General features: G+C 33.7%; 5 protein-coding genes and 2 non-coding genes across 9 annotated transcripts; 1 reads left to right on the forward strand and 6 right to left on the reverse strand.

Annotated features, from left to right (window-relative positions):
- Positions 1–27190: 27190 nt before the first annotated feature.
- On the reverse strand, positions 27191–36096 carry LOC100243536 (bifunctional 3-dehydroquinate dehydratase/shikimate dehydrogenase, chloroplastic). The gene is made up of 11 exons (XM_002270196.5): positions 35751–36096; positions 35026–35258; positions 32865–32970; positions 32101–32319; positions 31198–31544; positions 30355–30418; positions 30120–30228; positions 29886–30026; positions 29085–29233; positions 27605–27767; positions 27191–27492 (listed from the first exon to the last, which is right to left on the reverse strand). Exons 1-11 carry the CDS (start codon positions 35769–35771, stop codon positions 27449–27451), a joined length of 1596 nt encoding a protein of 531 aa, XP_002270232.1. The 5' UTR covers positions 35772–36096; the 3' UTR covers positions 27191–27448.
- A 9232-nt stretch (positions 36097–45328) lies between these two features.
- On the reverse strand, positions 45329–49254 carry LOC100248678 (bifunctional 3-dehydroquinate dehydratase/shikimate dehydrogenase, chloroplastic). Its single transcript, XM_002270152.4, has 11 exons — positions 49125–49254; positions 48753–48988; positions 48222–48327; positions 47790–48008; positions 47349–47698; positions 47199–47262; positions 47003–47108; positions 46333–46476; positions 46033–46181; positions 45760–45922; positions 45329–45666 (listed from the first exon to the last, which is right to left on the reverse strand). Exons 1-11 carry the CDS (start codon positions 49137–49139, stop codon positions 45623–45625), a joined length of 1596 nt encoding a protein of 531 aa, XP_002270188.1. The 5' UTR covers positions 49140–49254; the 3' UTR covers positions 45329–45622.
- Positions 49255–51927: 2673 nt separating this feature from the next.
- LOC100253776 (bifunctional 3-dehydroquinate dehydratase/shikimate dehydrogenase, chloroplastic) lies at positions 51928–61455 on the reverse strand. Of its 3 annotated transcripts, XM_002270019.5 has the most exons (10): positions 61109–61452; positions 58968–59073; positions 57063–57281; positions 56101–56441; positions 55472–55535; positions 54251–54359; positions 53276–53425; positions 52755–52903; positions 52512–52674; positions 51928–52169 (listed from the first exon to the last, which is right to left on the reverse strand). In XM_002270019.5, exons 1-10 carry the CDS (start codon positions 61321–61323, stop codon positions 52126–52128), a joined length of 1560 nt encoding a protein of 519 aa, XP_002270055.1. In that variant the 5' UTR covers positions 61324–61452; the 3' UTR covers positions 51928–52125. The 3 variants fall into 3 exon arrangements, with proteins under 3 accessions (XP_002270055.1, XP_019080266.1, XP_010660001.1); XM_019224721.2 differs by lacking the exon at positions 61109–61452 and having other exon boundaries at positions 57063–58612; positions 58968–59040; XM_010661699.3 differs by lacking the exons at positions 51928–52169; positions 52512–52674 and having other exon boundaries at positions 52764–53189; positions 61109–61455.
- Positions 61456–66242: 4787 nt separating this feature from the next.
- On the forward strand, positions 66243–66329 carry TRNAS-GGA (transfer RNA serine (anticodon GGA)). The gene has a single exon. It is a non-coding gene; the product is annotated as a tRNA-Ser (tRNA).
- Positions 66330–67513: 1184 nt separating this feature from the next.
- Positions 67514–67586, reverse strand: TRNAT-UGU (transfer RNA threonine (anticodon UGU)). Its single transcript has one exon. It is a non-coding gene; the product is annotated as a tRNA-Thr (tRNA).
- Positions 67587–70394: 2808 nt separating this feature from the next.
- On the reverse strand, positions 70395–95120 carry LOC104881436 (FRIGIDA-like protein 1). The gene is made up of 4 exons (XM_010661698.3): positions 94072–95120; positions 73687–74289; positions 71651–71817; positions 70395–71557 (listed from the first exon to the last, which is right to left on the reverse strand). The coding sequence occupies exons 1-4, from the start codon at positions 94925–94927 to the stop codon at positions 70628–70630; spliced, it is 2556 nt and encodes an 851-aa protein (XP_010660000.1). The 5' UTR covers positions 94928–95120; the 3' UTR covers positions 70395–70627.
- Positions 95121–96331: 1211 nt separating this feature from the next.
- LOC100258923 (trafficking protein particle complex subunit 6B-like) lies at positions 96332–104119 on the reverse strand. Its single transcript, XM_002269710.4, has 4 exons — positions 103859–104119; positions 102799–102916; positions 102499–102724; positions 96332–96643 (listed from the first exon to the last, which is right to left on the reverse strand). Exons 1-4 carry the CDS (start codon positions 104008–104010, stop codon positions 96615–96617), a joined length of 525 nt encoding a protein of 174 aa, XP_002269746.1. The 5' UTR covers positions 104011–104119; the 3' UTR covers positions 96332–96614.
- Between the last annotated feature and the right edge of the window lie 20536 nt (positions 104120–124655).

Consider the following 124655-nt stretch of genomic DNA (forward strand, 5'->3'; position numbering starts at 1 on the left):
AAAACTAAAGTCCTAACCTCTAAGAGGATATTTATAAGCTTTTATTGGGCTTAAGTCACCTATCTTGGGCTTAGGTCATTTAAACTAACACATATGGGTTGTGATTAATTAATTAACCCAATTAGGCTCTAATTAATTAATTAACTCGGTCTAAAGAGATTGTTCACAAGATCCTATGCAACCTTAAATATTTACTAAAATGCCCTTATACACACAAGTGAAATAAGAATATAACTAACCTTCATAAATTATGTTACCATGAAAACTAAACTTAAATAGGAACCACTAAGACCCATAAGTAAATACTAGCTCCTTCAAAATCTAATTTTAAAGTTGACTCAATATCCTAATATGGAGAGTCGACTACACTTTGGTACCCTATGTAAATTACAACAAGATAAAAGTGCTTGGATCTGCGACCTATTATTTATAGTATACAAGTTCCCTAAGAACTAGTGTCTATAATCTATCAAGGTGAATTTTATCATCCTTTCAAGATCACCTTTACAATCCTCAAGTCTTAGATATTCCTATTATGGGATTAACTGACATATTTCAACTCACAAAGAGCTTATGTCAAGTTTTAATTAAGGAATTACTCCGACTATGAATTTTCTGAACACACTTTCTTAGGATCACCTAAGGGGACATATTGTCTCAATTTCCATGAGATATCATGGTGCTTTTATTAAGAATAGTTGTTATCACCGATCTCCATCAATAATAACCTAAATCCATGAGGAATATATGACTACCTTAGGGTCTTACCCATAGGTCAAAGCCACTACAAACTTTGACACAAACTTAATATTCTTTTGAGGTTAAGAAATCATATAGTATAGTAGTTTGGTGAGGTCATGACTACTTGATAACCTCACATCATGACTTACTATAGGGTTTGTCCAAAATATAATTGTATACACTAATGCACTCACCATGAGAAGCCCATCTTGATGACAAAGACTAGTCATCCTTCTAATTAGGATCTAATGCATTATAACCTTAAATGGATTCCCTAAGTCTATGAATAGGTTGTGAACCAATCATTTACTTATAAGGAACTCATGACTTAGATATTTCATGTAACTCTTAGAATAGGGTTCTTAAAAGCATGACGTGATGTAATAATATTGGAATTCATTATTTATTTAATGATGTTTTAGTTTCACGTTTATCTATCCTTATTCCATGTATTATACTTTATGAGCATTGTTATCTGCATCTTTTTCATTGTACGTGACTTAGGTGTATTAGGAGTTGCACAAAAGATCTAAGTCATGGGTTCCTTGCAAATAGATGACTTGTTCACAACCGGTTCATGAGTCTAAACAACCCATTAGAGGTTGTAGTGCACCACCTCCTAATTGGAGGGATGACTAGTCTTGGCTATTGGGATGAGTTTCCCATGGTGAGTGCACTAGTGTGTATGGTTACACATTGGACAGGACCTACGGTGAGTAATGACTTAAGGATATCAAGTAGTCATGACCTCACCAAGCTGCTTCATTGTGTTGTCTCTCAACATTTAGAGAATATCGAGTTTGTGCTAAAGTTAGCAATGACTTTGACCTATGGGTAAGATCATAAGCTGATCATATATTTCTTATGAATTGAGTTATTGTTGATAGAAGTCTATAGCAATAGGTATTCTCAATAAAGACACCATGATATCTCTTGGGATTGAGATAGTATTTTCCCTTAGGTGATCCGAATGAGGTGTATTCATGGAAACTATGGTCATAATATTTCCTTAAGTGGAACTTGATATAGACTCTTTTAAGAGCTAAGGTATGTTAATTAAACACACAATAAGAGGATTTGTAACTCAAGGATAGTAGAGGTAATCTTGAAAGATTGATAGTTTTCACCTTGTTAGACTACAAACACTAGTTCATGGGGAGACTGAACATAATGGATAGTAGGTCACAGACCTGACACTTGGTGTCTCGTTGTTATTTACATAGGATACTAGAGTTCAGTTTGTTCTCTGTAGTGAATGTTGAATCAACTTTAGAATTGGATTATGAGATAGTCAACATTCCTATGGGTCTTAGTAGTCCCTGCTTTGAGCTCATATACCTTGTTGGCATGGGTTATGAGGGTCGGATTGGCTCTAGGTACACTTTAGTGCATAAGAGCGTTTCAGTAATTACACAAGGTTGCATAAGGGTAAGTGAATAAGGTCTTTAGATTGGGTTAATTGATTAATTAATAAACCCTATTGGGTTAATTAATCAATTAGAACCCATTTTGGGCTAGATTAAGTGATCCAAGCCTATGTGGGCTCAAGTCACTTAAGCCCACTTAGGAACCCTATAAATACCCTATAGGGGTTAGGGTTTCCATAACTTTTGTCTTCTACCATCCAAAGAGATTGAGATCTATGGCCTCCACCATATTTTCCTCATCACCGAAAGTGTGCCAAGATAAAGGTTCGAGTCATCAGGCAGAAGACTTCGGGTTTACGAGACTTCTATTATTTCGATATTCATTTTCACTATGTGGATTTAATTCGGGAACATCCAAATTTAAGGTATGGTTTTCATTATCACTTTTTGAATCTTTTTAAAGTATAAAAATGATATTTTTTTTTCCATTATGCATAGGATTTAGAAAAAACCTAGAATAGTTATGCATATTCCTAACTTGATCCAAATATCATGATATGTAGATGATATATCATCGAAATTTCACATGTCAAAACATATGCACCCAATTCATGTACAATCAAGGTTGAAAATATCATGATATATTGATAATATATCATCAAAATATCGTGTGTCAAAAGAATTTGACATGATAACTAGTAATAAGATGTTTACCAAATTTTCATCGATTTCTTGACTATATTTCACCATGTCAACACTGTTTTTATTTTTTCAAAAGCTAGCAATTGGGTTTACAAATGTTGAATTCCTTGAATGCACAACACATCTTAACCCAGTGCACATTTTTACCCATCTTAACCCAACCCACATCTTCATCAAACACTTATAATGACAAGTGAGGCGCTCCTTATTAAATCCACATTAATTTGGTATGACATTTTCAATATGGGATTGCTTTTATATGAAGAAAAAAAATATGTTAAAAGTCCAACCCCTAATTAGGATCAAACCCAGACTTGATATGCAGATCAAACTTGTGACCATTAGACTAAAGTTGATACTGATATTTATTTACACATGTAGATATATATAATATGCACACACACACACACACACACACACACACACACACACACACACACACATATATATATATATATATATAGACACCCAGGACAAGGTCATATGCAATGAAAACAGGAATTATGCCATGATTCAAAACAAAGAAGAGGGTTAGAAATCAAACAAGATATCCAACAAGAAATTTAAAGAGAAGGAACCAAAAAACTTGTTAGTTCATGATAAGCTTAAAACCGACCATGTAGGCGGTACAAAATGAAAACATAAAATTAAAATCAAAGCTTAATTAAAACCATCCATGTAGGAGGTATAAGAACGTAAAATGAAATGAAAATAAAACTTAATTAAAAACCATCCATGTAGGAGGTAATCAAAACATACTTATATTATACATAAGGAGAAATATCTTACAATGGACAAAGGTAGGAAAGCTTGAAAGGTTTACATGATGAGAGAGAAAGAAGAGAGAAGAGAGAACATAAGCTTAGGAGAGAAATGGAGCGTAAATTGAACCTTAATTGAACGTGCTTACAAATGAGGACCGACCCTCCTTAAATAGGCAAAAAAGGAATCTTGAATAGTAACCATGAACAGTAAACCCGTGCTTGAATAGTGAATAGTGAACAGTGAATAGTAAGATTCATTTTTATACCGAAAACCCCCAAAAACCCTCTTTCGGCTGAGAAGACTTTTGGCAGGCTGCTTTATACTGTGTGGACACATGCTTGCTGATTTTGGAGCAGAAACTGCAAAGCTTGTAAAATATTCTTGTTGACCGGCCATCATGAGAAATCATGCTGGAAAAGCTTGTTGAAGAGGATAAACTTGCAAGCTGATAATCATGAAGCTTTGTAATTTCTTATTGGTGGAAGAATACCTTCACAGTCGTCGCCATTGTCGGGAAGGTAGCTTGTGGAATCATCAGACTCTGCATAAGAATTTTCTTGGGAGAAACTTGAGCTTCCTTCTTCAAGGATTTTCTGGAAATCTTGAGGGGTCTTAGCTGCTGCGAGCATGGCTTGTAACTGTTGCTTTTTCAGGAGAAACTGAGACATATCATCACTGGCTGAAACTTGTGTGGGGTTCTGGAGGAAATACTGCTTAACTGTATTAATAGATGCATCATTTTTTAAAGCATCCCACCATTTTGTTTTAAAGGTCCTTCCCAGAGATGGAAAGGCTGCTGATTCATCTGTAATGATAATATAGTCCCACTGGACTATCCAAGCAAGGCCAAATTTGTTGAAGAAGAATAGTAAAGAGGGAAAAACTGAAAGTTCTCTGGGGATATCAAAAGAACTTCTGAATAGCTCAAAGCCATCCAGGATGGGCTTGGGAAGAATCTTAATATTCGGACCATAATAATTCCACCAACTGTAGAACCAAAATGGGAAAGAAGAAAGCTGATTTTTAGATGGAAAATAGAACATCCATGAATGATGGAAGTCCCTATTCTGGATCAGAAAAACATTAAACCATGCTCTCTGATAATCCCAATAATTAAAAAACCTTGGCTTTGATGGTTCAGAAAATTCCCTTGAAAGATTAGGATTTCCTCCCCATTGCTTGACAGTAAGAATCTTATAGATATGGCAGGTGGAGAATGCCAAACCCATATTGCTGAATTTGTCTGCATGATACTTAATTTTAACAGAACCAGTTTCTGTAAGGACTGCTTCATAAAACTCTCTTGTTCTTAAAATATCACCAGAGGGATAATGAAAATTTTCTTGAAAAGATTTTGCAGCAATTTCTCTGGGGTTTTAAGAGAAAAATTCTCTTTTAATAACCAAAAGAGGTTGATTTAAATCATTTTTCCAATATCTTGATTTTGTTGAAAGAGGTGTGGGGTTGGCAGCCACCACAATTTTCTTGTTTGAAAAAGAGGAGCTTGATGCTAATTCCTTTTGAGAGGGATTAGCCTTAATGACTTGCTTGAAGGTTTGGGACCCTGAAATGGTTGGATACTGGGTGGCCTTGACTGGATTAGCTGGATCAGAATGATCATAGTATAAGGTCATCATCTTGTTAGGCATAGGTTTAGAAGAATGAAGCCTTGCTTCTTCTTCTTCTTTAACTTGTTGGCTCCATAGCATTTTATGGGGAGAAGGAGCTTGACTGGGTTGGGTTTTCTGGCTAGGAGCTTGGGTATTTTTTAGGGGCCATGGTCTCGTGAACCCTGCAAATTCCATGAGTTGAGAGATTAAGAATGGAACTTTCTCCTTTAATAAACTTAATTTGAAAATTAGGGTTTAAAATAATCCAATCAGTTAAATTATGCTTAAAAGCTATATACTTAATTGTTTTCTCAGATGTGAAAACAACTTTTAAAATTCCTTGGTTCAAAATATCAGTTTGAAATTTTGAAATGCATAAAGGAATGCTTAAAATGTCATTTATAATGAGATTATGAATGAATTGGGTACCTAATATCTTAGGTGCATCATCTATTCTAACAAGATTAATTTCTTGATCACAAAGAGTGATGTTTTCAACAGGATTAGCAAATTCAAAAAGAATTTCCTTATCAAAAAGTTTTGTTCTTATACCTTAGTTATCTACCCACAAGGGATAAATAGAGCTTAAAAAGGGTATTCCTAGAATGGCTTTTTCCTTAAGATCCTTAACAAGGATAAAGGTTTGCTTAATACAGATGTCATGGTTACGGATATGAACATCTGTTAATTTATACTTAATGGCAAGTCTTTTGCCATTGGCTCCAAATAGAGACTGACTAGTCTCTTCACATAAAGGAATAGGTACAAGACCTTCTTGAAGGCAATTTTCAGCTGCTCCTGAATCAATCAAAGCAATAATATCAAGGACAAATTTATCTTTGACTACTATAGTAAGGGAGACTTCCCACCTCTGGAAGATAACCCTACTCACAGTATTCAAAAAAGTATCTGTCTCATTATCATTAACCTGAGAAGATTCTGGAATATCCATATGGTTTTCTTGGTTGCCAATTCTATTGATTTGATCTTGGAGATCCGAGAGACCTAAACTTATGAATTGTTTTAACTCCTTAATCTCATTTTTATACTGCTTAACTTCTTCATGAAGTTCCTTAATGCTGACTTCCTTGGGAGACTGCTGGTCAAACCTGTTTAAGATATCATTAAGGTTATAAGGATTAACAGTCTTCTTAGCTTCAACCTTAACAACAGATTTCTTAAAAACTTCATAAAGATTTTGCTTAGTCTTTTCATCTTCAACTTTTCTTAAAGTGTCTAGGATAAATTCCTGATCTTGGCTTATGACATTTATAGTTTTAGGACGACAATTACAATTACCTTTTATACATTCTACTTGGTCACTAGAAGATTGGCTAGAAACTTCACCACTACTGTCTAGTTGATTAATGTCATCTTCATTATCTGAATCAGTCCTTGATTTAGAGTCTGTGGAGTTTAACATTACCTTACAAAGCATATTTTTTAGATCATCTGAGACACTTAAGTTATTAATTTTTTGCTTAACTCTACAATCTTTTTTATAATGGCCAACTTTGCCACATTTAAAACAGATAATTGGCTTGACATCTAAAGGAGTTTCTACCTTTTTCTGGGTATCTTTGTTGACCCTTCTTTGGAAGTGTCTTGACTGCTTAGTATTATTCATCCTATAATTGTCATGGGTACCTCTCTTACTGTGGTAAAACTTATCTTTATTAGGCTTCCTACTTGGTTTTTGCTTAGAGGGAGGCATAGTTTCTTTTTGGCTGAAACCAAACTGGCTACAGAATGATCCAAATTCATTCTTGTAGATTTTTTGTTCATTCTTCATTTGTTGCTTAAGCTTGGAGTCATTGCACAACTTAATCCCTTCAGCTGTGACAATGCTTATAATTTCACCATAGGTTAACTTATCATAAGGGATTTGACCATTATACTGTTCCCTTATGTTGATCCTAATTCTCTCAGAGAAAAGCTTGGGTAATCCTGAGATGAATTTTTCTTTCCAAAAAGACTGGTTACAATCTGATCTTAGCATGACTTTGGTTAGGAAGACTTCCTTATACCACCTAAAATCATGAAGCTTGGGACACTTAAGGTTGGTTAAGAGATCTGCAGTTTTATCTTTAATTTTTGCTGGATCTCCAATGAAGTGCTTGGATATTGAGTAGATTAGAGTAGCCACTGCATCCTCTATATCTTGGTCATCTTCATCCTTAACAACTTCACTATTCTCATTAATCCTATAGGCTTTAAGGATACTATTTCTATCATCAAAAGTGAGATAATTATCCCACCAACCCTTAAGCTGACCTGTAAACCCAGCAACAATGGTCTGAGCTACAGCATGATCTGGCAGTCTACAGCATGATCTGGCAGTCTATTGTTTAATTTATAGGTTGTACTTACCATGGTCATTTCTTGAAGCTTAGTAAGTATGTTATACTCGGTCATACCGTCTATGTTCCATTCATAGATAGTACCACTGGTGTATGAGGCTTGAGTATACTGATTTCTTTCCTCAAACTGCATGTCAGGAAAAGTGGGCTTAGTATAGTAATTCCTAGTCTTAAAGGCTTCTAAGTTGTTAATATCTTTTGAAATAATTTGATTATGGGGTTCCTCAAACATCTTAATTAGTTCATCAGCTTCTTCTTCTGAACTAATATCACCTTTAACCATATTGATTCTCTTATGAGGCTGGACAGTTAAGGGAGCAACAAGATTATCCTTAATCTTCTGATTAATCCTATCAACAAAAAACTGGTTGATTTAGGGATTTTCCTGGAATTCTTTAGAAAATTCAAAGGACTTAGTTTTATCAGTGCTCTTAGTGTTATTAACACGCTTACAAGGATAATCTGGATATTCCTCTTGTTTGAAGAGTTCAAACCAAATCCAAAACTTAATATTTTTCTTTTCTTGTCTTAAGTAGGCATAGAATTCTTCTTGGTAAATGGCTCTAATGACTTTAGGGATAGTGCTAAAGAACCAATCATTTCTTTGCTTATTGACTTCAGAATAGAAGTCCTTTCTTAAGAGATCTTTGTTGATCTCAAAGTCCTCATCACTTAGGCTTATTGTGTTAATCATCTGGGAATAGGTAGGAGACATAACAGGGGACTCATCCTGTTGGGATTCCTGAGTAGACTCATTTTCCTCAGAGTAAAATGGTCTAGCCACATTGGTGTAACTTCTGACACCTGTTAGCTTAATGTTCTTAGGATTTCCTGAGTTGGATCCTTCTTCTTCCCTAGTGGTTCTAACTGGGATGGAAGAGCTTGAAGCTCTAGAGGGTTCATAAACAGAAACTCTATGGCTGCTAGAATGTCTGAAAGATTTGAAGAAATCGAGTTCTCCTCCTCCATCTGGATATTGAACTATTTGTTCAATACTTTCAGAACGCTGTGCTATGGCTGGAACAGCATTAGCAAAATGCCAATTTTCAGAGAAATCAACATCTTTCCATAAGATCTTATTGGGGATGATGAAATCTGACTTATCTAGCATATCTGAGTGAAAGTAAGTGGTCTCACCTTTAGGACTGGTGCAAAGAGCCCCAGATCCAACGCTTGTGTTCATGCTCTTATAGGCAAACCTGGTTATGATTGAAACAGGACTGTTTCTTGGTTTGATCTTAAAGTCATGGGTCTTAATATGCAGGACAACGGAATCTAAGATGTCTACATCTCTTATTCTAACAGTGAAGTTAGGATAGCATTGGAAATAAACTGGGCCATCATTCAGTCCAGCTTGGACTGCGCCTATAATAGAATCTCGATATTCGAGATGCCTATTATCCCTTAAACACATGACAATAGAGGTGTTTAAACCTAATCTTGTCAAAGGCTTAGCTGCTACTTGAATCATACCAAAGTGTATGAAATTATAGCCATCTTTCTTATGCTTTTCAACGGATCTGTTATCTAGAAGTCTTATGACTTGATCGTCTTGTTTTAAGCTGACTGACATTTTAGAGGTCTTGATGGTATAATCTGTGAAGAACTTAAAGGTTCCTTTCTTATAAATTTCTTAATTATACACCTTGGGTAACTTCCAATCATCTAAATCATTTTGGATCTTAGGATAATTGATCTCTTCACTGTTTACAACAGTATCTTGAGAATCACTGGATCTCCTAGACATGGTTCTGAAAATTGAACTCATTTTAGGGTTTTTGAACTAGAGCCTAATAGCAGATTGACAAACCTTATGAGACGTCACCCCAACCCTCTTACAGCCTAACAAACGCCTATCCACGGCTAAGAACGGCTCAACCGGCAGGGCTCGTGCTCCTAGGCACACTGCTACCTATCCTAGGATAGGCCAAGAACACCCAAAACAAGACCCAACTTCCCTCCCACATGGCTCTGATACCATAGACACCCAAGACAAGGTCATATGCAATGAAAACAGGAATTATGTCATGATTCAAAACAAATAAGAGGGTTAGAAATCAAACATGATTTCCAACAAAGAAATTTAAAGAGAAGGAACCAAAAAACTTGTTAGTTCATAATAAGCTTAAAACCGACCATGTAGGCGGTACAAAATAAAAACATAAACTTAAAAACAAAGCTTAATTAAAACCGACCATGTAGGCGGTATAAGAACATAAAATGAAATGAAAATAAAACTTAATTAAAAACCATCCATATAGGAGGTAATCAAAACATACTTATATTATACATAAGGAGAAATATCTTACAATGGACAAAGGTAGGAAAGCTTGAAGGGGTTACATGATGAGAGAGAAAGAAGAGAGAAGGGAGAGCATAAGCTTAGGAGAGAAATGGAGCATAAAAATGAACGTAAATTGAACCTTTTTCACAAATGAGGACCGACCCTCCTTAAATAGGCAAAAAATGAATCTTGAATAGTAACCATGAACAGTAAACCCGTGCTTGAATAGTGAATAGTGAACAGTGAATAGTAAGATTCACTTTTATACCGAAAACCCCTAAAAACCCTCTTTCGGCTGAGAAGACTTCTGGCAGGCTGCTTTATATTGTGTAGACACATGCTTGCTGCTTTTGGTGCAGAAACTGCAGAGCTTGTAGAATATTCTTGTTGACCGGCCATCATGAGAAATCATGCTGGAAAAGCTTGTTGAAGAGGATAAACTTGCAAGCTGATAATCATGAAGCTTTGTAATTTCTTATTGGTGGAAGAATACTTTCACAGTCGTCTCCATTGTCGGGAAGGTAGCTTGTGGAGTCATCAGACTCTGCATAAGAATTTTCTTGGGAGAAACTTGAGCTTCCTTCTTCAAGGATTTTCTAGAAATCTTGAGGGGTCTTAGCTACTGCGAGCATGGCCTGTAACTGTTGCTTTTTAAGGAGAAACTGAGACATATCATCACTGGCTGAAACTTGTGTGGGGTTCTGGAGGAAATATTGCTTGACTGTATTAATAGATGCATCATTTTTTAAAGCATCCCACCATTTTGTTTTAAAGGTCCTTTCCAGAGATGGAAAGACTGCTGATTCATCTGTAATGATAATATAGTCCCACTGGACTATCCAAGCAAGGCCAAATTTGCTGAAGAAGAATAATAAAGGGGGAAAAGCTTAAAGTTCTTTGGGGATAACAAAAGAACTTCTGAATAGCTCAAAGCCATCCAGGATGGGCTTGGGAAGAATCTTAATAGTCGGACCATAATAATTCCACCAACTGTAGAACCAAAATGGGAAAGAGGAAAGTTGATTCTTAGAAGGAAAATAGAACATCCATGAATGATGGAAGTCCCTGTTCTGGATCAGAAAAGCATTAAACCATGCTCTCTGATAATCCCAATAATTAAAAAACCTTGGCTTTGATGGTTCAGAAAATTCCCTTAAAAGATTAGGATTTCCACCCCATTGCTTGATAATAAGAATCTTATAGATATGGCAGGTGGAGAATGCCAAACCCATATTGCTAAATTTTTCTGCATTATGCTTAATTTTAACAGAACCAGTTTCTGTAAGGACTGCTTCATAAAACTCTCTTGTTCTTAAAATATCACCAGAGGGATAATGAAAATTTTCTTGAAAAGCTTTTGCAGCAATTTCTCTGGGGTTTTCAGAGAAAAATTCTCTTTCAATAACCAAAAGAGGTTGATTTAAATCATTTTGCCAATATCTTGATTTTGTTGAAAGAAGTGTGGGGTTGGCAGCCACCACAATTTGCTTGTTTGAAAAAGAGGAGCTTGATGCTAATTCATTTTGAGAGAGATTAGCCTTAATGACTTGCTTGAAGGTCTGAGACCTTGAAATGGCTGGATACTGAGTGGCTTTGACTGGATTAGCTAGATCTGAATGATCATAGTACAAGGTCATCATCTTGTTAGGCATAGGTTTAGAAGAATGAAGCCTTGCTTCTTCTTCTTCAACTTGTTGGCTCCATAGCATTTTATGGGGAGAAGGGGCTTGACTAGGTTGGGTTTTCTGGCTAGGAGCTTGGGTATTCTTTTTAGGGGCCATGGTCTCATGAACCCTGCAAATTCCACGAGTTGAGTGATTAGGAATGAAACTTTCTCCTTTAATAAACTTAATTTGAAAATTAGGGTTTAAAATAATCCAATCAGTTAAATTATACTTAAAAGCTATATACTTAATCGTTTTCTCAGATGTGAAAACAACTTTTAAAATTCCTTGATTCAAAATATCAGTTTGAAATTTTGAAATGCATAAAGGAATGCTTAAAATATCATTTATAATGAGATTATGAATGAAATGTGTACCTAGTATCTCAGGTGGATCATTAATCTTAACAAGATTAATTTCTTGATCACAAGGAGTGATGTTTTCAACAGGATTAGCAAATTCAAAAAGAATTTCCTTATCAAAAAGCTTTGTTCTTATGCCTTGGTTATCTACCCACAAGGGATAAATAGAGCTTAAGAATGGTATTCCTAAGAGGGCTTTTTCCTTAAGATCCTTAACAAGGATAAAGGTTTGCTTAATACAGATGTCATGGTTACGGATATGAACATCTGTTAATTTATACTTAATGGCAAGTCTTTTGCCATTGGCTCCAAATAGAGACAAATTAGTCTCTTCACATAAAGGAATAGGCACAAGACCTTCTTGAAGGCAATTTTCAGCTGCTCCTGAATCAATCAAAGCTAATATGAAAGACAAATTTATCTTTAACTACTATAGTAAGGGAGACTTCCCACCTCTGGAAGATAACCCTACTCACAGTATTCAAAAATGTATCTGTCTCATTATCATTAACATGAGAAGATTCTGGAATATCCATATGGTTTTCTTGGTTGACAATTCTATTGATTTGATCTTGGAGATCAGAGAGACCTAAACTTATGAATTTTTTTAACTCCTTAATCTCATTTTTATACTGCTTAACTTCTTCATGAAGTTCCTTAATGTTGACTTCCTTGGGAGACTGCTGGTCAAACCTGTTTAAGATATCATTAAGGTTATAAGGATTAACAGTCTTCTTGGCTTCTACCTTAACAACAGATTTCTTAAAAACGTCATAAAGATTTTGCTTAGTCTTTTCATCTTTAACTTTTCTTAAAGTATCTAGGATAAATTCCTGATCTTGGCTTATGACATTTATAGTTTTAGGATGACAATTACAATTACCTTTAATACATTCTGCTTGGTCACTAGAAGATTGGCTGGAAACTTCACCACTACTGTCTAGTTGATTAATGTCATCTTCATTATCTGAATCAGTCATTGATTCAGAATCTGAGTTTAACATTACCTTACAAAGCATATTTTTTAGGTCATCTGAGACACTTAAATTATTAATCTTTTGCTTAACTCTACAATCTTTTTTATAATGGCCAGCTTTGCCACATTTAAAACAGATAATTGGCTTGACATCTAAAGGAGTTTCTACCTTTTTCTGGGTATCTTTGTTGACCCTTCTTTGGAAGTGTCTTGACTGCTTAGTATTATTCATCCTATAATTGTCATGGGTACCTCTTTTACTGTGATAAAACTTATCTTTGCTAGGCTTCCTACTTGGTTTTTTCTTAGAGGGAGGCATAGTTTCTTTTTGGCTGAAACCAAACTGGCTACAGAATGATCCAAATTCATTCTTGTAGATTTTTTGTTCATTCTTCATTTCTTGCTTAAGCTTAAAGTCATTGCACAACTTAATCCCTTCAGCTGTGACAATGCTTATAATCTCACCATATGTTAGCTTATCATAAGGGATTTGACCATTATACTGTTCCCTTATCTTGATCCTAATTCTCTCAGAGAAAAGCTTGGGTAATCCTGAGATGAATTTTTCTTTCCAAAAAGACTGGTTACAATCTGATCTTAGCATGACTTTGGTTAGGAAGTAATTCTACCTCAAGCTGCTTCCTGTGCCAAAAAGCATTAGGAATGTTAGAACACACTTCCCTAATAATTTTATTCTTAAAATTTTCTATGGTATCTTGAGTTTTCTTAATCTTCAATTGATCTTCTATTCTAACCAAAGCAATCTCTTGCTTTAAGAGATTAATATGATTTTGCTTAGCCTTAATCACCTGGTCTTTTATGGTGTTTATACTTCTTTCTTCAGATAGATTGGCAAATTCAAATAGAATCTCCTTATCTAAAAGCTTAGTTCTTATACCTTGATCATCTACCCACATTGGAAAGATGGAGCTTAAGAAAGGGACTCCAAGGAGAGCTTTCTCCTTGAGATCTTTAACAAGAATGAAGGTTTGCTTAATGCAAATGCCTTGGTTACAAATATGGGCATTCGATAGCTTGTACTTGATAATAAGCTTTTTACCATTAGCACCAAAAAGGGTTTGCCTGGTTTTCTCATAAAATTGGGTAGGTACAAGACCTTCTTGTAGACAATTCAAAGCTGCACCTGAATCAATTAAAGCAATAATATCAAGGATAAATTTATTCTTAATTACTATAGTAAGGTAGACTTCCCACCTTTGGAAGATAACTTTACTAATAGTATTTAAGTATGCATTTATCTTATCACCATTGTCTTGTGAAGATTCAAGAACTTCTTCAAAGTCTTCCTTTTTAGGACTACTGTGGTAAAAACCTACCCTGTTGATATAATCATGAGGGATAGGGAATTCATAGCTTGTAGGTTGTCTTAGGTTCTTAATATCTTTCCTATACTGCCCTATTTCTTCTTGAAGATCTTTAATAGTCAGGGTATTAAGGATAATCTCTTGTTTATCACTATGATCCTTAAAAGGGTTTTGGATAGAAGGTTCTCTGGATAACCTAATTAGTCCATTATCCTTTGCTTTTGGACTAATATCCCTTTTAACCAAAAGGATTCTCCTATGGGAAGGTAGAGGTGTTTCATGGATAAAAGTTTGAGGTGTTTCAGGGATAACAAGATTATCTTTAACCTTTTGGCTTATTCTATCAATGAAAGCTTGATCAATTTGATGATTTTCTTGGAATTTCTTAGATAATTCAAAAGGCTTAAACAAAGGCTTATTATCATTCTTAACAAAAGGCTTCTTAAGGTGATCCTGAGTTTCAATAATCTCCTCAACTCTGTTGACTTGATTTCCAAGGGTTATGAGAAACATATTAGTATAATTGATCTGTTCCATAATCCTTCTAATATCGGTTGCACTAGCAGTTCCTTTATCCTTTGGCTTAGTCTTAAAAGGTGAAGCTGTGACTATGGTTCCATTAATATTCTTTTCTATCTTAGCTTCAGGAGGATGAATGGATTCTATAACAATGTTGTCACTGGTTTTCCATATCTTAGCTTTTGTAGAGGTGTTGTTAATATGCTTACAAGGATAATCTGGGTATTCCTCTTGTTTGAAGAGTTCAAACCAAATCCAAAACTTAATATTTTTCTTTTCTTGTCTTAAGTAGGCATAGAATTCTTCTTGGTAAATGGTTCTAATGACCTTAGGGATAGTGCTAAAGAACCAATCATTTCTTTGCTTATTGACTTCAGAATAGAAGTCCTTTCTTAAGAGATCCTTATTGATCTCAAAGTTTTCATTACTTAGGCTTATTATGTTAATCATCTGTGAATAGGTAGGAGACATAACAGGGGACTCATCCTGTTGGGATTCCTGAGTAGACTCATTTTCCTCAGAGTAAAATGGTCTAGCCACATTGGTGTAACTTCTGACACCTATTAACTTAATGTTCTTAGGATTTCCTGAGCTGGATCCTTCTTCTTCCTTAGTGGTTCTAACTGGGATGGAAGAGCTTGAAGCTCTAGAGGGTTCATAAACAGAAACTCTAGGGCTGTTAGAATGTCTGAAAGATTTGGAGAAAACGAGTTCTCCTCCTCCATCTGGATATTGAACTATTTGTTCAATACTTTCAGAACGCTGTGCGATGGCTGGAACAGCATTAGCAAAATGCCAATTTTCAGGGAAATCAACATCTTTCCACAAGATCTTCTTGGGGATGATGAAATCTGACTTATCTATCATATCTGAGTGAAAGTAGGTGGTCTCACCTTTAGGACTGGTGCAAAGAGCCCTAGATCCAACGCTTGTGTTCATGCTCTTATAGGCAAACCTGGTTATGATTGAAACATGACTGTTTCCTGGTTTGATCTTAAAGTCATGAGTCTTAATATGCAGGACAACTGAATCTAAGATGTCTGCATCTCTTATTCTAACTGTGAAGTTAGGATAGCACTGGAAAGAAACTGGGCCATCATTCAGTCCAGCTTGGACTGCGCCTATAATAGAATCTTGATATTCGAGATGCCTATTATCCCTTAAACACATGACAATAGAGGTGTTTAGACCTAATCTTGTCAAAGGCTTAGCTGCTACTTGAATCATACCAAAGTGCATGAAATTATAGCCATCTTTCTTATGCTTTTCAACGGATCTGTTATCTAGAAGTCTTATGACTTGGTCGTCTTGTTCTAAGCTGACTGACATTTTAGAGGTCTTGATGGTATAATCTGTGAAGAACTTAAAGGTTCATTTCTTATAAATTTCTTGATTAGACACCTTGGGTAACTTCCAATCATCTAAATCATTTTGGATCTTAGGATAATTGATCTCTTCACTGTTTACAACAGTATCTTGAGAATCACTGGATCTCCTAGACATGGTTCTGAAAACTGAACTCATTTTAGGGTTTTTGAACTAGAGCCTAATAGCAGATTGACAAACCTTATGAGACGTCACCCCAACCCTCTTACAGCCTAACAAACGCCTATCCACGGCTAACAATGGCTCAACCGGCAGGGCTCGCGCTCCTAGGCACACTGCTACCTATCCTAGGATAGGCCAAGAACACCCAAAACAAAACCCAACTTCCCTCCCACATGGCTCTGATACCATAGACACCCAGGATAAGGTCATATGCAATGAAAACAGGAATTATGCCATGATTCAAAACAAAGAAGAGGGTTAGAAATCAAACAAGATATCCAAAACAAGAAATTTAAAGAGAAGGAACAAAAAAAAACTTGTTAGTTCATGATAAGCTTAAAACCGACCATGTAGGCGATACAAAATGAAAACATAAAATTAAAATCAAAGCTTAATTAAAACCATCCATGTAGGAGGTATAAAAACATAAAATGAAATGAAAATAAAACTTAATTAAAAACCATCCATATAGGAGGTAATCAAAACATACTTATATTATACATAAGGAGAAATATCTTACAATGGACAAAGGTAGGAAAGCTTGAAGAAAGCTTGAAAGGTTTACATGATGAGAGAGAAAGAAGAGAGAAGATAGAGCATAAGCTTAGGAGAGAAATGGAGCGTAAATTGAACCTAAATTGAACGTAAATTGAACGTAAATTGAATGTAAATTGAACGTCTTTACAAATGAGGACCGAGCCTCCTTAAATAGGCAAAAAAGGAATCTTGAATAGTAACCATGAATAGTAGACCCGTGCTTGAATAGTGCTTGAATAGTAACAATGAACAGTAAGAGGGAACTGTAGCACTATTGACTTTTGACCCGGAATCTTGCTTTCGGCTGAAATGACTGCTGATCGATTAATCAGGGAGGAATATATTCTGAGCGGTAATCCATTAGGAGTTGAGTATCTTGAATATTGGATTTGAATGGTAAAGGGTCAATCTTTTTACTGTAAAATATCTGATGAAGGGAATCCGCAGCAATGAGATGCCCCATGTTTTTTGGGTAGGCCTCAAAGTCTCTACTGATGACTCTGGCTCTCCAATGCTTGATTTGCTTAATAATTGGCTCTGCGCAAATATCGGTTTGAACTAAGGGACTGGACAGAAGAGTAGGTCTTCTATTCTGGTAATGAAGATTAACATAGTGTTGGGCTGGAAGAACTTTGCCTCTAGAAATCCATTCAGGAGCTTTGCTGATAAAAATGGCGTCAGCAAACTTCTTGTTTAACTTAAAACCTTGGGTTAAGCTTAGGTTAACCTTTCTGCCAAAATTGCTAGCTTGACTTGGATCAGAACAGATAAGTTGGTAGACCAACCCATAATCAAGAAGCTTTTAAGGAGTTAGGATTAAAACTTCTCCTTTGAAAGCAAGGTTAATCGGCTGGTAATACTGTAGATCAATGCAGGCTCTGCTGATAGTGAAATTTCTATTGCAGTTGCAAACTGGCTTGTTGTCATGTTGATGAAGAAGCGGTTCAGTACAATTCCTGCAAAGTTTTGAGCCATCAAATTCCATCTCCTTAGTTAAATTTAATCCTGGAACACTGAGACCAGGAATAGCTGCGAGATAAATGTGCAAATCCTGAAGATAAGCCGAAATAAAAACTTGTTTTTCTTCTGCACTGGACTTGGCTTTTTCACAAATTAGCTGATAAATATCATCTGGCTTAAGAGTGGACAGGATCTCATTCCTTCGATGAACATTCTAAAGATAATGCACTCCTGCTCATCCTTACTTAATTTCTCATTCACTAGTGGGGTGAATGGTTTTTTCTCATCAATTTCCAGTGGGGAAAAAGGGGCTTGGCTTATATCTTCTTTAGGAAAATTAGCTATTTCTAGCCTTTTTTTAAGGGTCCTGCACCTAGCCTGCAAATCACAAATACTCTTATGAACAGATAAGGGGTTAGTATCAAAAGTAGAGAAGTCTAAGGGGATGGGTTCTTCCACCAAAGGTAGAGAACCAGAAATATTTCCTTCTTCCACAATAGGGGAGAAAGGATGCTTAAGAACTGGAGGTTTAGGATCAGAAGTAGATTCCTGAGATCCCGAAGCAAAATCATAATACAAAGGTTTGAATTTTTCTGATAAGACTGAATGAGGTTTCATGTAAGATGATGATTTCTTAAAGGATTGCTTTTCTGTTTTGGGAGCCATGATCTTGTGAATCCTGCAAAAATTCACAAGTTAGGAAATCAGCGATTGAGTTATTTTCTCCTTTAATATACTCAATTTGAAAATCAAAATTGCTTAAAATAGCTTGCCATCTAGCAAAAATATGTTTAGAAGCTATATTTTTAACATCCTTTTGTAAAACTGATTTTGTAGATTTGCAACCTACTCTTAATAAAAATTCCTGATTCAAAAGATCGTCTTGAAATTTTGAAATGCATAAAACGATGCTTAAAATTTCCTTTTTGATAATGCTGTAATTGAGTTGGGCATGGTTCCAAGTTCCAGAAGTGAATCTAACTAACAATTCTTGATTATTGCTTCTTTGCTTAAGAATTCCACGAAAACCTATGTCAGAAGCATCAGTCTCAACAATCTTAAAGGCTTTATGATCAGCTAAGGCGAGACATGGTAAGGTTTTGACTCTAGACTTTACTATTTTAACAATCTTGGTATGATCCTCCTCATTCCAAGGGACTGGATTTTTCTTAAGTCTTTGTCTTAAAGGGGCACATAATTGGCTTAAATCTTGTATGAAATCTGACACATAATTAAGGCTTCCTAAGAAACGTTGCAATTGTTTCTTATCCTTAATCTCATCAGGGAACTTATCAGCAAACTCAATTGACCTTTGAATGGGGGTGAATGTTCCTTGGTGAATGTTCCTTGGTGAATATGATGACCTAGGAATCTTACTTTAGTTTGAAAGAGGTTAATCTTAGTGGCAGACAAGCTTAAACCATTGCTCTTAACAGTCTCAACAAACTTATTGAGATGTCTCCAATGCTGCTCAACAGAATCTGAGTAAATCAAAACATCATCAATGTAAACAATAATGAAATCAGAAAACTGGTTAAAGATTTCATTCATTATGTTTTGAAACTCAGAAGGTGCATTCTTAAGGCCAAAGGGCATTACATTCCACTCATAATGACCAAATGGGACCACAAAGGTTGTTTTGTACCTATCATTTTCCGCAATCTGGATTTGCCAAAATCCTGATTTCATGTCAAACTTAGAGAAAACTTTGGACTTCACTAATCTTTGAAGGAGGTCTTTTTTATTTGGGATAGGATACATGATCCATCTTAAAACATCATTGAGGGGCTAATAGTTGATGACTAGTCTAGGTGTTCCTCTTTCTAGTTCAGCTTGTTTCTGAACATAAAAGGCTGAACAACTCCAAGGGGATTTAGCCTTCCTTATCAACTTCTTATCTATGAGATCCTGGATTTCTTTTTCACAATAGCTTAACAAATCCTTGTTCATTTGGATTGGTCTTGCTTTAGTGGGAATATTTTTCTCACTAAAATCAGGCTCATAAGGTAATTCTACCGAATATCGAGATTCTATTATAGGCGCAGTCCAAGCTGGACTGAATGATGGCCCAGTTTATTTCCAGTGCTATCCTAACTTCATAGTTAGAATAAGAGATGTAGACATCTTAGATTCAGTTGTCCTGCATTATATTAATTAAAAGTCAATTTTAATTATCTTATTATCTTTTGTGTAATAGTTAAATACAAAAAATATAAATTTATAAATAAAACTAAAAATATTTTTAAATTTAAAAATATTTATACATATATTATCATTTTAGGTTATATCCTTCAATATAACCAAACTAAAGATATTGTAATTTTAATAATAATGTATGTTAAAATTCTATATATTATCATAAAATATTTTGTATGTCTTATTATTATTATTATTATTATTTTTAAGAATTCTTATTTTTCCATTTCTTAAAGTTTTTGTCAATATCTCTATGAGTTTTTATCAATTTTATTTTCATCAAAATTTTCATTAATATTTCCCAATATATGTTAATATATATGTTAAATCCAACTATTGATATATTTGTGAAAGACCGATTTTTCATTCTTGTGTATAATGCAAAAGATTTCAGACTAGAATGTTCATAAAATATAATGCATAAAATAGGATAGATAAAAGTGAGAAACTAAAATCTTGTTATAAATAATAAATCCAATAAATGTTACATCATGCCATGTTTTTAAGAGTTCTATCATAATAATCTCTCACTAGCCCTCAAAGCATGCTAGAAGCACATTTAACACCTATGTTATCCCTATGCTCGACAAAGTCTTAGTGAATGGATCTACTAAGTTTTCTGTAGAATGTATCTTCTCGACCATTACATTACCCATTTGCACTATCTCATGTATCAAATGGTACTTCCTCTAAATGTGTTTATTCTTCCAATGGTTTCAAATGCAAGATTGCTTCAGTCTCATCTAACTCATCATCATACCTCCAAGAGTAAATACAAAACCAAAGGTAGACCAATGAGAATCCTTATAAGGTTGGAAATGTGAATTCGTGTACCTAATAGGTAGTAACTCATCAATCTAAAACACAAACATGTAACATTTTATTCTCCTAAGATACTTGAGTATATGCTTAACTGTTGTCCAACATTCTAGGCTTGGGTTAGATTGATATCTACTTACCATTTCTACTACAAAGCAAATATTTGATCTAATATATAGAATCATATACATTAGACTATCTACAGTTGATGCGTAGGGTACTTCCTATATATGCTCTTTCTTCTCAAGTGTCTTAGGACGCTAATCTTGGGAAAAAGGAACTCCATGCCCGAATGGTAGAAAATACTTCTTGGAATTTTGTATCACATACTTGACCAAAAGCTTATTAATATAGATGATTTGAGGCAACTCCAATGTCCTATTCTTGTGGTCTTATAGGACCTTAATCATAGGAATATATTGCACTTCTCCCAGATCTTTCATTTGGAACTAAGTAGATAACCGGAGCATAATATCATTTCAATGAGGAGAATGTCATCAACATACAAGAACATAAAGACTACTATACTTCCTTGTACCTTCTTGTACATAGAAGGTTCATCCTTGTTTTGCTCAAAGATAAATGTTTTTATTGCCTAATCAAAACGTTTATTTCATGAGTGGGATACTTGCTTTAATCCATAAATGGATTTATGCAACTTGCATACTATATAATTTTAACTCTTTGCTATAAAACCGTTTGGTTACATCATATAAATACCCTCATCAAAATTTCTATTCAAGAATGAAATCTTGACACCCATTTTCCATATCTCATAATTGAGGTGTGTCATAATGAATAAGAGTATTTTGATGGGCTTGAGCATAGTTATAGGTGAGAAAGTCTCCTTATAGTCAAAACCAGGTTTTTTTTTACCATAACCCTTCACTATGAGCTTAGTCTTATATGTCTCAACCTTTCCATCTACTCTTCTCTTCCTTTTGTAGATGAATTTGCACCCTATGGGTTTTATTTCTTCAAGTACTTCTACAAGCTCCCAAACTTTGTTAAAATACATGAATTTTAACCCTACCTTCATAAATCCTTGCCAAAGTTGTGCATCCACATTACTCATTACTTCATTATAGTTCATGGGATCGATCTCACATTCCTTTGGAATTGTGTCAAAAGACTCTCCTAAATACATGAATCAGTTTAGTTGTATAACAACCTTTTTGCTATGATAAGGCGTTAGTATACTAAAAATAGGAATGGTTAGTACTGGATCCATAGTGTTTTGTGCTATTGTAGGAGTATCATCTAATACTCTTCAATTGACCTCATTCCTAGACTTATTACTTATCATATAATCATCTTCCAAAAATCTGATATTTAAACTTATAAACACTTTTTGGTAAACTTGACTATAAAAGTAAATGATCTCTTGGTTCTTTTAGATATCTAACATACTTGCAAATTTCTATCCTTGATTTCAACTTATCCACCTTTGGCTTTAGTACATGTGCTAGACACCCCTATATGAGAACATGGTGAAAATTAAGTTTACGACATATCCATATCCCCATAGGAGTCCAAGGTATTGATTTAGATGGAATTAGATTAAGAATGCATCCTGTAATGTCCAATGTATATCCCCAAAAGGATGTAGGGAGTGTTGAAAAACTCATCATATATCTCACCATGTCTATTATAGTTCGATCTCTTCTTTCTTTCACTTCATTTTGCTATGGAGTTCTAGAGGCACTCAATTGGGATATAATCTCATGTTCCTTCATGAAAGAATCGAATTTATGTAACATATACTCTCCACTTCGATCAAATCAAAGCACCTTGAGGTGTTTACCTAATTACTTTGATTTCATCTTAAATTTCCTTGAATTTATCTAAGACATCTATATTCTTATGCATAAGGTAACATAACCATACCTAGAGTAATCATCAATAAGGGTGATGAAATACTCATACCTTCCATGTGTATAGACATTAAAGGGCTCATAGACATGGGTATGCACTAAATCTAAACATTTTTTGGCTCTAACTCCTTTAATAGTAAAAGACCTCTTGGTCATTTTACATTCTATATAGGATTCACAAACTAGAAGGTCTTCTAGAACTAATGAGTGAAAGTTCTAGACTTAACCAACTTTTATATCCTATTTAGATTTATATAGCCTAGCATAACTATGTTTGATTAGTGCTAAGTAATTTCCTCTTTTAAGGAGATGTGATATAAATTGTCAACCAATGGATCATAACAAATTAATGAATTATTCTTTCTAATAAAAACACTTTTTATTGAAATACTTGAATAATCACATCCATTTAAACTAGAAACAATCCTTGAGTTCTAGATGAAAATTATCTTTTAATACTAAGGTAACATCTCCCATGGCTTGTATAGTTATCCTCACATCAAATGTTAGAGTTAGGTACATATCCTCTTGATTCAACCTTCTCAGTTGAAATCTTTGTAAAAAAAATTACAAATATGGTTTATGACCTCAAAATCTATCCATCATGAATTGGTGGAATCCATTACTAAACATGACTCAACTAAAAGTGAATGGAATGTACCTTATGCGCTTTGTCAACTCCTTTAGTGCAAGTATGCTTAAGTGAACTTGAAAGGCCTTGGTCATTCTCCACATTAGTTGCAATCATGGGATCAAATATCCTTCAATTATGCTTGGGATTGTTGGACACTTGACATCAACTTAGAGACTCATTAATAGTGATGCTTGTGATAAAAGCAACCTAAAAGGCGAAATTGAAGGATAGGACACATGGCTCAAGAAGGGTATGGTTGAGATGTCACTATGTGAAGTTGAAAGTAGTAGACCATAAAAAGGACCTAGATGAAGGAAGAAGAGGACTTCACTATTTGGTGATATAGGGAAATTTTGTAGAAATGTTTTGGGCTTTGTTGGGAGTAAAATTCCATTGTTATAGGAGACACCATGTTTTCTTAATTTTTTTTTTTCAAAGAAAGTGATGTGAATCAAAGTGAGGATTGAGAGTCCATAATGAAGGGAAATAGAGAGTGAAGAGAGTTGGGTTACATTGATGTTTTAGCTATAGTTGTTGAGTAGATCCAAAAAGAAAGCTAGCTACAAGAAGGAGATCATCTTGCTAGAATCGACATCTGGGTATAACCTCTCATTCCATTGATCTTTGTACCAATTATTCATCATTTTTATGTAGTTAAATTATTAATTTATGGGTCTTAACTGTAATGGAAAATGTGGGATTGCAAAATTTAGGTTCAATAAATGGGTTTCAAAGGTTAATCATGAGTATGGCATGAACCCAGATTAAATATCCTTGTTTTTTGCTTCAAAATTTGATGAAATCGTTATCTCATGCTTACTCATGACTATGCTGTAGTTTTAAACATAATAAATCATTTTCTAGGTTTGGTTTTGAAGGAAGGCTACAACTAATGAACAAGATCTTTGTATTTGGTTGTTTCCACTTTATTTATTTATTTATTTTTGGCTTAAATTGGAAAATAACATCAAATAGTTTTTAAAAAGGATATTGAAAAATATTAGAAATAATATGGTAGCAATAGTAAAGTGAAAAGATTCTAAAGAGTCTTTAGGCAGATGTAGTATATATGTGTATGTGAAGTAGCCAATTTGTGTACACATAATTGTGTAATTCAATGCTAATAATAATTTTTAATCAAAGATGTGTATGCAATATTTGCAAGATGCTTTCGTGAACCATATTAACCTAAAAACACTAAGAGTACGTTTGAAAGTGATTCTAACAAACGTTTCTAACATTTTTAACACTTACATGATAAAAAATTTTAAGTATTAAAAATATTAAAAACGTTTTTTAGAATCACTACTAAATGAGTTTTAAAAGCCCATTTGGCAGTAATTTTAGGAAATGTTTCTAATTTTTTTAACACTTAAAAAATTTGTATAATTCAAATATTAAAAATGTTAGAAACGTTTTCTAAAATCACTATCAAACACACTTTAAAAGTGTGTTTAATGGTGATTCTAAGAAATACTTCTAGTATTTTTAACACTTAAAAATTTTTATTTTTTAAATATTATAAAAAAACTAGAAATAATTCATATAATCATTACCAAATAAAATATAAATGTCTTATTCCTTCGCGTGTCCTACCTTATGTAATTACATTTACACATACTTCCCAATCCAAAATTATCACATGTATTGCCTAACATCCCAAAAATGCTTATGCATACAAGTCATGTTTGCCCAACCTGCTATATGCTTTTTCGACCCTTAAACTAAATTGTTGGAATTTAATTTTTGGTTAAAATTGAGCTTGAGAATACTTGAAAAATATTTTTAAATGTTTTTAGAAAATAAATGAAAATTTTCCATGGCCTACTTGGATCTCATTTATGCAATTGAGTTCATGCCATTTTCACATGTCACCTCTCATTTTCATTTGTAATTCATCATGGCCTGCCATTATATGCATTGTATTATTTTCTTTTGGAATTATACCTATCAGTTAACTAATAAATAGTCAGGAGTATCTGAATTTAGTTAGTAGTTTTGGGCTTAATGGGGCGCCTAACATTTTCCTTAAGGAGTCATTTGATATCTTTATTGATCTCATCCACTTAAGGTTTCTTTCTTATTTATTTTTCCTTTTAAAATAAGAAAGGACTCCAATTAAATAATTTAAAAAAAAAAAACAATTTTCCAAAATAAACAATCAATTCAAAAACGATTCACTATTGTGTGGACATACAAAAAATATGGGTCCACAAAGTAGCGACTTCATCAAGGATAGTTGAGGAAAATTTGACATTTGATCGATTAATTGATGAATACCTTCTCACACACTATTAATGGTTTTTGTGTGCTTATTGTCATTTTATTTTTGTTGATCTCTATGTCAGTTATTAGGTACATGAGCGACATGGCATGGTGGATTCTTATTTATCTTGCGTTACTACATGATTGATTGTGCATTTGCCTTTATATTCCTATGTAGTTCTTGTTTTTCAATTTGTGTTTGTGCATATGGAGCATACATTTATCCATCCAATTCCCAACAACAAAGTTTGGTCGACCCATTCCATGTACTTAGATATTGACGTATTTGATTTTTTATGGTGTATTCCTTTTTAAGACATACCGTTTAGAGTCATATGTATTATTATCTGGCTATGTTGGAACCTTTGATTGTACATTTGTTTGCACTTTTGACCAAACTAGTTATTTAGAATAGAGTTGAGATTTGAGCTATATGGTTGTTGCATTTGAAGAGGGCGACCACCAATCATTTTATTAAAGGATTTCTTGATGCTCAGAAGAGTACTAGTTCATATCAACATATAGAGGTATGACAATCATAAGAAGTCATGTATAGTTCAAGTCTTAACATGAAGGTGTAAGAGGGTTCATACCATTGGAGCACGACCTTTTTGCTAGGATACCTTTTGGCTTACCTTTCAGAGTCACTTGTACCCTATGGATATGAATTGTAACCATGGACTAGGTACCAACCAACATGTAGGTGTTGTTGGGAACTTTGAATTAGTTTGTTCCTTGACTTTGGATTTCATATGGTGCATGCATCAATCCCTAGGTATCTCTAGATCTAATGCAACGCAAAAAATTAACTTCAAAAACAAAAATAGATATTAAATCTAGAGATTAAAAACTCAGACATGTGACTTAGATGTTGCTAGATTAAATATCATCTAATGAAGATGTTGAAAACTATCATAATTGTCGTAGAATTCGTCTACCCAAGAGTCTTCCACCCGATCTCTCCCTTCATGGTTTCCGACACAAGAAAAATGTAGAATTCTCTTCTTCTCTTGAAGGTCACTAGGGTTTGATCTTTCTTTCTCTCTGGAAGATGATGATGAAAGTGGCAAAAGCTTGAACCATAAACCTTTAAGGGGGTTTATAAAGGGTTCCTTGTAGGCTCAATTGACTTGAACTCAAATTGGGCTTTAGTCACTTAATCTAACTCACTTGGGTCCTAATTAATTAGTTAGCCCTAATGAAATCTAATTAATTAATTAACCCAACCCATCAATCTAGAAAGACAATTCATAAAGTATAGCACAACCTTGAGTTTTTACCAAAGCACCCTTATGGACACTTATGAACTATAAACCCAAGTCCCTCAAATAAATCATGCCACCATGAAGTGGGGAATTTAGGACCCATAAGAAAATATTGGCTCCCCCGAAATTCAATTTTGAAATTGACTCAACAGTCCACTAAAGAGAGTCAACTACACTCCAATATCCTATGAAATTACAACAAGCTAAAGCTCGGGTCCATGAAATTCATTGCATGCAAACTTCTCATGAACTAGTGTCCATAATCTCACAGAATAATGCTACCAACCTATTAAGATTACTTCTTCAATTTGTAAGTTACAAATCCTCCTATTATGTGATCAATTGACATACTCTACTATATGTCAGTCTTAAAGATCAATTGAGATTGAAGGGAGGAAAATAATTCCTCCATTAATATGTAAAATTAACTCACTAGCTTCATTAATCCCAAAAATTTGGGTAGACTAAATGAACCCTTTTCTTGTGTTTTGCTGTATCTATGCCATAATTGAGCGACCTAGCACATGCTCACAAGTTCTTTCATTATGAAAAGGAAATTTATTGATACAACAACATAACTCAGCAGCTAATCACAAAGAATCAGAAATTGAAATGAGTTAGCTGTAATGGATGACCATAGTGCCAGCTGCAATGAGAAACTAACCCAACAAGTTCTTATGTATTCCTCACCAAAACTTCCCTGATCAGTTCTTTTGGTGCTGCAAGAGAAGAATGGAACAATGATCATGAGAAATAAAAGAATGTGAGATGAGTATAAGAAGTTCAATAAATTGTTAGATCTTAGATTAAGTGTCTTGTGGATCATCTTACCGGGCAAACCAGTGAATCTTTCAAACTGTACAAATGCTTGATTGATGAACATCTCTGTCCCATAAACAATAATGGCTCCGGACTCTTGTGCTTCTCTCAGGAGCCTGGTCAACTTTGGTGTGTAAATGGCATCAAAAACCAAAGAGTAGCGGCTCAAAGCTTTCTGTAAAAGGAAGAAAAAAAAAAACAATGAAAAAGATGTCAACTTACTTCATTAAATGAAAATCAACAATCACTATGATAATTTGGATAATTGACCACTTTGTGTTGATTTTTCAAGAAAATTTCTTTAGTTCAAAAACAGGAGCACATATGTGAATGCAGCAGATACAGATACAACCAGTCATCCACATGGGGCATGGCTGGACCTTTCTGAATTTGCTGATTGATAAAGGGAATAATTTTTATACATCCATTTCTAGATTATTCAGTAATTGATTTCTTGGTACCTGAGATGATGTAGTTGTAATCCAAATGAAGAGTCAAATTATATAATTTCTCAGGGATTTCAAATTCTTAGGAATTTCTCAAGGGGTCCATATTTGTGAATGACAAGAACCAATATCTTGATGCTGGTATCCTATTGGAAGAATAATGGAAATATGGACTGAACCTAGCATAGTTCTTCTATACTGTTGAACATGAAGAACATGCAACTCATGTTTGTGAATTGCATGCATGCCCCTACTATCTATCTCAATCAAAAGTTTCATAACTTGAGCTTCATGTGATGCCTGCACATGAAAATTGTGGCTTATGCAACCCTGGGAAGATCACAGATCCTTACAGCAAGAGCACCTCTATCTGATTGAAATTTTTAAAGAAAATGGGCCCATCACCATAACTAATGGTACATAGGATACCTGTTATAGGAGTAATGAAATGATTATGCCTCAAATTTTTCAATATTATTTGTAGTTATGGCTGTGATTTCCCATAATGGTACTGTCTAAGATGATGGATTTGCAGAGGAATAAACACAGACACAGACACAAAGGCATATACAGATACTCTCACACACACAACTTGTGTCATGTTTGATATATAACTTTACCAGCTGGTCCAAATCCCAGATAAAGGAGTGTCATGGAAGTTCAGCAACCAAAGTAAAACAAGCCATAACTTATGAACATGAATCCTAAAAATTTATGACTCTAGACAGAGTTTAAAGGCAGAAAATAAGGGACCAAAAAAATGCAATGTAGATTCAGGTAGTGGTCAATAGCTAGTGGTATTTGTTAGGTTCAATTTTATTTTTTTATTTTTATTTTTATTTTTATTTTTTTTTGATAGATAATTTTTTCCCTTCTTTTAATTTGTTAAGTTCATTCTTAAGACATTTGTGTATGTATGTGTACGTATCAAACACAGCTGGTGCAATTCAGTGTTCATGTCCAAACATGAGAGAGTGAAAAGGACCTCTTTAAACCCTGCATTCACTTGACATCACATGCAAGATGAGAAAAAGGAGAAGGCAAACCTTAGATAAGGGTGTGTTATCAATATTGGGTTTCATTCCAACAGATGTGGTATTTGCAAGAATCATCCCATCTTCTGGATGGAAATTTTCTAATTCCGCAAGAGTCATGGCCTCTCCCCCAACTTTACTTGCAAGTTCTTTAGCTTTCTCTGTCAGATGAAAATACAAGCCATCGTTTGAGTTAAAGCAGAAAGGACCAATGTTTATTTGAACAAGGATGACATTTATTATCAGAAATGATAACAAAAGATATGGTTTTACAAATAATGGAATACATCTGCAAGGAACAAATATAAAATAGAGTGTCCATTTTCTGTACTGAGCATGCCTTTTATCTTGAATGTTTCTTAGTTTATAAAAACAGATACCAAGCAACATGTATTTTCCCTTGCTTAATTTGAGTGAATTCTGCCATATCCTCAAAGATAAATGGCTCTTCTTTCTTTTTCAAAGATTAGAAAAAAATTCTAATCCTATTGTATTTCCAAACTCTCCCTTTCACTTTCTTCTCCCTTGAGTCTATTTCAATCTTAAAAAGTGATACTACTTTCTTTGTTTCTTCTTTTTTTCTTGTTTGATTTTGTTCACAATTCTCAACAACCAAACAGAAACAAAGCCAACCCATCCAACAAACAAACAATAAATATTTGTTTCCCCATGTTATGGCACTTACTTCATTTAGAGATAAGATTAGAAACTGGTAGCTGAAAATAATTCTATCATGTACAAGTATAGAGTCATTCAATAATATATTAATTTTCTAGTGAACTATAGTAAGATAAAACACACAGAGATTCTTACCAAATGTGCGATTGGCCACTACTACTCTTGCTCCCTTTTCTTTTCCACCATAAGCAAGTGCCTTTCCAGCACCACCAGCACCAATGACAACAAACAGTTTTCCAGCTAAGGGTGAGCCAACACTGGTTGTACCATTTGAAGCTGCAAAATTAAAAATAATAAAAATAAAATAAAATAAAATTAAGAAAAGAAGCCCAAATTGAAGTTCATAATTTATAAAAACACATTAAAAACCTCGTAGTCCCTCCTCAATAGCTGCAATGGCTCCAAGATAGTCGACATTATACCCCATTAGCTTCCCATCAGCCGGTCTTCTAATCATGCAGCTAATAGCTCCTATTGCCTGTGGGGAAATTGGTCAATCAAGAAATTAATTTTAATTACCTATATCAACTAAATACAGCTAAGGATGAATATTACAACAGTTATACATCAATGAACATTGCCAAGTAAAGAGATAACTAAATACCTGGGCAATGGGATCGATCTCATCACAGCATCTAAGTCCATCCTCCTTGTGAGGAATCGTATAGCTGTTTTTCAAATTAATTTGCATTATTACATTTCTGAAGAGAATAATACTCCTGGGAATTCCCAGTCACTAAAATTGTATTATTCTATCGAGTCTAATTTCACAAGCAGATGTATCCTCTGACAACATATATTGCACACTGAAGCACCTGCCTATTTCCTGGTTTAAAAACTTGACAATATTCTTAGAAATTAATTGGGTATTCAGATAAACCGAGGAACCAAAAAACTATTCTAGAACCAAAAAACTGGAGACTTAGATGATTGATTGAAGTTCAGCAATAATTTGCAAGATTTCAACTTCCCAAATACTAACCAATTGTTGGTGTGGTTGACACTTGTCAACATGACACTGAAGTTCAACACCTGGTTGGATGTTAACAAAATAATCCACTATCATCTACTAAAAATGTCTTTACTTTCATAACTATCTCACTCTCTATGGTTTGCACATGCACATTACATCAAATATTCTCTCTCTTGTGCTGTTATGTGGAATCAAATTTGAAACATTCCCCATGCCACTTGAGCAGGACTCAAGGGCCTAGGTAGGTGTATATAGATAAAGCAATTCCATTCTGAATCGGACAAAATTTACAATGGAAAAGAAGACTATAACCTTGCACATGAAAACAGCATAGAAGAATGGAAAAAAATGCTAGTAACTTGAACACAATCAATACCATGGAGTGAATTGAGAACTAATATTTGAGCCAAAGCACAGTATCTTTGAAATATAGTTTGTGACAATTTTGAAACTCATCAAAGAAAAAAGTCATACCTGTATCCAACAAAATCAGGGGATGAATAGGTGGTGAGAAAATTTTTGACACTGTCGACCAACAGAGGCAAATAAATTCCATTAAAGCCAACTGACTTAAATGCCGAGTTGTATAGATGAGGGCTCTTGCTGTGACCAATAGGCTTTCCAATGACACCATGCACCTTCGTATCAGGTCCTATCTGTCTGAAATTGTATAAATCCAACAAATCTTTTACAGTTGGTTGCCCAGGAGCTGACACCACTCCTGCCTCAAGTGAACCAAAAGTGAGATAGCTACCAAATTTGGCACTAAGTATCCTTGAAATTAAACCCCTCTCTGCCATAGCAATTCCTATAGTTGGGACCTACAATTTTCAGTTAAATGTCACAAAACTTTGTACAAACAAGAGAGAAAATAGCTTCAAGATGAAAGAGAGATGAAGAAAATATCAAGAGAACTTACAATAAACTTGAGAGAAAAAAAAAAAAAGAAGGGCATCGCATTTTTGTATTAGCATTCAAACCTAATTTGTTACCAAAGAAAATGTTTCTTTTGCTTTTAAACTGAATGTTTCATCATTAACAAACTTTCAATTGTAACTGGTATGAGTTCTATTTCTTCCACAGCAAACTAAAAATTTGCAGTCCCATATGAGCAAAATTTTCATGTTAGTAATACTGTGAATCTATAAAAAAAGAAAACTTTTTTTGCAGAAAACTGGCCATAAAACAGTGGAAATCAACTGTCATCTTTCTTGCAGTTCCTAAAGTATGACTTGTTTGCTTGTTGCACATAAGATAGCATCAAATGTGGTTGCATGAATTTTCCTCTAAGTAGCATCGGTTTCAAATGTTTATTCATGTTGCACAAGAGAGAAACCTAAAGTTCATAGGCATTACCATTGTACATAAATTACTTACTTGGGAATGTGCGAGCACTTGAAAAATCCGTGCACAGTCTGTAATGTCTAAAGCAGTTGTTGCAATCTTCACTATGTCAGCTCCAGTAGCTTGTATTCTTGCCACAAGATTGCCAAGCTCCTCAGCAGAAGGAGAATTTTGGTAGTTGTGAGAAGAAACAATGATTTTGACATTTCCAGATGTTTTCCCCTGAATGGAATTGATGAACTCAGGAGCTACCTTCAAGAAGCAAAGTCATAAGTTTTAGTATCTTATATTTTGGAACTTCTGTAGCATATTCAGAATGAGGAGAACACACATAATGACCCCAAGATCTTCACTATGTGCAGTAAAGAGTATGGGTAGATCATCTTCTGTTTAACAGCGTGTTTTATCTCTTAGAGTAATATCTTGATCACATCTTAACTTAAAGAATTTCAGTATATCTGAAAGAATCCTTAGTTAGGATAGAATTGAGAAAATGGGTTTCCACAGGTAATGCACTCTTTAATTACTGCCACAAAATGGTGACATAATAAATAGAGCTACTCGTTGAAGGGTGTATTCCAATGGTCTTCTGCAATTAAGTGTGAATGCAGAACATGAGGTCAGATAGAAAATCATGAATTCTTATTCATTTGAACAAGTATTGAGCTTCACAATAATAAAATTCCATGCACCATACATCAATAGACTGTTGTCTAACTAAAAGACTTATTGGCACATAAAAATCAAAACTTCTAAAAATAATTGGACCATTTGAAGGATGTTTATGAGAAAGAAACCTGAAGCTCAACATCAATATAATCAGCTCCCAATTCAATGGCTAGGCGCAGCGCATCCAGTCTCTTTCCTTCATCACCGTCATACTGACCACCTTCCCATGTTGGTCTGAAATGTACATGATCCATAAGAAAGATAGAAACAAAATGAGAAATGGTAAAAAAGATTGCAATTGAATAAGAAATCAAGCACAAAAAACATACTTATCATATGATATCTCAGTTGGCATACAATATGAGAAGAAACCTGAATATCTCTGATGATAGAACAGTGAGAAAATCTTCTATTCAACTACTTCCAGAATTATTTGTGAAAGCCTTAGTGGATTTAGAATTACAATTAACAACTAAGTTTGTATAAAAATAATGGAAGTCGAGATATTTTAATATATTAACAGGAAATCTAAAGACAAATTAGTTACATATTGCAGGAGATTAATCATGCATTAGTGAGATGATACCGGTATATGCCGCTTGCACGTGACGAAGCAAAGGGATGCTAATTTAAAGGAAACCAGTTTTTAAAGAGAATAACTATCAAAGAATTAATTTGAAACTTTGCTTTAAATGCCCATGAGAACCAACGTGATTGACTAATTAAATAATTTTTCCTGTACATTCCAGGGATAAAATTAAAACCATCTGAAAACCTGCTCTTATAACATGTCATGATGAACATCACATGAAATGCATGTGCTCTAAACTAATGTGTTTATGACTAAATTCAGGTTCCTTGAGCCCATTCCATGTCCTTCATTTTACAACTCCTACAAAACAGAGCCTCAGGGGTGCTTCATTAAAATCCATAAAGCAGTATGATATCCATATCCTTGTTCAACTTCCAGTTCTCAACCTCAAAGGAAGGTTACATTGATATCAATTTAGTGTTTTTTGTGGCCCTAACAATGAGTTACTTTTAATATAGGGGAAAAGATTTGAAAATCTAATCACAAGACACATCAACTCTCTTTGTCCATTTGATACTAATACTCAAGACAACCAAATATTTATGATCCAACTTTATCAAGACACATTTCTCTTAGATTCTTGACAATCATGTCATTTCACAATGTTCACATCTATTTTGGTTACCTCCTGATATTTTAATACCTACAATATGAATCAAATTGGTCCTGCTTACTAGTGCATTAACAGGTCATTACAGCACATGATCGAACCATTTTAAATGTTTCCCTCATCTTGGCCTCAATCACTGACAACTCCTTGTAATTGTCATATCTTATTCTATCTTTCTTGTATTACCAATCATTCACCTTTAACATCCTCATTTTAGCTGCACTCATCTTTTGGGCCTTTTTTTTCTTCCAACTGTCCAATACTCTATACCATAAAGTACAACTGGTCTAGTAGTTGTCTTATCATATATTCAGTTCAATTTTGTGCAGAGTCTACAATCACACAGTACTCTAGATATAATATAAAGTCAGCAGAAATCGTTACTATAGGGATCTCCTTGCCTTCATTCTTCACTGTACTCCCATTTCTAATTTAGTTACAAGAATGTCATTCAATGTAATTATATTTTAGTCATCCTTAACTTAGAGCTTCTGAATTCTGAAGTGCCCCCCCCTGTGGTTCTGACATGGAATCAACCCTTTCCCTACTCTCATTTAATTAAAACTACATTTTCAGTAAATGACATTCACGATCGAAAATTTCCTTCAGTGATGTAAATATTGTAATTGGATATTTGTTCCCACAATTGTTCTTAAGCCAGTTACTTCTTCATACTACATGTTCTTGACCACATCAACACATCTTACTGATAATATTTTCTTTTCTAAAACCCGCCAAGTTATCTAAGCCATTTGGAAAACGTATTAACTTTAATCAGTGCAAGGAATGTCATTTCTTATTGAAGAAGCTTACTTTATTGACTTAATAGAACTTTTGAATACTGCATGTTTATGCAATTGCTTAGGTGTTAATATTAGCCTCACATTCCAAACATCACTCATCTCAATGTTCAAGAATTCTAACTCCTCAAATCAAAACCTCAGCAAGCCAACATGATATAAGTTGAAGATATCCCAAGTATAAAGCATCACAAATTGAAACTAAAAAGATGCAAACAAATATCAAATCTAATTAATAATATGCTAATAATATTCTAAAAGTGACATTTAATGAATCAAATCATTACCTGTAAGTGACAAGAGTGGGCAAAGGAGATTGTTTGACTAAGAATTGGAGATCTTGTCTAGGACTGAAGTTCTTCAAATAATCTAACCGAATCTCCACAAGGTCACCACCAACTTCTTTTGCCTTTCTTATCTGACCCAACATTTGATCCACGGAATCCGCCATTATTGGAACACATATTAGCGTCGAATTTCTCCGGGCTCCTTCTGGGATTTGTATATCCGAAGTAGCCAACTATGAAATTCAACAAAAATTGGAAGCAAATAATGTTAAATCTAGCAAACTTCAGAAATAAGGTGGAAGCAAATTAAAACACAAAAGATAGTACAACTCTGTTTTTATGATGACAAATGTAGAAGAAAAGAAAAGGCAGACATTCACCCACCAAACTTCAGAGAAATAAACCTACTAGAAAAAACTCCAGAACATAAATATTAATCCTTGATTGGTTGCCGAGGAAATGAAGGAAACCCAAAAGAAATAACAGTTCTGGATTAAAAAAAAATTAAAGAAAAAAAAAACACCATACTTTCTCTTATTTTTCCTCAGTTTTCCCGGCAACCCAGATTCACAATACCAAAGCCCACCACAATGAAAACACAAAAAATAAAAAATAAAAAATAAAAAAATTGAAATATTACAATTCCGTTCAATTTTCTTTTCATTTCTATGATTTCTCGGGAAACAAACAGGTGGGTGGGAGAAAATGGAAAGTAGGAAGAGTACCGGAACGCTGCTGAGAGTCATTGTAGAGAGAAAGTGGTGATGGGTCTGGGAGCGAAAGAGAGAGTTTGTGATTGCTGGAGGGGTTAGGCGTATATATATTGACCGAGACAGAGGAGGAATTGCGTTTTGAGACTCTGTAGCTCATGAGTATGTTCTCTCTTTACGCTCTGCATTCCGATGACCGTTAGCTGGCTTCCAAAATTCAAGAATTTTTTCCTTACAATTTAAAGCCATGCATTTAAAAAATAAAATTTGATTTGTAAACTAAAACTAAAATAAATAAATTGATTTAGAAATGATTTTTGATAATTTGATGAGAAACAAAAGGTGAAATAGAGTTAGCCATGTTTGTTTTTTAGCCTAAACTTTACATTTAAATATTTTTTTAAATATTATTTAATATTATTCTACCCAAATCTAAAAACAATAAATTTTAATTTTTAAATAAAATTTGAAACCCAAAAAATAATTTTATATCCATTTTTACTCAAAATTTCAACTTAATAAGTAAAAAAACTGAAAATAATTAAAAAATTATCATTTAAAAACATTCTATTTTTGTTTTTAATAACAAAAAACAAAAAACAATTTATTATTATTAAATACATTTTTCTTGTCTTTTTTTTTTTTTTTTTTTTAAGAGAACATAAAATTGTTCTCGAAGAAAGTTTATCAAACGAGGTCTATTTTTTTTTTTTTCTTTTTATAATTTTTAAAGATAGGGATTGAATCCTTAATTAAATTGGTTCAAAATTTATTGAGAAAATTTCAAATCAATGATGGAATGTTTTCCACTTGATTTCAACACTTTCATAAACTTTAAATTCAATTAGTGGGTGTTTCAAATACAAAAATGATATGGTTTGATTTAAATTTGATGATATTAAATTTGATTAAATGTTGGGTGGTAGGTGTGTTTAAGTGATAAAATGGAAGTCTACCTTTTGATGCTTAGTAGCCCAAATGAGGTGGCTTTGACTCAACCCACCCACCTACCATGACAATATATATATATATATATATATTTTTTTTAATAATGATTTTTTTTCTTTTTTCTTTTTTTATAAATTTTTCATTTTTTATTTTTAAAAATTAAAATATATTGATAACTTTAAATTAAGATATAATAAATTTTAAAATCTTATTTTACTAAGCTATTGATTTAAAAAAAATTAAGACTACATTGAATTTCAAATATATATATATATATATATATGTATTTAAAAATATAGGATAAATTCATGAAACCAGCGCTAACATAAAGCAAAACAATGTGGAGGACATACACATGAGGAGCAGGAGAGCAAGTACATGCATCAGCAGCAGGCCGTTGTGATGGAGACAGGGGTTAGTTAGATGGGCGCACCATTGACTAGGCTTACCCACTAAATTTTGAAGAGCTTTTTAATCGGTAATTCCTCGCCCCGAGTTAGGTGTCAACAAACTCACGTGACACTCCATCTCCCTCGCTTTTGCCTCGCCGACTCATCATGTGCAGGTTGCCACGAGTTAGGTGTTTCTTTTACTAAATTGCCCTCCTCTGTTTTCATAATATATATAGGTATGGTTGAACGAACCATTAAGAATGTCAGTTGCTCTCTCTTCTCCTCCTCCTTTCCGTCCAACAAAGTTTGGAGTTCCTCCGATTGTTATTTGGTCCTGAAATATGAGCAACACCATATCTTTGAAGACTTGCAAAAAAGAAAGATTACAAATGAGCATGTTGAACGTTCCATCTCTAACAATATATGCATATAGACTTAGCGTAATGAAGAAAAAAAATATACCTCTCACTTGACATTTAGTCAAACTTGATTTTAATTTAGCATTTAGTTAACTTATATCATCTAGTCTTATTTTTATTAGATGGAGAGGTAACTTGAAGAATTTGTTAATATCTAGATTGGTATTATATTTCAAAGGAGGATTTTCGCTTCATTGTCTCTTTTGTCGCTTTTTGAGTACTTATCTTTATGCAAAGAAATCTTAGTGAGGATGCATGGTGATATGATAGCTTTAGGTTAGTAATTTTATTTTGTTTCTTATTTGGTTCATGCATCATACTTTCATAGGTCGAGTTGGTTCCGTTTTAACTTAAAGTTACTTAGAGGTTGTTATTTTTTGAAGTATGTATCTACTTGGAGTTGTTAAGATTTAAGGAATGACTAATATAAGTTACCATGAGTTCCTTTCGAAGAAAAATGTGAAAAATGAAGTCCAGAGCACAAAAATTGAGAAGCATCCCAACATCCAAAAGAAACATTTAAACATCTTGAAGGAGCTTTTAAACATCCCAAAAGAGCGTTCAAACATTCAAAGGAGCATTCAAATGTCTTATAGGATGTTCAAACGTTGCCTTAGGAAACGTTCAAACAATCTCTCCAACATTTGAGCATCTCTTTCAAGTATGCAAACATTAGATCCCTTCATTTGAAACTTTAAACCATTCTTTATATTTTGGAGGGAATTTTCATAAAATTGAAGTTATGATTGTTTACCAAATCAATGCTTGAGGTTTTTGGTATAAATAGATAAATTTATTATATTGAATATAATAAACAAAAGATTAGTCATCCCTATACCCTAAAAAAAACTTCATTTCTCATTCAAAACCAATCTTGAAAGAACCTTATAAGAATATAAAAGTCGAGGATTTGAGTCACTAAAGTTTCAATAGTCTTTTAGGTGATCCATTAAGGAGTATGGGGTAGTACTTTGTCAAGCGAATTCCACATCAAAGGAGTGTTGCTTTAAGGATATGAAAAAAGAGTGTAGACCCTAAAGATATAAAACTTTAGGGAGTAGGTGCATTCAATCAGGTAAAACTATGCACATTTTTTTTCTTCATATTTAATGAATTAGTTATGGTCGATAGACCATTTATGGTCTTTTACACTTGGAGATTTTCTAGTAATTTTTTCAGGTTACATTATTCGATTAATTATTCTTATGATTGATATTATTCAATAACTATTCATTATTTATATATCTATTAAAATTATTAAAATCCTTGACAAAAATTATAACTTCAAAGATATCTCACTTAGACAACTTACTCACCTCGCTCTAAATGGTTTCATATATCAACACAATAACTTTCAACACGTGACAATCAATTAAGCTTTTAAGGATTTATCTCATTAAAGTTTTGCATAAGAGGGCTTTGTGTCAATGATATGTTCATTAGAGGCTTTGTGCCGAATATCGAGTTGTGTCAAGGAAGGCAAACCACATAAGGTTGTGTGAATAAAGCTTGCCACATAGTTTTATGTCAATTAGAAACTATACAATTGAAACTTTTTAAGTATGGAAATTAATAACATCTGAACACCACAAAAGGAAAATGTCCAAAATGAGTAGCCTTAGAATATTAGAATAAAATCTTTACAAAAATGAATAGCCTTGAATGGAGTTTTTGTAATAAGATCTTCCAATTGAAGACAACTTGTAATGCTCTTGCAATAGGTAACACTAAAGTAGAGTAAGACGCCACTTACAACTATGCCAAGTAGGGCCTATCACTCAACACTATCCAAAGTAAGGCTTACCACATTAGGTTGTGCTGAGTAAGCTCAACCATAATTAACTTCATATAAATTATCTCATAAGAAAGCTCAACCATGGTAAATAAATCTTTGCAATAATGAATTTTTTTATTGCAGAAAATTATAACGATCTATTTAAATGAAGATGATCATAGAAAATATGAGATATTTGATAGGATCCATTTCAACAATGTGGAATGTAAGAAACATTCAAATGTTATAACTCCAAGCAACAGAAAAAGAAAGATTACGTACCCATAAGAACTAATAATTGAATAAATAATTAGCGATAATTTTCATTCTTAAAAGTTAATAAAAACGAGATTCTTATAGATATTTATGCAAAGAATTTTTTGACTAAAAAAGAAAGACTTAAACCTAATATTTTTAGAAATGGTGTTGAAAAGTGTCTCAAATTATTTTCTGAGTCTATTTGTAAATTTTTTATGTGTTTTTTCTATTATGGTATGTTCTTATTAGAGAATTTTCTATTATTATAAAGAAATGTCTTACTGTATTTTTTAATATAGAAATAAATATCTTTAATAATTATGCATTTAGTTTTCTACATGAAATGTAAAGAATTTGATCATTTGGCAATGGAAGCATTAAGTTTTATTACTTCTTTTTATAAGAATGACTAATATCCTAAAATTAAGGAAAATAAATATTTTTTTCTAAATTAAGAGAATAAAATATTATTGATATTTGATTGCTTTTGATTCATGAAAATATTGATTGGAGTGGATTCTTGTTGGTATGCACTTTATTGTGTGTTGTCCTTAATTATTTCCATTTTGTTATTCTAATGGTCTATGTTCTCCTTGATTATTTCCATTCTATCATTTTGTTTATCTAATTATTTCCCATAATATGTCCTCTCAAGTTAGAGAGTATGAATGAAAATGGACATTTGACTTGGCTAAAAACTTGGTGAATACATCATTTGAGAAAAACTTATCATATCAGGTAATGCTCAATAGGGGTGAAACTTCTTTCCCTCAAATTGAAATTTTGGTCTCTTCAACCATTTCAACCATAATTATATTATTAAAATAAAAACTTGTGCATGCTGGAGGAACATTTTTTCCTCCTTTTGGATGGTGAGTGATTACTCATATCATTGAAGAGGCAACACGAATATGCTAAAAGAAGGATAAAATGGTTTAGTGAGCGTAGCAAGTAGGAAAAAAAAAATCCATACCTTGGTGATAAGTTCATGAGTGAATTCGAAAACCTTGTCCTGGCTTGAAATTTTTATTGTGGCAAGATTGTCATTTTTATTTTCAAATTCTCTTAAATATTTTTCAAGAGATCATGACTTTTTATTTTTTTAGAGTCAACATATTTTTCTTTTTCTTTTTTTTTCTCAACTGTAGCGAGGTGCAATTTCTCTTTAAGAGAAGTTCAAAACTCATATATCCTATTAATACCAAAGATCATGCTAAAAATTTCTTCTTTTATGGTTTTAAAAACTCATGAAGTGGCAAGTTCATCATTGTTGATCCTTGGTTGGTATTGCACAATGGAACTTTTACTTCCCTTATCATCCTTAATTCCTTTAACATGTTTTTCTCTAGTTAAGAGATGATAGAGAAAATCGATGCCATGTGTTAGCCCAAGGGTTTTCTTAAGTATATTTTGATGATAATAAAATAAAGTTAAATGGACTAACATGTTTAAATCAAGTCAAGTTTAGGTTTTATTACCAAAATCAAAAGAAAGCTTAAGTAAACTTAAAATAGATTCAAATGTTATGAGAGATGAATCCTTGAAGATTTAAGATGTTTAGGAATCAATCTAAGATGGATCTCAAGGAAGCACTTTAAGATATAACTTTTTTTTTCTTGCACTTTCTAATGTCATTCATTCATACCTTGTTAGCTTAAAAGTTACCTTAAGTTCTTAAAAATTAGATAAATATGCATTTTACTTCAAAACTTTAGGCTTAATTCTTTCAAAAAATTCTCTATTGAGGTTTTAAAATGAAATGTTCAAGTTATTGGAAGAATAAAACTGAAATCAAAAGCATTTTGGGTTGATTTTTGCCCAACTGGTAAAGGATAACTTGAACTGATCAAACCAATTAAGTTTTCCCAATTGAGGACTAGTTAAGATTACACAAAAATTCTCTCTTCTAGTTGTTGATGTCTAGCCGATCAAGGTCTGGTCGAGCCTTAAAAACACCAATGATCACTTGTAGAGCATTAGATGCCCTAATGGCTACCCAATCGATCGAACCAGAGCTTAACCTATTGAGGGCTTTTTGCTAAGTTTTGGGTGTTTGAGAGGTTTTTCTAAAATTGGAAAGATCCCATGCATTTATTGATAAGAAAATACCCGCATTAATTCATTTTTCATCTACTTTCTCTTATTAAGAACTCTCTATTTAAGTGCATTAAATCCTTCACTTGCAATCTTTTTGTGCACCCATTTAATATTATCCTAATTACTTCTTTGTATTGAGTTGTACTAGGATTGAGCATATTAAAATCTCATTTCTTTGTCCAAAATTGAGTGTTTTGAGACTTCAAGTTAGTGAAGAACTTGAAAGAAGTGTAATGTCCGTTGGGGCCGCCAATCCAAGTGTATAAGATTGAAGCCTTGATTAGTAGAACCCTTAGAAAGGAGAATATTATTTGTATCAATGATCTAGCCAATCATGAATAATTGCATCTCTCTTCCATCTATTCTTTATTTACTTGCTTTAATAGTTGCTTGTTTATTACTTTATTTACTCAATTTTGAAAAGATTTTAATTGCTCAATTCGCCCTCTTTCTTGGGTGTTTTTGTTAATTAATTAGTCTTGTTTCATACTATGAATAAGGAGATTATTTGGTTTTTTCATGGTAGAAAAGGTTGAGATCAAGCTAAAATACTAATAGAAGACTTAAATATTAAGATTGGTTGTTTTTTATTTTTGAAGAGAAAGACATGGTTTGTGAAGGTAGGTTGAACATTTTATGACATTAGATCATCATCATTTGGCTTGATAGTAATCAAGCCTTTTATAAAAAAAATCTAAGTTTGAGCATACTACCTTGATTATGATACCATGAAAATTTTGATAATTTAGTAATAGAAGCATTAAGTTATATTACTTATTTTCAAAAGTTTATGCAAAAATGTATAATGAGTTATATAAAGAAAATAATAACAAATATCCTAAAATTAAGGAAAATAAATATTATTTTTTAAATTATGGAAATATTGATTTGGAGTGAATTTTTGGCATTATGCGCTTCATTCTTTGTTCTTGAATATTTCCATTTTCTCATTCTATCAATTTGTCTTCTTCTTAATTATTTACGTTATGTCATTTTGTGTATATCATTATTTCCCTTAATAAAATGTACTTATATAATTAGGAAAAATATAAAAATAAATTTTTAATGAAAGAGAGTCATTTTTTGGTGTAATTAGATCTTTGAAATTTAAAAGTTCTAAGATTGTAATCTACTTGAAAAATAATGGGAGTCTTTTGTTGTGTTCACTTGTGGATGTACCTTTAGGTCGAACATAATCATTATATACATACTAGTCATGTGAGCATTTAATAAAGTGCAGAGTTGTCAGAGGCCCAAAGGCAAAAACAATTTTAACAACACATAATTCTTGTAAAAAGGGAAAATAAAAAACCAAGTTTTATATTAGGAACTCCATCTAATCCTATAAATATTACTCACAAATAAACTTTTAGTTACATGTGCTATTTTACTCTTTTTTTTTTTTGTCAAATTTTCTTTTAGATACCTTACCCATTGATTTAAGCTTTTTCCCCAATAATGTTCAATAGTATAAATAACTCTACTAATAAATTTGTTTATCCCTTAACTAAAAGAATTAAAAATGGGTGCATTAAATTCAGTGCATTTGTAGTTGTGTTTGAGAGTGATATATGATCAGGCATTGGTAAACACTGTTGGTCTAAAATAGATGACTAATTAATACCTTGATGCAACATTACCATGGAGTATGGACCCACAAATATGCATATACACCTAAATGGATATAAGGTTGAAGGCATGCAATGGCAACATCAAATTAATATTATATGTGAAGCTATAGCTGTCTTTGTGGTAGTAGCTGCTAAACCTGATTTTTTAAACTAAGGCATCTAACTTGATGTGCACATTGGGAATTAACCAATCTAACATTCTTGATTAGAAATATTAATAGAGGTGACTGCCAAACATTCAAAACAAACCTAACATTTACAGTGAGGAAGGTAAGGAGACTGGAGTGGGTGGTGGACTAAACCTGGTAGTAGAGGTTTTTCCAAATTTGTTAATTAAAGCCATGGCCATAAAAAATATTGTTTGAATCACATGGTATCCTAATAATTTATACTTTAGAGTGAATAGTATCACAGGTTATCCCAATAATTTAAACTTTAGAGTGAATAGTAGTTTTACTTGATGTTCGAGTTTTATTGTTCTATTGACATTGTTAGGGTCTGTTTGGTACTTGTTTTTTAAGACAACTCTATAAAATAATTTTTGAAAATGATTCGTTAATGTTTTATAAAACAAAAGTTTATTTGGAAACCTAAAATGTTTTTAACCCGTTTTTAATACTTTTTAAATATGTTTTAAAAAATGATTTTTATGCCTAATGTTTTATGTTTAATCATTGAACATGTTTGTGTAATTATTTTTTAAAACAGCTCTTAGAAAACAAGTTAAAACAACAATTAAAAGATGTTATTTTAAAACTTTTTTTTTTGTTCTCAAGAACAGAAAATAGAAAACAATTTTTAGTTACTAAATATATTTTTCTAATTTTTTATTCTAAAGAACAAAAAATTGCTCTTAAAAATAGTTGTCAAACATGTCCTTAACATCTCAAGTGTAGCGAAAACTTTAATGCTAACATATATATTAGTTCAAGAATATAAGGATAAAATAATCTATACACAAACATATATAAGATATTAACATGGTTTAATCAATCATGTTTATATTCATGGATGAAAGAGAATTATTTCACAATGTTATAAAAAATACTATAGATGACAACAAAATGGATATCAATGTTGAGCTCTAAAATATTTCATGTTTGTTTCCTTACTTTATCATATATCTTTCATTATTTTTTATATTTCTAACTACTCGGTATACATTTTACATCTTTACATCCATTTCATAACTTTTTCCCCTCCCATAGAATATTTATAGAGATATATTCCTCATTATTTTTATTATGCCATAAGAAAATTTTATTTTATAACATATCAATATAAGAAATATTTTATAAAATATTCTTCAAAAAAATAAAAATAAATAAACATGTATCAATTAAAAAATTGAGACAAATTTTGAAATATGTAGAGTGAGGGTCTAAAATTAAGTTTAAAAAAAAATGTAAACTACCCATTATCTAAAAAGATGATTAATTTGGATGATGGTAGTTTAACATGCCAACAATTTAACCCTCAAACTATTGTCTCATTTGCCTCTTGGTCATCAATTGTCTACCATTGTGGATAACTTACAAGGAGATGCTAGCTTGATATATAAGAAACTAATTTAATGGATTTTTTTTTAAATATATATATATATATCATTTTTTTTAAAAACAATATTAAAAAATAGTTATTTAAAGAATAAAAATAAAAATATGACTCTTTTCATCGGTTTTACTTTTACATAAATTTATTTTTTCAAAAGACGAATTCACTTTTTATAATAAACTTGTTCTTGACATTTTATTTTTTACATTGAATTTAGTTTTTTAAAAGACGAATTTATTTTTATTTTAAAAATTTTTACATCGATCTTATTTTTTTAAAAGACGAGTTCACTTCTATAGTTTTAAAATTATTTGTGATGGTATAGCTTTGAAAAAAATTTCACTACTTGTGCAAAAGGAGAGCCAAATTTTACTTACTCGAAACCCTGAAAAATGTGTTGGGTTCAAATCGTAAGCCAATGACGAGGTCCTTTACTGGCTCCTTAAGGGTATGGATTTTATGGCATCATGCTCCTGAAGTCTCAATAGAGAGCCAAATTGGTTTTTTATGAACAAAGAAAGGTCCCTCCAAAGTAATCAAGCTCAAATAAACAAAGCATTGTCCAAAAACGTAGGTAGACTACATCTACATGAACCTTCTCTCACCATTCCTCTCAATCTAGGATCATATCTTCATGCCTAGAGCATGGATCACAAAACTTCAGATTACGCTGATTACAAGTCCTTCCATAATTAAAAAGGAAGATTTATTCATAGGACAGAATATATAGCTAACCAAATGGTAAGGAACTGAAATGAGGCAGGTATAAACATAGATCCAGCTGCAACAACTGACTGCCCAAGCAAATATCCTCTTATGCGTGTTTCGACATAAGCTCCCTAAACAATTCTTCAGGGGCTGAAATTGAGATTGAAACAACAGAATCAGCTAGGAAAAAAAAATGAAAAAAGAAAAAGGAAAAAAGAATTAAGTCTGTTGAGTTGGTCTTACCAGGCAAACCAGTGAAGTTCTTGTATTGTTCAAAGCCTTGGCGGATCAACATCTCTGTCCCATAAACTATAATTTTTCCACTCTCTTTTGCTTCCCTCAAGAGTCTAGTGTCTTTTGGTGTGTATATGGCATCAAATACTAGGGAGTAATGCTTCAAAGCATGCTGCAAAAATCAAACAAGTACACAGAAGGAAGCCTAATTATTACTTAGAAAAGTGAAAATCAATGGAGTGAATTTTATGGATGGTTACAGCATTTGGCAATGGGGCAAACCTTGGGAATGGGAGTGTCATTAATTTTCGGTTTCATTCCCACAGATGTAGTGTTTGCAAGAATCATCCCTTCTTCTGGGTGGAAGTTCTCTATTTCTGCAAGGGTCAAAGCTTGGCCCCCAACTTTGTCAGCTAGATCCTTAGCTCTTTCTGCAGTTACAAAAAGGCTCAAGTTATCACCCAACAATATTGAACCCCAAAAGACCATACAAATCAAAATTTCAATTCTATTACACAAAAGGAAATACAAGAGGCTTCTTCAATTTTCATTATTAGCATGCTGCAATGCTAGCACTCTTACCAAATGTTCGGTTGGCAACTACCACTCTTGCTCCCTTTTCTTTAGCACCATAAGCGAGTGACTTGCCAGCACCACCAGCTCCCAAGACAACGAACAATTTCCCGGCTAAGGGTGAGCCAACTGCAGGGCTTGAACCATTTGATTCTGTGAAAGCAAAAGGAAAAAAATGAGTGATGTTGTACTAGCCTAGATGGTACCAGGAGGGCAACCAAAAAGACCTTAGTCTTGAGTTCGAATCCTAGGGAGGCCACTCTGGGTCGCTTTGGCACCAGAGCCAAAAATCTCGGGCGCCGCATTGGCTCAGCCTAGGCACCGAGATACAAATGTACAACAAAATGTCGGCCTTTTTTGCAACATTTGGGTGTTGCCACCATTTGTATGGGTGCCAAAGCGACCCGATTTTTGGCTCTGGTGCCTAGGCTGACTCAATGCGGCACCTAGAGTGATGTCCCCAGTAGCTCAGATGGTACCAGGAGGGCAACCAAAAAGACCTTAATCTTAAGTTCGAATCCTGGGGAGGCCACTCTGGGTCGCTTTGGCACCAGAGCCAAAAATCTCGAGCGCTGCATTGGCTCAGCCTAGGCACCGAGATACAAATGTACAACAAGTGAGAAGGCCTGAATACTTCTACTAAACAGAATCTTCATAGCTTGAAAAAAATAGAACAGACCTCTTAGTCCATCCTCTATGGCTTCTATGGCACCAATGTAGTCGGTGTTAAAAGCAGTTAACTTTCCATCTGGTTTCCTAACAATATTGTTAATAGCTCCAATTTTCTGTAAGAATTAGGCAAAGAAATGAATTAGTCATGCATCACCATGGAGACGATGTTTAAAAGAAAAAGGGATGTAAATATCATCATATACCCGTGCAATGGGGTCAATAGTATCCATGCATTTGATTGCAACCTCCTTGTGAGGGATTGTACAACTGCAATTCAAATTAATTTCATTATTTTTGTGATCATTTCTCTGCTATTCTGATGGCTAGAAACAAGAAAATGTATGACTACGTACCTGCATCCAGAGATAAAATCAGGGGCTGAATAGGTGTTGAAGAACTTCTCAACATCATCCACCAGCAAATGCACATAAACAGCATTAAGACCGACTTTCTTAAATGCTGCATTGAACAAAAGAGGACTCTTGCTGTGTCCAACAGGCTTCCCAATGATGCCATATACTTTGGTATCGGGTTTAATAAGCCTGAAGTTGTACAAATCCAACAAGTCTTTGGCTGTTGGTTGCCCAGGAGCTGATATTGCACCAGCTTCAAGTGCACCATAAGTGAGATATCCACCAAATTTGGGGCTAAGTAACCGTGAAATCAAACCCCTCTCCCCCATGACAATTGCTATTGTTGGAACCTATGATGTTTGAAGAAATTCCACAAACAAATGAGTCATAAAAAACTAGACAGATCTTTGTAAGGCACTATATATGATGGACATTACTCACTTGAGAATGCACAGTTACTTGAAGAACCCGAGCCACATCTGTGATGTCTAATGCAGTTGTTGCAATCTTCACTATATCAGCTCCACTGGCTTGGATTCTGGCCACCAGATTCCCAATAGCCTCAGTAGATGGGGTGTTGTGGAAATTGTGAGAAGAAACAATGACTTTGAAGTTTTGGGGCTTCTTCCCATAAATTGAATTATTGAATTCATGAGCAACCTGCAAAATCAGGGAAAGTGTAACCCAGGTTTGTAGGCTTGCATAAAATAGGTTAAGCAAATATGAATACAGAAATTGAACAGCTAGTGAAGCTTTCCATGTATGATTTGACAAACTTCATAGCAAGAAATTGTGTTAGAACTGATAGTCTCACTGGCAATTAAATGATTTTTTGGAAATTGAAGTGTTTAAAGGTTATGATGAGAGAGTAACCTCAAGCTCAACATCAATGTAACTTGCACCCAGTTCCATTGCGAGTCGAAGTGCATCTTGTCGCTTGTTTTCATCACCTTCATACTGACCACCCTCCCATATAGGTCTAAAAAAGTACATGGAAGTAGCAGGGTTCCATTAGAAAGGATGCCAAACATGATGAAGAAAAACTTTTCTTTGTGTTACTTAGAAGCTAAAACATCTCAAGTGCTGAACTGAGGCCCAACCTTTAAAATACTTTGTTAAATGTTTGGTGCAATTTGAAATGATATCTTTAAACAACCATAATCTTATATATATATATATATATATAGCCATGAAAGCCCATTGAAAACCCATTGGACGGTTTTAGTCAAAAAGCCCACATACTTCACTGCAACAAATCAATTGGGTTTAGAAGATTACTGGAGAGGATAGTGGAATGCTCGATCTTAACGGTAGTGTGACATTGTTGGAGAAGCAGTTGGTAAAAACTTAAGATTTGACTGAGTGATCAGTTGTAATTAGAATTAAAACTACTTTGACATTCACCTATAAGTCACTAGAGTTGGCAAAGGAGATTGTTTGATAAGAATTTGAAGATCTTGTGCAGGACTGAAGTTCCTCAAACAATCCAGCCTGATTTCCACAATATCTGCACCAATTTCCTTTGCTTTTCTCATCTCGGTCAGCATCTGCTCCACTGTGGTACCCATCAATGGGGTGCATAGCAAAGTGGGGTTGCTCCTAACTCCACTAACACTTGTCTGAAGATCTGAAACAGTAAACTAAACACCCACACCAAAAAAAACACCACAAACATCAGCAAAAAAAGAGAACTACCACATTGGAGTACCTAAACTACTACTCATGTTCATGGAAGGTGAAGGAGCTTGAGCAGAAACCAAAAACTGGACTACTTACTGGGAGGCTCCCCATATCGAAAAATATTCAGTGGACAGTGGCTTAGTTAGAAGCTGCTGAAAGCCTGAAAGAAGGAAATGATAGCAGTGTATATGAGTATTAGAAGTAGGGCTTGTATGGACGTGTGGAGCTAGACTTTAATCCCTATAAGATGTCCATGAGGATTGGAAGCTGCTGAAGAGCACACTGGCACAGCCCAATTTTGGTGACAGAAGGGTAGATTGAAAGTTCGATGGTATTGACTTGGGCTGCGTCACCTCAGTTTGGTGAAGTGTGGTTTCGTAGGAGAAGTCTAGGTAGAGGGCGGCCAGGTCTCATTCATGTTGCCCATGCACATCCATTATAATAAACCCAACTCCAGGAATTGCAGGAGACCACCACCATTATTTTATACATTTCTATAAATCTACCACCTTGTTTGGATAGTTTTCTTAGCATTGAGACTCCTATTAAACCTGAAAAAAAAAAAATTAACTTCTTAGAAGTAGATCCAAACAGGATATATCATATTTTTTATTTTTTTTGCAAGTAATTTCAATTGTGAAAATGAAAAATTAGTTTGCTGGAGGAAGTACAGATGATCCATTCCCCCAATGATTTGATCATGGCCAAGGTATTTTCCCAGGACAAAAAGAAAATCGACGATGAATTGCCCTACTACAGGTCAAGTACGTTTTCATGGTTGACTTTTTGAATTCTAGACCCATCTGTCAGTCTTATTACCGGCGGCTGGGACCAAGAACATCGGGTAAAGCCCTGGACCGTGGCCCTGACCGCACCTGATCCCTTTTCATCATGACTAATAGAATCCTAGTTACTGAATCCCGTGATCCTGACGTGTGACGGGACACGGCCTTTTGACCTTATTTTGGCTTGTTAGGACTACTTTTGAAGATTGCAACGTTCAATTTTTTGAACATCCTTCTCCGAAAAATTTATTAGATAGACTAATAATTTTTAGCATTAAATCAAAGTCCCAAAAAGAAAAAAAAATGTCTTCTATTTTATGCAAAAGAACATATACATAATTGTTCTTTTAATGACGGCTTAGTTGGGGTAGCGTTCAACGTAATTGAATTTTATATTTAAAAAACTATTTAAATAAAAATTGGCATTTTTATCATATTTTCTTTAAATACAAGTGTCTACCCTAAAATAAATAAATAAATTATATTTCGAAGTATATGTGATCTCTTACATCAAATAGGAGAAATTTTTTTAATTATATAAACGTGTTTTAAAAATGTGAAAACCTTTTTAGGCCTAGAACGGATAATACCTATATGATTGGGTGTAAATTGTTACAAATAATATCAAAACCGATCCTTGATCCCGATGCGGGGATTTATTTGGCCCCGTAGGAAGTGTTTGTTTATTTGGTCTCGCAATCTTATATGATACAACGAGGATGTTGTATCTGCATTGTGAAATGTTTATGAAATTCTATATCGAATAAGAAACGGTGTTTGTCTGTTTGGTCTGCATAATCTCATAGAACACAATGAGAACATTGTATCCACATTAAGAAATATTTGTGATATCTCATATCGAATAAAGAAAAAAATTATTACAACTATATATGTATAGGTTCTTCTTAACCTTATAAATACATTTTAAAGTCATAAGGATCCCTTTACATTAGAACGGACAATATCTATTCGGTTGGTCCTATATACTATCAAAAGTTCTTTATAAATATTTTTTAATATAATATAATTGTGACATTTGAGAAATTTTTTAACAAATATTATAATATTAAATTTGGCACCCTTGAAAGTTGCATAGGTCCATGGGTTGAATGGAGTGCACATGGACGGTATGGTAGATAGGCATGCGAAGAAGAGCAGGACCATGCACCGAAGAACTTTGTTGATCTTCTCCACCTAAATTTCAAAAAATCATACAAGTCTTGGGACTACTAAATTCCATGACCAAACTAGGTTTTATTATATTTATTATTATTGTTGGGTGGTGTGGGGATATGTCAAAATACCTTTTGATTGTTAAACTAATGGTCAATAGTAGTTTTGGCAGCCACATACTTTTCTATGAACTTGGTTTCCCTGAATTAAAAACAACACTTTTACTCACCTATTGGTACCTCTCCTATATTCAGAAGACATCAATCTTCCATGCAGCAACTTGGATAGAAGTTGAATTGAGCACGAGTCTTGCATTTTTGAAAGAATTATTTGAATAAAAATGATCTAATAATTCTTAAATTTGTAAATTTAATATTTCTCGTGTTTTTGCTTTAAAAGTAACTTATTTTTTATATAAATATCATTCATCGTTTGGATTATTTTTATGTAGATTTTAAAAGAAAATATTATTTTTATAAGGAAAGAATGAAGACTTTTTTTTTTTTATCAAAAAGAGGCCAAAAAAGATAAAGTTAAGGTCTATTTAGTTGTTGTTTTGAAGAACTGTTTTTTGTTTTTGAAAACAAAAAACACTAAAAACATGCTTGAAGAATGAGGTGTGTTTTTATTTTTTATATTTTTCAGGTCCTCAAAAACCACCTTTTTGAAAACAATAAAAAAATATTTTTACTATTTTTTTACTGTTCAAAGCACAAATTATTCTCCATGTTTTTTCACTGTTAGGAAAGCTCTTTGTTTAAGAAAATTATAACCAGTGTACAATTTTTAAAATGGAATAATTTTTTTTATTTAAATTAATTGTGCATATAAAAATTATTTATAAATGAATTTTTTTGTTTTACTTATTTAAATTTTTTTTTATTAATTCAACCAAATATTAACAAACCCTTAGATTTTCAAATTTGGATTTTGAGAGACCCTTTTAATCAAATAACCCTTATTGAAATGTGCTTGGAAGCTCATGTATAAAGATTGTCATACATATACTAGCTCCAACTAAATCAATCTCACAAAGGAGTTGCATTAGTTTCTCATCTTTGGTTTACTGGTTGATGATTGTAGATTCAATCTTGAAAAGAACTGTTCATGATACAATATTTATTGCATGAGGCAGTGTATCAGAACTTTGATAAAATAATCTCCCTCATGAACTCTTCGGGTGCTGCAAAACAGAGGGGAAAGAGTAGGAGTGAATCATATTAGGGAAACTAAAAGCTTGAAAAATATGTGTTAAATTGTGAAGCTGCAAATATTTAGTTATAAAGATTTATATCTTCGTTTTTCTCGACACTAAACCAAATTTCTTAAGGTGTGGTAGGAGAAAATTTGGGGAACAATGTCTTGATTGCTTGTAGTAGTTTGTTAGGATAGAATTTTAGTTGCTTCAACAGTGTGCCCAGCAATGTCCTATCAACAATATGTCAGTGTGATAGTGTGGCAAATCCAAGAAGTAGAAGAAAATTAGGAGAAAGTGATTGAAGAAGTAAAGAAAATTAAGATGTACCTTCTCCACCAGTGAAGAGATTGAACTGGCCAATGGCCTGACGAAGGAACATTTCGACACCACTCACAATGATGGCTCCAGCAGCCTCTGCTTCTTTTAATAATCTCGTTTTTCTGGGTGTGTAAACAGAATCAAAGACAAGCTGGTAATCCGACAGGGTCTCCTGAAATGCAAACAAATGATCTTGAGCATGAAAGCCAGATTGAGAAATATGGTCCTAGTCTGGATGGAAGAAGAGAGAACCTCAGCCACAGGAATTCGATCTGTATTTGGATGCATTCCTACAGGTGTTGCGTTTGCAAGGATTGCCCCTTTCTCAGGCTGGAAGTTGGCCACATCTTCATAAAGCTTAACTTCACCAGAAACCGCATGAGCAAGTGAATTTGCTCTATCTTTAGGGGAAGAACAATGAAGGTTGGAAAGAAGAGCTGTGATCCTTCCTGGTATAGACTTCTCTGGTTCATTAGGCCATGATCATGATGGGATGCAGCAAGGTATAAAAACGCGGTTCACTCATCTCATAAGGAGAAAGGGGGTGGAAAAGTGGGATGCATAAATGCAAGTAACACTGCTTTCCCAATGGGATGAGAAAATGACCACTCCAAGGGGGTGATGTGCCACACATTGGTTGGAAACCTAATGAACTTGAGAGGCCTATACCAGAGAGAAGCTTCAGCCCTGGAACAAAATAAAGAACAATATCAGCATATAGGGGAAAAAGTACTATTGATTCATAATAAATAGAAAATGTTTAGTTTCTATACCAAAATCAAGGTCAAAAATGACCAGCTGTGCTCCCCGACTTCTAGCACCAAAGGCCAGTGCTCGTCCTGCACCTCCAGCACCAACTAGCACAAACTGTTTTCCAGTGAGTGGTGAATTAAGGGGTGCTTCTCCATTTGGCAATCCCCTTTCTGTGAAATTTTTGATGCACAAACATTAAGAAGTCAACCACAACAGAAAATTCAAGGGCACAATGAGAAATCCCGAACCATGCATCAGAAATAAATGCCAAACCACGCGTCAGAAATAATAGGGGGCTTGCTTGATTTGTTAACTATGAGCATCTTGCACTAGATAAGAGAAATTACAAGTGATTTTCAAGGAACCGAAGTCATAGGCCCTGTTTGACAACTATTTTCAATAACAGTTCTCTATTTTTTAAAACAAAAAAACTGAAAAACACACTTGGCAATCAGAAACTATTTTATGTTTTCTATTATCAGAAAACAGAAAACAGGATGTTTTCAGATAATTTCTTTTAGTTGTTTTTAGTTGTTCTTTTAGAGCTATTTTAAAGAATAATTATACAAACATATATAGTGATTAAAAATAAAGCTATGGACATAAAAATTATTTTTAAAACATATTTAAAAATTTTAAAAACAATTTTAGATTCCCAAATAGACTTTTGTTTTACAAAACATCATAGAATAGTTTTCAAAAATTGTTCCTAAAAACTATTTTTTCAGAACTGATTTAAAAAACAGTTACCAAATAAGGCCAAACAGCCTGACCAACTTCCTGAAACTGACATAAACTCATTCTGGAGGTACTAATCAACTAAAGAATGGCTAAATCTAATAAAACTTGTTCCTCCTAAAACATGCACAGGTCATGGATCATCTAAAGAAGTTTTGGGCGGTGTTCTACTGCCCTTCTAAATCCAAGACTAGATTAGTTTTAATAATAGCACAAAAATGTTGATTCAAGAAATTCCTAGGTGTCAGTGTTGGTACCTCTCAGAGCATCCTCAATTGCAGTTATGGAAGCCTCACAATCTGTATTATAACCAATCAGCTTCCCATCACTAGGCCTCCGCATAATAGTATTAACAGCACCTATAGACTGGCAAATATGCAAAAGTTGATTCAGTTGTCAATGCTATACGCAGGGTAAATTGCAACTATGTTCCCCTGCCATTGCAGATCATCTTGATAGTCAAAATCATGGTTTAAAACATCAAATGTCACAGGTCTCTCCCATCAGGATGATATAAAATCCAGACAGATCAAGGAAATAGATTGTTGTGAGGTTGCAATGAGATGAAAGGACAAATTAGAAATATAGCACAACTCCTCTTCACTGCAAGCCTCTTCACTTTGTCTGGTAAACAATCAAACGTGTCACATTAAAAGATGGTTCTAGGGCAGCTAGTAAATTTGGTAGAAGTTTGTAACTGCAAGACTGTCTTCAAGGTCCCTGCTATATATATATAAAAGAGAGGGAGGGAGGGAGAGGGGGGAGGGGGGAGAGAAAGGTAGACAAAAAGAGAGAGACATGCCATTTTATCGTTCTTTTCAATGAAATGCTCAAACTAATACTATGTCTCATGATGTGATCTGTGCTAGGAGATTGAACAAAAGAGGTTCACAACAAAGGATAGCAGAGACCTGAAAGTTCCTCCAAGAGAGACTGACATGATAAAACCAATACTATGTACCATGATGTGCCCTCTGTGAGTGTGTGTGTGTGAGAGAGAGAGAGAGAGAGATGAAATGATGGAACCAATACTACATAACATGATGTGCTTTGTGCTAGATAACTGAACAGGCAAGGTTCACAACAGAGAACAGCATAACCCAACAAGGTCCTCTGTGTGTGTGTGCGTGTGTGTGTGTGTGTGTGTGTGTGAGAGAGAGAGAGAGAGAGAGAGAGAGAGAGAAAGAAAGAGATCCTTCTTTTCAATGAAAAGTGGAAACTAGCACTAAATACCACGAAGAGGAGAGGCTCACAACACAGTATAGCAGTACCCAGCAGGTTACCCAATGCAAAAATTTGTTTTTCTTTTTAAATGAAAGCTGAGTTTGAAGCCTTGATCCAGATTTAGCTCCAGCAGAGACAATTGATCTTAAGCTCACCCGCATATTGGGAACTGGATAAATGAAGCAAATGCACAAAAGCGTACAGCTATAAAATCTTAATATAATTTCGAAATTTGACATGAAAAATAGGCCAACCTGAGCAAGTGGATGAAGTTCATCACAAAATCCAGTTACAGCTTCCTTGTATGGAATCCCAACACTACAGTTCACACATATGATGAAGAAAGAAACCATGTTAAAGATCCACAGGAGAAAAATCATAAATGGATCATTACAATAAATGAGCAGATCTAGCCTAAACAGAGCCATCTCAAACAAATTAATCATGAGGCAGCACAAAAGCAACTAGATTTCATCAGTGCTATTGGTCATAATCTAAATAATGTATGTACAATGGAGAGTCATTTTGATTGTGGCAACAGATACTAAAATCAGGAAAAGAGCCTTGTTGTCTGTGGATGGGGTCTGCCTCATTTTGATGATAGTGGTGGCTTGCTCTTTATCATTATAGCAAATAAAATAGTTTATAAGTGGATATTGTATAGCCTATCTATATTTATTACACAATCTCCAAAACAAACCCTCCAATGCTGCCAAACCCCAACCCACCACCACCAAAGGGAAAAAAAATCACATGTGCAAAAGAAAGCAGGTCATATCAATGAAAGAAAAATCACAGTTCTCAGACAAAATACTACTTCTAATCAGAAAAACATAATTTTTTTCCTAGCCTTCTAGAGAGACTAGGTTTGCATCTGGCATACCTAAAACCAGCAAAGTCAGGGCTTGAGTAAATGCTAAAGAATTCCTTGAGATCATCAACCAGCATTGGAACATAGATTCCATTGTAGTTCACATGTCTAAAGGCAGGATTATGCAAAATAGGGCCTTTGCTGTGGCCAACTGGTTTTGAGATGAGCCCAAAAACTTTAGTATCCTTGTTTATATACTGAACTTTGTAAGCTTCTCTAAGGCTCTCTAAAGTAGGCAGGCCAGCCACCGGACTTCCTTCCATTGATCCATAGACTAGAAAACCTCCAAATTTTCGACACAATATCTGGCTCATAAAACCTCTATCCCCAATTGAGTAGGCTATTAGCGGCATCTGCAGGTAGTAGCAACAGCATTAATTGTCATGCCACACTAAATAAATGAAACTACCATAAATTTCAAAAGACTGAATAAAGTTATATCTTATCCTTCTAAGGTTAATTTCACTCACCTTCCCTAAGGTTTGGGCTAAATATATTTAGCTATTATTAGTTTGAAATTTCGTCAAATATCTCTCATACCCTTCTCATTGTTAATTTCACATGCCCATCTCATTGAGATTAAAAAGACGTATTCTATCATAACTCATTTCTGCCAAGAAAAAAAAAATGCAGCAAGAAGAAATCCACCTTCCCTACCTACCCTTCTCATTATTAATTCCACTCACCTTCCCTTTAACTCAAAGTAAGGGAAGTATTTTACAAAATTTCAAACTAATGGTGGTGAAATGTATTTAGTCCAAACCTCAGGGAAGGTGAGTGAAATTAACTCTACCTCTTTACCATTCATTTTTTTTCCTTTTTTTTTTCTTTTGACCTAACTTTAGCTCCAATTTTAAGGAGGAAAAAACTAAATTGAAAATTTTGTTTATAATTTTTGAGGTTCTCTTGTTTGAATTTTTATTTTTTAATTACAACTTATATTTTCAGTGCAGTTTCACCATACCACCTCATACCTGGCAATGTGAAAGCAAATGAAAAATCTTGGTTATTTCTGTAATATTAGTTGCATTGATGACAAGTTTGATCATATCTGCTCCAGTAGATTGCAAAAGTGCAACACGACAGATGAGATCTTCTATTGGAGGGGTCACACCATCCACATAGCATGACACTATTGTTCTGCTACTGCTATGCTGATCCATCTTCTGTTTCCCTAAGAAATCAGAAGCCACCTGCACATTCTTACAGTTCAGGTTCATGTGAAATGATTGTCAGGAAAGCATCAATTAAAGAATTAGACCTCAAGGCCTTCCCGATGACTTATCTGTGATGCACAGAAATCAATGACAGTTCAGCCAAGGAGAAACTACATATCTCATTTGTGGTTATTCAGATGAAGAGTGGTTGGCAATCCCCCCGTCTTTAAATTTCCTTTTTGAAGAGATCCAAAAATATAAAAGTAAAAAATAAAAGACAAGAAGAAGGAAATCATACTTGCATGCATATTTCTGGATCATCCCTGGCATTGCACAATGGAAAGCCAGGGAACCTATCAAATTCCCTACTGGTTATTAAATGATCACTCGTCCATTACTTAAAAGGAGAGGGTAGAACATAATTCCTCAGCTTCTTAACTACCTAAGAGAATGATACAGTGACAACTAAGGTGAGATTAAGCACCAGTAAAGAGAGGTGGGTTATAAATGTTGATATGACCTTGCAAAGATATATAAAACAACTAATGTGTTTGTTGTGTATGTTTTTCTAAATGGTCCAAATGTAAAATTTTCGCACATTAGTATATCAGTGTACAATGACTCTTAGTATTATTACGGAATTGATTCCAATGCTGATTCAAATATATGTAGAATTCATTATTAACTAGGTTCAGGAACACCATATTGTGTTAGAAATGTCATCAACTTAAGGATTTACGGAATCAGAATGAATACTTGAAATTTGGATTGATAATTCCAAGGAGGTGACTGTGTAGGAAGAGCAATTATTATAATGTACAGAAGGTGATCCATAGACATGCTGATCTTGCTCCATTTACAGTAGCCTTGTGAAAAACCACCAAGACCCATGAAACCAGGTCTATTTCCTAATTACCCTGTTCAGAAACTTCAGATTATTTCCCCTTGTAAGCATTATGTCTATCACATAGGAATATTTTCAAAATTTTTGTCAATATTGCAAAACTTCCATCCTTTGTCTTGCTCTTCAACATAACCTCTTTTGATTTTAGTGCAAATAGGTGGATTACAGTGAATTTTCATGTGTTTATAATCTTTTGATGCATTTAGGAATGAAAATTATTACTGCATTTACTAGTTTTTAGTACATAATAGATGCTTCTGGACAGTTTTTTTTACCAGGATTGATAGACTCTATAGGAAGTTCTTCTAATTTCTCTAGCATCCCTCTTTTAAAAATAACTGCCCCTCTTGTTGGATGGACAGCTTCATTAACTTCATTAATATTTTCCCTACCATAAGAGGGGGAAGATTGTAACTAGTCAAGATGAAAGCCCTTCCATGTGAGTGATCAACAAGCAATTCCCCTGCATGGAAGCTGTTTCACATCAAACAACAATAAACTCAACAGTTGGAAGTACAATATGCTTTAAATGGATTCACTCCCAATGGCTTTGGAGTTAGGTATTCACAGCAATATTCTTAACATACCACAAGTTTCTGTGGCAAGATGTCTAGCAGGCATCAGAATAACAAGTTCAAAGTTCAATATAAATGCCAAGATTAAGATCTTTGTTCTTACAAGCAGTTAATTTACTGGGAGAGGATGCATAAAACCTTGATAAATAGGATGAAAATAATGCAACAAAAAAAAAAACTCAAATGGCATTAATCAATTGATTTGTTCCTATTCTAAGTAAAATGTCAATATCTAAGCATTACCTTGAGCTCAAAATCAATATAATCAGCTCCTAATTTTTCAGCTAAATGAAGTGCTTCCAATCTTGAGTGTTCATCACCCTCATACTGACCACCTTCCCATTTTGGCCTGAAAAGAAAATTGGAATTGCATAATATTTGACCTGATAGAAGTTTTTAAGGTTTAAATTTCCATACTAGGACACTTGTGTATAGGTTTTTTTCCCTTCAAACAATGAAAGGTGCTTAGTGGTTCACCAGGAAGATGGTAGGCAATGAGGACACTCTAATAACATTAAAAAAATATAAAAAGAACAAAGATAAAAATAATAACGTAATATATTCTTTAAAAGGTAGAAGCAACACCACTTAAGGATGAGATCAGAGGTCACTTAAGATGGTCTGATAAAGTCTGATGATAACCTGTAAGGAGGACCAATGTGTTTCAAGTAGAGAACTTCATAGGCAGACCAAAAAGGACTGGGCCAGTAGAAAAGACACGGTGCCTCTTAAGTAAATTGAAGATATGCCCTGGAGCACTGAACTAAGAATCATGTAACTGACCAAATAACTGGAAACAAGGGTAGAAGGAAGGTAGAATCCTGACAAAAGCCATATAGACTGCCTTTAAAATTTCAGTTTTGAAATTAATATGATGTTGATAATCATTTTGAAAAAGGCCAGTTAATATCAGTTTGGCATAAAACTGCCTGCTAAATTGCCACATAAACTTACACCAAGTACAACTTGGTTCTTCCTAAAGGCAGTCTAACATTATCATGTTAACCTATGAACTCTATCACCTTTTTTTTCTCTTTTTGATGGGCAAAGAGGAAATAGATTCACAACACCTAGAAAATGGGCACACCAAAGTACACACAGCCTCTGAACTCTCACCTATACTACTTTTCCTATGTTTTCTTCAGTTTGAGAAAATAGTACAACAAAGACACCTAACAAATCACAATGAATAATGACATAGGTTACACTTGCACATACAGTAGACAAGTAATTTGACGCAATGTATAACTTAACACTAAACCAAATATGAAATGACAAACTTATTAAAAAGCTTTTAAACTTGAAAAGGAGTTAAGCCAATTGCACAAAGAGTAAGTATAATAATTGACACAGAAAGTTCATAATAAACCTAAGTGAAACATGAAAATTATTTGAAACAGCCAATTTTTTTAACTCCAAAAATAAACCATAAAGTTCAGCATATATCTTAGACAAGATTGTTTTGGCTCCTCTGTGGGCCTTGTTATTACCAGTGTTTTTCCAATTTCACCACATCAGCACCAAAAAAGTATCAGGATCCACTATATGATGAGTCTCACTTAGTTTATTCAACACATTCAAATAATCCAAATTCTATTATTGTAGCCATTGAATCTCAAACACAAATCAAATGACTAAAAATCATTTAATTAAAGTGATTTTCATCATCCATTAAATAAGACTCATCCGATGGTGGATCCTGACCCTTTCTTTAATGCTAATTATTTGTGAACAGAACAAGCATGAACTATTCTATCTATTTCAGAGCGAACCCAAATCCATATCAAAACTTCGTAACTTTTTACACACCATACAAATGAAATCTTCCAAAAGTCATTGAATCATGAGAATGCTGAGCACCCTCACTATGATGTCAATAAATCTCCTAACCAGCATCATGGTTTTTGCCACGAGCACCCAATTGCTATGGCCATTCCAATACCTTAATTTTAGCTCTAACCACATTATTATCTGATCATACACCCTTGTCAAAGTTCGAAAACTTTGGCCCTGCGTACAATTGCTAATGCATTTGAGTCTAAAATATTGGTATGAGAACCACATCAATGTGCCACAAATGGCTAGGTGCCTACATAAAAAACCTTGTCAGAAATGTGGACCCAGAGAAGAAGCCCATGCCATTAAACTTTTTCCCATCTCACAATTCACGTTGGATAATGACTCCCAGTCCCAAAATACATTACCTAACAAGAACTACAAAATTAAGTTTCAAAAGAAAAAAAAAATTCAAAGCACAAACCTCCAATGGCAGAAAACAAGCTTATCACACAAGTACATAATACAAACATATATATATATATATATATATATATATATATATATATATATATATATATATATCTAAATATGACAGTTAGCTATACCGATAAACGATCATCACTGGCAATGGCTTGTTTCTTAGAATGATTTCAAGATCTTGTTGAGGGTGGAAGTTGTTTATATAGTCCAGCCTGACTTCAACCAAGTCAGCGCCTTCCACCTTCGCCTTATGCATGTCTCTCACCATCTGCTCGACCGATTGACCCATCAATGGAGTGCAAATCATCGTTTCCTTCTTCAAAACTCCAACATCATCCATTCGGAAAAAAAATATATTAAAAACCCACAATCCAGAACAAGTAGAAGTCGAAATAAAACAATCAGTGGCCGAAAGATATTGAACAACAGAGCGGATATAAAGGAAGCTAATAAGGGTATTTAGAGAAGGAGATTGCAGATAAGCCAAGGGTGCCGGGTCTTATTCGAATTCCAAGATTGACCATTCCCGAAATATGCTAAACAGCTATAATAAAAATATATCATATCATTGTCATCCAACTATGGAAAGTATGAGGTGTTTGCCTATAATTTTATTCCAAAAATACCCTTTATATTTAAATATTCTTAAAGATCATGTCGACTCAATTGAATATATCACACAACCAGCTTTCCTTGCAATAACTAAGGATAACATTTCATGCTAAATGAACTACTCACATAGAGGAATTTAGAACATATTATAGTTTCAACCTACAGTTTATGATACTCAAAATTATTATCAAGAAAATTTTTTTGATACATAATACCAAATAAATTCCTCTCGTGCGTTAGTCTTAAAGAAAAATTATTATATTATACTCTTAAGGAACTTAGATCCAGCAAATGGGCTTTGCAATAGAACTGGAATAGTGTGCAAAGGTTTTGAGCCAAATGTAATATCGACACAAATAATAGGACAATATGCTGGAAAACAAGTGTTACTTCAAAAAATACTTTTTTTTATCAACAGAAAATGAAGGATATCCTTTCCAATTCAAATAATCTCAATTGTCAATTTGACTTAGTTTTACAATGATTATAAACAAAGCATAAGTTCAAACAATACCATATGTTAGTACATATTTACCACAAAATATCTTCTTACATTGTCAATTATATGTTGCATTATCACATGACACTTCAATGACAACAATAAAAGTTATCATCAAATAAAACACTTCCAAATGTACCATTGGCAAAGGATCTTCTACTAAGAATGTGGTATATAAAGAAATCTTAATTCCATGAAGATAATGAACTTGCACATATTTTGTACTTTTAATTATTTTAATTAATTAGTTTCCTTTGTTTCATACCTTTAAATTTCTTATCATAACTAATTTTATTCTTTAAATTTTTTTTTTATAACCATGATGTCAAATGAAGAAATTAATACTCGATGCTTTATACCTCTTAGCATGCTTCGACATTTTCATAGGGATTGAACTATATAAGTGTTTGTTCTTTATTGAGGATCAATAAAACTATATAATACTTTAAAAAGATCCAGGAAACTTTGGAAGATAATATTAATGGATAATAAGATTTGATAAAGTTTATTTATAATTACGTTCATATTTACTTTAATTTACTTTTTGTTTAATTTAAGTATGCATCTAAATATCTTTTTATGTTCCCATAGGGTATAAGAATGCAAACAATTTTATTCAATAATGCAATTGACATGTTTGAGAAAGAATTCATTTAAGAAAAAACATATTTTATTTCAAATAGATTGATTAAATAAGTGAATGCTAATTTTCTAAATATTCATGACACTCTTGAGTTGACACTATCTATCCATTTTTGAGTAGAGGAGGCTACAATTAGCATTGACCTATCACAATGTACAACTTTATCCAATTTAGGGACATCAACCATCATTTAGAAACCAACGATCTAATAGATAAGTAGATATATATTATTTGGGAAATTTCTTTTATTTTTACAATTTTAAGATACTAACATTCCAATGTTTTCATATTTCCTTCTAGATTTTTTAGTTGTGAAGTTTGATCCTTTTGTTTTCATAAAGAGATACGGAGTTTTTGGTGACACTTATAAGCACAATGTTACACTAATGAATTCATCATACATATTTATATTCTTCTAAAATTAATATTTTTTTTCTTAAGGAAACTAATATTTGGGTTTTTAGATTCTAATAGTTATAAATTTATAACATATTTTATTCATATTTATTGTAGTTCTGATACAACTATATTAACATTATAGGGAGATCTTATAAGAAATGGAGGTCATTTATTAGAAGAGCAAATTGCTTATAAACCAATAATTACATTATCAAAAGCAAAAATCACAACATATGAAGATATACATTACACATTATTTAACTTTTTTATATATATTTTTACTTGTTGGTTATATCTATCAGTATCAACCATTTAAAAATTTTATTGATAATTAGGGAAGTTTATGCCTATCTACATTGTTGATTACCTCACTTCATGTCAATCTCGATTTAGAAGAAGTTGTGAAAATTAAATAATGGTACACTTTAAAAAGTTAATGTCTCCCAAAAAAAAAATATTCTCTCTACCTTCATATACCAATATCATATTAATATGAATTGCAAACTTAATTTGCAAGTCAAACTCTATTATGAATGCAAGTATGATAAGAATAGTTAGCCCAACAAAGATTATGTCCTTAAAACGCATCACACTTTCTAATTTAATAGAATGACCATTATCTAAATTCAAGGTATATGACATCCTATGCAAGGGAAAAACACCTATTTATATTTCTTTGATTATGATACTCAAATTAAAACTATTGTTTGTTCAAACTTATAGAAAATTCATTATTCATTTAAAGCAACAATTGTCAATACCAACAATATGAATGAACCTTGGTACAATGCACGCACAAAATGTAATAAGAAAGTGGTATTAAAAGACCAAATAGTGAACTGTGTAATATGTTGCAACACCAATGCAAACTATTGTCCAATTTAATGTCTCATTCATGTTGGCTATTAAACATTCAAGTAATAATGATATTAAAATTCCTTCTTCTTTAGTCATTTTATCGATTAATGAAATTAATATAGGTATAAGTCTAATATGCTTAGACTTACAATTGCTAATGGAGTTCACTAAGTTATCTTAACCTTGTTTGACGCTATGGAAAAAGTCATTGGATGTCCTGTAACTGAGTTCGTTGAAACCAAAAAAACATGTGTAATATTTCAAACTTGTAACAAATTATGTTTATGATTAGAAAAAAAAAAAAAAAAAACACTCTTCCAATCTAACTTCATCGACTTTGTATTTTAAGAAGGAATGGATAGTTTGTTTTATAAAGGGTTGATCCACTTTTATGGAAGTCATTAGTTTTTCCTCACAAAGATTAATAAATGAATGACACAATCCAAATGTTAGCAAAGTTCATTATAAAAGTAGTCTATAATAAAGAAGATACAAACATTGTCAATTCAAGCAATGATAATAACTTACTATCATGAAAACAACTCTAAATTGTCAAAAACTAAACTAAACTTTATTTCTTATAAATGCTCTTTTAACATTAGTCTGTTGGTATACTAATTTCATTAGCAAATAAAGAAATAGAGCTAACAATTGACATTCTTGTTTTTGTTTGCACTCTCTTCTTATGTTATATTCTTTGTCCGACTTATGGTCCTAATATTGAGAGGATGGCTAACGTTATATCTTTGTTTAGGTTACACATGGACTTAATAATTGTGTGTAAACTATTCAATGATAGATCCTGGATTAGCACTGAATCTCTTTATTATTTTGTTGATATAGCCTATTATATTGGATGAGAATTTGTAGGTTAGGCTTGCAGCTAATAGTGTTGTCACCAAGGACATCAAAGAGCCTTGGGGACTATGGTGGCTTCCCTACTGTAAGAACTAAAAAAACCTATATCTTCATATTAGATATTTAGGTGTAGTCAGAGTTAATAGCATCTCTCAACGCCCTTAATATGAAATTTGGAACTAGACAATTGGGTAATATTAACATATAAAAAGAGTGTTGTGATATCATTGGTTATGATTGAAGTTTCAAAATGACAAATTTTCAAGAATCAGTCCTTTGTGATATTTTATAGTTGTTTTGGTGTAAAAATTGAGACATGAGAAATCTTTAGAGGGCGTTTGGCAATGATCGTAGGAAATGTTTTTAGTCTCTTTTTTACTTAAAAGATAAAAAAAATTTAAGTGTTAAAAAGACTAAAAATACTTTATAAAATCACTGTCAAACGTACTCTTATTCATATTCCAGTATGTGGTTATAGAAATCCAACACACCCATGATACCTTCAGTATGTTCTATTGAGGGCAATTTTAGTAGTAAAACTACCACCCCACAACTCAGACGAATAAAACTAAAACTATAGTGTGTATGTACACATGAGTAGTGAGTTTGAAATACAATCCTTTTCCAACTGCAAAATGTTAAAATATGGGGGAAATATGGAAGTATTGAAAATCTAATGAAGAGACAACCAATAATCCCAAATAAAATCAAAAGCAATAGCAGCTCATGTATGCTAATAAATAGTGAGTTTATAAGGAAAAGGGGTAGTGGTGTAGAGAGAGCAGAGAAGTGGACAGGCATTATATGAGTTTATGTGAAGGCAGCACCCACCCTTGTACCCATTAAAAGATAAGGCCGACCGACCAAAATACAGAGAAGTTTTGATTAAATTGTGATCCAAAGATGAAAAAGAGTCGAATAATCATTTTATGAAAATGGAATAACCGTCCATTTTGTGTTGTGTGTATAGTGGGTATACACTATACAATCAAATATACAAATATAAAAATCCCTGGGGTGATTCATGAATTTGTAATAGATCTATGAGGTAAGGGGTTGTTGTTGAGAAATCTAAAATTGGAAAGGAATTTTAAAATTCTTATGGAAATGGAATCATAGTCTAAATAGAATCATGATCTAAAAATATCCATTAACCATAGTCTAAAAAAGGGAATCCTTAAGCATAGTCAAAAAAATATATACCCAGTCGTTGATTCGTTCCAATTCATTGATTTAATCTGGTATAAATATCAGAAAAAGACGTGAGCGTCGTCTTCGCAAACCTGAAAAGTTTTCTTTATATTTAGAGTTAGAATTGGATTGGTCATACCTATCCAATAATCTAAATGACTCGCTATTCACTCTGTTTCTGGGTCATAATCATTATGTAGGAGAGATGGCCAAGTGGTTCAAGGCGTAGCATTGGAACTGCTATGTAAGCTTTTGTTTACCGAGGGTTCGAATCCCTCTCTTTCCGTACCTTCACCTAATTCACCAATGTTACTGACCGCACTGTATCAAATAACAAATATTCCAACAGTTAGACCTTTTTTTTTATATATAGATTCTCTATTCCTAATTGTTGTGGTACATAAAATACTGTACTATAAAGGGGGGACAAGGAATAAAAATATCCCTGCTGATCTATGATATATGAATGGGAGAAAAATCTCTGACCCCTTACCATAGGTCAATTTACTTCGGCGAAAAGGGGAGGGGGGGTCAAATTGACCGAACCCTCGTTATTTTAGTTAGGTTTAAGTTTGAGGAGAATAATATTCTACGACTAGCAATTCATTTATTTTCAAACCGACCCAGTTACTATCTATTATTTGATTGACTAATCCTTTAAATTAGAATGGGTGAAGAGTCAAATGTTTTGGCAATTCCTCATGGGAGGATGAATCAAAAACATTTTGAATCAAAGCTCTGGATTTTTGTTCATTCCCCGTCGTAATAATATCTCAGGGTTTGCAGCAATAACTTGGTATATCTACTATACGACCATTAACTAAAATATGTCTATGATTAACTAATTGGCGGGCTCCAAGAATAGTCGAAGCCATACCCAATCGAAAAAGGATGTTATCCAAATGCATTTCAAGTAATTGGAGTAAAACCCGACCTATTGCCCATTTGGCTTTTCTGGCGATATGAACATAGTTAAGTAATTGGCGTTCTGTAAGACCATAATGAAAACGCAATTTCTGTTTTTCTTCTAAACGAATACGATATTGAGATCTTTTCCCGGAACGTGATTGGTTTCGAAGATCACTTCCGGCTCTAGGCCTTTTACTAGTTAGTCCCGGTAAAGCCCCCAAACGGCGTATTTTTTTGAAACGAGGCCCTCGGTAACACGACATACAGACTCCTTATTTTATTGAAATTTCATTTTACAAAAAAACTTAAATTAAAACTAAACTAAATGATAAATGAAGCGAAATCTACTGAAGTATTGTACTACAAAGAATAATGAGATGAATTGTCTCAATATCTAGACCCTTTTGTATTGTTCTTGATTTGTTTTGCAGAGATCTAACTCCTATTTTGATTCATAGTTGTAAGTTCCTACGACATAATAGATCGGTTTTGGAGAAAGGAGAATAATCTTTATTCTTTGATTTTAAAGAGACATTATCAATAACCAAACAAATAGAGAAAAGCCAGCTATCGGAATCGAACCGATGACCATCGCATTACAAATGCGATGCTCTAAACTCTGAGCTAAGTGGGCTCACCAGAAATTGTGCATGCATAGAAATTCAGTAAATTGCTGGTACCTTAGCTATTAACTATTCCTTCTTAGCTAGTCACAATTAATATGAATATATAAAAGAATAAAGAATATAGATTCAAAAAAAAAATATTGAATATTAACGATTAATAGAATAGAGCAACATATAATTTCGATCTATTTATCAATTATATGTTTAAAAAGAATCAATATATTAATTAGATAGTAAGGTTTTCTTCTTTCTTTTTTCATTTTTCTTTTTGAATTCAAATAAAATTTGAAATTTATTTTATTGTTTTATATTATAATATTATTACATGTAGGATATGATTACATATCATATATCATATACTTTTCTATATAAGATAGAAATTCTCTATCTAATTATTAGATTAGAATCTTATTATTCTAATATACATATACATTATAATTCTATAATATAATTTTTTAAATATATTAATACTTAGTGATCATTAAATAATTATTAATGAATTCCCATTTTAGTTATAGAGGGTCTGCTCTAAGGACTAAGGAAAGGATAAGAAAAATGAAATATGAAATAGGAAGATGCAATCCAGATAAATGCAATTCAGATCATGATGAGACATTCCTTTGCTTTCATTTGGAAAGGTGGAAGCTACGACAAAAAAAAAAAAAAAGAATTGACCATTCGAGCATTCTCAAATTGTATGAGAAAGATGAGAAGAAAGGAAGCATATATGTGTGGTATATATCTCATGTATATTGAATTGCAGATACAGAAATGATAGAATCATTTCTGATTGGACCAAATACAAATATGGTCCCCAAGAGAGATGAGATGAAAGAAGATAGGCAAGAAAAAAAGGAGGAAGGACTTTTTAGGAATCGGTATCTAATGAATTCAAAGGTTCCAATATAAACATAAATGAAAGGAAAAGGGGAGCGGCATCACAAAAAGATTCAAATCTCAAAACAAAATAAGGGGGGATATGGCGAAATTGGTAGACGCTATGGACTTAATTGGATTGAGCCTTAATGTGGAAACCTATTAAGTGATAACTTTCAAATTCAGGGAAACCCTGGAATAAAAAATGGGCAATCCTGAGCCAAATCCTGTTTTCCGAAAACAACCAAGGGTTCAGAAAACGATAATAAAAAAAGGATAGGTGCAGAGACTCAATGGAAGCTGTTCTAACAAAAACAAATGGAGGACCCACATTGAGATTCGCATGAGCTGCAAGTTGCAGGCAAATTCACCGCTGATTAAGGAAGTGTAGCAGCCTGATGTTTAGTGAAAATGATACAGCGGTTGGTGGATGGTTGTCTTGTTTCTTGGAAAGTGATGTATCCCCACTGCAATATATAACTTTAAATTCTTTTTTAAAATGAAAATATTAAAATTATTTTTAAAATAATTTCAGTATGATTTTTTATTTTATATAATAACAATATATATCATATGAAAATTCTAAAATATATGCAAAAAAAATATATATAAATAAAAAAAAACAGTTATTGTCCTCTTTCAAATATATGAAAATTACCTTTTAAAAATATTATTATTAATATTAAATTTTAATAAAATTTTTATTAATTATTTTCAATAACATTATTAAAATGTTATATTATTAATAATAAAATAAAATAGGAAAATGAAAAAAAAACTAAAAATAAATTTAAATTATAAAAAATATTTGTTTTCACTTAAAATTTAACTTATGCAATTATAAAATATAAAAATTAAAAATACTTTTAAAAAATAAATTAAAAACATGAAATAAATGTGACATTTACAGATCAAAGGAAGAGTAAAAGAGTAAGAGTTAATATATATATATATATATATATATATATATATATATATATATTTCATAATTCATATCTTTAATATGAATTATGCTTAGATACGTAGAACATAGATGCATTATTTGCTTTACCTAACCCTAAAGCATAGTTGTCACTTGAATTTTCCAACGCAACGCATGTTAGAACATCAAGTTGTTCAAGATCACAGCTCACCGGTCCATCTCACGAGTGCTTTCTGACACGACACCTACCTTTTTTCCTCTCACAAGTTGGAAAAAGAACGGGGTCTGTATAGAAAAATAACGGGCTTAAACATTATTGCCTATGGGAAAAGGCACCACCAATCAAGGCGGTGGCACATATACAATTCTTTTTTTCTCATTATTTATATCTTGTTTCATCTGTTTATATCCTTGCACTATGGTCGCATCCAAGTGGCATATAGTGGCTAAGGACTTGCAAACTCACAACTTGGGTTGGGTCGAGTGTTTCTCCATGGTCCCGAGGAGCACTTTCTGGGGGCTATATATAAACGTGGTCGCTAATAACCCAATGAAAAATTTTACCCAGAAGTATCAGTTTTTGTTACATATGAAAGACTGAAATCGTGGGTTTGATATATTATCCATTCGATTACTATTGACCTTGAAAATGCCATCACCATTAAGCTTTCTAAAAATAAATCTGTAGAAGATATGTCTCTTGTGCTTTTGTAACTGTTAAGTGCCATGAAAAGAGAAGACTTCTTCCACCAAGCATTGGAAGTCAAAAACATAATTTGAACTCAATTCAGGACCCAGGGGATGTGGGTGATTAATGAGGAGAAAATATTCATCATTATAACATTAATGAAATCATGGGTGGAAGCTCAATAAGATCGCCACAAATTAAGTCCTTCAACAGAGAGAGATGTCATTAACCTTCAACTGCTCTGGCTCTCACCCTCACAAGGTAACCAGGGATAGAATAACAGTCTTCCTAGTAGAGCATCATCCTATAATCCATCAGCACTCTCCAGAGTCAAAAATTGAGAGGGTATGATATTTGAGTAAATAAAAATGTACATCAATATGGACAAGTTACTAGTGCTTTATAGTAAATGGGGGCCCTATTGTAGCTTTGGAAGCACTATACAGTAAAATTGGTCCTATAGAAGATTAGTTTCAGAAAAATGGGTTGATTACAGTCCAAAGACTGTATGATCGATAGAAAGATTCAATGGAACTGAGAAAAACCAACCCTACATCCCCCAGTTACCTGAGTGCATCCCTGGGGTAATAATGGACGAATCCATTGGGGTTTGCAACACCCATACCAGGGAGGTTTCCAACCGGACCATATGGCCTACTGAGCCCATTAACAGCAACACTGTGAGGGCTTCCAAGAGGCAAGCCTGAAAGTCCATAGGGCCTATCTGGAGTTCTATAATGTCCCGCAGACATGCTCAAGTATGGTGCAGCTTGATTGATAAAATAGCCTACCGGCCGCTGGAGAGGCGGTTGTATAGAGTGAGCAGTGGGAGAAGCAACAAAATAAGTGGGCGGGGCAGCTTCTGCTGACATAGCCGTCCAGGGACGCTTATTCCCACTCTGTTGTGGTGGTTGAGGTTTGGGGATACTCTGCTGGGGCCGTTGAGGTATGACAGTGATCTGTGACAGTTGAGGTTTGAGGGCAATCAGCTGTGATGGTTGAGAATGAGGTTGAGGTTGAGGTTTGAAGATGCTCTGCTGTGGTGGTTGAGATTTGGGGCCACTCTCCCCCGGCAGTTGTGGTGTGAGGGCAATCTCCTGTGAACGTTGAGGTGTGAGGACGTTTTGATTTGGCAGTTGAGGTTCAGGGACACTCTGCTGTGGCAGTTGAGATTCAGGGGCATTCTGCTGTGATGGTTGAGGTTCAGGAGCGCTATGCTGTGGCGGTTGAGGTTCAGGGGCACTCTGCTTTGGCAGTTGAGGAGGAATGCTCTGCTGAGGCGGTTGAGGTTTGGGAACAACGGCTCGACGACATTTTTTGTCTGCCTTCTTCTTTGTCTGCTGCTCAAGGAATTTTTTTTTGTCTGCCTTCTTTTTCAGCTGCTCAATGCGTTTTTCTAGGTCCTCCGGTGGGTATTCAGACTCAAGGTGGTGTTCTGTAATGCAGCTGATTACATCTCTCAGAGCAGTTAATTCTTTGTTCATGACATCGTCCTGTGAACAAGTAAAATGAAAACACAGAAAGGATCACCACCAGGTGTCAGATGACTAGAGTGGACACTGTAACAAAGGGTCATCCAAATTTACCTCTCTCAAATGTGGGTTCTTTTCCTTCTTGAATACTCTCCACTTTGAATCATTTAAGTAGGATTTCAAGATGGATACTGGTGGAAACTTGTCAACCAACTCAAATACATGAATATATTGAATAGCATCACTCAGCAGATTCCTTTCTATGAGATCTTGGATATAATCTGTCACATGTGCAACATAAATTTCAGTTTTCATCAATATGCACCAAAGGAGACCCAGAAAATGAACTAATTTCATACATAAATGAATGTATTACGTATATAAGTTTCTTTACAACGAAGGATAAGAAATCCTTCCAGAAGAGAGCACAAGAAATAAAATAAGAAATGGCTAACACAATCACTAGTCTAGCCAAAGAACGCTGAAAGGAACTAGAACTCCATAACGACACATTCAAAGAATAGAGAAGTAACAAGTTTCTCCCTAGAATCTTCTACCATTCTCCAGTTGTCCTAAAAGATCATAGCATTCCTCTCTAGCCAGATAACCCCTAATAAAGCAAGATGATCCCTCTCTGCAGGGCCACTCCAAGGCTCTTCCTAAATCCTAGGAAAGAGATGACAAATGCCTCAAGAAGCAACCCACAAAATACCAGTCCCAATCGAACAACCTTCACAGCTCTGCCAAGCCTCCAAAACAAACAGTAAATGGAGGAAGAAACGGTTGGGCAACTCATTACTCCTCATATCAAGAAAGCAATTATCAAGGCCAAGGCATTTACAGAGAGCTGAAACAAATTCATGAGTAATTAAATTTCTTATTAACCACCAACCATATGAAGGCCCTAACTTCCAAAGGAGCCTTTGAACTGGGGCTTAGGGAATTGTGTCAGTGAATCAGATTCGTAAAGAGCAGGAAAACAATGGTGGGGGGGACAGGACTTGGATGAGAAAAGGCCACTGGAGTCAAAGGTCCAGCATCTCTACTATCAGAGATTGATGAAAAAAAAATTCTAACAAAGGAAAAGGAAAAATAGCATCTATTTCAGGATCCTTCAAGTTTCTATGGAAAATAAAATGAAAAAACAAGATAGAATAGTTATGAGATAAAGAGAATAAACTATGATAGATATGGGGGAATCTCTCAATCTCAATAGGATATGAAGGAGACAAATTGTTGGCTGGGGAGCTTATTCTTCCACCACAAATCTTCCTAAAAGTGGACTAATGAGCCCTCCCCGATGCAAAAACATGTACAACAAATTAAGTTCTAACAGTCCTCAGCTATTGCTTCTAGGGACATCAAAGCTAAGTCCCAACCAAAAAAGTACGCATCCTACACATAACCATGCAAAACAAAAATGTTTTAATAATCTGATGCCATAGGGAATTCTGCTACCTATGGAACCACCACAACCACCAACCATCAAGAGACTATTCTTCATATAAATACCCCCCTAGGCCTAGCCTTAATGGCTTTGGTGTACAAACTATACTCCACCAAATCAAAAGGTCTCAACAGCCCTCTGACAAAGAAACCTCCTTCAAAGGTTCTCATTCCTCCGCAAACATTCTCATTCCTATCTGCAATTCCCATCAGGATCTTGATAATAGGAAAGTACTGGGTTGAGATGTGCGCTAGATTTCCAACCTCCTAATCACAAGAAGGCCTTTTTCCACCCATCAAGCCTTCTATATATTATTTGCACACCATCGGATCCCCAAAACAGGGCCACTCTGGAAATGCTTCCTGTGAGAGATTCTACCATCCTACATCTCATCAAAAATAGCCTTCAAGTATTATGTCAAAGATTGTAATATTGGTACTGACAAACATACCAATTCACTGGAAACAAGACAAAAACAATTGGTGCTAAAAATATTTTTTAAATAAATAATGGAAACTGAAAGGCATGCAAATGAATTAGTGGAAACTAATTAAGTTATAAAATTATGAAATTTCAGTTTTCCCAAAATGTAGCTTTAGTATTAAATGGGCGGTACTTAAAGTACAGAGCACTGAATCAGCAAAGTGATGTGTGTGTGTGAGAGAGAGGGAGGGAGGGAGGGAGAGAGAGAGAGAGCACTTACTAGGAATCTTATCTGCCAAACCAAGGGCCAAGCATAAATCAGGGGTCACCCTAAGCTTCTTACTATGATCCATATTCATCAAAAGTCCTAGAAGTTCATCTGGATCAAAAGAAGAGGCCAATCCATATATAGCTAAAAGCAGATAAAAACCTAAAAACTTCTGTGGAACCTCATACTTCTTTACAAATTTCTCTTTCCAATCAACTGCAAGCTTCATTGCCGCTTCTTTTACATGAGGTTTAATTGGTGGTGAGATTCTAAATAACTGCTCTAACAGAAGAATGCAACTCTTTCTAATAACACCCATCTTGAATCCCTTATTTAGCTCTGATCTGGGAGCATCAAAAACCTGCAATACATCCACAACAAGTTCTGCCGGATCTGGTGCAAATTGAAGAGCATAATAAACTTCGCAACGAATTGAATCATGCTCCTTCACATGCTCATTCAGAAACGACCACAAACCTTTTCCATCCATATTGATGCACAAAAGTTTAAGCTCAGGACAGGGTCTCACAGATGAAGAAGCAATTGCATTTTTCAATTCCAAGCGTTTGGATGGAGATTGATTAGTCATTACTTGGGAAAGAAGGATGCCGGTCCCTAAACAAGTGGAACATGAAACAATCAATAAGCAATAGATGTGTTACATGTAAATTTCTAGCATCAATATATACCCATAGACCAAAAAAGTTTATAGCAAGGGGAAATTACTTTAACATGTATCAACTAGCAAGGGGATTTCCTTTTCATATGTATCATAGGACCAGACACTTGAGGTATTTGCCCAATCTCACTCAATGCCCAAGACCATAAAAACCAATCCCAGAAAACATGCAAAAGCATCCTAAATTTAATGTACAAATTCACTAACAGTTATGTTAAAAAATTAAAACTGATTCATAAAAATATAATCTCGATTAACAAAAAGCATACATTTAGATAATACAAACAAAAGTAATGAGGGGAACCAAGACAAGACAATGAGCAGATCATTGCAATCTGTGGAAGAACTACAGCACGACACACAAGAATTGCAATGGAACTTAAGAGTTGCTACCTGACTATTGTAAGTTTCAGAAAAAAGACAACCAAATTCAGCCACTAAGAAATAATTTGAATTGACAAAGGAGTTGTCATTCCTAACCAAATTGAAAGTAATGAAGCATCTTCAGATTCCGATCTATTCATATTCCAACATTTATGTACAAATTTCAGCCCCATGAGCTCCAAAACCATACTAAAATAATTTGTTGCTAGATGAGGGATCTATGGCAATGAATGGATAGAAAATCACGATCTATGCAATACAAGATGCTTAGTGAAATATATGGGAAGTATGAGAGAATTTTTTTTATCATAAACAACTATTTCATTGCACTGAAATAATAAGTACTAATTATGCTGAGCAACTATTCTAAAAAGTATACTATATGTGATATGAAGTCTAATCAAAAGAAGATTAGTAGATCTGCACTAGACAGAGGAAGAAAATCTATTTACACAGCTTAAAATGGTTAAAACAATGCTAACCACAAATCATGGAGGCAAAAATTTTCCCACAAAAGAAACCAAATGTTTGGAGAACTATGGCTCTCAATATTTCTTTGCATCTGAAGCTCAATTGCCATTGTCAAAACCTATAAAGTCAGGTGGCTCAATATGGGTACTAAAATTACAGTGACTCTAAAAACTGCGGCAAATTCTTTTTTTTTTTTAGCAAAAACAAAAATTCATTACTTTGGAATTTGAAGCACATGTGAAGGATGAGAAATCCTTCCCAATTTTTTATTTTTTATTTTTGATAGGTAGAAATCCTTCCCAAAATACAGACTCTGATCAAAAGAACAGATAGATACGATATCTCCAATATACCACCCAAAACCATACAAAAGAAATGTGGTTATGCTTTCTTTAGGGATTAATACACCTACAAAAAAGACAACCTTTGCTCCATGATTTGCCTTTTTAACCCTTTATTTAAACACCAAATTCCAAATGAGCTGAATAACAAAGAGAGAAGTGTCCTTGAAAGCTTAAGTTGTTGAAACCCAAAAAGGGGAATAAAAGTGTAAGTCTCACATTGTTTCTAAACTTCTCCACTTATCCTAAAAATGTTTGCATTTCTTTCCTGTCATGCTATCCAAATCAATGTGAAGCATGCAATTTGTTAAAGAGTCTTGTTTCTTCCCGTACTTCCCAAACCTCTAAAAGAAATGGTTATCTTGTTACATATATTCCTAGGAGGGACCTAATCTAACCTAACTAATCCGAATAATCCATGTCAAAGCGCCAAAGTTGTCAAACAACATAAAAGAGATGATCAATCAATTCCCACTCATACATATAATGCAACAGTCACAATTAAAAACTTTGTGATGAGATCTTCTCACTTGTAACAAGTCATTTGTATTGACCTTCTTCTTAGCCACTAGCCACGCAAAAGCCTTGACCTTAGATGGAGCTTTAGATTGTCAAATGAGTTTTGTTCAAGAGAAAAGAACAAGAGCTAGTAGATTGAACAGAATTGAAAGAAAAGATTTTACAGCAAATATGCCAAAAGGAGATAATAATCAATCTCTCATGTCAGGGATAGATAGTATCAAGAGCACATGAGAGAAAGAGAGGACTTTTTCCAAGTCCTCTATCTCCACATCGGTGAGATTATGACGAAAGCTAAGGTTCCAAGAAGGAAAAGAGGTGTCAATAATAGATGAAATCAAAGCATTTCTAACTATCACAACTCTAAAAAGATTTGGAAATTGAGGGACAAAGGTTGATTGCCCCACAAGTCTTCCCAAAAGCGAATCCTTGCCCCATCTCCCACCACAAAATGGGTAAGACCTAAGAAATCCTAAAAAACATATGCAATGGTCTCCTAGGGGCATGTGACCATCTGACTAGAATGTTGGTATCTTAACCGTTGGGATGTGTCCTATAGATACTTAATATTACCTTATGCCAAAGAGCATCACTATCCCTAGGACACTTCCAAAGCCATTTCCCTAAGAGTGCTCTATTTCTCAAGGATATCCTCCCTAACCCCAAATCCCCTCCCAACTTAGGCTTGCATACGCGATTCCTAACTAATGAGATGGTTCCTCTTTCCCTCCTAACCCTTGACCAAAGGAAATCCCCTTATATGTTCTCAATCTTTGTGGTCACTATTGATGACATCATATACATAAAAAGTAACTAGGAATATGAGATAGGTGAGACCAAATTAGGTTTATCATCTACCCAAAGACGTTTATGTTTTTTTCCATATGTCCAATCTCTATGAAATTCATCCATCATTGGATTCCAAAAAACATTAAGTTGTGTTTGGTAACTATTCTCAAGAACAATTTTTTGTTTTTGAGAACAAAAAAACAAGAAAACACATTTGGCTATCAATTGTTCCTAAAACAAGTTTTTAAGAATTGATATGAAAACAAAGTGTTTTCTTTTTTTCTTTTTTTGATAGGTAAAAAACGATAATATATTAAAAGTCCAAAGGACGCAACAACATACACATGTAGCATACAAAATGCGCCACAATAGAAAACAAAGAGAACAACAAAGAAAACAATCCATACACAACACCTAACACCCTAGAAAAACAATTTTACCCAACCATTCTCAAGCCCCTTGCATAGCTTACCAATTACTTATGCATCTTAAACTCCTTATTGAACGATAGCTTGGTCCCCATTGCTCCTCTCCTTGCCCCTAGCAAACATGGGAGACCTATTGTAATTAACCAAGCACTCTAATTTTTGGATCTCCCTGTTGAAACAGGACAATGCTTTAGGCTTCCTTTTCCACCCACCCCCCCTCCCCCCACTTTGCCTCCATGCCCTCTCCTTGCATCCATCTTCCTCAATAGAGATAGGATCTCATTTTCGAAACCCACCACTGGCATTCCTAAAAAGCCATTGAACCTAGCCAACTTATCAAAGAGACTCTCTGAAGGATGCACTTCCCCCGTGAAGCAGCTACTTAACATCACCTTGGAAGAGTCCGACTCCCCAAAACTAGTAATGATGTCTTCATAGAAAGGGCATTCCTCAATGTTCTATGGGAACTCTAATAGAGAACAATCTGTCAACAACATTTTAAGTAGACGACTTCCTCCTCCCAAAGCCCTACCAAGAAGCCCTACCTATCAAAACATAATGTTTTTTTATAACATATTTTAATTGTTTTTAATTATTTTCACTTGTTTTCTAGGGGCTATTTTGAAAATAATTGTACAAACATGGAGAATGCTTGAAAATAAAGCACTAAATATAAAATTTATTTTTAAAAAATATTTGAAACATACAAAATAAGTTAAGAACATTCCAAGTTCTTAAACAAACTTTTATTCTAAAAAATATCACAAAAATGTTATTGAAAATTGTTCTCAAAAACTATTGTTTGAGAACTGTCTTCAAAATGTTCTCAAATAAGCCCTTAGCCTTTAAGTTCCCCCTAAAGTGAGACCCAAACAAGTTAAAGGCCACTCAAAAACTTTACATTCAAACATCAAAGCCAATTTTAGCAATTTGATCCTAACTCATGTTAATACCAAATAAAGTGCTTTTATCTAGATTGATCTTAAGTCCTGAAATGCACCCAAATACCAACAAGATTAGCTTAAAGTTTTGCAAATCTTCCATGCCAACTCTAGAAGAAAAGATGTTATCATCTACAAAACACAGGTAGGTCACCCTAACTCTACTCCTCCCTACTAGGAAACCTTCCAAGAGACCGCTCCTCTCTACTCCCAACATCATCCTACTAAAGACATCAACTACTACAGTAGAGAGGAAAGAAGAAAGAGGATTTCCTTGCCTAAGACCTCTAGTCGCTTTAAACCATCCTTTGGCACTACCGTTCATTGAGACCACAAAATTTGTTGAAGACAAACAACCCCCCATCCACAATCTCCATCTAGTGCTAAGACTCTTCCTTTCTAATGCTTGATCCAGAAAGTCCCACTTCATATGATCATAATCCTTTTTAAATCAATCTTGAACACTAATCCCTCCTCTACTAATCGTCTCTTCTCATCCATAAATTCATTGGCTATCAATACTACAGCTAAAATTTGTCACCCCTCCTCAACAAAAGCTCCCTGAGAAAAGTGAATGGTTTCATGAAGGTATTCTTGAATACAACCTAATAAGACTTTGGCTATGATCTTATATAGACATGCAACCAAGTTGATCAGTCTAAAGTTCCAAATTTTGTTTATCTGACTCCTCTTCAGCACTAGGGCAATAAAGATAGCATTGGTACTTTGGTTTATTACCCCACGATTGTGAAACTCCACGAACACTCTTAGTAAATTCTCTTTAACCACATCCCAACACTCTTAAAACATTGGTGAAACCATCAAACCCTAGTGCCTTTCTTTATCTAATTGAAAGATAGTTTTGCTAACTTCTTCAATAAAGGAGTTGTCCAACCAAACAACACTCACTTCCGAAATGGGAGACCAATCCAACTTTTTTAACCTCCAAGAATCTTTAGGGGATTTAGAATAAAAATTTCTAAAAAGTCACAATATCACATTCAACATGCTTTGAAGGTTATCTAGAGTGACCCCTTCTTCATATACCAAGGATTTGATGAACTTCTTATTTCTCTTTCACTTTGCTACCCTATGGAAGTACTTATTATAGTCCCATTCTTTTACCCATCCAACCCTTAATTTTTTTCTCCAATGCACCTCTTCCCTTAACTATAGATCCTTTGGTTCCCCTTTCCTAATTGCCTTAAGAGTTGAAAGCTCAGGAGACTTCCTTTTTATTCACAAGTGTCAATGTTGACTATGTCTTTCAAGATTTTCCTTTGTCTCTCTTTTAAATCTCTAAAAGATGTCTTCTTCCATTCTTTCAATTTTAATTTGACATATTACAATATTTTCATGAACATATAACCTTCCCACCCTTCTCCTTGAAACTCATTTCATCGTAAACTAAATTTTCTTTGAATTCTAAGTGAAATAGCTACATGTTTTCGAACCTAAAAGGGCTTAGACCCCAATTGAAAGGGTTGGCGTCTAAGAAAATGGGATTATGGCCAGAGATCAACCTTGGTAAGCCTTCTTAGAGGTTAGTGTAGAGCCCCCCAAATTCTCTTAAATTCTCCTTATGACATAGGTCCCCTTTCCCATCTAAAACTAGCTTGACTATGACTAAGAATGAGCCTACCACCAATTCCAAGCAACTATACTTGCTTGAGTCCCATATTATCAATACCCCTCTTGAAGCCCCACAAGTTGGAAGGAAAGCCCACTCCTTATTCCTGATTATTCACACACTACCCCCAAACCTCCAATCAATAATCTTCCGTTTTGTGTCCTAAAACATCAATATATTAGTAACTTCCTTGTCAAGAAAATCCTTAACCACCCTTTTTTTCTTTCTAAGCCCCAAACCTAACACAAGATTTATTTGAACTATGGATGAAAAGTTCCAACTTGGACCTATTAACATACCCATCTCCACCATAATAAACAAACTCAAGTGAACATTTTAGAGAACTTGAAGTGCTTTCAAGTCAACCTAACCCAAGTTCAAATGTGTAACATCTATGTTAAACTTTTTTAAGTTACCACTCTGTTTCCAACCCAATTAGTGTCAATGAGTAATGATTAATTAATTTTTAATTACCTAACTTCGTCAATTTCTTTTTAAAAAATAAAAAATAAAAACTTAATCATTTTCTCTTTGTTACTTTTATGTCATAATTATTAATTTTTAAATGTTTTTTTCGATATGAAAAAGATCAAATATATCAAAATGTCTAACAAAAGGGCACGCAAAAGCATACATGACATACACAAAGGTGCCAAAAGGCTGGACAAAGCTGGGTGAGACACAAAAAACAACTCTCTCTCACTACTCAAAGCTCAACTAATCAATGAAATCCACCATGGACATTAAGGAATCTCTTGTATGCACTCTAATTCACTCCAAAATATCATACAAAATAGATTATTTGATTGCTTGATCTCTTTTTTCAAAATTTTTAAAAGTTCACATATTCTTTTCCTTCCAAATGGTCCAAAATAAGCACAAAAGATTTGCTTACCAAACTATCTTCCTCGTTTTCACACCAAAGGATCCATGTCAACTCAAAAGGGCATTTCTTGTTGAGAAGGGTATCATTCACTTTATTCTCCTTTACACAAATAGTATCTATTTGGAATCTTCCATCTCCTCCTTTTGAGTTGGCCCAACTTCAAGGATTCCAAACCATACTTGAAGGGAAAGTCACCATTCTTCCATTAGACAAAGAAGAGTTGAGAGAATTAATTAAAAATTTACCACTTTTTTTATCAAAAATAATTCACTAATAAAGAATTGAAAGTGCATGTGAAGGATGAGGAATCCCACCCAAAGATACAAAAATCTTGCCAAATAGAGCAAGTGGATAAATTCCTTAAAGTACAAAACAAGACATGTACCTTAATATATTGCCAAAAGAAATATACATAAGAAGGCTAGTCTACTCTCTATAGATTGAAGCTTAACTATTTTGACCCTTATGATTTACACACAAAATTCTAATTGAGCTTAATTACATTGAGAGGAGTCCCCCTTTGAAAGTTGTAGTTGTTGGGGCCCAAAAAAATAAATAAATAAATAAATTAGGTCCCATATGGATTTTGTACTTCTCTACCTATCCTCAAAAACCCATATATTTCTTTCCTTCCATACTATCTAAATCAAAGTGGGGCAAGCAATTTATTTTTTGGCTTTGGTTGTACACCCTAAACTCTTAAAGGACATAGTTATCATATCACCTATGCTCTTAGGAGGAACTTAATCAAGTCTAGGTAGTTTGAAGCAAAGTTTTTAAACACGAAAGCCATTGTTTTTAAAACTAGACCGGACCAGCTGGTTCAACCAGTCAAACTGTCAACCGAAACCTAATCCGATCTCGGTCATCATTTGAGCCAGGCAGGCTATCGAACCGCCATCAAACCAGATAGATCAACTGTCAAACCGCTAAACTGGTTTGCCGATTTGGGCCTAGATCTCCCTCTCCTAGAGAAACTTTTTTTTTTTTTTTTTAACGAAACGGGCCTCTATTATTGGGTTGGGCTTACTATCAATGGCACTAGGACCTCTTGTGGCTACACAGTGCACTGGGCGAACAACATTTATGAGGCCTATATTATTTCCATCAAATTCTGATGTGGGACTGATGGGAGAGTGACTTACAAATTCATAAAATGCAATGAAGCATGGAGAATTGATCAAATGACTTAAAGGTTATAAAACAAGGGTAACACCACTCCACTGTTTGGACTTCATGCTTAAACTCACAAAACATTAAATGAAATAACAAGATTTCTTTCAAAATTTTTATAATAATAAAACGTAAATAATATAATATAAGATATAATGATATATAACTTTAAATGTATATGTATATAGGTAAAATTAAATAACTTTCAATAAAAAATCTTCACATTTAAATATTATATATATTTTACTTAATAAAATGTTAAAATATTAATACATCTATGTATTTAATTTAATAATATTAAATATGAAAAAATAAATATTAGTGATTTTTAATTTCTTTATATATATTTAAATATTTCTATAAATATTTTTAATTTTAATAATATATAAATTATATATTTATGACATCACTGGTTCAACCATGATCCAACCATCAGTTCGACTAGTAAACCATGAATCAGTTCGATTCAATGACCAGCCGATTTCGAAAACATTAGTGAAAGCATAAGGCGAGACTTGAAGCGTTAAGACGTAAGCCTTTTGAGACTTTAATTTTTATAATTAATAAATATATAAAATATAATTAAATATATAAAAATAAAATTAAAAACTAAAATTTCAAGTATATAGGATATGTAAAGAATTTGAAATGAATTACAAAATTAAATATTAGCATAGCTTATTATTAATAATTTAATACAAATATAGAGAACTAATTATTTATATAATATTACAATTTTGTACTAGGAAAAAAAAAAGAATATTTTTTGTATAGGTAAACAGAGCAAATATATTAAAAGCGCTAAGAAAAGGCACACAAAGTACACATGGAGTATACAAGTAGCAACCTAATACACACAAAAGGAAAAAGAAAACACAAACCAGACCCCCAAAGTAGAAGGAAAGAGAAACCACAAACCAAGCCCCCAAAGTACAGGCTTTATCCTAAAGCTATCAAAACAAAAAGGCCTAAACATGGCAACCCTTAGGAGAAACTACCACAACCCCTCTTCCTTGCCCTTTCTAAAACCACATCTTTTACCCCCTAGGAAATTTTAAACCCAACACACACCTTACAAGGTCGCTAATAGACCATCACCCCCCCTACTCCGACTCCTATCTTTTTTGTTTAAATTGCAGTAATTGATCAAGCATTCCAAATTTCAGAGCTCCCCAACAAAAAGGGGTGTGGAGGATGGCTTCCTCTTCACAGCCGGAAATCTGCATCCCTTTCTATTTTCCAACTTGCTCAACAAGGACGCAATTTACTTTTCATGCCCATCAACTGGCAATCCCACAAACTTGCTAAAAGAGAAAAATTTGATAAGAAGGGTCGGAAAGGCTCTCTATTGCCGATGGCCCCCTACTAGAACTCCCACCTACTAGGACTCCCAAAACCTGAATCCCCCTCCTCATTACACACTTATAGGTTTGTTGTCTTGGTATCCTCTAGCTGAATCTCTGAGAAATCCTTAAACCAGGCCCTCACCGCAAATCATATGCAGAGGAGGCCTATTATCACCTTTGCCCTTTGCTAAAAAACCCATGTCTTGCTCCCTCCAAGGAACCGAGCATTTGGTTCTCCCATCAGGAATACCCTTGTCTTTGGAGTTGGAAGAAGCTAAAGAAGAAAACCCTCCCCTCAACAGACAAACTGGAGTCGAAAACTTATCAGAAAACCCTTCTGCTTCAAAAGAAAAAATGGTGTTGGCTGAAGGTGCTCCCTCCTTTGAAATCAAAGAGAAGCAAACCAGAAAAGAGTTGGAAACAAGGTCGCAACACCTCAGGCTAACTTGATGAGCTTCTTATTCAGACTCTCCCGCCAACAATGCCTCATCGCTGAATGTAAGATGAGAGGTCATCAGAAAAGACTCCAATTGCCTCGCTTAACTCTCCATTGCCTCACCAAAAGCTTTACCCCCACTCAAGGTTCAAAGTATCAACCAAGACTGGTACGACTCAGCCAAGGCGGATACAAGCCCGCTACGAAACCAATATCCAAGTTTGACTCGAAGATGGTTTAGATCAATTCGTAATGACAAGCAATCTAGAACTTGAGCCTTAAAAAGGATCAATCAGAAATGGTTTTATTCTCATTCACCCAATTGCAGAGAAAGAAAAAAATGGGTTCGAAAAAGAAGAAGAGGACATGGAGGATGATTTTATTCTCATTCACCCAGTTGAAAAGAAAAAAAAAATGCATTTCTCTTTGTTGTGGGTCGCGTGTCTCTTAGAGGCAAGACTTTTTGAAGGATTGTGTGTCTCTATTTGTTGTGGATGGTGTCGAGAGAGAGGAATGCTAAGATTTTTTAGGACACTTAGAAGGCGTCAGAGATGATGTGCGATGCGTTTCATTCTTTGCTTCTTTTTGGGCTTACTAAACAGACATGTTTAAACCCTATCCTTTAAGTGTAATTCAGATTAGTTGGTTTTCAATTTGCACACCTTAGGGTAAAGTCTATAAGGCCAGGAGTTGTTAACACTTGTATAGGCTTTTTTGTACGTTTTGTATAGCCCCTTGCATAGAGGAGGTTTATTTAAATCTTTTTTATCAGGTTTGTATTTCATAAGGAGGATTTCTCATCCTTCTCATGTTTTATTTATTCTTAATTAATACATATGTTTGTTTCTGATAAAAAAAAAAATTAAAGAAAGAAAAAAAATGGGTTTGAAAGAGAAAAAGAGGACGAGGAGGATGGTTTTATTCCCATTTACCCATTTGCAGAGAAAGAAAAAAAATGGATTTGAAAGAAAAGAAGGGGATGGGAAGGATGGTTTTATTCTCATTCACCCAATCGCAGAGAAAAAAAAAACAGGTTCAAAAAAGAAGAAAATGATGGAGAGGATTAAGAAATGAGTCTCGGGTAATGAGGTAATGGGTTTACTCATGGGTGTTTGGCTATTTATATAATGGGCAATGGTATTTATACCATGGGTAATGAATATAATAAGATAAATGGAAATATAAATATAATTTATAAGAATTTAATTTAATTATATTTTAAATAAATAATTAACTTTTTTAAGACAATTAAATAAGTTGTATAAATTAAATTTTGTTAAATAACATATTACTAAAAAAAATTAACAATTACTTATATCAATATTAACAATTGAAAAATTTTATAATTAATTAAATTTAACATTAAGATATTAAATAAAAGAATTTTTAATATTAAAGACTAATAAACATATTTGTATATTTATTTAAATAATATTAAATATAATTAAACTTACAATTTTATAAAAGCATATTTAATTATATATATTTTGAGTATCATTCGATACCGATATAAGATACTGAAACTAATGTGCCTCAGGTCCTCCCAAGTCAATGACTAAGACCGCGACTTTAAACCATGTCCCTACTCCACTTTTCTAATCTACCATCCATGGTGGGATGATGAGATGCTTTGAGAAGCCTTAAGACGCTTTGAGCTGGTCTTGGGCCCCCTATTTTTGTCGTACCTAAAGAGAGCGAGTGGCCCAATCTTGAAATGGCCCCTAAATGACAACCAATTTCTAATTGGGCTTGAGAAGGGGGAGAGCCTCTAGAAGCCTTTAGAATCTTAGGCCTCAACTTGGACCCGACTAAAAGGGCCACTAGCAATCACTTGAACTCCCTTAAAAGGCCGCCCATCCCCACAATCTAGGAAAAAAAAAATGCGAAAGGTGAGAAAGGGAAACTACACACTAAGTGGAGGTAACCGTAGGAAATGGTCCGAGTCAAACTAAAAACAATAAAAAAAAAAAAAACCAATAAAACAAAAATAGGTGATGAAAACAAAAAAATATCTCAGGTTTGACAAAAAATAAAGTAAAAAAACAAAAACAAAAAACAAGTCGTGGTGGAGAAGGTGTGGACTAGACTCAAAAGAAAGAAAAAAGAAGAAAGCAAAAAATAGAAAGGAGAAAGGAAAGAAGTCGAGACAAGACTATCGTCAAAGTGATGGGGTGCCTCCGAAATGAGAAGCAATGATCGTCACAAAGTTAGGTTTAAGGTTTTCTTCAAATTTCTTCTCCGCCATATTGAAATACTCTTCAATTTTTTTTCTTTTAAACATGGCCACCTTTTTCACGAAGACCCATGAAAGCGTACGCCTCAATCCAAATACGTAAAAGGTGCAACCAAAGTGCACCTCTGTCACGCTTTGCTGCCAAAGGCATACGTCTTTCTAGACTTCCCCTTTTTCTTTAATGCCTCAAGGATTTTTTGCCATGCCTCACCTTGAGGCGTGCCTGAAAAATGCCTTTGAAAACCTTGGTTTGAAGAGCTTGTGCCATAACCTCAAAGCCATAGAGCAACATGGGAAAAGATATTCAATCAATTCCCCACTCCCCACACACATAGTGCAACGGTCAGGGCTAAGGGCTTTGTACAATCTTCTCGCCTATGGCAAGTGATTAGGATTGACCTTGTAGCTCACTAGCCATGCAAAGGCCTTAACCTTAGATGGGGCTTTAGATTTCCAAATGAATTTTGCTAGAGGAAATGAGTAAGATCTAAAAGGTTGAACAAGGCTAAAAAGAAATTTTTTAACAAAAAAATAGGCCTGAAAGACAATGACCAAAGTCTCATGCCAAGGATGGATGGTGACGTGTGTGCAAAATAAGGAGGACATGAACCTTTCAAGAAACCATTCAACCACAATATTTTTTCTTTTTTAATAACCAAGGAACCATTCACAGCAAAGTCCTTCGAACTCCCTAGAGGGACCTAAACCTCAGGGTGTTAACTGCACTCATCACAACCAGCATCAGGTAATCTAAGGATTCCTAATGGTAGGAATTAAACTCAAGACTGTGAGCCTCTACCACACATCCCAACACTTGCCCTTACCATTGGGCCACACCCTATTCAACCACAACATTTTATCCTTTATGCCTTACAAAGTGTCTAACCTCACAATCCCTTAAAAAATGTTTTCACCCCATCAAGCTCCTAATCATGGATCTACCCCCCACCCCCCTTCCCTTTTTGCTCCCAAACCTCAACACACATGCATCTCTGGTGATGGCTAGAGAAACAAATTAGGAAAAAACTCTCCAAGTGGTAAGTCACCACACTATTCATCCTTCCAAAATTTCACTCTTTGCCCATTACCCACCCTAAAACTAGTTTTACTACTAAAAGTCTCCTACCCACATTTGATTGTCTTGCATAAACCCACCCCACAACCTTCCTTCACCCCCTCTTGAGCCCCAACCCCCCTCCTCCTCCCCATGACACCCTGCAATCCCTTGTAGAAATGCACCATTTAATCCATTCAATTCACTCAAGACCAAATCTCATTTTTTTCTAAAACTGTCCACAAAAAACCCTAAGAGATGATCACATGCCTTCTTGATATCCAACTCACAAATACTCTAGTAGTGGAGTTTTTCAAGTTTAAAGCAATGGCTTCATTTGCTATAAGAACCATATACAAACTTTGACAACCCTCAACAAATGCAGGTTAAAAAGCCAAAACCACTTTTCCCACAATAAGTCTATTAGTCAAGAGTTTTGTTAGAAGCTAGTAGAAGCAAACCATTCCCTAGCCCAAGAAGACCCTAACCAAACTTATTGGTCTGAAGTGCTATAAATCTTCTGCATCCCTTTCTCTGGAACTAACACTATGAACATGGAATTTAAGCTTCTTTCAGAAGAACCTAGCACATAAACTCCCCAGAAAATGTTATGTCCTCATTTTTCATGAAATCTCAACAAAATTGCCAAAAAGCCATAAAGAATCCATCCAACCTAAGAGCTTTATCTCCACACGAGCTAGAAAGGGTTGCATAGACCACCTCCACCACAAAGAAAGTGGTGTCTGAGAACCCTAAAACTTCTCTACCCAAAGATTTAAAGGTCATCCCATCAATACTCAACCTTCACTTCTCCAACTGAGAAGGAGAGCTATGAAAAGCATTGGTCACCCCCTCCTTTAAATCTTTTTTTGATAGGCAAAAGCAGAAATATATTAGAAAAGTGCACCAAGAGGAATACCCAAAAGCATACAGGGAGTATACAAAAGGGCCCTAAAGGCACACCCAAGGGAAAAGAAAAAACAAACCCGACCCTTATCTAGCGCCTAGCCAATCAAGAAAACTAGGTAAAGAGAGAGGACCTTCATTTACAATTGATTTTGTCCACACCCAAAGATTACAAACAAAAGAATTTTTCAGCCTATGAACCGAAAAGTCCTCATTATCGAAAGCAATCTTGTTTCTTTCCATCCAAACCGCCCAAAAGAGGCACAACGGGGCTGCCTTCCACACCTTACTATGCTTCTTGCCCAACATAAAGCCCCTCCATTCAACAAGGGTCTCTCTAGCCGAAGATGGAAGGACCCAACACACTCCAAAAAGGGCGAACAATAAATCCCATAAATCTCTTGCCTTGGAGCAATGTATAAGAATATGATCAATTGACTCCTCTTCCTCACAGCACAGAAAACATCTGTTAGCAACAGCCCACCCCCTCTTTTTAAACTGATCCATAGTAAGCACCTTACCCCAAGAAGCCTCCCAAGCAAAGAAACACACTTTGGAAGGCACACTAGGGTTCCATATCAAACCATGAGGGAAAAGACCAGCTCTTCTTGAAGATAGATCATTATAGAGTGATCTAACTGAAAAACTCCCATTCGAAGTCACTTTCCACATCATACTATCTTCCATAAGAGGACTAAGCCTTGCACCTCGGATTGTCAAAAGAAGCCTCTCCACCTCCTCCACCTCCCAATCATTGAAGGGCCTAGAAAATCTAGCACTCCAAACCCCTTCCACTCCCGAAGTGTCCCAAAACTCCTCTACCCAAGCCTCCTTAGAGGAAGCAAAAGCATACAAGGAGGGAAAAGAATTGCATAAGGGGACGTTCCCCCACCATAAATCTTTCCAAAATTTTACCCTTCTACCATTCCCCACTAGAAAAGCGACTTTTTTTTGCATAAGGGCACCTTCCTTCCTTATTTCCTTCCAAAATCCTACTCCATAACTCTCCCTAACATCTCTAGAACTCCAACCCCCTTCTTCCTCCCCGAACTTCCTACTAATGACATGCCTCCACAAATTCTCCCTTTCAATCGCAAAACGCCAATTCCACTTGCAAAGAAGGGCCCTATTAAGTATGGAAAGGCGTCTAACTCCCAGACCCCCCTTCCTTTTATCCATGCAAACGGTATCCCAATTAACTAAGTGAGGCTTCCTCTCCAAAGCACCCCCTCCCCACAAGAAATCCCTTTGAATTTTCTCCAACCTTAGACAAACCACTCTTGGCATTCGAAGTAAAGACATCAAGTATATAGGCATACTTGACAATGTACTCCGAATTAGAGTAATTCTCCCTCCTTTGAAAATAAATTGCCTCTTCCATAAGGCCAACCGTTTCCGAAATCTCTCTTCCACCCCATCCCAAACAGCCACAGACTTGTGGTTCGCCCCCAAAGGGATCCCCAAATAAGAAGAAGGTAGCCTACCCACTTTATAGCCAGCCTCAAGAGCCAAATTCTCCAAATTCTCCACTCTACCAACCGGTAAAATTTCGCTTTTGTCCAAATTGATTCTCAAACCTGATATGGCTTCAAACCACATCAACAACCAGCTTAAGTGGACCATCTGATCTTCTGAAGCTTCACAAAACACTAACGTGTCGTCGTCAAACAGCAAATGAGAGACTAAAGCCCCATTCCCACCCCTTCCATCAACCCTACAGCCTGATAGGAACCCTCCCCCCACTGCTCTATTGATCAGCCTGCTAAGGGCCTCCATTCCTATCACAAAAAGGTAAGGGGATAGGGGGTCCCCCTGACGCAGCCCCCTTGAGCTGTTGAAGTAGCCTTCCGGGGTGCCATTGATCAATACTGAGAACGTTGCTATAGATATGCACCAGGATATCCACCCAATCCACTTCTCCCCAAATCCCATGTTTTGCAATACAAAAAGCAGAAAATTCCAGTTTATGTGATCATATGCCTTCTCTAAATCCAATTTACATAACACCCCACTCTCGTTTCGTTTCAACAGAGAATCTATTGCCTCATTGGCAATAAGGGCAGCATCAAGAATCTGTCTTCCTTCAACAAAGGCGTTTTGAGCTGAAGACACCACTTTGCCCACTACCTTCTTAAGTCTGTTGGCTAACACTTTTGCCAATAGTTTATACAAACCGCCCACCAAACTGATCGGTCTGAAGTCTCTAAGGTCCTCGGCACTAGGTTTTTTTGGGATTAGAACCAGGAAGGTCGCATTTAGGCTCCTAACGAATCTGCCGCGCTCATGAAAGTCTAACAAAAAGCCCATAATCTCTTCTTTGGCAACATCCCAGTAAAATTGCCAAAACCTAATGGGGAAACCATCTGGACCCGGAGCCTTGTCCCCGTTCAGGTCTGAAAGAGCCTTGAGGACCTCTTCCTCTGAAAAAATCTCCTCCAGCCTAGCTGCATCCTCATCACCAATTCTATTAAAGTCCAGACCTTCCATTGAAGGGTGCCAGCCCCCCGGGTCAGTCAACTGGTCCTTGAAAGCTCTAACCACACCCCTCTTTATCTCCTGCTCCTCTGTTAACCAAACTCCGTCAACTTTAATCTTGGACAGGCAGTTTCTCCTTCTATGGGAGTTAGCCATTTTATGAAAAAAACCTGTGTTTCTATCCCCCTCCCTTAGCCAAACTTCTCTTGATTTTTGTCTCCAAGAAACCTCCTCCATTAGAGCCCATTTTTCGAAATCCCCCTTTGCTACCTTTCTAGCTTCCAATTCCTCCAGAGATAAGGGGCGAATCTTCTCCTGACCATCCCAGAAATTCACCTTGTCCAGGGCCACTTTCTTATTGACATCCACCTGCCCAAAAACATCCTTATTCCACAACTTTAGAATCGCCTTCAAGGCCTTCAGCTTCTCAGCAAGGATGAAGCTAAACGAGCCATTAAAGCTTAGACCCTGCCACCAACCCTTCAACAGATCCTTAAATCCCTCCTCCTTAAGCCACATATTTTCAAAACGGAAAGGAGCAGGACCTCTTCTCACCCCTCCCCCATCCAATAGAATAGGGAAGTGGTCGGACACAGGCCTAGGAAGAGTGCACTGCACCGCCCCCTTAAAGTGACTCTCCCAATCCTCCGACACCAAAAAACGGTCTAACCTGGTCATAGCTTGATTGTTCAGCCCTCCACTCCACGTGAATGGACCCCCCTAAAGGGGAAGATCCCTCAAATCCAAGTCATCAATCACTTCCGAAAATCTTCTCATTGAAGAAGACAACCTTCCCCCTCTTCTGCTCTCATTTGGAAATCTGATTAAATTGAAGTCACCTCCGATACACCAAGGATCGCTCCAGAGGCCGCGGATAGCCCCTAGCTCTTCCCAAAACAGCTCTCTATATCTCTTTACAGTAGGGCCATACACTCCTGAAAAAATCCAATTAAAACCATCTTCACAGTTCTTAAACCGGCAGGAGACTGAGAAAAGACCCACCTCCATCCCTTCCAACTCCAGCACTCTTCTGTCCCAAAAAACCAACACCCCACCAGCTGCCCCTCTCGCATTAAGAACTCCCCAATCTAAAAATCTCCCCACTCCAAGACTTCTCACCACCCCTAGAGTCATCTGAGACATTTTAGTCTCCTGCAAGCATACCAAATCCACTTTTTGGGATCTGATTAAGGCCTTAATTGAACTCCTCTTATTTCTGTCATTCACCCCCCGGACATTCCAAGATAGGATTTTAATCTTCATTTAAGACACAGAGCTCTGTCCCCGTTTCTTCTATCCGAGCCTTTCTTCCTACTCTCTCCTTCATAGTTAATCGACCATTCCAATTTTTTCACTTCCCTATCAAACCTAGTCATCCCTGAAATACCTTTCTTCTTACCTTGATCCCTCCTTGATTTCAGCCTTAACAGTAATTTAAGAATTTCCCCTTCAACCCCAACTGTCGAGAATCCCAAAGTCTTGCTGAACTTAGCCAAGCTGCTGTCATCCCAACCGCTGCCCTGGTCCTCTTCTTCCTCCAGATCCTCTCTCTCCTTTGATGTGAATCCCCTGTTCTTTCCCCCCTCTGTACCCGTTTCCCATGGACTACCATCAGTCAACAACGCACGCAAAGGGGCTTGATACCCAACGCCTTCGTCAATAACTACCGGACCCCTACCACCCCCCACCACCATAGCCCGATCGCACCCAGAAAGAGTAGAAGAAGAGAAATGGACCCTATCCCCCCCAAGAACATCGATAACGGGCTTGTACCTGGATGCTTCAGCCGACAGCGCTTCTTCAGTCATTCGCGCTCTCGCCTTCTCCATTTGATACTCGGAATCCCTCCAATCTCCTCCTAAAAAGCAAGCGATCCCCCCGTCCTCCTTAACTTGGCCACCCGAAGCTTCCAACGAAGCCCTAATCTCCATCCCCCCGACCTCGGCACAAGGAAAAGCCCTATTTTCTTTTAACCCCCCCAACACTGGTTCAAAACCCATGTTGGGCCTCCCTTCACAGCCCGCGATCGACCCCTTTATAAGGAAAGGCCTTTCCTCGCGGCCCATTACCCACCCTTTTAACATGATGGGCCTGGGCTCACAATCTGGCCCAAGCATCTGGACATCCTCTTATTGCTCCATTCACCCTTATTTTAGTCTAATAGTTTTTCCTACAAGTGTTAGTCATCTTATACAAGAACTTTGTTCTTCTCCCTCTCTCTCTCTCTCTCTCTCTCTGAACCATCATTCTCTTGATTTTTGCCTCCAAGAGACTTATTCCATTGCTACCCAACTTCCTAAAGGAAATGACTACCTCCCTTCTGGCCTTAGTCTCCTCTACTAAAAGACCAGTTTCCCTTTCCTTGGCACCCTAAAAACCAATCTGATTTAAGGCTAAAAATTTATTAGTTTTGACATTCTGAAACACCTCTTTATTCCAGTTGTCATAGAATTTTTGCTTTAGCACAATAAAGGAAAGTGCGCTCAATAGATTCTTCCTCACCTTTACGATTAAACATTTATTCACCAAAGTCTATCTTCTCCTTTTAAATCAATCCATGACCAAAATTCTTTTCCAAACTCCTTCCCAAAAGAGGGAATAAAAAAGAGTGCACTAAAGTGTATACCGTTATACAAAGGCACAAAAGGACATACCAAGTGGAGGGATACACAATAAGCAACTCCCACCCACTACATTAAGCTTAACTAATCAATAAAGCCCAACATGGACAAGGAACAATCTCCTATACACACCTTAACCCACTCTACTAAAAGACCAGTTTCCCTTTCCTTGGCACCCTAAAAACCAATCTGATTTAAGGCTAAAAATTTATTAGTTTTGACATTCTGAAACACCTCTTTATTCCAGTTGTCATAGAATTTTTGCTTTAGCACAATAAAGGAAAGTGCGCTCAATAGATTCTTCCTCACCTTTACGATTAAACATTTATTCACCAAAGTCTATCTTCTCCTTTTAAATCAATCCATGACCAAAATTCTTTTCCAAACTCCTTCCCAAAAGAGGGAATAAAAAAGAGTGCACTAAAGTGTATACCGTTATACAAAGGCACAAAAGGACATACCAAGTGGAGGGATACACAATAAGCAACTCCCACCCACTACATTAAGCTTAACTAATCAATAAAGCCCAACATGGACAAGGAACAATCTCCTATACACACCTTAACCCACTCTAAAAAATTATACATAAATGATTGTTTGAGTACTTGATCAACTTTTTCAGTATTTTCAAAAGCCTACTTCTCTCCTTCCAAATGGTCTTGGAATAGGCATAAGAAAGCAGCTCTGACATTATGTAAGATACTTGAACAGTCAAAAAGTCCTTTTAGGCAATCAAAAGGTTACAGTAGATCATTTTATTAGCAGAAGATAGTTTTTATCAATGGTGTTTCCATTTTTGAGGATCTCCTAAGCATTAGCCTTTCATTGCTCTGAAGTTACCACCACAGCCAATTCAATAGTACGACAGATTATAGAAAAAGGCCAATCTGGGACTTGAGAAATAAGTAACAAAAACGACTGACATGTTTTTCTTATTAACAAAATGAAACCCGCAACAAGCAAGCAGCTTGTAATATACTGAATAGAATAAAACTCTAATGAGAGAGAGAGAGAGAGTACTGTACAATCAGCTATTGACAATAGAAAAAGAGGGGTACAAAAGGCTTAAGTTTCAGAAAACTCACCAGCGCTACTGTCTGTCAAACCTAAGGCACGAGCCAACTCATTAGCCTGTCTATGCTGAACAACATTCTCAAAAAGTTTCAAAATTTCGTTCTTATCAAAATCAGAAGTCAATCTATAAGCACCCAAAAGCCACAGAAACCCTAGAACCTCCAAAGAATCCCCCACCTCCACTCCCATCTTGGCCTTCCACTCGTGGGCCAATCTCGCTGCCTCTTCTCTCACCTGTGGCCTAATGGGTGGCCCAACCCTCGTCAACTGCTCCAGCAAAAGCACACAACTCCTCCTCACAACAGCCCCTTCAAACTCCACAACCCCATTCTTCAAATGGGGCGGATAAAACCCTTCCATCGCATCCAAAACCAGCTTTGCTGGATCTGCTGACATCCGTAGCGCCGCAAAAACCTCGTTTCCCATCCTCCCATGATTGTCCGCATTCTCATTCAAAAATAACTGCAAGTTCCTCCCATCCATTGTCACACAGAACCGAAGATTAGCATTCGAGGAAAACCGATCAATTCCATTATTTACGGGAACATCCTCTAATGGCTCGGACTTAACTCCCGATGGAACAATGGGCCGATTCAATTGCCATTCTTTTAATTCGAGTTCTTTAGCGCGTCTATCGAGGGCGATTTCGAGTGAACGAAGTTGTATTTCCTTGGATTTGAGGCGTTCGAATTGGAGTTCAATTGAGGATTGGACTAAATCGAAGTGGGTTTGGAGATCCTCCCATTGAAGAGTGAGCGATGCTAAAGAAGAAGAGTGGGATTGAAGGTCTTCGAACGCTTTCTTGAGGTCGTGTTTCTTAGATTCAGCGAATTGGAGTTTTGAGGATATTTGATCGAGTGCAGACATTGATTATGATGTGAAACCCTAGAAAATCAATTGCAGAATAAACCCTAAACCCTAAAACCTTGAAAGGGTATAGAATTGAGAACCCTAACCAGTATCAGAATTCAAAACCCTAGATATTGACTGTTGAGAGAGAGGGAGAGGGAGGGGGAGAGAAACAACTGTTGCCAATAGCGGGAAATTAATGAAACTTTAGGTGCGTTGAGGAAATATACGGCCGAAAATTCATCATCATTATTAGATTTGAAACGTTGAGGCAGTCATAGCCGTAGGATTATGTATTTAAAGTTATTATGATAAATTTCAAATTTTCAAATCTTTAGATTTTAATTAAAGTATTTAATTAAAATAAATCAGCCTTTTTACTACAGTTACTAGAAGTCTGTAATGAAGCAAATAAAAATAAATCATAAAAAATTAAATCAGTTTTTAATTAGTACTCATAAAATTAATTGAAGTTATTTAGAGTGCAATAAATAAGAAAAATATCCTCCATATACTATTCTAATTAATGTTTAAAACAATTTTCATTTTGTTTGTCAAAATAAAAATCCCACAAAAAAAAATTCTAAAAAGAATTGAATGCAAAGAAAAATAAATAAAACAAATAAGATAGTTGTTTTTTAAAACAATTTTTATTATCTGACATGAATAAATAAATAAGAGCACTTCACTATAATTTTTTTAATTTGTTTTTAAAAATTATTTTTTATTTTTTAACTTAAAAACAAGTGAAAACAACTCCTATTTATTCTTCAAAAATTATTCTTCATTTCATTTTATTTTTTAAAATTATTTCCATATAACAATGACCAAACAGTATTAAAAATTTTAAAAACCAAATTTCTATTTTTTAAAATGAAAATTTATTTTTAAATCCCATAATCAAACACATGAAACATATTTTTAATTCTTTTAAATTAGTTTCCCTTATTTTATTATAATTATTTCAAAAAATAATTATGTAAACATGTAAAATGATTAAAAATAAAATAATATATATAAAAATTATTTTTTCAGGTCTTAAACAAACTTTTGTTTCACAAAAATATTAAAGAACAAATTTCTAAAATGTTTTTCAAAACTATTTTTGAAAACACTTCCCAAGCATGACCTAAATTTTCTTAATATCAAGCTATTACAAATCACAATTATGCAAATTCATGGATAAATTTTGTGCTTAAGCAAAATAGTAAACATGAGTATGAATTCTCACCAATCTAAAACAATTTAGTATAAAAAAGGATATGTAATCTCCCCATACCCTATTCTCATCTTCACATTTTCCATTATATCTAATTTAAAAATGAATATATTTTATGACAAAATTGAAAATTATTTCCAAAGATTTGGGGTTACAAATTTCACTCTTAAAAGGCAGAAATTATTTTTCCAACGCAAGGATGATTTTCTCTTTTGAAAAAAAAAATATTCCTTCTAAAAAAATCAAGGACAAGGATTTTAGAAATTATACAATTTAGATGTCACATATGGTAATTGCGGATTTCACTCACCCCCAACAACTCCTTCCACCCATCATCATATGTATCAGAAGTTCCAACCTAAAGGCTCCGGTGCAACAATAGCTGTTGAGAGTAAAAGTAAATACAAAAAGGAAACAAATCAATCTCCACTTTATAACAGATGGCTTGAAACCCCAATTTCAGACTGACTTTCTGCTGAATGTTCATCAGGCCTTTATACGAACCACAAAGGAACCTGGTTGTCAATAGAGAAAACAAATGAAATCATGAGAAAGTACACTATATGTGGTCAATCAGGATAAAAGATAGCTAAATAAAGTTCAAATCACCACAATCTGCACCTTTTGAACATATCATTGAAGGTAAAATTGTCACAACAGTATGCAAAGAAAAAAAAATTCCAATCATCCATTCTCACTGGGTGTCTTGGCATTGATCACTTGCATCCTTTACACAAGATTGGTGGAAGATATTTCCTAATAAGCGACGCAGAGTGAAGTGGATAGTATTTTAACTAGGGTCAAGCGAAATATGATCAACCAAGGTAAAATACTTGCACACACATCAAAAAAAAAACTCAAGTGTTATACACATGAATAGAGCCTCTGAATATAGAGGAAATCATCCAAATAATTAAGTCAGCATGCGTAGCTTGTTAAGTGTCTTTAATCATCAACCACTCAACCCTAAGCTACCTGAGATCGTGAAATTGGCAACCTTAATACCTTATGCGCTCTATTGCCTCTACACAAATCATTAGAAAAAAATATATCCTATTCCCTGCAGTTTGGAAATGGGAAGTCGTCACTCTTATCTCTTAACATGATGGTAACTCATCACCAAACCATGGTAAGAAATTTTGCAACAAAAGTGATAGATAACAAGTGAATCACCTTGACAAACACCCTAGCTGGATAGAAAAGCAGATGAGAACCCATTTCTACATCCTAAGACAAACTTCCTTCTCTCACAAAAAAAAAAAAAAAGACAAACTTCCTTCTTCACTAAAAAATGTAGTAGAAAAACTAAGCACGTCCTTCTTCACCAATTACTCTTTCCCTTCACAATTACTTTTTCATTGGGAATTGAATAAAGGCTCCATAGCATCAGGATATAGAATGAGCAAGAATATCTCTGTGCCATATAAGGCCTCAGTAATAATCTTACTAACACTCAAGCAGGCCTATAAACCCTAGACCATAAGGACTCCTTTCTTTGAGATCATGGAAATAGAATACAATTTTAGAAATCTAAAAATGACAAGCTATAAACCCCCCAGCACCCTCAAACCAAGCAAATATAGAATTAAGAATCAAGTAGTTCAAACTCATCTTCAAGCACTCCAAGCCTTCAAAGATCCTAAGGTACCACTCTTTCCATATACAAGTAACATGTCGAAGTAGGTACAACAAAGCCATCTGGCACACCTTCATTTTGCCCTTACCAAAAGCTGCCATGCCAACTAAATATAACATCCTTTCAAAAGTTTCGATTTATGCATAAACCTACAATCTACCCAACCTACTATATTACAACTTCCCAATTCTGAATAAATGAATCCATACAGACTCATGTATCAAATGAGTCCTGATTTTGACTGATCAGCATATGAACCTGACATTGACACCAATAATTGATGTCATGGCAGCAGCATGGTAATAGCACAGAGAGATTGCATCTTGTGATTGATGGCCTGCAGGCACACCAAAAACTAAGCTAACCCAAGATAGGATGTCATCCTACTTGATGAGAGACAAGACAGAATAAATAAAATAAATCATGCCAGAGAGAACAAAGAGAGACACCCAATCACTAGTAAAATCAGAGGACAAAGATGGTTCCAGAGTCATGTCCAAAGAAGATCCTATAACGATATATGGGAAGCTCAAGGTATCTAAAAGGATTAGCCCCTAAAACCTAGAAGCAAATCCTATAATTATGTAAAGTTTTCAATTCAAGAAGCTGTCAGTACCAGAAAGCAGACAAAGAATCTGCAATGGTTTAAAAAGACATTCTCTTAAATATGTTGCATCTGAACCCTAAGTAACATAAAGATCAGAGAGGAGAGTCTCCTACTTATGGACTTGGAGCTTTGCACTTTAAAAGATTCTCCTACCACACTACTCCGAATTCACTGAAATCATCAATGTTCTCCAAGCTAGAATTTGCTGCCCACTAATGACACCATACTGACTGCTATAAATATCAACCAAACAGGAACGGACAACAGCACAGCTCAAAGCAGTAAGGAATTTACATGGGTGTGCCCCCTTTTATTGACGCTCTTTCAATAGAGAATCTGTTTGCTTATTAAAAATAAAAAAATGCAGTAAGGAGCTTGCATGGTTCACACAGGGTTCAAAACCTCTTATTACATCGGATGCTGCTCCAACCCTGAAACCTATTTTGTGGTCAAGGAGTTGATCCTTTTTTAAACTATGTTTTTCTTATCAATGTCCAATACAGTTACAAAATTTTTATGGCTAGAATTGTACTAGGTATGACAATAGTAACTTGTGCCTTGCTGGCAAGACTGTCTTGCAGGATGGAGGAGGTGGAAAGAGTGGAGAACCACCCCCCTTCAATTTATTTTGGTGCATTGGAAAGAGTGGAATTGTAGACAGGCAAAATTTAACCTTATACAATTTAACACATACTTAGATTAAGTTAATTATGGACCTAAAAAAGGTCAAATATTCATAATTTACTTAAATTGTGATCAATTAAAAGTCCTCATATGACATAATTTTTCTACTAATAAAATAATTTCATGTGTTGCGTGGCCCAACACAAGAAGAATACAAATTGTCTTCCATTTAAATAAAAGAAATATATATCCTAACAATTAAAATATAATTATTAGAATAAATAAAATATTATGAATTTTGATAATTGAAATAAATTAATTATTGATTTTCATTAAAAAATAAATCAAACACTACCAAATATAGTCTTCTAAATCTCCTTAAATGTTATTTTCAATTAAAGAATAATATTTCAAAGGGTCAAAACTAGCCAAATGTAACATTCCAAATCTCCCTAAATATTAACTTTAATAAGGAATAATATTCCTAAAGAATCATAAACTACCCCCAAATATGATGCCCCATAAATAAGGCTCATTCCAAATTTCAAGGCACAATTCAAAAGATGATTTACATCATACTTTAAAAGACAATCCAAATACATAAGTGCAAAAGAGCTTTTCAAGGGGAATTCAAAGCTCTTCAAATCGTCTTTGAATCTTCAAAGCCTCTTCAAAGAAATTTCAATTTTTTTCAAAATGTCTTTGAATTGTCAAGTCAAGGTCTTTAAAACTTCTAAGTTTCAAACTTTCATATCCAAGTCTACAAAAAAACCTTTCCAATCTAAAATCAAATTGTTCAAGCGCTCAATCAACGTTATTCAAGTCAAGAATCAAGCCACAACAACCCTCAAATCATAACAAGGCCCCAGACCTAACTCAAGTCAAGGCTTAAATAAAGCTTAAGGTTACAACATCAAATCTTTAGCAAACTCTTCATTTGGGATCAAGCTTCTTCAAGCCTCAACTACCAACTAGGAAATGAAGAACCAAACGATAGAATAAGGATTGTACTCGCATCATGCTTTAAGTCAATAAATTTCAATTTAACCATAAAATTTTTCTTAAAGAGAAATTTGTGTTTACTGGAATATGAAATCATTGAAAGGTTGGACATGTTTAATTTGAAACACATGCTCAATCTACCTATTAGTGAACTTAGTTTAAGTTGACAATTTTGTTCCTTACATTCTTGGTTTTGACTCTACATGTTTCCCTACAACATACTTTCAGGTAAGTTTTATTGAGTTGTTTGAAGTGTAATGACTTAGCAAGGAATAAAATAAATGTAGAGTTTTAATTAGGCGAGAAAATTAAACTTATAAAGGGAATTTCAATAAGACTGCTCAAGCGATGTCATCATCGTTCAAGTGCTCATTGCCAAAATTGCTAAATGTCAAAGGTCTTCCAAATTTCTTCAAGTTTCCTAGATCGATTTTCAATTTTAGTAACCGGTGATTTCTAAAATCCACCTAGTCCACTAGGGTTTTCCCTTACAAATCCTATTAGTTGTGCAATTTGTTCTTCTTGCACCCCAAAATATAATGCCATTATTTTTGTGCTAATCAACACTCTCACAGATATATATGTTATTCGTTGAGAACATGATAATTGATCACATCCCCTCAAGGTGACAGGAAGCCTACTAAGGATTATGAAAGTGCTCCGTTGCAAACCTCAAGACAAATCAGAAGTGTAGGTATAGGTAGTATACGTCTTAGGGAAAGTAGTGTCTAATCAAGTAAATCTGTGTACTTGATCTTTCATATTTAGTATATTAGCTCTATGGTCAATTGACCATGTGGTTTTTATTTTCGTTAAGTCTCTAGAAGGCTTTATGGGTGGTTTTTCATGTAAATCTCATATCCATTGTACGATCAAATGTTCTTTATTTTTATTTATTAATTACATCCTCATCAAATTTTGGCAAAAATGAAAAGGGCTACCTATTCAACCCTCCCTCCCTCCCTCTTTCTCTCTCTCTCTCTCTCTCTCTCTCTCTCTCTCTCTCTCTAAGTAGTTCTGTGATACAAGATCATAAACTTTCATTATCTTTTTTGAGATTTCACCAATATAGCAAGGATGGTCTAAGGCCCTTATGTCCTAGCCTCTGCTTTGCTTTTTCTTTTGCTATTTGCATGTTCCTTGTATATTATACTAGGGTGAGCCTCCCTTTTTTCACATCTTTTAATGCATTATTCTATTTGCCTATCAAAAAATATATGTGCAAAGTAGATTTAGAGAGAGATAATAAAACATGGAATAACATAAGATTAGAGACCACCTATCAAAAAATCATTAGATTGGAAACCATGCAAACCCTTGCTTGTATTGAGTTTGATGATTTGGCTACAAATATTGAGAAACTTGTGCCAATTGACAATGATCACCATCACTGACCTGGATGCATGAATTCTATAAACATGCAACAAATGTAATATCAATGAGGTTGAAACAAATGCAAGACATTTTTTGTTCTAAAACATTCTTATTACATTATTATACTGGTAACTCTACTAACTACTGGCATGATCTTCGAAGTAGTTGCATTCTAAGATCAAGAACCAAGGGAAGATGGTGTTGGTTCTATGGTTCTGGAAGAGGATGAAGTTTAAAACTACCCAACCTTAAACCTAGCTTTATATTATTGACCTAGAAGACCCAATCTAAACATAACCTATTCATAAGAGCTCATGCCTGCTCAACTCATCAATCTAATCATAATAAAGACAGGGGACAACTATTATCACTGAACCATTGTGTGTCATTATCATCCAACATGTGGGACAAGATGGCAATGAAGCATGGAAAAAATTGTGGATGCAGCAGAGCTTTTAGCAGAAACAGGGCTAGATTAAAAACTGTATAAATGCTCAATGTGCATGTGTTTGTATTTTAAATAAAATAAAACAGTAATTGGAATCCCCTCATTGGATTGGTCTCAGATGTTGGGTTCAACAACTAATCCAACCCAATCTGTTAAAATTGGATACAACAATTCCAAAAAGAAGCAGTTTAATAGATTAGGACAGCAGGTTCAGCTACTAAGTTGTGCCAAGCACATTACAATTTCCAATGGCATTGGAGCAAACTATGAGGGATCATAATAAAAATTAAGGGTTGATGTAATTAACCTTTCCTTGACTCAAAGTAAGAGAGATATTTGATGAAATTTCAAATTAATGGTCGCTAAGTTTATTTAGCCCAAACCTCAGGGGAGGTGAGTGAGATTATCCCTAAAAATTAATTCAAAGATCAACAAAATATAATAAATATAAAGATATTAACTATGAAATTATAGCTTGGATATTTGATGTTCAATTGATAGAAGTAGAAAATAGTCATATGAAGCTAAGTGGGATGATTTTCAGCAAACCGACTTAAATAAGCACGCACTAAGTAGGTGATTCAGATCATAAGGATGGCCTCTCTGTATCAGATCTTTCATCAACAAAGTATCATTTTTTATTTGAGAATGCTAAATCCATCAAAGGTCAGTTACTCACATGCAGGAAGGTTGGATATATCAGCAGAAACTGCACATGGGATTCCCAAGTTCGAAAGTGCTCCCCTTATGATTCCACATGGAAAGTAGAGATGCATGCTTGTTGCTTGTGCTGCCTTGTTTTCATCCGTAGAAGGATCTTGGGCTGAACCTGTGTTTTCAGGTGATGGATCCACTGACATGCGTGAAAGCCAACGGAACTTATTATCTTGTAATACAAAGGTGCCCTACAAGACAAGCATAAGCCACTTCTTCAGACAACAAAACCAAGTTTCAATTCATTTCAAATTCTTGAACTCACTCTGTGGTTTGTCTTTAAGTTGTCTATTTGCTTCTTGAAGAGCTCAGACCAGAAGTCCTTGCAGATAAACTTGATTGCCTCTAGATGATCACTAAACCGGGGCCTCTCCATAGTATATCTAAAAAAAAAAAAATACCTTTTTATTATTATGACTACACAAAAAAAAAAAGAAAAAAGGAAGTCTAAGGATTATGGGGCTATATATATGATCACTCCCTGGATCAAACAAAGTTCTTGCATTGCACCCCTCTTTTAATGTCAAAAAAAATATTTGACAACCAAAAAGAAAGAGCTGGGAATCCACAACCATAGTTTAAAACCAAAACTGGATTGTGGATGCTGATTAATACCCTGGTTTAATGTTAGCTTCATACACTGGTTTTGGCTCACTTTGAGTTCTGCCCCAGGCAGGCATAGCAAGATTGGTCTCATACTAGCCGCTTCTCACCTTACAAGAACGAGTTTCATATCTCGTTGTTTCGTTTCAAACCAAAAAAATTTAGGGAACTTTGAGCCTCAGCAGATATTTTCTTCATAAGTGGTCATCAGACAATGAAATTTCAGCGTTGAATTTCTGGACCTACTGCCAATTAAGAAGGTGGCATTTTCCCAAAACCTACTTTACTGGTTTCTCAATTAAGCAAGAGAAAATTGAAAGCTATTCAGTGGCTAAAACGAATATGATTTTCCAATAATTCTAATTTTCAAAAATGGAAACAAGCAACATATTAGAAACTTCTCATTTTTTTTAAATCACTTTCATTGTTAAAGTTCCTCCTCTTTTCTGGATCTTTTCTTGATTATTTTTTTGTTTTTTTCTGTTTCTTCTTATTTCCACAGAAACACCCCAAATTTCCAACTACCAGTAAAAGCAACACTGCTCGGGTGGCACCTAAGATCAGATTCAACACAAATTGCAAAAATTGAGGTGGCCTGGCACAAAATATCCAGATCCAGTGCTTGAAAACCCACAAGTAGAAAATCAGAAATGATAAGAAAAGAATGAAACAGAAGGTGAAGGTATAGGGTTTAGAGAGAGAAAGAGAGAGAGACAGCATACCGTTCGGAGAGCTGGTGGCCGACCTGGTAGCCAATGGCTTCGATTCTACGGGCGGCGAGATCCGGCTTGTCGGCGTAGAAACGGGTGCAATACGAGGACACCATCTCCGTCAATAGACTCTCCACACAGCTCTCTGATACTTCTCTCCCCATCTTCTCCCTACAACTCTCTCCAGAATCAGATGAAATGAGAGGAAATGCTGTTTACTTTTCAGTGGAGGTCGTTATGGTGGGCTGGGCCTGTTGGGCCAACCGAAGGCCCAGGGACTATCGGCCCTTCTGCTAATTAAACCTAGATTTGTGGAAAAGTAAATATTTTTGGGGAAAAAAAATTGCAACTTTCTATTCATTACAACCCATTTGTCAAAGGGTTATTTGATTAAAAGGGTTATTGAAAACCAATTTCGGAAATCTAATTCCTTATTTTTTTTTTCATCATATTGACAAAAATATCCTTTTTTTCTTGTAAAAATAACTTTATTTCAAAATAGATATAGAAATACTTGAAATATTCAAGGGTATTTATGTAAAAAATGAATTATTTTTCAAACAAAAACACGAAAAAGGTTAATTTTACAAACATAGAGATTATTTCACATCTTTTAACCAATTAATTATGTCTATCAAATTAATACTTTTGTGCACACCAATACCCACATTATTGTTATTTTTTTCATTTTGCATCATAAAACCACTAGTATGAATGTTAGTTTCAGTAAATTGATAAGTTGGTTTAAAATTGCGATAACTAATCTTGGTTCTAAGTGATTTTGAAAAGTTTACTTTAAAGTTGTAGTTGTCAATGTTGGTTTTATTGCATTTCAAATTTTTGGCTTAAAACCATAATTATTAGTGTTAATTCTAGTGCATCAAAAAAATTTGGCTAAAAATTATATTTACAAATGATGCATTTTAGATAAAACCGATAAATATTAATTCTTATTTTATTTCAAAAGGCGATAAATATTGATTCTTATTTTCTTTCAATTTTACTAGTTTAATTACGGAGTGTCTATCAAGTGTTTATACTCAAAGTAATTTATAAGAAACTGTTTTTAGGAGAATCACTTGTTAATTGTTTTTCTAAAAAATTACTATAAATTATTTCTTTAATTTTTAAAATTATTTCTTAAATTTTATCATACACCTAATATTTTTTCAAAAATATTTTTTAGACTTAAAAATGTTTTATAGAATTACTGTCAAATAGTCTCTCCATGTCATAATCTCATTCCAAGAAAATATTAGAGTTCTTTTCCTAAAAGCTATGTTTAGTTCTTGTAAATTTTGAAAGAAAATAAAGAGGAAAAGTGGAATGAAAAAAAAAAGATTTAAAATCAATAAATTATTTTTATTTGTTTCTTTACACTCATTTCACTTAATTTCTTCTATTATATAAAAATTAAATAATTTTAAAATGTATAAATTTTTAACTAATTTTAATTATATTTAATCTTCTTTAAAAAAATTTATAGTGAAATCAAATATAAGAAAATTATTTTCCTTAACATTGTTTTTTTTTCCTTTGTACTTTCTGGGAACCAAACATAACGGAAATGATAGTTTATTTCCTTAATATTTAAAAAATATATATTGTTGATGCGAGGTCAATATGAGTCAGATCCTCTCTTTGTTGTGTTATTGAGAGTCTCTACCCAGCGTTAGGGGGCTGAGTAAACTTCTTCCTTGCACAAAGGATGTCCGGGCACGCATCTCCGAAGCTTAAATCAAGCGCAAGGGGGTTGGAACCTTTTTTAGAAGAGAGTGAAAGCTTCTATCTGCATACCTCGGTTATGCTGCAGGAGAACTTTTTATAATGCTCAGGGGGGAGCACTATAATGCCAAGTAGACACTTTGACTTTTAATGCAATGATGGTTATCTTGTAGGTAGCAAGGCAATCATTGCACTTTAAGACGGCTGGCAGGTGCCGTCAGATGGTGTGTCATGATGTAACTGCTCATCGTTTCAACCTGTTGAAGGTATGAGACAATGTGTGACAATCCACTGATGTAGACGTGTGGATGGGAGAAGGTCCCATCAGTCATTCTTATGTCATATGGAAATCGTAGCAAGGAGAACTTGAAGGCTAGTTGGAAGACGTCGCCCACTTAAGGAGCCTGGTGCCACTTGCCGCATGTCTAAATGGTACGAATAGAAGGCTCCGGACACTCTGACAATTATTCGGGCAACTCTATGGGTGTGCCACGTGGACTGACACGTGGGGGAAGGCTCCTACAAATATTATAAATGAATTTTAAATTAAAAAACTAAATTGATCCAAAAAAATCCAAATTTATCCCAATTAATTCAAACCCAACTGGAGCTTAAAGAAATCAAGTTAAATTGGATTTCACTTATTATTTCTTAATTTGGATTAGAATCGAATTAACCAATCCACGCAAGCATTAAAATTTTGCCTTTTTATATCCACTAATCTACATGAACCTGTTCAGAGATTTTTTTTTTTTTTCTCTCTCTTTCTTTTTTCTTTTCGAGGGCAAAAGACAACCTTTTCTTTTATATAAATGCTAACCACACCATGCAGAGAGATCACACTCAGATCCATTAAACTTGGGAAAAAATATTTTTCCACAACAACTTAATTTATTTCCAAATTTAAAACTTATTACATAATTCTTATTTTTAAGTATTAAAGTTGTTTAATAAAATTAATTTAAAATTTATTTTAAATCATCAAATTAAAATATTTATCCTCATAAATTATAATTAGGGTAAAAGAGACCGATATTTATTACTTAAAATTATTTTTTTATTTTTAAGTCATACCATTAAATTATTTTACCAAATACACTTAATTTATTTAATGACTTAACATTAATTTATTAAGTTGTTTACAAAATTAAAATTTTAATTCACTTAATTATAAGCGAAGACTCTTTTTTTTTCCTCAAAAGGTCTTTATCATCTCGTGTATATTGTCTTTATTTTATTTAATTAGTAATTCAAACAATAGTTTTTTTAAAGGACAATTTGAAAAAAATGATATTAAAAATAGATTTATTAGTTATTTTATTTCTAAAAATGCAAACTTATAAACAATCTAAATTGATTTAGATAATTTTTTCTTTAAAAAATAATTATAATTTAATTGAAAATAATAATATTTTAGGATGATACAAATTTTCCTATTTAAAAAAGTGATAACAGTTTATGTTTCATTCTCATTAATTTACTCATTAAAAAAAAACTATGCAAATAAAAAAAATATTCATTGTTTTAAATTAATTTATTTTTAATCTTATGGTTTAAGACTTATTCACTTCGTATATCCAATACATATTTATGATTTAATGTGTTTGAGACTTATTTTTACTTCAAATAAATTTATTAATTTTAAGTATGTAGAATTATAAGAATTTAAATATCATATAATTAAAAATTAATAACTATCTAAAGATTACAAAGATTAAAATATATTATAATTAAAACATTAAATAATATTATAAACAAGTATAAAATAAAAAAAATTATTTGTTTTTCATGCTATAAATATATTATAGTTAAAAATAAATAATTAAATTAAATAAGATTTTAACTAGGAAGTGTTTTAAAAACAGTTTTGTATAAATTAAAAATCTTTAAATGTTAAATAAGTTATAATTGTATGAACAATTAAATATCTTAGAGTAGGGCCATCGAATTTAATTTAGCTATTTTAATTCATAGAGAATCAATCCAACTTTATTTATAGAGAATAAGTTGTGTTCATATAAGATATGATTATCGAACGAATTATATTCAAATTGATTAATCTTTTTTGTTTTTTATTTGTTACAATAACACATTCCCTCACAACTCAACTTATTACTAACACTATGATAATAAACCACATATGCCACTAAAATGAGTGTTGAAGAAATTATCTCAAGGTAGGTGTGTAAAGTCATGGATGGTTAGACCTTATTATATAAGCTTTGGGATAGATGTATTCGGAGATGGTCAAGCCCCATTGTGATAGTTAAGCCCCACTATATATAAGTCGCGGTATAAAGACCCTAAAATTTTAGGTGGTTGAGTCCCAAGATAAATGTAAATGAATATGAAATTAAATCACATAAAACTGATTAACTTGACTTAATAATTAGATGGGATTAATTCCATTTCACTCCTAAGGTTTTGGTGATGTTCACATAGTCTTTATTGGCCGGTTTGAAATTTTATTAAATAATAAGATGGTCAATGCATACTTTCAAATGAATGAATGTCAAAGGAGCTTTGGGTTAAAAAAATTAATTCAACTTATTATTTTATGAATCTTGGTATCGTTTGTTTTTTGAACTTTTTATTAAAAGTAATTTATTTTTAAATTGTAGATGGTTTGTTTTTCATTTTTTGTTCATTTGTTATTTATTTTTTTAAAATTTTTCATTAAATAGAAAAAAGTTAAAATATATTTTTTTTAAATGCTAAAAATAACACTTGTATTTTTCTTTATTTTTTTATACTTGATAAAAATAAAATATTAAAAAAATAACTTAACAATTAATACTATTAAACAAGGTTTAGTATTAAGTTCAGTAAAAAAAAAAAACAAATACCACTCATTTCTTACTGAAATACTATTAATGATAAGACCACTAAAAATATGAGTTTCCAAGGAATTTTTTAGTGAGTTTCGAAGGGATGACAATGGGGCGAGTTTGGGATGAGACACCCTCATCTCAATCAAATCTCATTTATTCAAAATAATTCTCATTTCCGTTATATTAATTAAAAAAAAAATTAAATTTCTCATATTTATCATGTCGACCCATTTAACTTTTTTTGTTTGAAAGATTTTTAAATTTATTTTAAAATAATTATTTTTAAAATTTTTAATTACATTAAAATAAATATATTTTATAAATAATTTAAATATTGTTGTAAAATTATAAAGTGAAAGGAGAAGAAAACAAGAAAAAGAAATTAGAATGTAGGAAGAGAATATAATTGATTTTCATTAAAGGTATCTCCCTTTTATAGAGAGTCACAAAGAGATATACATCAATATGGATGATCATCCACAAGTTCCCATAATCCGATAAATTCTCATATTTTATAACACTCTCCCTTGGATGATCATAAGAATATACCTCATTAAAACCTTACTAGGAAAAACCCTATGGGAAAAAACCCTAATGAATGAAAAAAAGTACAATATTCTTTTGGATTACTATAACTGCTTCGTTAAAAACCTTGCCAGTAAAACCCAATGGGATAAAACCTGGACGAAGGAAAAAAAGAGTGCAGTATATCCATATTATCATTCCCCCCCTCATATAAACATGATTATGATTTTTTTCAATATTTCAAATGGTAGATCTCTCAATCTTCGTATTCCAAAGTCATACCTTAACTTTTTCAATGTGGTTGAAGGTAACGCCTTTGTGAATAGATCCGCTAGGTTATTGCATGATCGAATCTGTTGAACATCGATCTCACCTTTCTTTTGGAGCTCATGAGTATAGAAGAATTTAGAGAGATATGCGTAGTTCTGTCACCTTTTATGAATCCTCCTTTAATTTGTGCAATACAAACATCATTATCTTCATGTAACACGGTTGCATTGCCTCTGATGGAAGGTAGTCCACATGTTTCTTGTATATGTTGGATCATTGACCTTAGCTATACACATTCACGACTTGCTTCATGAATTGCAAGAATTTTTGAATGATTTGATGATGTGACCACCATTGTTTGTTTGATAGATCTCCGTGAGATAGCAGTACCATTGTAATTAAACACATACAATGTTTGTGACTTACCTTTATATGGATCTGAAAGATATTCTGCTTTTGCATATCCAAACAATTGTTACTTTGATTCCCTTGAGTAAAATAAACTCATATCAGTAGTTCCGCGAAGATAACGCAATATATGTTTGATGTCATTCCAATGTCTTCGAGTTGAAGTGGAACTATATCTTGCTTGTTAGCCCAAGGGTTCTCCTAATCAGGTTTTGATGATAACAAACCATGGTTAAGTGACTAATTGTTTTAAATTGTTAAGAATCTCAGGCATAATCTAAAAAATTCATCAAGGACCAAACGAATACGGGATCGAGATCATTTGGAAGACTTGTGATCATAGGAAATGAATGTAAGATGATAGCATGAGTGCACTTAGGATGTTCATACCTTTTCATGCATCTTAGAAAACTCGGTTTATTCTTTAAAACTTTATTTTCTTTAAAAACCGAGTTATATCAAATATACCTTAGGCAAATTGATTCAAAATTGGCATATTAACTCACCTAAAGACCTTGCCTAAGTATTGGAAAAGAAAGAAATAAAAAAGGATAGGTTTTCAGGGCCAAAAAGCTCATCCGGTCGAGGCTATGGCCAACCGACTCAACCCGTTGGGGAACCGGTCGACCGGTTTCCCTTGTCCGATCGAGGTCCGGTCGAGGGAGGCACAAAAACCTTCTCTCTCTCCCAGTAGCTTTCTCTTCCCGGTCGAGCCTCACCCCTTGTCCGGTCGAGGTCCGGTCGAGGTCCGGTCGAAGTCCGGTCGAGGCAACGGTAACCTGCTATGCATTAAATGCTCCAACGGCTAGTGATCCGGTCGACCCTTTGCTCGTCCGGTCGAGGCTACTTTCTGCTGTTTTTGTCTCCCGAGCTTAGAAACTTATAAATTGAGAGCTCCTCTTTATTTATGACCAAGAGAACAATTGCATTCAAAGCCTACCTACCTGTTCTTGATCTAAAAAGCTCTCATCTTCTTTCTTAGTGCATTAAACCATCACTTGCATATTCTTAGTGCACTCTTGCAATTCATCCTAGCTTTCTCTTGTACTTGAGCCTTCCTTAAGCTAGGTTGAGAGTTTCATCCTTGTGTAAACTGAGTACGAAAGCCTTCAAGTGGTTCAAATCTTGAAGAGATTGTGTAAGAGCTCATTGGAGCCGGAATCCAAGTGTAAGACGATTGAAAGCTTGATTGAGGCTTCAAGTTAGTGGAACCCTCACCCGGTTAGGAGATTGAGGAGAGTGGACGTAGGGAATGGAGTGCCGAACCACTATAAATCTGAGTTTGAGTTCTCTAACTTTATCTCTTTCCTTTATTTATTTTGTGCATATATTATTGTGTGGAAAAAGATTTTGAAAAACCCAATTCACCCCCCCTTTTAAGTATTTTCCTTATTTATTCATAGCCTTTGTTTTATCATTGCTAATAAATTGACAGAAAAAGCAATGTTTGGACGTATACAATTGGCAAGATACATAAGTGCACCAATAGCACTAAGATATGGTACTTCAGGACCAAGTAATTTTTCATTCTTTTTCGCAAGGACGAAAAGGGTCATTTTTTCACATCAAGTGATCGGACAACCATTGGAGAACTTAAAGGATGCGCTTTATCCATATAAAAATGCTTCAAAACTTTCTTAACATATGTTGATTAATGTACTAAAACTCCATTTGAAAAATGCTCGATCTGGAGGCCGAGACAAAATTTTGTTTTTCCAAGATCTTTCATCTCAAATTTTCTTTTTCAAGTAATTTGTTGTTCTTATGAGCTCTTCAGGAGTTCCAACAAGATTTAAGTCATCAACATACACTACAATAATTGCAATCCGATTTCTAATTTTTTATTGAAGATGCATGGGCATATAGGATTATTCATATACTCTTTTTTTAGCAAGTATTCGCTAAGGGGATTATACCACATGCATCCAGATTGCTTGTAACTTGATTGAGTACATGCTTCGAGGCTTTGTACAATTTGCTTCAGGCAACTTAAATTCTTCAAGAATTTTCATGTATATATCATTATCCATGGTTCTATATAAATATGTTGTAATAACATTTATGAGACTCATATCTAGTCCTTCTGGGACTACCAAACTAATTAAGAAATGATATGTGATTGCGTATATGACGGGAGAAAATGTTTTCTCATAGTCAATACCAGGTTTCTACGAGAAATCTTGTGCTACTAATTGCACTTTATATCTTATGATCTCATTATTCTCATTGCATTTTCGTACAAAATACCCATTTGTACTCAATAGGCTTTACATCTTCAGGTGTTTGGACTACAGGTCCAAAAACTTATCATTTGTTAATGAGTTTAACTTTGCCTGTATAACTTCTTTCCATTTTGGCCAATCATTTCTATGTTGGCATTCTTCCACATTTTGTGGTTCAAGATCTTTATCATTTCTTATGGAGGCCACTTGGAAAGTGAAAGTAATATTATTTTGATCCCATTTTTCTCCTGTGTATACATAACTTATTGAGATCTCACAATTTTCAGGTACCTATGCTTCTTTGGGAGCTTCTCGTTCAATATGTGCCTTTTCAAGGGCTTCTTGTTTAATATGTGCCTCTTCAAAGGCTTTCTACATTATTTGTAGCTCTTCTGAGACTATAGATTTATCAATTTTAAACTGATGAGTTATTTTTTATGGCCCCTTTTAGAGTGTCAAGTTTTTCTTGGGTTCTTATCTTCCAGGGAGTTACATCCTTTGAGCCGACAAGTCTACCAGGCTTCCAACGTATCTTAGATTAATTTGTTAACTGTCCTACAAGGACATCAATCAATGTTGAAGTATTTACAACCAGGATATATGACTTTGTCACTTTCTTTGTATCAATGAATGCATTTGGTAATTGATTTGCAAGATTTTGCAAATGAATGATCCTTTGAACTTTTAGTTCACATTGATTTGTGCAAGAATCAAGATGAGTCAAAGTCAATGCATTCCAAATAATTTCACGTCATTCTTGATTACTACTCAAAAAGTGCTATTTGATAGCTTGTAATTAACTCTTTTAAACACTTTTGAGTAGTAGTTATTGCCTTTTAACTCAATTAACATGTTAAGGACCCTTGCAATCAATTCTAATCAAATTGTGTTAAGTTTTGGTGTTTTGATAGCTTTTTGATCACCAAAGCAATCCGAGATTGAGGAGAGTTATTTGGAATCCATGGCAAAGCAATGGAAAGCTTAGAAACATGAAGAACCGAAGCTTTGAAGTCCTTTGCCATAAGCAAATCCGGAATGCAAGGAGGGAAAGCAAAGAGAAATCTGCCATGAAGCATTCTTGATGATAGTCATGTCAGCCACTTTTGGAGCACTTCCTGGAGTCCAATTTATGCATGCTATATGTCATTTCGAAGCTCAGGAAGTCAACAATCCAATGCTTCAAACGGTGCATGATTCGGAGTTGAAATGAAGGAGTTACAGCCATTGGAAGCCGATCACTCCAAGTTGAAGGAAGAATTTTGCACGGCTGCGAAATCACCCTTTTGCTGCGAAATGATTTCGCAACCATTTTGCACAGTGCAACGGAATTTCTCTTGAAGTTTCCCGATATTTGCGACCGACACTTTTGGATATTTTGCTTCAGATTTTTTGATGTCTAAATCCCTATTTTCTCCTTGTAATCCACCAATTATAGGATTCCTTAGTTATTAAGTTTGGAAAAAGGGTGAATAACCTGAGATATTTTTGTTTTGTAATTTTCTTTATATATATCATCTCGGGAGCTTGTTCTCAGGGATGAAAACCTTTTGTAATAGTAAGGAATATATTTTACAGAGCACTTGCTCTGCTTTTCATATATATATTTTTGTTTTCTCGTTATTTTTCTTTCTAGCCAATCAAACTCTGAGGATTTTTCCTCAGAGGATGAGAGGCTAGGCTCTTCGTCTCTTGGAGTGAGGAAAGCCGGGTAAGTTTCCGAATGAAAAATTGGAAGTTTTGTTGTTTTAGTTTTTAATGAAGAGAAAGTGTGACCCGTTAATGGTTTTTATCTTTTTAGTTAACTTAAAACACCTTTAAATCACCTGGGCCAACACTTGGTAAGGCAAGTGATCTCCGTCCATGAAGATGCACTAATTTATCTTTTGCGAGCTTTTGGGAGGTGGTTTGAAGGTAGGATTTTCTAGAATAGCCAACACTTGGTAAGCTTTTGGACTCCATGGAGACATCCATTAGTTATCTCTTGTGAGCTTTTGACGGGTAATCCAAGGTTAAAGATCACCTTGAATGGCAAGTGCTAGGTGAGAGGTATGAGCCATTGCAAGATGCATTAGTGAGAGGGATTTAGTGTTTGAACCCATTAATGGGAAGCATCTGTACAACACCGGTTGGAGAAGGAACTATATGTTAATTCTCTAATGCGAGGAAAAGAAATAAGTGACCGGAACTCTCCTTTTTGTATGAGGAATCTGAGCCTAGTGATCTGAAACTCCAAGAAACATCTTTCTTTGTAAGTAAAATCAGTTACTATTTTTGGTTAGTTTAAAACCAAACTTTTTTCATTTAAACATCTTTATGTTTTCTTTTAAAGTTAACCTTGAAATAAAAAGGCATCAATTCAACTTTGAATTAATATCATTTGTGAAGTGAAAACCCATCCCAGTGAACGATCCTAGAGCCACTATGCTATAGTAGCTTTGTCTTTGCTACCCTAGTTCATGGTGTAATAGGTTATAAATTTTGTTGATTACTACCTCAATCAAGGAGCACCAGCTGGACATGAATCAGCTGATACACCAAGTTGGTACATTTGACCTCATTTAATAGTGTTGGGACACCTTGTAAAAGGCCAATGAGTCTTTGAAAAAAAAGAAGAAAGAAAGAAAAATGTTTGCTTGCCTTGAAACCTGAGCAAGGTCTGAGGGGTATATGGTGAAAATCTTTAAAACCTGGTGCCCTAAGCCTTAATTGGTTGGGAGTCACCGACCTCAATGCTCGTTACAAGGGTGAATAGGTGGAGTTTAACATACTGTAGGTGCTTGGGTATTAAAATTCATTCTCAAAAGTCCGGGGTAAAATCCGAGGAATTAGTGGTTGAAAGATCCTTAAAACTTGATGCCCTAAACCTTAATTGGTTGGGAGTCATCGATGGACCCCCGTTACATGGACAATTTAGAAAAGAATACCTTTAAGCCTTGTACTCCTACAATGAAAAAAAATTGTGAGAAAAGAGGTGCGTTCTTAGCCTATTGGAGGTTGATTAGTTTGCTAAGTTTTGAAAAAAAACTAGGTTGGGGGGAGAGATTAGTTTAACATACTATATTCGGAAGCTAATAAATAACACTTAGATTTTTGTGGAAGAGTAAGGTTTGACCCTTTGGGAGTGGAAACTCTTTTAAAGCTTAAATTTGCATAATGCCTTCTCTTTAAGAATTGTGATTAGACAAGTTATTTGATAACTCTTGTTGAAGTTTGAGTTTTATTTCTTTAATGTTCCATGTGAGAGTTAGATCATCATGCCACTTGAAAATTGTTTTTTGATCAGCATGATGTTGTAAATTATAGTATTGTTTATTTTTATTTTTCTCTCCTTCATGGCTAAGGGACTAGCAATATGTCGGTTGGGGGGAGTGATTACTACTCAAAAAGTGCTATTTGATAGCTTGTAATTAACTCTTTTAAACACTTTTGAGTAGTAGTTATTACCTTTTAACCCAATTAACATGTTAAGGACCCTTGCAATCAATTCTAATCAAATTGTGTTAAGTTTTGGTGTTTTGATAGCTTTTTGATCACCAAAGCAATCCGAGATTGAGGAGAGTTATTTGGAATCCATGGCAAAGCAATGGAAATCTCAGAAACATGAAGAACCGAAGATTTGAAGTCCTTTGCCATAAGCAAATCCGGAATGCAAGGAGGGGAAGCAAAGAGAAATCTGCCATGAAGCATTCTTGATGACAGTCATGTCAGCCACTTTTGGAGCACTTTCTGGAGTTAAATTTATACATACTATATGTCGTTTCGAAGCTCAGGAAGTCAACAATCCAATGCTTCAAACAGTGTACGATTCGGAGTTGAAATGAAGGAGTTACAGCCATTGGAAGCCAATCACTCCAAGCTGAAGGAAGAATTTTGCACGGCTGCGAAATCACCCTTTTGCTACGAAATGATTTCGCAACCATTTTGCACAGTGCTGTGGAATTTCTCCTGAAGTTTCCCGATATTTGTGACCGACACTTTTGGATATTTTGCTTCAAATTTTTTATGTCTAAATCCCCATTTTCTCTTTGTAACCCACCAATTATAGGATTCCTTAGTTATTAAGTTTGAAAAAAGAGCAAATAACTTGAGATATTTTTGTTTTGTAATTTTCTATATATATAGATCTCGGGAGCCTATTCTAAGAGGAGGACGAACCTTTTGTAATAGAAAAGAAATATATTTTACAGAGCACTTGCTCTATTTTTCTTTCATATTTTTGTTTTCTCGTTATTTTTCTTTTTAGCCAATCAAACTCTGAGGATTTTTCCTCAGAGGATGAGAGGCTAGACTCTTCGTCTCTTGGAGTGAGGAAAGCCGGGTAAGTTTCCACATGCATAAATTGGAAGTTTTGTTGTTTTAGTTTTTAATGAAGAGAAAGTGTGATTCATGAATGGTTTTTATCTTTTTAGTTAACTTAAAACGCCTTCAATTCACCTGAGCCAACACTTGGTAAGGCAAGTGATCTCCGTCCATGGAGATGCACTAGTTTATCTCTTGCGAGCTTTTGGGAGGTGGTTTGAAGGTAAGATTTTCTAGAATAGCCAACACTTGGTAAGCTTTTGGACTCCAAGGAAACATCCATTAGTTATCTCTTGCGAGCTTTTGACAGGTAATCCAAGGTTAAAGATCACCTTGAATGGCAAGTGCTAGGTGAGAGGGATTTAGTGTTTGAACCCATTAATGGGAAGCATCTGTACAACACCGGTTGGAGAAGGAACTATATGTTAATTATCTAATGCGAGAAAAAGAAACAAGTGACCGGAACTCTCCTTTTTGTATGAGGAATCTGAGCCTAGTGATCTGAAACTCCAAGAAACATCTTTCTTTGTAAGTAAAATCAGTTACTATTTTTGGTTAGTTTAAAACCAAACTTTTTTCATTCAAACATCTTTATGTTTTCTTTTAAAGTTAACCTTGAAATGAAAAGGCACCAATTCAACTTTGAATTAATATCATTTGTGAAGTGAAAACCCATCCCAGTGAACGATCCTAAAGCCACTATGCTATAGTAGCTTTGTCTTTGCTACCCTAGTTCATGGTGTAATATGTTATAAATTTTGTTGATTACTACCTTAATCAAGGAGCACCAGCTGGACATGAATCAGCTGATACACCAAGTGGACACGAATTAGTTCTTCTGGAACTGGCTCTTCTCCCCCTAACGGAGAGAAAATTGTCTCATTAAAATGATAATCTGCACAACATGTCATTCTACCTTTTAAGTCTATAAGTAGACTAGTCACTAAATAAAAACTTTTGGTTTTATAATATACATCCATATGACCTTTTACCCCGGGGGACCAAGTTGGTCTTACAAGATTCTTCTGGATCTAGTATCATATAAAATGTCATTCACATGGAATCAAATACTACTAGTGACATGGTATAAGCTCTTCTGGAGCCTTTAATCAGGTTTCTATCACCTAATATAGTATTAACATTGTTTGTCATCAATGTTGTACAATTAATGAGACAAGAGTTTCATCAAAATAACAAGTCATAAAACATTGTCATAAAGACCTCGTCTTCATAGAGTTGAATAAATATTATCATAGAGAAAGAGTTAAAATCAATGGAAGAATATTAGTCATTGATGATGACTTAATAAGTTGTATAAAAGCAATGAGAGCATATATAACACAATAAAATAAACATGAAAAGATAATTTAAAATTATATATTTCTTAAATAATCTCACACATTTGATTTTGTAAGTGTAAAACAATTTATACATGAAATAATGAGGAAGTATTTCAATAATCAAACTAATTGTAGTGATAGATCAATAATTTTATTCAAAATATTATTATGATCTGAATCAATGTGCAAAAATTAATTCATAAATCAAAATTTCAAGAGAACATATCATGATTTAAAGCATCTTGTTGTCCCAAAACTTTAATTGAAATACTACAAATCCATTTAAACATATATGTAAAGATATAACATAATACATTGAGAACAATAGTTGAACCTATTGTAATTTTAAAATTATTTTTGAATAATGAAATTATTGCATTAATAAAAATACAATATGTGGCAACATGCAATAACATATATTATTTTATATAACTCAAAATTTTTGAATCATAAAAACATATCTTAAAGAAAATTGACATACAAAATCAATTTATTAATCATATGACCAAGTCATATATTTCACATGTATCCAAAGAATCTCAATTTTCTAAATCAAAAGATTATTGTGTATTAAACAACTAGAATTAAAAAAATATATTCAAAACTATCACCTCTAATATAAAAATATCATGCAATTCAAAATTCCACATCTATATGTAAAATTTTCTACTAATAACAGTACAACTTCTAATAATAGAAATTTATAAAAAAACTATCAAACACTTACCTATTTGTATAACTTGATATACAAAATATTAATCTTTTGATAATATGTAAATATTAATCTTTTGATAATATGTAAATATTATCTATATGCTTGTTATCATAGCTTCAGGTTATAATATATTTCATTATAACTTTTGGTTATGTAGATTTCATTATAACTTTTGGTTATGTAGATTTCATAAAGTTGTACAAAATTGTTAGTTAACAATTTTGTTCTTTATAGCTTCTAGCTATAAGAAGGTACATATTAACAACTTTGACATAACCTTTGATTAGCACAAAGAATATTAATTTTTTCATTTTTCATAACTTCAGGTTATGAATAATAATATTTATATAACTTCTGGTTATATAACAAAATTATGTATCTTCTAGGTACATAGTTGTTCATTAACAATTTTGTTTTGTATAACTTCTGGTTATACAAGAGAATTAGAAATTGTATACATAGTTTCTGGTTATGAAACAATTATTAATAAAAATTGTTTTCCATAATTCCTGTTGTAAAAAATAAGTGAGTACGAAATAAAAATAAAAAACCAATATTTTTCATAACTTTGATTTATGATTATTTTGTCAAAACAATAAAATATTCATATTTGTACATAGCTTCATGCTATGAACTATTTACGTATAACTTTTAGTTACACAATATAATTAAAAGAAATTATTTGTTAATATCTTTCATAACTTCAAGCCATGATTATTTTGTCAGAACAAGAAAATATTTAAATTTGTACATAACTTTAGGCTATGAACTGTTTTTTATATAAATTTGTGCATAACTTTAGGCTATGAACTGTTTTTTATATAAATTTGTGCATAACTTTAAGTTATGAACTATTCATTATGTAGATTTGTGCATAGCTTCAAGCTATAAACTTTCATTATATAGATTTATACATAGCTTCAAGCTATGAACATTTATTTATTTTATAGCTTTTAGCTATATAATATTGTTTGACATAACATCCAGTTATACTGTATAATTAAAAATAAATAATTAAGGATCATATACATAACTTCTGGTCATGTATATGTAATTCTGTAGTTTTCCCCATAACTTCTAGTTATAGGAATTACACATATTTTTCATAACTTCTAGTCATTAATTTACCTCATAATTTATAATTTACCTCATAACTTCTGGTTATATGGATTATACATATTTATGTATTCAAATAAAATAAATGAAAATAGATATCAAAGGGTAATAAAATAGAAAATAATGATATAAATTTATCACATACCTTTTATTGAGAAAGAAAGAGAAAATCTTTCTATTTTTTTGAAGGGAATAACATCTTTCTAGTGTTGTAAAATTATAAAGTGAAAGGAGAAAAAAACAAGAAAGAGAAGTTAGAATGTAGGAAGTGCATAAAATTGATTTTCATTAGAGGTATCTCCTTTTTATAGTAAGTCACAAAGAGATATACATTAATATGGATGATCATCCACAAGTTCCCATAATCCGATAAATTATCATATTTTGTAACAAATATTATATTTTATATAACTTATTTTATTAGAAAATATTTATTATTATTATTATTATTATATATTAAAATAAAAAAATAAAATTTAAATTAAATTATTTTTTAAATTTAATTTTATATACAATCAAGGTAGAATGGTTACGACAAGGTAATACCCAAACCCATCCTAGGTTTTAAAAAAAATTTCAAACTCATTTATTTAAATTTCAAATCCATTCTACGAGGGGACGGGTGGGGTGGGGGTTGGTACCGGAAACACAACCATTTTCCATGGTTGATCACAAAATTATTGCACCTTATAAGAAAAAACTCACAATATTTAAATTTAAAAATTTCTTTTCCATAATAAGACTCCTTGTACATCAATCAGTCTTATATCCCAAACCCATATTTGTAATTTTGTACTACCAATTATAATAATAATAATAATAATAATATAAAGCCCAAACCCATATTTGTAATTTTGTACTACCAATTATTATAATAATAATAATAATATAAAGCCTAGCTAAATGAAGAAAACGACTCCAGTTTCAATTATTGTCTCTTACAAGTTACAACATCAAAGCATCCATACCTTTCAATAGATTAGGATGATGATGACAATGTCCATCATAAATTTCCAAATTAATAATAATAATCTATAAGTAAAAAAAATAGTGATGATGATACCCATCATCAATTTCTTTATTTCCTTTTGGGAAAAACACCTAAAAGACAACATCCTATGTGCTAGTTGTTCCTATTGGGATTAAGCCTTATGGACCCTCCATGGTTGGGGTTTAGCACATCCGAAGGGATGGTCAAAGACCCAGAACCATAACCCCTCAATCACACAAATTATTTATTTGTTCCAATAAAAGAGGCGTCCCAAGAATTGAACCTAGGACCAAAACCCTTAATGTCCATTAGGATTGACATTTAGGTAGACCTTAAGGGTTTTGGTCTTAGGTTCAATTCCTGTGAATGCCTCCTTTATTGGAATAAATAAACAATTGGTGTGATTGAGGGGTTACGGTTCTTTACCTCCTACCTTTCCTTTAGATGTGTTAAGCGCCAACATGGAGGGCTCATAAGCATCAATCCCAACAATTTCATGTCCTCCAAATGAAGGAGTAGTTTAGTAAAGGGTGTGGGTCCTATCAGATGAACACCCATCACATAAATAATAAATCAACCAAAGAAAATTCTGCCATAAGGGTTGGAGTTGGACCCCTTGGAAACAGCTCTGACCAGAGGACATTATTCCTCTGCATATATGTTAAGAACAGGTCAAATCAATGAGCAAAATGCATCCAAGTATTTTGAAGAACATATTGTTTTTTTTTCCATAGAATAATGCACTGCACTCGAAGCACCACCAAAACCATGTGCCACAGCCAAACCGGCCCCAAATCTTTTCTTCAATGTTTTTCCATCTTTTAATCATGTTTTCATGTTTCAGATCTGTGATAGAAGATATTCAATTTTAAAAATAAAATTTAGAATAATCATAAACCTAAAATAAATTTTAAAAATTAGGATAAAATATATAAGAGTCGGATTCATAATAATTCTAAGAAGTGTTTAATTGGGACAATTATAATTTAAAGCTAGTTAAAATAAATAATGAATTTAAGATCTATATATTTAGTATAATTGATGCTAAAAATATGAAATTTGAAAAGCAAAAATACCTTTAAAGGAAATTATGAAAAGTGAATGTGTTTGTGAGTTCCTTTTTTGAATTTTTCGACTTTTATATATTCTTTTTTTTTACTCTTACTCCTTTACTATTCCTTTTTTATTTATCTTACAGTGTCACATTTATTTCACCTTTTTTAATTTCTTTTCTAAAAATATTTTAATATTTTTTATTTCTCTTTTTATTAAAAATATTTATAAAAAAAAAGCACAATAGATATATTAATAGACTTTTAGTCATATCTTTTTAATTTTTAATTTTTCTAATTTAATTTAATTTTTATATTTTATAATTAAATAAGTTAATTTTGACATAAAAACAAATATTTTCTATCATTTAAATTTATTTATAATTTTATTTTTATTTTTCTATTTTATTTTATTATTAATAATATAATCTTTTACTAATGTTGTTGAAAGTAATTAATAAAATTTTCATTAAAATTTAATATTAATAATAGAATTTTTTTAATATAATTTTTATATATTTGAAAGAGAGCAGTAACTATTTTTTTATATATTTTTTGCATATATTTTAGAATTTTCATATAATATATATTGTTATTATATGAAATAAAAAATCATGTTGAAATCATTTTAAAAATAATTTTAATATTTTCATTTTAAATTGTATTTTAAAAAATAATTTAAAATTAATATTTTACTTTGCACGTTGGTTTAATTTATTATTTTAAATATTTTAATATAACATAATCACATAGAATAAATTTATTTAAAAGTATGGATTTACCTCATATAATTAAAATATATTTTCCTAAAACCGTAAGGATTTGGTTGATGGGATGAATCCATATAAACATAATATTTTAAGTTATCATATTTAATGAGATATAGCATATTATATTTATATTTATGTTTTAAAATAAATAAAAAATAAAATAAAATATCATATTATTCTTAATATTTAAAATAAAAATTATATCACATTCGAATATTTTTTATCCAAAAAAATATGAAATTTCTCTCGTGTTTAACAATATTTATAATTAAAATATTTAAGCTTTGTAAATAAAATTTTTTATCTTATATTATTCAATATATAAAAATAATTTATATATATACAAATTAAACGATACATGTATTAATATTATTTTATAATATATATTATAAATATTTTTAGTTAGTTTTTTAATCATAAATTTAATTTTATAATAAAAAAATTATTTTACAAAATAAGCAATATAAATAAAAAAATTGACAAAAAAATAAATTCATATTTGGTTGAATATGATAAGCGATAGAGATAATTCATCTTATTCCATAAGTAACAGAAATACTGATGGTAATTTCGTTTTAAATAGAAAGTTCCGAGTGATTTCGGAAAAGTAGAAAAGCTTTCCAACTTTAGCTTTATTAATGACACGACCGTGACTCCCATCAGTGTCTCATGACTCATGAGTCATGACTCATGGCAACTCATAAGGCTTGCGTTCATACTCTGTTCCACTACAATGACATTGACCGGTCCAACTTTGCCATGTCATCATTAAAATAATAATAATGGACATTATAAATATGATCTTATATTACAAAATTGAACTTCAAGTTTCAAAATGAAAAAAATAATTTTTTATATGAAAATACACTTCATCAAATCTTTTTATACTCACTTCATAAAAAACGGCTCTTTATGTAATAAAAATTTCAAAATATAGAGATTAATATTTTTAAAAGGGAAAATATTTTGATCTTTTGAAATAAATATTTCAATAATTTACCTTTGTTATTTTTTTTATTTTCTTCACCACAATTGCTCTGATTTCTCACTTATAGAGTATGTTTAATTCTCTGAAATTACTAAGGAAATTAAAGAAGTAATAAAAAAAATTGTTTTCTTGTATTTAGTTTCATCAAGGAAAATATATATATAAAAAAAAGAAATATAATTTAAATTTATTAAAAAATTTATATATTTTTAAATTATTTAATCTTTATATAATAAAGGGATATAAGTAAAATAAGTATGAAGAAACGTGCAAAAATAATTTTTAATTTTAAACTTTTTTTTTTTTCTTTCATTCACGTTTTCCTCAAATTTTATGGGAACCACACATAATTTTAAAATGCTAGTATTCAATTTTTAAATATTTATAAATAAAATAAAGATGAAATATACTACTTAACTGTCCATAAATACTAAATATGGTATTTTGTCAGATTCTAAGGTTATATTTGGTTTTTAAATATGTTTGCTTCTCCAAATATTTGAAGGAAAATACGAGGGGAAGAGTGGAAGGAAAAAAAAGTGACAGAAACTAGAAAATAGATTTAAAATAAATAAATTATTTTATATGTTATTTCAAATTCATTTAACTTATTTTTCCTCTTCTTATATAAAAATTAAATAATTTAAAATACATAAATTTCTAATTAATTTTAATTATATTCAATTTTTAAATATTTTTCACGTTGAAACCAAACCTAAGAAAAATTATTTTTCTTAATATTTTTTTTCTTTTCTTTGGTACTTTTTGAAAACTAAACATATCTAAAAAGTTTAAAGAAAAATGCGAACGAAAGAAAAAGTCAAAGAAAATAAAAAATAGATTTAGGTTATATTTGACTCTCAAAAAATTTAAGGGAAAATGTTGGGGAATGAAAATATAAATAAAAAACAAAAGAAAATAAAAAAATAAATTAAAACTCAATTAATTATTTTTGTTTGTTATTTAATATTTATTTTAACTTAGCAATATAAAGATTAAATAATTTTAAAATAGATAAATTTCTAATTAGTTTTAATTATATTTGATTTTTGTTAGTATTTTTTATATGACAAACAAATAGAAAGAAAGAAAATAAAGAGGAAAATTAGAAGGAAATAAAAAGTGAAAGAAATAAAAAATTGATTTAAATTTAATAAATTACTTTTATATGTTACTTTAAACTCGTTTTACTTATTTTTCTCTATTATGACAAGATTAAATCATTTAAAAATATATAATTTTTAAATTAATTATAATTATATTTAATTTAATTTAATTTTATATTTTTTTATTGTAAAATCAAATATGAAAAAACCATTTTCCTTATTTTTTTTTTCCTTAAGTTATGTTTGGTTTCCAGAAAGTATTGGGAAAAGAAAAAAAAAATGATTTTCTCATATTTAGTTTTTTATGAATTAAAAATATACAAGAAAGTTAAATATAATTAAAATTATTAAAGAGATTTGTATATTTTTAATATTATTTAATTTTTATATAGAAAATTAAAATAAATAAAAAATATTTAAAGTGGTATATAAAAATAATTTATTTACTTTA

Source organism: Vitis vinifera, chromosome 14 (assembly GCF_030704535.1).
Source record: "Vitis vinifera cultivar Pinot Noir 40024 chromosome 14, ASM3070453v1".
Classification (NCBI taxonomy): Eukaryota; Viridiplantae; Streptophyta; class Magnoliopsida; order Vitales; family Vitaceae; genus Vitis; species Vitis vinifera.

Bases quoted from the DNA above. Each gene is read 5' to 3' on its own strand.
- LOC100243536 (XM_002270196.5), bottom strand. From the start codon at position 35,771: ATGACTCTCAGCAGCGTTCCG. The intron at 32,971-35,025 runs GTAATGATTTGA...TGTACATTTCAG, and splicing joins CCCACTCTTGTCACTTACAG to ACCAACATGGGAAGGTGGTC. The intron at 32,320-32,864 runs GTTTCTTTCTCA...TGCTTCTTGAAG, and splicing joins ATATTGATGTTGAGCTTCAG to GTAGCTCCTGAGTTCATCAA.
- LOC100253776 (XM_002270019.5), bottom strand. From the start codon at position 61,323: ATGGATGATGTTGGAGTTTTGAAGAAGGAAACGATGATTTGCACTCCA. The intron at 59,074-61,108 runs GTATAGCTAACT...TTTTCTTTTCAG, and splicing joins CCAGTGATGATCGTTTATCG to GCCAAAATGGGAAGGTGGTC. The intron at 55,536-56,100 runs GTATGCCAGATG...TGTGAACTGTAG, and splicing joins CCTGACTTTGCTGGTTTTAG to TGTTGGGATTCCATACAAGG.
- LOC104881436 (XM_010661698.3), bottom strand. From the start codon at position 94,927: ATGTCTGCACTCGATCAAATATCCTCAAAACTCCAATTCGCTGAATCT. The intron at 71,818-73,686 runs GTAAGTGCTCTC...CACATGTGACAG, and splicing joins TTTGGCAGATAAGATTCCTA to ATTATATCCAAGATCTCATA. The intron at 71,558-71,650 runs GTAAATTTGGAT...ACTTGTTCACAG, and splicing joins AGAACCCACATTTGAGAGAG to GACGATGTCATGAACAAAGA.
- LOC100258923 (XM_002269710.4), bottom strand. From the start codon at position 104,010: ATGGGGAGAGAAGTATCAGAGAGCTGTGTGGAGAGTCTATTGACGGAG. The intron at 102,917-103,858 runs GTATGCTGTCTC...TTTTTTTTTTAG, and splicing joins GGCCACCAGCTCTCCGAACG to ATATACTATGGAGAGGCCCC. The intron at 96,644-102,498 runs GTGAGTAACTGA...ATTGACAACCAG, and splicing joins TATATCCAACCTTCCTGCAT to GTTCCTTTGTGGTTCGTATA.
- LOC100248678 (XM_002270152.4), bottom strand. The intron at 47,263-47,348 runs GTACGTAGTCAT...TTTGAATTGCAG, and splicing joins GATTTTATCTCTGGATGCAG to TTGTACAATCCCTCACAAGG. The intron at 46,182-46,332 runs GTAAGAGTGCTA...TTGTAACTGCAG, and splicing joins AGTTGCCAACCGAACATTTG to AAAGAGCTAAGGATCTAGCT.